At 41.1% G+C, this 133,982-nt stretch overlaps 7 protein-coding genes, 1 non-coding gene and 1 pseudogene across 12 annotated transcripts in view; 3 read left to right on the top strand and 6 right to left on the bottom strand.

Moving 5' to 3' along the window:
• The window catches only part of ARMCX1 (armadillo repeat containing X-linked 1), a 36,332-nt gene extending 27,280 nt beyond the window's left edge, over positions 1–9,052 (bottom strand). Inside the window, exons 1-2 of the mRNA XM_029240843.1 lie at positions 8,993–9,052; positions 8,626–8,716 (exon numbers count right to left, since the gene is read on the bottom strand). The gene's annotated coding sequence lies outside the window, so the exon portion shown is untranslated. The remainder of the gene's footprint in view (positions 1–8,625; positions 8,717–8,992) is intronic.
• On the bottom strand, positions 813–9,030 carry ARMCX4 (armadillo repeat containing X-linked 4). The gene is made up of 3 exons (XM_029240842.1): positions 8,993–9,030; positions 8,626–8,716; positions 813–8,277 (listed from the first exon to the last, which is right to left on the bottom strand). Exon 3 carries the CDS (start codon positions 8,130–8,132, stop codon positions 1,149–1,151), a length of 6,984 nt encoding a protein of 2,327 aa, XP_029096675.1. The 5' UTR covers positions 8,133–8,277; positions 8,626–8,716; positions 8,993–9,030; the 3' UTR covers positions 813–1,148.
• Positions 9,053–27,750: 18,698 nt separating the features above from the next.
• LOC114905849 lies at positions 27,751–36,197 on the bottom strand (annotated as a pseudogene).
• Positions 36,198–59,800: 23,603 nt separating this feature from the next.
• HNRNPH2 (heterogeneous nuclear ribonucleoprotein H2) lies at positions 59,801–65,627 on the bottom strand. 3 transcript variants are annotated; one of them, XM_029241418.1, is made up of 2 exons: positions 65,522–65,621; positions 59,801–62,092 (listed from the first exon to the last, which is right to left on the bottom strand). In XM_029241418.1, the coding sequence occupies exon 2, from the start codon at positions 62,037–62,039 to the stop codon at positions 60,690–60,692; it is 1,350 nt and encodes a 449-aa protein (XP_029097251.1). In that variant the 5' UTR covers positions 62,040–62,092; positions 65,522–65,621; the 3' UTR covers positions 59,801–60,689. The 3 variants fall into 3 exon arrangements, with proteins under 3 accessions (XP_029097251.1, XP_029097252.1, XP_029097254.1); XM_029241419.1 differs by having other exon boundaries at positions 59,838–62,092; positions 65,534–65,627; XM_029241421.1 differs by lacking the exon at positions 65,522–65,621 and adding an exon at positions 62,289–62,454 and having other exon boundaries at positions 59,838–62,109.
• Positions 65,628–65,906: 279 nt separating this feature from the next.
• Positions 65,907–74,345, top strand: GLA (galactosidase alpha). Its single transcript, XM_029241415.1, has 7 exons — positions 65,907–66,173; positions 68,921–69,095; positions 70,261–70,438; positions 71,009–71,100; positions 72,529–72,690; positions 73,153–73,350; positions 74,041–74,345. The coding sequence occupies exons 1-7, from the start codon at positions 65,965–65,967 to the stop codon at positions 74,305–74,307; spliced, it is 1,281 nt and encodes a 426-aa protein (XP_029097248.1). The 5' UTR covers positions 65,907–65,964; the 3' UTR covers positions 74,308–74,345.
• On the bottom strand, positions 67,861–67,933 carry TRNAE-UUC. The gene has a single exon. It is a non-coding gene; the product is annotated as a tRNA-Glu (tRNA).
• A 2,463-nt stretch (positions 74,346–76,808) lies between the features above and the next one.
• On the bottom strand, positions 76,809–79,518 carry RPL36A (ribosomal protein L36a). The gene is made up of 5 exons (XM_029241416.1): positions 79,408–79,518; positions 78,890–78,995; positions 78,620–78,687; positions 77,187–77,309; positions 76,809–76,878 (listed from the first exon to the last, which is right to left on the bottom strand). Exons 1-5 carry the CDS (start codon positions 79,516–79,518, stop codon positions 76,858–76,860), a joined length of 429 nt encoding a protein of 142 aa, XP_029097249.1. The 3' UTR covers positions 76,809–76,857.
• A 3,142-nt stretch (positions 79,519–82,660) lies between these two features.
• On the top strand, positions 82,661–111,098 carry BTK (Bruton tyrosine kinase). 3 transcript variants are annotated; one of them, XM_029240931.1, is made up of 19 exons: positions 82,661–82,824; positions 91,202–91,371; positions 91,919–92,017; positions 93,926–93,994; positions 95,481–95,562; positions 100,651–100,779; positions 101,094–101,161; positions 102,008–102,195; positions 102,614–102,676; positions 103,265–103,319; positions 103,610–103,689; positions 103,869–103,996; positions 104,815–104,889; positions 105,388–105,559; positions 106,063–106,279; positions 107,334–107,398; positions 108,009–108,127; positions 108,632–108,789; positions 110,588–111,098. In XM_029240931.1, the coding sequence occupies exons 2-19, from the start codon at positions 91,231–91,233 to the stop codon at positions 110,657–110,659; spliced, it is 1,980 nt and encodes a 659-aa protein (XP_029096764.1). In that variant the 5' UTR covers positions 82,661–82,824; positions 91,202–91,230; the 3' UTR covers positions 110,660–111,098. The 3 variants fall into 3 exon arrangements, with proteins under 3 accessions (XP_029096764.1, XP_029096762.1, XP_029096763.1); XM_029240929.1 differs by lacking the exon at positions 82,661–82,824 and adding an exon at positions 89,121–89,323; XM_029240930.1 differs by lacking the exons at positions 82,661–82,824; positions 104,815–104,889 and adding an exon at positions 89,121–89,323.
• A 662-nt stretch (positions 111,099–111,760) lies between these two features.
• On the top strand, positions 111,761–114,510 carry TIMM8A (translocase of inner mitochondrial membrane 8A). The gene is made up of 2 exons (XM_029240717.1): positions 111,761–112,005; positions 113,445–114,510. The coding sequence occupies exons 1-2, from the start codon at positions 111,874–111,876 to the stop codon at positions 113,604–113,606; spliced, it is 294 nt and encodes a 97-aa protein (XP_029096550.1). The 5' UTR covers positions 111,761–111,873; the 3' UTR covers positions 113,607–114,510.
• Positions 114,511–133,982: the final 19,472 nt, after the last annotated feature.

Genomic DNA, 133,982 nt, shown 5'->3' with positions numbered 1-133,982 from the left:
CAAAATAATCACTAACATATTCACTCCCATAGACACCAGAGTTGGACAAGAAAGAGGATGTTTTCCTATCAAATGCCCTCAGGACCCTACAATAAAATTGTCCCTCTCTGTATGTCCCCAGGATAGGTTCCAGCACTTCTTCATTCAAAGCAACTCTCACTTCCTTCCTCCCCTTGCCACTCCCATTGCCACCAGTGAAATTTCACGCCTTTAGCAACTATGCCTGAACTATGGTGGTAACTTCCTAAGTGGTGTTCCAATCTCCAGTGGCCAATCCTGTCCCCACCCCAACTCTGACCCATTCTGCACGCAAGTCAGTCACATAATGTTCCTTTCATCTTGTCACTCCTCTGGTCACAAAAGGCTTTCGTGTCTCCCAGAAGTGGGTAGAATATACAGACGCCTCAGTTTAGAAATCAGGGATCCTCCATGAATGGGACTCACCCAACTGCTGGACTGTATTTTCCATCACTCCCCTCCCCACACTTTGTACTCCAGGCAGGCCAGTCTCCTCTGTGGAGCAAAATTCCCACCTCCATGCCTTTCTTCCCGTCACTCCTCCCTCCTCCAATGCCCTTCTGCCCTGTTTTTATCCTGTCTTTCATGCCCAGCTTACTTAAGTGCCCCCTCCTCTGCAAAACTTTCCCTGAACACTGTTGCATGCAGAAGTTTCTTCTGCCTTTAAGCACTAATGGGAAACAGCTGGCTATGATCATAGGCTCTTGGGTTTTGTTAGTATCTTTTTGTTTCCATACATCTTGCCTTTCCAAATAGATCACAGATTCAAGGACAAAGACGTGTCTTTTTTTTCTGCTTAAAACACACAACTTTATTGATGACATAAAAATAAAGTCTCAAATGTATAAACATAAGTCCACACAAAGGACCAAAGATTACCTTACTTATGAAGAAGCAGCTCAGTTTCTGCTCATGAAGCATACCAAAAATATCTCAATCCAGACAAGGTAAAAATCAACACATGTATTTTCAGTACAAAATTGAATTCATTTGGTGTTCATAAAATGGTCCAGCTAACGACCATCATAAGCAACATCACTTTAGAAATTATAATGCAATTTACAATGTGCATTACTTCCAGGCTGCAAAACCCAAATATTACTCAAATTTGTTTGGAAAATTACAACTAATCAGAGTTTACTTAATAATAGCTCAACTCTTTCTTTCACCTCAGGGTCATTGTATTCTGCTGCTAAGACTCGAAGTTTCTTGGCACATGCTTTAGGTCGTTGGAATATGAAATAAAGGGAATTTTTACTGAACTTGTCCTGGGTAAATACTTTTGCTCTTCTTTTAAAATGGTAATTTATATTTTCAAATAGTGAAAGAGCATTAAGAATATTTTCCTTTGTCTCTTTCTTGCTAAAGATATTAATCAGTGATGCTGGTGCATTGGCAATGAGCAAGTCTTTTGTCATAGATGGATTTTTAGAGAAATTTAAAAGCATTCCCAAAATATGGTCTTTAGTTTCTCCACTTCCCACAGTTAACAAACGAAGAAATTCTGAAATGTAATTTGTAACCATATGCTGATATTCACTAATAATAGTCAGGTGCTTTATCAATCTCAATCCAGCCAGCTGCACATTTGAATTCAAGGGATAGGTGATGGTGTCTTCACATACTTGGTTTAAGTATGTTTTAACCTTCCTGTGATTTTCAGCAGCCACCGAGATGTTATTCAGTGCATTTAAAGCCTTCTGCCTAACACTGGGGTAGGGATTATTGAGCAAGCCTTCAATAATTGAGATTCTACCTGCATTACGAATGACTTCATGGGAGAATGGGTAATCACGGCTGTTATACAGAGCATTATTGGCTATTTCATGAATAGAAGGATCTTCAGTCATCTCAATCATGCAAATGAGTTTTTCAAGCTCTCGTGGATCCATATTAGTTTCATGTCTACAGCGGCAGGCCCAAGGCTGAGTTTTCTCCCCAGACCTGATCTGCTTTCTGAGCTCATCTTCAGGTGGGAAGCAGGATTCATTTTGATATGGAAATTTCATTTCTGTCCAGATCATGGCTCCCGCCCATGACCCCATTCCTGCCCCAGGGACCATAGATGGATATGTGACTCTTGACTCAGCTGACTTTTTGGCTTTAGTCTTAGGTGCAGATTTGTCCTCACTTCTGTTTTCATTACTATCCCAGAAACAAGACTTTACATCGACTCCACCAGCAGCTTCAAGCTTATCCTTGGTGCTGGCCTTACCTCCAGCCCTACGCTCAAAATTGACATCTTTCTCACGCTTAGATCTGAATGCATTACTGTTCTCACTCTCAGCCCAAAACAAGGACCTTAAACTTATCTCCTCAATATCAGGGCTGGACGCTCTACTTAGCTCATCCTCATCTACATCCCCAGCCAAAGTCCAGGACCCCATGCCAGCCTCTTCCCCAACCCCAAGCCTAGACCCTGTAGTGGCTGTATCTCCATCCCAGAGCCAAGACTCCTGCCTGACCTCAGCCCCAACCCCAGCCCCAGCCTCAGCCCCCACACAGGAATCCATACAGGCAGCCTCATCAGATCTGATCCAGGACCCAATACTGTTTTTGTTCTCAGCCCCAAATCTAGAACTAATGAAAGCCTCTTCCCTAACCACTGAGCTGGATTCAATACTGGCCTCATTTTTATCTCCAGGGCTAGACACAATACCAGCTTCTTCCCCTCTCCAGAACCAAGACCCTGTACTAGCCTCACTCCCAGCCCCAAACCAGGATCCTTCATTGGCCTCTGTCCCAGCACTCACCTGAGACCTTCTACTGGTCTGGTCTCCAGGCCTAGCCCAGGAACCTCCACTTTCCTGCTCTTCAGGCCCTAAGCTAGACCCTCTACTGGCCTCATTCCCAGGCTTAGACCCAGCCCAGGATTTTCCACAAGGCTGATCCCCAGTGCCAGCCCAGGAGCCTCCTCCACTGGCCTGATCCTCAAACCCAGGTTTGGAACAGCTACCAGCTTGATTCCCAGCCACAATCCAGGACCTTCCACTGGCCTGACTCCCAGTACCAACCCAGGACCCACCACTGGCCTGGTCTGCAAGCCCTGGACTAGACCCTCCAATGGCATGGTCCTGAGCACCAGACCAGAACGCTCCTCCACTGGCCTGATCCTCAAATCCAGGTTTGGAACAGCTACCAGCCTGATCCCCAGCCCCAGCCCAAGACCCTCCACTGACCTGACTCCCAGTATCAGCCCAGGACCCACCACTGGACTGGTTCATGGGCCCAAGCCCAGGCCCTCCAATGGCCTGGCCACTAGCCCCACCCCAGGAACCTCCTGTATTGGCCTGACTCCCACTGCAAGCATAGAACCATCCAGTGAACTGATCCTTGAGCACTGGCCTGGATCCTCCACTGGCCTGGTCCCCAATGCCAGCCCAGGAATCTCCAACGGACTGGTCCCTGGGCCCCAGTGTAGACCCTCCACTAGCCTGGCCTCCACTAGCCTGGCCCCCACTGTCAGCCCAAGACACTCTTCCAGATTTGGCCTGATCCTCATATCTAGGCTTTGTCTCACCACCAGCCTGATGCCCAGGTCCAACCCAGGACCCTTCATTGGCCTGGTCCACAGCCCCAACCAAGAAACCTCCACTGGCTTGGTCCCCAGAGTCAGCCCAAGACCCTCCACTGGACTGGTCCTCAGGCCCCAACCTAGTCCCTCCACCAGCCTGGCTACCAGCCCCAGCCAAAGACTCTTCTTCACTGACCTGATCCTTAAATCCAGGCTTGGACCCACCACCAGGCTGATCACGAGTCCCAGTCCAAGAGCCCCCACTGGCCTGATCCACGGCCCCCACCAAGAATCCTTCACTGGCCTGGTTCCCAGTGCCAGTCCAGGACCCAACACTGGACTGGTCTGCAAGCCCTGGCCTATACCCTCTATTGGGCTGTTCTCCAGCTGTAACCCAGGACCCACCACTGGACTCATCCACAAGCCCTAGCCCAGACCCTCCACTGGCTTGGTCTGCAGCGTCAGCCCAGGCCCTTCCACTGGACTGGTTTTCAGGCCCCAGCCCAGCTCCAGCCCAGGACACATTTTCATTGGTCTGATGCTCAAGTCTAGGCTTGGATCCACCACCAGACAAATCACTAGTCCCAACCCAGGATGCACCGCCAGACAGATCACTAGTCAGAATCCAGGACCCTCCAGTAGCCTGGTCCACAGCCACAGCCCAGTACCCAATGTTAACCACATTCCCAGCTGTAGCCTGAGCCCAGGACCCTCCATTAGCCTGAATCCCAGCCCCATCCTGGGACCTTCCACTGGCCTGTGCCTCAGCCCCAGCCCAGGATGCTCCATTGGCCTGATTCTCAACCACAGTCCAGGACACTCCAATGGTCTCTCCCCCAGTCCAGGATACCCCACTGGCCTGGCCCCCAGCCCAGGAACTCTCACTGGCCTGAGCTCCAGTCCAGGGCACCACAACAGCCTGGTTGCCAGTGCCAGCCCAAGAAGCCCCACTGGCCTGGTCCTCAGCCACAGTCCAGGACCCTCCAACAGCCTTGTTCCCAGCCTCTACCCAGTAACCCCCACTGGCCTGGCCTGCAGCCCAGGACTGTTCACTGGCATGACTCCCAGCCCAGAGCCCTCCACTGGTCTGGTCCCCAGCTCCAGCCCAGGATTGAATACCAACCTCATTCTCACCCCTAGCTGCACTCCAGGATTCAACATTGGCTTCATTCTCATCATCAGCCCAGGACATGCTATTCTCCCAGTATCCATCCCTAGCCTGAAACCTGAATTTGATCCACCGCTCAGAAGCAATCCAGTCCTCAACACCAATCCCATTCCAGTAGTAGTCATGGACCTTAGGCTGAGACTTTTTGCAGGCCTGAGTGCCTGCCCCACCCTCACTCTCAGAAGTGGGCGTGGCCTTAGCCTTCGGCTTTGGCTTTACAGAGGCATCTCCTGTGGCTTCTGCCTCAGACTTACGCATAGCCTTGTCCTTTGCCCCATACGAGGTCTTACTCTGGGAATGGGCTACAGACTGACGCTGGTCAGAGCCCATCGTACATGCTCCAGCCTCTACCTTAGACTCAGCAACATGATTGCCCCTAACCTTACTCCTGGCACCAAGCAAGGCCTCACCCTGGTAATTGGCCACAGCCTGGGGTGGGGCAGAGCCTGTTGTACCTGGTCCAGTCCCTGCTTTAGACACAGCATTGGGATTGCCCTTGACCTTACTCCTGGCACCAAGCAAGGCGTCACCCTGGGAACTGGCCACAGCCTGCGGCTGAGTAGAGCCTGTTGTATCTGTCTGAGGCTGGGCAGAGTCTGCTGTATCTGGCCCAGCCCCTGCCTTAGGCACAGCACTGGGATTGCCCCGGACCTTATTCTTAGTACCACACAAGGCCTCACCCAGGGAACTGGCTGCAGCCTGGGGCTGAGCAGAGCCCTTCGTATCTGTCTTAGACCCTACCTTAGACACAGCATTGGGATTGCCCCGGACCTTATTCTTAGTACCATATAAGGTCTCACCCTGGGAATTGGCTGCAGCCTGGGGCTGGGCAGAGCCCTTTGTATCTGGCCCAGACCCTACCTTAGACACAGCATTGGGATTGCCCCGGACCTTATTTCTGGCACCAGGTAAGGCTTCACCTTGGGAATTAGATTCAGCTTGGGGCTGAACAGAGCCCACTGTATCTGGCCCAGACCCTACCTTAGACACATCATTGGGATTACCCCTGACCTTATTCTTGGCACCAGGCAAGACCTCACCCTGAGAATTGGCCACTGATTGGGGCTGGACAGTGTTTGCTGTATCTGTTTGAGGCTGGGCAGAACACGTTGTATCTGGCCCAGCCCCTGCTTTAGACACAGCATTGGGATTGCCCCGGACCTTATTCTTAGTAGCAGACAAGGCTTCACCCCAGGAATTGGCCACAGCCTGGGGCTGAGCAGAGCCTGTTGTATCTGTTTGAGGCTGGGCAGAGCCCTTTGTATCTGGCCCAGCCCCCGCCTTAGACACAGCGTTGAGATTGCTCCTGACTTTAATCTTGACACCAGGCAAAGTCTCACCTTGGGAACTGGCCACAGCTTGGGGCTGGGCAGAGTTCTTTGTATCTGGTCCAGTCCCTGCTTTAGACACAGCATTAGGATTGCCCTGGATCTTATTCTTAGTACTACACAAGGCCTCGCCCTGAGAACTGGCCACAGCCTGGGGCTGAGCAGAGCTTGTTGTATCTGTTTCAGGCTGGGCAGAGCCCTTTGTATCTTGCCCAGTACCTGCCTTAGACACAGTATTGGGATTGCCCCGGACTTTATTCTTGACACCAGGCAAGGCTTCCCCTTGGGTATTGGCCATAGCCTGGGGCTGTGCAGAGCTCTTTGCATGTGGCCCAGCCCCTGACTTAGACACAGCATTGGGATTGTCCTGGACCTTCTTCTTGGCACCAGGCAAGGCCTCGCCCTGGGAACTGGCCATTTCCTGAGGCTGACCACAGGCCCTTAGTTCTGCCTTAGCCCCTGCCCCAGAAATGGTATCAGGATCGCCCCTGCCATCAGTCCTGGAATCAGGGAAAATTTCAGCTTGGGCCTTGACCCCAGCTTGAGGCTGTGCACAGGTTTTCATGTCTGCTCCGACCCCTGCCTTACACTTGCCTTTGGCTTTGCCCCTAGCTTTACCTCTGGTACTAGGTAGAGCCTCAGCCTGGCTCTTAGTGGAAGTCTGAGACTGTGCCTTTGTGTCCGTCCCAGCCTCTTCTTTAGACTTGGTGTTGGCATTGCCCTGAGCCTTAATCCTGTCATCAGGCAAGGCATCAGCCTGGACATTGGCCTTAGGCTGAGGCTGTGCATAGGACTCAGTGTCTGTCCCAACCCCCACCTTAGATACGGCATTGGAATTGCCTCTACCCTTACCCCTGGCATCAGACGTAGCCTCAGCCTGAGCACTGGCTACAGCTTGAGGCTGAGCGGCAGCCCTCGTGTCAGCTCCAGTCATTGCCTTAGATGTGACATTGTTATTTCCCCTATCATCAACCCTGGCACTAGACATTGTCTCAGCCTGTTTCTTGGTCACAGTCTGAGATTGCGTAGAAGCACTTGTACCTGCCCCAACCCCTGCCTCACACATGGCATTGGTATTAACCCCAGCATCAACCATTGCCCCAGGCACAGCTTCAGTCTTGGCTACAATCTGAGGCTGAGCAGAAGCCCTCATATCTGCCACAGACCCTGCCTGAGACACAGTTTTGCAGTTCCCCTTGGCCTCAACCCCAGTACCAAGCATGTCGTCAACCTGGATCTTGGCCACAGCCTGAGACAGTGCACAGGACTTCATGTCTGCTCCAGATTCTGCCTTGGACTTGGTGTTATGATTTCCCTTAGCATCAACTGAGGTACCAGACCTGGCCTCAGACTGAGTCTTGGCCACACTCACAGTCTCTTCCAGGGCTCTCAACTTGGTCTCAGCCACACTTCCAATCTTGTTTATGGTACCCATCTTGGCCACTTCCCTGATTACTGCCAAGGCCTCATTCTGTGTCACCATCACTCTGTTCATTTCTGTCTCTTTTTCAGCCAATATACGAGTTTCTGCTTTGGTCTGGGTCATTGCTTCTTTCTTGGTCTCTGCCCTAGCACCAAGTGCCCAAGCTTTAGCCTTGGTCTGGGTCACTGCCTCTTTCTTGACTAGTCTCCCAGACTCAGAGTCAGTTTGGGTCACTGCTTCTTTCATGGCCACTTCACTGGCTTTGGCCTCAGTCAGAATCACTGCCTCTGTTATGACCACTGTTCCAGCCACTGTCTTGGCCTCAGATTGGGTCTCTGTCTCTGCCTCAGCCCATGCCTTGGCTTGAGAGTTGGCTTTGATTCTGGCTGTAGCAGTGGTATTAGTCTCTACTTCAGCCCCAGCCCCACCTCCTGCTCCAGTTCCTGCTCCAGTCTTGGGCTTGGATCTAGTCTCAATCTCTGTCCCAACCATGGCTTCACACATCGCCAAGGTCTGGTTCTGTATCCCAACCACAGTCTCCATTTTGACTCTGGACCCATTTCTGGCAAGTCTCCTCACACTCTGGGCTCTTCCCTTGGTTAATCTGTAAATGCAGTAGCAAGCACCAGCCCAGATCATCAGTCCTGCGGTCACCCAGCCCACTTCCTGAACACGACCCATGTAATCACCCTTGCTGAAGACACGAACAAGGTACAGAGGGGCTCAATCAGGCTGCGAAAAGTGGGTAGTAGGTCTGCGCATAGGCCTGTGAGGGTGTTGGTCTTCAGCCACTCAAAGGCCACTACAGTTGCCACTGGAGGTGGACCTAGAAGTGGAGGAAGGAAATGCACTAAAATTTCTCTTCTAATTCTGTGCATCACACAGATAGATACAGAAGGACAGGAAAGTGTAAAAATGATGTGCTTGGTGGAAGAAAAGGATGATTAGCAAATGCTCTCTCCACCCCTTTTATTTTATCTCCTCTCCATCTTCCCCAGTGCCCAACAATTTCCCCCAAGGTACTTCTGTACACATTTCCTTATACCAAATGAACAGTGGAAAGGATGGTGGTAAGGCTGACTATGAATGGTAAAGACTGGGAAGCCCTCAGACTTCGATTTTTACTGGACCTACTCTGGTCACCACTCCCACAGGTCCCCACCCTCATACCAACCTGTAATGATCAAGGCAGTTCCCTCCTCTTTCCTTCTCTTGATTGGAGATATACCCTAAAGTAGATCTATAAACTCATGAGATCTGTGGACCTAGAGACAGACAGATAGACAGGCGGAAGTGAAGATTTTGCTCTTGTTGTGACAGATATATTATTAGCAAACTACCTCTCTATCCCCTTCAATTCGCCCCACTCCCTGTGCCAAAATAAAGGTGAAGGTGTGGGGTAAGTGAAGAGATAGTGGGAAAAGTGACTGGAAAAAGGAGAGACTGAGGATCCTCCAGACTGGACACTGGCCCTACTGGATGGGCACTGGTCTCCAGCAACCCACCTTTGATGTCTACCCAGCCAGTCCCCAGCCTCTTACCAGTCTATACTGATCAGGGATAATTTCCTTCTTGTTTCTTTGCTTCCAGTGATCTCAAACCTTTCAGACCTGTAGACCAACCTGTGGACAAGTAAACAAACAGATAGTAGAGACCAGATCCTTCACAGAACAAACAAGCACCTTGATCCCTGACTCCAGTCCCTGCCTTGTGAGAGCACATGTCCAGTTTGCTAATATGATCCATCCTTTCAAGTCTTCTCTCTGTCACACTCCGGCCCACCCTTACCCCAATATTTCTACTATTTCCTGCACTGAAATCAGTAGTGGGGGTAGCAACACTGTGGAAATCTGGCAGAGTGTAGGAGAGGCAGAAGAACCCTCCACTGAGAGGACCGTCTCAAGTCTCAGCCACCTCATATGCCCACCCTCTCTTGTTACCCCCAGGCACTGCCCATCTTCACACCAACCTCCATGGTCCCAGGCCAGTCTCCCAATTTCCCTTGCTTTCAGTGGTAAACAGCCCTACTATCGCCCTATGGGAAGACCTAGGAAAAAACAGAGAAAAAAGGGAAGGTGAAACTTGAGTGCTTGTGACATCCCAGCATCTGAAACATGGGTCCCAGTACCTGCCTTACTGGATTTAGAGATCTGTTCTCTGGCAAGCAAAACCTAGGGCTTCTCCAGCACTGAAATGGGCAGGGTGGAAAGGGGAGGCAGGAAAAAGGGGAGAGACAGAGGTGAATTATTCTAAAACCACCTGTAGGGTTCTAGGGCTTCTCCCAAAAGTCCATCTTTTCCTTCACCTGTGCGGACAGGTGGGAAAATCTGAAAAACTGGAAAACCAGGAGACACATAGAGGCCCCCATATCCCATATTCTAGAATCACAGCCTACTGCCATCTACTTCTCTTTAAACCCATCTCTAGGAATCTCCAGCATAAGAGACAAGGTGTGTGTGTGGTGGAGGGAGGCTTTTGCTTCTGCAAAATCACCATCCCTGCCCCACAAAGGCTATCTCCAAAAAAAAAAAAAAAAATAATTTTTTGGAAAAAAAATTTTATTTTTTGAGGCACAAATAAAAGCATCCCTAGAAAAGTTGCCGTCTTTATTGGTCTTCAACATACACTTTACGTTAAAAAGCCCAAGCTTGGTAAGTAAACGCAGTTTAGGGAAAGTCCACTATAGCCCCACCCTATATCCCAACCAAATAGAGGCGCCTAAGTTCCTGTCACAGAGAATATTCATAGAGCGCTTCAACTGTTCACAACGGGTGCCTGTGCCCACACTAACCTCCGCAGATCCTGTGCAGTTGTCTCCTTTCCTTCTTCCCTCGCCTTGCCGCGAACAGTGCCACCCCGAATTACTGTCTTCAGATAGGAGATAGTAAAGGCACTGAGCGCTGGGACCAGTACCCAGGACACAGATCCCAACGCTGGATTCAGGAACCCAGTTATCAAACGTCCCTCCCCACATTGCAAGACGCCACCCTCACCAACCCTGCCGTCCAGTCACTAAGGCCCACCATTTTCTCTGCAAACGCCACCGTGGCGTGTCCCTTCCACTGAAATGAGCAGGAAGCGGAGCAGGCGTGTGTGGTCTGTGATTAGATTCAGAGAGAATGGGGCATCTCAATCTCTGCATTTCCCTCTTGAGACACTCCCCCCACCATTCGCCCTGTCAAAGCTCACGGTTCCCCAGCACAGACGTAGGGAGGAGGAGGAGGGCTCGGGAGAATCTGAGCGAAGGCTCTGGGAACTTGAGCCTGCTTTGTCCGCCACCCCCCGACCAGCTCCGGGGATCCGCAGTCCGCTGCCGCCCTGGCTTTGGCGCACGGGGCCCTTACCTGCTCCGCTTCCCCCGGGCCCGATGCCAGCCCGCCGTTCGCAGGGCAGCGGGGAGCTGGTACCCAGACACGAGTGACGACTGCACCGAAAGCTGCGTCGCTCTGCAGCTCCCGGTCACGTGAGGGCCCCGCGTCACCGCCTAGCTCGCCCTCCGATCCCCCCCCCCGCAACCAGGGCCGGCGGGGAGTTCAACAGGACCCTCCCCTCCACCTCCGCGCGCAAGATCTCCCCCTCCACCCAGCTGTGCGCGAGGCCCGGTCACTCAGCTCCTTTCCCTCCAATCTGAGAGCCCACAAGTGGCATCACCTCCCTGCGGCTGGAGTTTGCCCTTCTCCTGTTACCAGGGAGGGTCTGCGTCCCCCATCCACCCTCAGGCCTTGGCTCAGGCCTTTTCGGCTGCTCCTTTGAGGACTCTCTCTTTCTCTCTTACGCTGTTAAGACTAGCGTCCCCATTGGATACGTTGCTGCACCAAAATGGGCTAGGGAAGAGGTGTCAGGAAGGGGAGCAGAGAGTGCAAGGAGAGGTTTAACTTTCTTTTTTATGTTCCTTTTTTTTCCCTTTTAACGTCACATTCATTGTTTTTGTAATGGGGAAATGGCGTCAAGCCATTTTCGTTTGACATTTACAAATTAGGTTGTAAAAATAACAAAAGACTCATCCATTTGTTGACGTTATTTTGTGCCACATTAAGAATGTTTTCGAATTGCTATAAATTATTTCACAGCTTTCAAAACAGACTGGTAATTATTAACATTTTAAATATAAAATTTTCCTGAACAAAACCAATAGGTTTTCAATGTGACCTATAAATTCATCTTTGGAAAGACCAATCTTGGCAATTTTACACAAGCGATTTACAACTTTTCGAAGTTCTGGTTGAATTTATTGATGATCTTGTGTCAGGTGTCTGAGAACTTCTTCATAGATGACTCCTGGGTGATGGAATGGAGGCCCCACTCCTGATGAACCCAGCGCCTGAAAACTAGTGACTTCCCAGATTAACCTGTTTTCCACTCAAGGAGTTTTATTGGGATTTTACATAAGCGTGTGATCAAATCAGTCTCATCACACCCAGGAAAGGACCAACTGTGCTATCCCACTAATGGAAATGAAGCTTAACAGGTGGATTTTCATTAGATCATGACACTGGTGAGATATCTCCACTATCTGCCATTCATGCACCGTATGTCCCCATAGCAGCTGGGACCTAACCCTAACCCTAGCAGCGGGGGGCATACAGTGTTCAGCATCTTTCAGTAGAGATAGGGGGTAAGGTCTGTGGCTGACTATGGATCTGTGGGCGATACTCCTGAAATCCATGTCATTTTTCTCTCACAAAAAGCAGTTTACAGGATCCCAAGCAGTCGCCAGGGGGAAGTCCCTGCCTTCTGTTACAGTTTCACTGCACCACCCATACAAGCCCCTCAGAATAATCCCAGAACTCAGGGACAAAGTATGCAGAACTTAGTCCCCAGACATCCAGCTGCCCCTGCTGGGGAGTCATACTCTAAATATAGACCCTTCAGGCAGCCTCTTTCTTCGGTTGAAATCTGACACCCCAGCAGGAAGCTCCCTGCCTGAGGGGCCCCTGTGTGGGGGAGGCCCTTCTAGGAGGTGAAACAGGAAGCCCAGAGTGCCTTAGACCCTTACTAATGGCTTTTCAGAACTCAATCGACTGTGACCAATTTATGTTCCCCATCAGAGGGAAACATTTAGAAATTGACTATGAAGACATTTAAAATTTTAGTAAACTTAAAAACACAAACTCATGAGGATAGGATGTCAAACAGCTTATTTGTAATAATCTAAAAACTCTTACAAATCATTAATAAAATGGTAAGCCAATAGAAAGCATGCCAAAGATGCAAATGGATTTGTTTGCAGAAAAGAAATACCAATGACGGATAAACATATGAAGAAAAGCTCAACTTCAAAGAAATGCAGATCGAAACAACTATGTGTTGCCATGTTTCATCTAGGAGTGCCAAAATTTAGAAATTTGATAATGTTATTGACTGGTTTATGGGGAAATGGGCACTCCCACGCTCTGTTGGAGGCAGATACTGTGATGCAACAGTTTTACAGAGAGCTATTTGGCAAAATCTATTATATGATAAATATAATATCCCACAAATTCTTTGAGCAATTCTATTCCTAGGAGTTTAGCCAGCCTGATACTTACACAGTTTCACAAAGATTCATATACTAGGATATCTATTGCAGTGCTTGCAAAGGTTAAAACAACCGAAGCAACATAAAAAGTCCATCAGTAGGGAAAACATTAAATACATTAGGTTAAATTTATGCAATACGGCTGATAAAAAGATTTAGATCTACGTATCCTGATGGAAAGATACTTAAGGTATTTTACTGTTTGCTTATTTTCTATTAAACTATTTGTTTATTTGTAATTGCACGCAAATTCTGCAAGAATACATTCTAGTATAAGATTCAAACCCAGAAAAAGCACTAGTACAGCTTTAACACCACTGTCCTCATCAAAGCACAGTTACCTCCCCTTTTTATAAATTTTCTGTGTTAAATGCTTTTCTATACATTACACATACATGTCTTATTAAAATATATAAATGGGTCTCTTCAATAAGTGGTGCTGGAGCTTGCCTGGTGGCACAGTGGTTAAGAATCCGCCTTTTAATGCAGGGGGCACGGGTTCGAGCCCTGGTCCGGGAAGATCCCACATGCTGCGGAGCAACTAAACCCGTGTGCCACAACTACTGAGCCTGCACTCTAGAGCCCTCAAGCCACAACTACTGAAGCCCGCGTGCCTAGAGCCCGTGCTCCTCAACAAGAGAAGCCACTGCAATGAGAAGCCCGCACACCACAACGAAGAGTAGCCCCTGCTCGCCACAATTAGAGAAAGCCCACGCACAGCAACACAGACCCAACACAGCCAAAGATAAATTAATTAATTAACTAACTAATTTTTTTTAAAAGTGGTGCTGGAAAAACTGGACAGCTACATGTAAAAGAATGAAATTAGAACATTCTCTAACACCATATACAAAAATAAACTCAAAATGGATTAAAGACCTAAATGTAAGACTGGATACTATAAAACTCCTAGAGGAAAACATAAGCAGAACACTCTTTGACGTAAATCACAGCAATATTTTTTTGGATCCGTCTCCTAAAGTAAGTCTTGATTTCCACTATTCATTCCCTCTAAAAGCAAATCATAATTTTTTACCACTGAATTTGAATTTCAGACAAAATGGATCATATAAGTTATCAAAATTGGCTCAAGAAGAAGTAGAAAACCTGAATAGACCAATAACCAATGAAGGTGATAGCCTGTTCCACATCGCCTCCTTCAGAGGGACCACTGCCTCTTTCCACGTTCCTAGCTAAAAGTAAAAGCTTTACTTTTTAAACTTTTCCACTAAAAATAAAAGCCAAAGTTGTAAGATTTCTAGCAGAAAACATAGAGGAACATATTCATTACCTTGGAGTAGGCAAAGATGTCTTGGACAGGATACAAGGAGCATTAATAATAAAAGAGAAAGGTAGACTTTATCAAAATATAAATTTTCTGTTCATCTGTACACATTATTAACAAAATGAATATGCAAGCCACAGACTTGGAAAAAATTATATATGCAGTTCATATATCTGACAAAGGACTTTTATCCAGCATATGTAAAGACATACAAATGAACAATCAAAAGGAGAACCCAATGTAAAATTGGGCACAAACTTAAATGGACACTTCACAAAAGAAGATACCCAATCCTCAACATCTTTAGTAATCAGGGAAATGCAAATTGAAACCACAATGAGATATCACCACACACCCACTAGAACGGCTAAAGCCAAAGACTAACACCAAATGTTGGTGAGAATGGAGAAGCCAGAACTCTAATATATTGCCATTAGGGGTGTAAAATGGTACAAGCACTTTGGAGAACTTTTCTGCAGTTTCTTACAAAGTTTAATGTTCACTTACCCTACAAACCAACAGTTTCACTTCTGAGTATTTAGTAAAGAAAAATGAAAACATATGTCCACGCAAAGACTTGCACATGAATGTTTATATTAGCTTAATTCATAATAGGCTAAAACAGAAAACGACAGGAGAAAGGATAAACAAATTGTTGTATGTATATACAATAGAATACCACTCGTAATAAAAAGTAATGAAATACCGATACATGCAACAAGATGGATAAATCTGAAAAGCAGTATGCTGAATGAAAGAAGCCAGACACAAAGGAGTACTGTAGCATTCCATTTATATGAAACAGAGAACAAACAAAACTAATTTGTGATGATAAAAATGAGAAAGTGGTTGTCTGGGAGATAGAGGGGAATTAACTGGAAAGAGGTACAAGGGCTCTTTCTGGCGTGATGGAAATATTCTGTATCTTGGTTTGTGTGGTAGTTACATGGTTATACACAATTGTTAAAACTCTAAAAACTGAACATTTAAGATACGTGTGATATATTGCATATAAATTATACCTCAGTACACACCAATTTCTTCCCCAGAGAGGGTTGCCTTATTAGTTTGGGTATAGCACAACAGACCTTTTTCTATGAATTAAGTACACATATGTGTACCTACAGAAATACTGTTGGGGGGCATCATATTGTACATATGTTTCACAACTTGATGGTTTTTGCTCATCAATGTATCTTGGAGCTCTTTACATGTCAGTAAATGTGGATCTTTTTAACTGTTGTATTGTATTCCATAGTGTGGCTATAGCATGGTTTATTTACCTATTCCTCTACTGATGGACATTTATGTTTCCTTTAATTTTGAATAATATTAAACAATACTACAAAACTTATCTTTGAAAATTTTGCCAATTGGAAAACTGAGAAGTGGTATAGCAGTGTTGTAGATTACATTTTGCTTTTAAGTAGTGAGGTTGTGCATTTGTTCACATGTGTGTTGGACATACATAGCTCTATGAATTGCCTGCTCACATCCTTTTTCTATTTTTCTGTTGTATTCTTTATCTTATTGTCTTTGCAGAAGAGCTGTATTTAGTGTGGATAGAACTTGTTTCTCTCTTTATTATGTTACAAATATTTTCTCCCACTTTGTAGCTTGTTTTGATATTGTTTATGTTGTATTTCCACGTACTGAAGTTTTTCAATTTTGATGTGATCAAGTGAATTGTTTTTTTCATTTATGGAATTTTTAACTTTAAAAATGAAAAATTACATAGTTATTGACTATATTCCCCACACTGTACATTTCATAACTGTGACTCATTTATTTTGCAACTGGAAGTTTTTACCTCTTAATCTCCCTGACCTACTTTCCTCCACCCACCCTCCTTTCTTCTGGCAACAACCTCTGTATCTATAACTTTGTTTCTGTTTTCTTATGTTTGTTCATTTGTTTAGTTTTTCAGATTCTACATGTAAATGAAATCATACAGTACTTGTTTTTCTCTGACTTATTTCACTTAGCATAATACCCTCTAGGTCCATCCATGTTGTCACAAATGGCAAGATTTCATTCCTTTTAATGACTGAGTAATATTCCATCATATATATATATATGTATGTATGTATGTATGCCACATCTTCTTTTTTCCATTCATCACTTAGGTTGCTTCCATATCTTGGCTACTATAACTAATGCTGCAATGAACATAGGGGTGCATATATCTTTTACTGTTTTTGTTTTCTTTGGATAAATACCCAGGAGTGGAATTGCTGGATCATATGATAGTTCTACTTTAAATTTTTTGAGGAACCTCCATAATATTTTCCATAGTGGCTGCACCAATTTACAATCCCACCAACAGTGCATGAGGGTTACCTTTCCTCCACATCCTCCTCAACACTTGTTATTTCCTGTCTTTTTGATAATAACCATCCTAATGAGTATAAGGTGATATCTCATTGTGGTTTTGATTGCATTTCCCTGATGATTAGTGATGGTGAGCACCATTTAATGTGCCCGTTGGTCATCTGTATGTCTTCTTTGGGAAAAAAATGCATATTCAGATCCTCTGCCCATTTTTTAATCGAGTTGTATGTTTGATGTTGAGTTGTAGGGGTTCTTTGTAAATTTTGGATATGAACACCTTGTCTACATACCATTTGCAAATATCTTCTCCCATTCAGTAGGTGGCCTTTTCGTATTGTTGATTGTTTCCCTTGCTCTGCGAAAGCTTTTTCATTTGATTTGGTCCCATTTGTTTATTTTTGCTTTTGTTTCCCTTGCCTGAGGAGACATATCCATAAAAATATTACTAATATGGATGTCAAAGAGCTTACTGCCTATGTTTTCTTCTAGAAGTTTTATGGTTTCAGATCTTATATTTAAGTCTTTTAATCCATTTTGAATTTATTTTTGTGTGTGGTGTGAGAGAGTCATTTATGGATTTTTTTCCTCCCCAGCTAAAGTTTATGAAAAATAGTATAATACTATTATAAGTTTAAAAAATCCATTTGGAACTTAATAATTGGCATGAGATAATTCTCTGATATTATTTTTTTCCAAATGGATATCCAACTTCCCAAAAGCATCTATTGAAGAATCTATCCTTCCTCCCACTGTTTTGAAGTAGAACTTTTACCATATATTTAATGCCCGTATGTACTTGGATCTATAAGAGGGTATATTGGTTAAAGGCAAGAATCTTATTGTACATACTATTCTGTACTATGTTTTTCCTCAAATTAATTTATAAATTTAGTACTATCCAGTCGAACCAGTTCTTTTTTAAAATAACACCTGAAGTAACAGTTTGAACTGAAACAGAATTTCTTAAATGTTCTAAAGCTGCTAGACTGAGCAAAACTAAGACTGAGCAAAACTAAGGCAGAGCATTCTTGGGAGAAATCAGTTGCACTAGAGGAAGGGAATTAAGCATTTGCCTACCTTTCCAGTAAGATCTATATTTCAAGTAACCAAATAGCCCTGTTAATGAAGGAAAACACTTTCTTTCAGATTAGAAGAACATTAACTAATAAGCATATAAGAATGATAGGATTCAAAAATCATCATTTTGTGATCCCCAATGAAATAATTGATTTAGGCAAGGATTATCAATACATGCCTAAATCATCAGATGCCAGTCATAAGGGGAAAAACATAACTTTAGAAAATAGGAATTATATCATCACCAGCTTAACCCAGTTTAATTTAATTGAGTTTTTTCCCCTAGCTGCTTGAGATAGATGTTTTGATGGTTTATTTCCAGGCTTTATTAATTTCACAGGTTTGTTTGCTCAGGTTTATCAAAGTAAAATTTACACACAGTAAAATTCAGTTATTTTAGATGTAAAGTTTTATGAGTTTTGACAAATGTATGCAGTCATGTAACTACCATCACAATCAAGATATAGAATATTTTCATCACCCTAAAAAGTTCCTTTGTGCCCTTTATAGCCAATCCTCTCTCCCCAACCTCAGCCTCTGGAAACCACTGATCTGATTTCTGTTCTTGCAATTTTGCTTTCTTCAGAAAGCCATATAAGTGAAATAAGCCTTTTGCGTCTGAGTTTCTAAGATAGTGCTTTTGAGCTTTATATATGTTGTTACTTGTATTAATAGTTGTCTTTTCTATGGCTTAGCATTGTACTGTATATATGTAGCACAATCTGTTTTCCATTCACCAGTTGATGAACATTTGAGTTGCTTCCAAGTTGAGCCCATTACCAATGAAGCTGCTATAAATGTTTTCATACAAATCTTTGTTTACTCCTCCCTAGGTATATACTTAGGAGTGGGATCATTGATTTTCTATTAAAAAACTGTTTTACCAAAGTGGCTGTGCTATTTTACATTCCCACCAGAATTATGTGACAGTTCCAGTTGCTCAAATCCTCACCTGTACTCGGTTTTGTCATTTTGTAACTGAACAAAATTTGGGTCCGCTCACCTGCATGCAGTAAAGTCAATCTACTCACTCCCAATTGTGGTGAAGGAAAATGCAGCGTTTATTGCAAGATGCCAAGCAAGGAATCCAGGTAGCTAATGCTCAAAAGACCCAAACTCCCCGATGTATTTCAGGGAAAGATTTTTAAAGACAGGGTGAGGAAGAGGGTTGCAGGATGCACAATCAGCTCGTGGACATTCTTCTTATTGGTTGGTGGTGAGGTAATCAGGAGTCAACATCATCAGCCTTCTGGTTCCCACCGATCTGGGGTCTACATGCTTGCAGGCAGCATGCAGTTTTCTCCCACCTGGTAGGGGTTTCAATATCTGCAAAACAGCTCAAAGGTTGTGGCTCAGAATATTATCTACATTCCTTGAGGAGGAACTAAAGGTCCTTGACTTTGTGTAATGGCTGAACTATTATTATTTTGTCTTGTTTGACTGTTTTCCTTTGTTTCTGAATTTTCTCACTTTTCTGATTACATTTATTCTTTGGAACTTGGGGAAGGCCTAGGAGACTAAAGTTTTTCTACAAACAAGATATGGAGGTGTGGGGCATGTCCTGGGGAGGCCCCATAGGGTCCTGCTCCATTACAGTTTTTTAAAGTCATTGTAATAGGTATGGCTATTCTAATTTTTTGCCCACAATTTTAAATTGGGTTGTTTTTTTCTTATTATTGACATGTAAGAGTTCTTTATATATTCTGGATACAAGCCAGAATTATATTAGCTATGTTGACTTGAAAATATTTTATCCCAGTCTATGATTTGGCTTTTCATTTTCTTAACGGCATCTTACAAACAGCAGTAGTTTTTAATTTTGATAAATCCAATTTATTTTTTCATTATGGTTTGTACTCTTTGTCCTAGAGAAAATTTTTACCTGACCCAAGATTACAAAGGTTTTCTATTACGTTTTCTTCTAGACATTTTATAGTTTTAGCCCTTACGTTTAGGTAGATGATACATTTTGAGTTAATTTTTGTGTAAAGTGTGAGGTTTATTTTTTTTCCATATGGGTTGCCAATTGTTTCAGCATCATTTGTTAAAAAGACTACTCTTTTTCCACTAAATTACCTTGGCACCTTTGCTAAAAATCAACTGACCACATGTGTGGGTCTGTTTCTGGACTCTTTATTCAGTTTTTTTGATCTATAAACCTATCCTTTCACCAAAACCACATTCTTTTGATGACTATACTTAAGTCTCAAAATCAGGTAGTGTGAGATCTCCAATTTTGTTCTTTTTCTAAGCTGTTTTGGCTATCTTAGGTCCTTTGTTTTTTCTGTATAAATTTTTAAATCAGCTTGTCAATTTCTAACCCAAGAAAAGGCCTCCTGAGATTTTGCACCCCACAAATTCTAATATGTCACAATTTCATTAATGCTCAGTTCAAAATACTTTCTAGTTTCCATTTTTATATCTTCTTTGACACACACGTAGGTTATTTAGAAATGTATTACTTAATTTCAAAACATGTAACAATTCCCAATTTATTTTTAATTAATTTCTAGCTTAATTTCACAATGGTCAGAGAACATACTTTGTGTTATTTCAATCTTTAGAGTTTGTCAGGCCTTTTTTTATGTCCTTCACATAGCCAGATTTTGTAGATGTTCCATCTGTACCTAGAAAGAAAGTGTATTCTGCTGTATTAGAGTATGGGGTTCTATATTTGTTGATTATGTTAAGATTATTAATTGTGCTATTCAAATATTTTGTATTCTTATTGATTTTTGTCTGATTTTATACTGAGAGAAGTCTGTTCAAAATCTCCCATGACATTTTTGCCATGGAACTATACAATAATGATAATGAACAAATTGAAACTGTATGCAACCACATGGATGAATCTCACAAATATAAAGTTGAGTGAAAGAAGGCAGACACAACATAGCATGGAGTGGATGATTCTATTTAGATAAAATTCAAAAACAGGCAAAACTACTCTATGTTTTTAGAAGTCTGAATAATGGTTATTCTTGGTAGGGAGAGAGGGTTTATTAACTAGAGGGGGATAACATTGGGGCTTCCAGGGTGCTGGTAATGTTCTCTTTCCTGATCTGGGTTCTGGCCACACAAATATCTTCATTTTGTGAAAATTTATCAAGGTGTACATTTATGGTTTGTGCACTTTTCTGTCTGTTACATCTCCTAAAGCTTACTTTAAAAAAAAATAGTCAACCTCACCAGTGATCAAATTCTGCAAATTCAAACAACAGTGAAATATTATGTTTTCTCACCAGAATTATAATTCTCTGTATTTGTATACAGGTAGACAAATGAATACTCCTTTGCATAATTGTCTGGAGTATAAACTAGTACAATTTTTTGAATGAATATGTGTATTAGAAAGTTTTTAAAATGTGTATACCTTTGAACCCAAGAATTTAATTTCTGGGAAAGCATCCCAAAGAAATGAGAAAAAAAATGCACAAACATGTATTCATAAAGATGCTCATTGCAGAGTTATTTATAATTCTATAATGCTAAACAACTTGAATATCCAGTAGGGGATAGGTTAAAGAAATCATGATACTTTCATATAATAGAGTACAGTGTAGTCTTTAAAAACTATAACAGAACTAAAATTTTTCAATGGAAATATATTTATGATATACATTATTATTATTATTTTTTTTTTTTGCGGTACGCGGGCCTCTCACTGTTGTGGCCTCTCCCGTTGCGGAGCACAGGCTCCGGACGCGCAGGCTCAGTGGCCATGGCTCACGGGCCCAGCCGCTCCGTGGCATGTGGGATCTTCCCGGACCGGGGCATGAACCCGTGTTCCCTGCACTGGCAGGCGGACTCTCAACCACTGCGCCACCAGGGAAGCCCGATATACATTATTTTTAAGTAAAAATAGGTAACAAGATATGTATATTATGGGTTTTTTATTCAAATACATATGTATATACACATATATACAAACATACAGGGAAAATTCTAGATGGATATATATACATATAAAATAAAATGTTAACAACGTGAAATGTCCCTTTTTGTCTTTACTGATACTCCTTGCTTTAAAATCTACTTTATCTGATGTTGCCATGGCTACATCAGATTTCTTTTGTTAATATTTGCATGGTATATCTTTTTCCATCCTTTTACTTTCAAACTTCTGTGGCTTCGTATTGAAGGTGAGTCTTTTCTAAGCAGCAAATAGTTATTTTTTTAATCCAGTCTGACAAGTTTTGTCTTTTGATTTGAATGTTTAGGCTGTTCACCTGTAAATTTGTGGTATATTTGGGCTTAAATCTACCATCTTACTATTTGATTTCTACCGTATTTGTTCTGCCTGTTCTATATTGTTCTTTCTCTTTTCTCTTGCCCTTTTTTGGATTGCTTAATATTTTTAAATTCTATTTTCCCTCTCTATTACCTTGTTAATTATACATTTTTTACTATTATTTCAGTGGTCACCCTAGAGATTACAAAATGTGTCCTAGACATTATTAAACTCTAATACAAATAATTTTACCACACTGTCTAACATAAAGTGCTCCTAAAATATTTGATCCCTTACCTGCATTCCCCACTTCCATCTGTGATTTCGAAGCCTGTGCTTTTCTGTCTATATATCACTGCGTTGGAAACCTAATGATGTCAGTCCTACACTTCAGCCCTTTAACACAAGGTAGGGGTTTTTATCTCCCTCTCCTCATCTCATCAAAAGAAGTTGAACTGGCACCCATATGCATGTGTCACTTCCAAGCAACTATAACATAGTCAATCTTGATCCCTGGAATTCCTCATCTAAAAGGGTAAATGTGGTAAAATTGGGAAGTTGTGCATGTCAAGTCAGGGTAAGAACCCAGACTGAATTCAGGAAACCTGGAAATGTTTTTACCCCATCTCGACCTATCTTCATTTATAGGTCACTTGATATTCTTGGCTCTACCACTAGATGTCAGCAAATCCTAGAAAGGGATGGGTTGTTCAGGGTGTAGGATTCAGGGTGTTTATTCCTATTCTCTTTCTGTTTTAATGTATTTTCCAAATGTTCTACAAAAGAAAAAAAGAGGTATCACTTAAATTCTAGGAAAAAATATTAATATTACCCATATCAAGCACTTACTAGCACCATATCCATTCCTCTTTGTTATAGAGCAAAATAATACAGTTCATTATCACTACCAAGCTATCAGTGGGTATCTTACTTCTGTAAATCAAGTATCTTTCCCAAAGACAAGGCTGGTTCTCACTCTCCCCAACACTCAGTTTCCACAACTTTAAAATGAGGATAACAATTCTCCCCCAAAGTGTTGATCAAAGTATGTAATGCCACCATGTAGGTGCGAGAGCCAAGGTCTGTGCAAATCGATCCCCACTCAGTTCAAGAGATACACAGCAAACACAGGAGTACTGTAGGGAGTAGCCCACAGTGCAGGTTGCCCAGAACACAGAGCACTTGGGAGACAAAACTGGAAACGTAGTCTGGATCCATGGGGTAGAGAATGCAAGCTGGGGAAAGGAGTTTGAAGTTCTCTTGGTAGGTAGTGGATTGCTTCTGAGAGTGTTTGTGTAATTATATCAGGGTCCACTTTAGGGAAACTACTATGGGCAGCTGTGTGTAAAGTGGCCTGGAGAGAGGCAGGTGGAAGGTTTGGGAAGCCATTACAGTGGTATGATACTTGGGGGCTTAAACCACCTGCTTTTTCCAGGGGGCCTTCTCTACAGTGTGGACAGGTCAGCAGACCTTGATGAGAACTGGGGGTGGGGGAAGGGGCGGGGCAAGAGAGAGGTTGATAGATCTATGAATAACGCATATATGAAACTAAATAGATATGCTTTTAGTCTTTTTATATAAAAAAAATCTTTCAAGCACATATACAATATGTACTGCTTAACAAGCAACTTTAAAAATAACATTTTGTTTACTCTAAAAAAATGACTTTTCATTAGAAAAGAGAAAAATATGAAGACAGATGCTGCCTAGGGATCAGAATCAGAGTTGCAATTCTGAAGGTCTCGGTACCAGAGGCTTTGCAAGTGGAGGAGAGAATGGAGAAGGGACTTGGCCTTGGCCTCACAGCCAGGTCTTTGCAGAATTTACCACCCGCTGGCAGCAATCTCTCTGAATATAAGACATTCAGCGGTCTCTAAGCCCTAAAACTAGACATCAACCTCCTGCCTGAGTTGAAGAGAAAGCTGCATGTGTGAAGACGTTTGAGACATAGAAACAGACACATACACAGATACACTGTCAAATCAGTTGCTTTAACCTACTCTTTTCTCAACAAACAAGTATATTGTGAACACATTTCCAAAACATAACATATGAGTACATAATTTTCATCAGTTGGGTCACATATTTTTGCTCTTTAGTAATTTTTATCTTAATAAATTGTCCTGAGTATAAATTTCAAACAAGGCAAATATGTATATGTGTAAATTGAAATTATCGTATAATCCCATCTGCCTGACCCTCAGTCCTTTTTTGTTAATATTTATTTATTTATTTGGCTGTGTCGGGTCTTAGTTGTGGTGGCATGTGGGATCTAGTTCCCTGACCAGAGATCAAACCCAGACCCCTGCATTGGGAGCGCGGATTTTTAGCCACTGGACCACCAGGGAAGTGCTGACCCTCAGTCCTTGACCCAAAGATATTCACTGAAAATAGACAGATGTCTATTCTTCAGGTGTGTTTCTCTGTATGTAATTTATTAATGTATAATTACATATAATCAGATATTTACATAAAATATACTAAAATGCACATATTCTTCAAAATTATAATCATGTTATACATATAATTCTGCAACTTGCTTATTTCACTAATATGACTTCTATTATTTGCTAATGTTTATTAGCCACAAATATTGGTCCTCTAGTGAATTTTCTGTTGACATCATTGACCTGTTGGTTAGTAAGTCTGCCTAACATAGCAGAAATATAAACCCCATGGAGTTTGCAAATATTTCCTCTCTGCTTTTCACATAATTTTTCTTTTTTCCTGCCATACAAAGTATTTTACATTTTTCAATATTATTGACTAAAATTATACAGTTATATATAAAATTGTTCAAAATAAAGTTTATTTTTAAAATAAATAGAAGTCACACCCGTTAGGATGGCTATTATATTTTTTAAAGCAGAAAATAACAAGTGTTGGTGAGAATGTGGAGATATTAGAATTTTGTTCATTGCTGGTGGGAGTGTAAAATGGTACAGCTGCTGTGACAAACAGTATGGAGGCTCCTCAAAAAATTAAAAATAGAATTACAATATGATCTAGCAATCCCACTTATAGGTATATACCCAAAAGTAGAGAAAGCAGGGATTCAAACAAATATTTGTGTACCAATATTCATAGCAGTATTATTCACACTGATAAGACTTTCTCCTTCACCAAATTTTAGTCGGGTTCCTCTGAACCTTTTTCTCAACTAGGTCTCAACCTTTGGACTCTTGTGTTCATCCTTGCATAGCCCAATTTTGACAAAAATCCTGCTAAGTCTACTTAGCAAGAATCCCCACTCCCAATATCTGATCACCATGGCCTGCCTTCAGCAAGAACCCTGGTCAGGTTGGTTTAACCAGAATTCCTCCCCTGCTCCAATTTTCCATCCACTGACTCCCCACTCTGCTCCTAGGCTATGAACCTGTATTTGTCCATGATGTACTCAGAACTGAGCTCAGTTATAATCTGAGGTTTCTTTACTCTTATTACAATAGTTCCTGTATAAAATCTGTTCTTAATACTTTAACTACTATACAGCTCTGGTTTTCTTTAATAGCAGAAGCCAAAAGATGGAAACAACCCAAATGTCCACCAATGGATGACTATCATACAGTGGAATATTATTCAGCCTTAAAAAGAAATGAAATTCTGATACATGCCAAATGAAAGAAGACACACACACACACACACACCCTAAATACTGTATGATTACACTTACATGAGGCACCTGGAGTAGTCAAATTCATAGAGACAGAAAGTAGAATAGTGGTTACCAGGGGCTAATGGAACAAGAAATTAATGTTTAATGAGCATGGAACAAGATGAAAAGAGTTCTGGAGGTGGACGGTGGTGATGGTTGTACAACAATTTGAATGCACTGTACCACTGAACTGTGCACTTTAAAAAGATTATAATGGTAAATATTATGTATATTTATAAATAAATAAATAATACAGTCCATTGTAATAGAAATTGAGCAATACCCTGGGGAGCATCCAGTGCCAGCCCCTAGAGAGATTAGAGCACTCAGAGCCCAGGCAGCTTCAAGACACAAAGGACAAAGCTTTAGAGTAATTCAAGGCTTCACTATTTCTCTCTCTTAACCCAGCCCACACTCAAGTACAAGGATTACGCATGCATGTGCATGAATACTAGGAAGCGTGGTTCATTGGAGCCATCTCTTTTTTTCACAATTTATATACATATTTTCCCTTTACTTCTTTTCATTCACTTGGATACTTAATCTATCCATATGTTCTAACTTAGTTATCTCAATTACAGACTTAAGGAATGGGACTCTATCAAGAGTCACTATCGGGCTTCCCTGGTGGTGCAGTGGTTGAGAGTCCGCCTGCCGATGCAGGGGACACGGGTTCATGCCCCGGTCCGGGAAGATCCCACATGCGGCAGAGCGGCTGGGCCCATGAGCCATGGCCACTGAGCCTGCGCGTCCGGAGCCTGTGCTCCGCAATGGGAGAGGCCACAACAGTGAGAGGCCCGCATACCGGAAAAAAAAAAAAAAAGAGTCACTGTCAAATCTCGCTTTATTTTGAAAATGGATGACCTAAGTAAGTGGTTCTTTCTCACGTTCATGGCCCTTTAATATGTCTTCTTCCTAGGTTCTGTGTGCTGGACTAGTGGATATATATTGCTTCACCTCTACAGACAACATAAGCTAGAGGGGAAGAGGGTGGGGGACTGGACGAAATAGGTGAAGGGGATTAAGAGGTACAAACTTGTAGCTATAAAATAAATAAGCCACCTGGATGTAATGTACACATAGGGAATATATTCAATAATATTGTTATAAGTTTGTATGGTGACTGATGGTAACTGGACTTATTATGGTGATCACTTCATAATGTATAAACTATTGAATCACTATGTTGTACACCTGAAACTAATATAACATTATATGTTAATTATAACTCAATTAAAAAAACACAGGTTTGCTTTTTGAAAAATAACTTAGACTGAAAGAAACAATCATATCAAGTCCATAGAAAGAGATGACACACAGAATCAAAATGATGATCTTTTTATAGCTGCTCTCATCTCAGGGCTCATTTTTAGATAGGTTCTTAACAATTTATATTTTTTATTAAGGTTCACAGTCTGCTAAATAAAAGCAGTAATAAGATATTTCATAAAGTATCATACAATTTAAATCTTATGAACTTAATTTCATAAAAAATTAGGTGCATATTCATACTGGCTACCCTAAAAATGCTGTTTCATCTATGGCCTAAAATAATGTGTAAGAGATTTAGTTCCACCACTAAAAACAATCCCATCACTACATTTTTTGCATGTTTTACAACAAAAAGTTTGTGCTCTTAATCAAAAAGATCCACAGACTAATTCAACATGTAAAAAATAATTTTACACAAACACCAAGAAAACCTTTCAAACTCACTTTTATTTTCCTTTTTATTCCTCACAGAACTTCTCCATACATCACATTTCTTGCAGCTATAAAGTCACTTGATGTTGGTCAGGTACCATTTTATGCCTAAACTTTGCTGGCATGAAAATATGACACTTAACCAGTGTTAAATCTATAAAATATTTATATAGGGCAGCACACTAAGGTTTATACACTTGGCAATTAAACCACATCAAAATGGGACAAGACCCCCACTCTACATGTTTCAAATCAAGTGTTCACAGTCCCTATCTGGTGACTGTCCACTGATTCAAAAGGCAGCAGAGGCAACAGGCAGTTACTTCAAAGGACATTGAACACTATGATCTAGAAGCACATTATGATGTTACCCCAGTGTCATGTACCACCCTACCTTTGTCCAGGGTGGTCTCATAATTCTAGAATGGTAGGTCCAGCTGATACAAAATAAAGACAGACAACATAGCATTTAGTCTGTGGAGATATCCTAACTCATTACTATGCACACACTGTGATTTTGAACACAACTCGTCCTAAAAACTTGTCAAGAACATCCTGGTGTTTTCGGTTGGGTAATCCATCTACCTTTCACTTGACTGTTACTTCTTTTACGGTACTGCAGGGTCAAAGGTGACCTAGATGTCAACTAATGGCAGTAGATACCTCACATGCAGTTTTTTCTCATAATATGGAAAATATTTTATTCCTATAATTCCATTGGGAGGATAAGTTGATAGAGTAGCTGTGCTTTCATCCTTCAAAATACATTCTATAGTTGGTTCTCCTTAAGGCTTTAATTCAATTACTCTGTTTTCACATGAATACAAGGCTTTCCTCTGGTATAACCAAACTCAGGATCATCCACACCACCACATGCTTGAAGTAAGACAGTAAAAAACTGACATGCAACATAAATTGGACTTCTCTGTTCAAAAGGCACTTCATCAGGACAGACTGTGAGATTCTTCTGTTCTTCTAAGTCATATGGCTTTAGGTCTTCAATGTACCCTTTATAGGAATCTGGATCAGACAGACTGAATGAATATTACAACGCAGTCACTGACTTTGGAAAAACCATAAGTCCTGGACTATCTGGTCACGATATTTTGGAACCTCATGGTTCAGATTCTGAAACATAGCCCACATTGTGAATGAGAAGAGTGCAGCCAGGAACCCATAAAAGCCTGGGTAAAAGGGCAAGATCAAACCTTTGTTTAAGGGTCTTTTCACTGTTCAAATACAAGTGCGTTTTCCTGTATGATGCGCTTGTGTGATTAACCCACTGTTGTACATTCAGTGTACAGTACACACTCAATACTCCCACTCTTTCCGACTGGTTGGGGTGGCAGCGTGAGTCACAAGACAGCTGCAGGGGTGGAAATTTCCTCTTCCTGGGAGTGGAGCAGGGTCTGGCTTCGCTGAACCGCTGGGCACCTCCGCCAGAGTCTCTCCGTACAAAGGCGCGCTGCGTACAAATAAGGCCCCGGGGGCGCTCGGGCCGCAGGCTCCGGGCTCCAGGAAGGGGTCCCCGGCTTCCCGGCGCCGCTCAGGAAGGGAGGCTCCGGCTCATTGGAGCCGTCTTAGAGGCTGCTTACCACAGCATCATTTGTCCATCTCTCTATACTGGTTGCTGAGAATGCTTTCATATATCATGAGAATTAGCCCTAATTTGCAAATATTTACTCTAACCATTTCAGACAAGCTTTGCTGGGATGTTATTGCTTTTGTTATTTGCCATAGGACGTTTTAAATTTTTCGGTAATAGGATCACTTACAAGTAATACAGCTCACTATAAAAAATGATCAAAAAGTAATATCCTGGCCACCATCGACTGCACAGGGAGATTAGAGCATTCAGATCTCTGGTAGTTTCAGGGACACAGTGAGAAAGCTTTATTGTAATTCCAGGTTTCACTACTGAGCAGGCATTTACAAGACAGTGTCCCTGATTTACTTCACCTCTCCTAACTTCCCATAGCCTGGTCTGAATTAGGGATTTAATAAGAAGTAACCTGAATAGCTCTTAAGATCAAGGGAGACTTTTGGGAGGCTGGTGCTTAATCCCTCAACCACAGGGCTCCCCAGGGCGGGAGACATGATGAAATCACAATGCCACATGAACAGTTCTGTGGACCAGTGACTGGTCCCCTCACACTTTAGGAGAGTGACATAGTGTCAGCCACTGTCTGAGTCAATGGCGCAAAGCATGGGCCTGGGCACACTGCACTCTGTATCCTCTTTGCTTTGACCCCAGGCCATGTACCTCCAACAGCCCTCTCAGCTCGCAGTGATTCTCTAGATCCTCGTAAAAAGTAAATGTCATTTTTGTTTGTTATTCACATCAGTAGTTCTCCAACTGTGGTCCCTGGACCAGCAGCATCAGCATCACCTGGGAACTTGCTGGAAGTGCATATTCTTGGGCCTCACCCAGATGGGGCCCAGTAATTAGTGTTTACACGTTATACAGATGACACAAGACAGTTTGAGAACCACTGCTCTAATCTAGAAATGACTGATAGAGTTTTATATGTTATCACCTCTCTGAGCCTCAGTCTTCTCAGTGGATGTGACAAAATCCCTCACTTTACCACAGTGGTGTGAGGAATAAATGGGAAATCCTTTGCAAATGGTACCTGTTGACTCTTCTGTGTTGTAAGATGAATTACCTCCTGGAGCTAGGAAAAGAATAGAAAATCCTTATACTATTTCCTTTTTTTAAAAAAAAAAGTGCTGTAACTGATCTAAAAAAAATAAAGTCTTTTAAAAATGTGCTTTCTTTTCCTCCTTACTTTATCTTCCAGGAGACTATAATACAAAATATAGTGAGAAAATCTATTTTTAAATGTCTGGCACACAATAAGACTTCAAAAAATATTAGTCCTGGCCTACTCTGATTTCCCTCTCACATAAAAGAGATGAGTTTGATGTAAACTACATAGAATACAGCTATCATAGACAGCATCTGGAAATGTAAACAATAAGTAAAATATACATATATTTGCTTAATGTATGAAGCTTTGGTGCCATGTCTTCATTGCATGAAGGAGGAGTCCTGAGGGAAGAAAATACTCCCACCGTGTCCTTTTTTTAAGATTTATTTATTTATTTATTTAATTTTTGGCTGCGTTGGGTCTCCATTGCTGTATGTGGGCTTTCTTTAGTAGCAGTAAGCAGGGGCTACTCTTCATTGCGGTGCATGGGCTTCTCATTGTGGTGGCTTCTCTTGTTGCGGGCTTCTGTAGTTGTGGCTCGTGGGCTCTAGAGCACAGGCTCAGTAGTTGTGGCACATGGGCTCAGTTGCTCCGTGGCATGTGGGATCTTCCTGGACCAGGGAATGAACCCATGTCCCCTGCATTGGCAGGTGGATTCTTAACCACTGCACCATCAGGGAAGTCCCATCCACCATTTCCTTTTATTCCAGGTGGTTACTTGACCCTATTAGTTTAGCTCAAGTTTGACATTGAAGAGGAATCATTTCTGCCTGATCAGTGTGGCTAGAGGTTTTGCCTGAGCCTCAGGCCTAATGCAAACATTACCAACTTGCCTAGAACACTGTCTGTTACATACCAGCCATTCAGTACATGGGAATGAACGAATGAATGATAGTGACTCCTGGGCTCAGTCTCCGGATGATCACCCATCTCCTCATGTAGAGGGCTGCAATCATGACCTCTGATAAATGGAAAGAAGCAGGTTTTGAGAACCTCTGTATATCAGGTTTTGTTCTAGGTGTTCGAGATACATTAGTGAACAAAACAAAGTGTTAACCCTCCATGTAGCTTACATTCTAAATTCTTAGAATATAGAGGAAGAATCAGACAATACACACTGTAATGTCAGGTGATGATAAGTGCTATGAATGTGCATGTGGATATGAGGCTTAGCAAATAGAATTATTATTCCTCCAGCAGCTTAGAGAAATGGCTGATGCCAATTCTCAGGCATTTAATGTACAAGATAAGTCTAGAATATCTTGTCATATCATTTAGCAAAGAAGCGGTCAAAGATTACTAGGGTAAAAAATAAAGGAATGCTGAGGTCATGTCAAAAGGACACAGGAGATAGCCTGAAGAGTCTTCCACTGGCCTAAGATAGAACTTGAGCATAAAAAAAGACTATACCAAAAAAAAAAGACTATAACAGATTGAAACACATTGAACATGTTTTTTAAACTGTCAAGGCAGTTCTCAGAAAAGGATATATAAATGACTCTTAAATATATGAAATAATATTCAACCTTACTCATAAGAGAAGTATAAATTAAAACTAAAATAAGATATAATTTCTCACTTATCAGATTGGCAAAAAGTCAAAGGTTTGACCGCATAGTCTTTGGTGAGGCTGTGAACAGACATTCTCATGCTTTGATGGTGGGAATGTAAAATAGTACCACCCCAATGGAGGGGAAGTTGTCGAATCTTGCAAAATTACATAAAGCTTTTTCCCTTTGACCCTGTAATCCCACTTCTAGGAATGTATCCCAAGGATACACTGGCAAAAATAACAGTAAAGCATATGCAGTAGATTATTCACTGCAGTTCTATATGTAATAGCAGAAGGTTAAAAAAAACAAATGTCCATCAATAAAGGACTCTTTGAATCAACTGCAATACATCCACATTAAGGAGTATTATGTAGCTGTAAAAAGAATGAGGAATATATACTCTATATACTACTTTGGAATGATCTCCTGGTATATTGTTAAGGTGAAAAAGACAAGGTGGAGAAAAGCACATATAGTATGCTACCATTTACCTAAAAAGGGAGAGAGAGGGATGAGTACACAGATGATAGTGATAGAGGATGATGAGAGAGAGAGAGAGAGAGAGAGAGAGATTCCTGATATTAAATCAAAATAATGGGCAGACATCTGATCCACTCCCATCTTGGGCCCCAGGAGTTCAGGCTATGGGATTGGCAGCAGCAAAGTAGCCCAGCTTTGTGAAGACTCCTAGGCACCCAGGCACGCATCTTCCTCACTGAAGCCACCACCAAGATTTCTAAGAAGAAGGTCAATTCAGCTAAAGAGGCAGTAAAGAAAGAGCCCAAGAGGAGATTCACAGGTTGTAGCCAAACCTGTTCCTTCCAAAGTTGAGACTAAGCCAAAAACAAAAGGCAACAAGAAAGAATAAACCTTCAGGAAAAATGTGCAAACAAGAGGGAAAGGAGGAGCAAAAGGGAAATCCACTGGGACTGGGGTGGCTAACCAAGACACTAAAGGCTGCAAAAAAGAAGAAACTAAAAAGGAGAGCGTGGCCTCTGATGCAGCAGGACGGAAAGAAGTCAAGTCTGACTGGCATACTTAAACCAAGTCTTACTGGTGGTCCCAGTGCCTCCCTTCTTCAACAATATGGAGGAATGTTTTTTATCAGCTATTTAGAAAACGCAAATTTTTTAGTAGTTCCAGAAACATATTTTTAAGAAGGAAGAAATTCCACCTCATTTAAAAAACATATTTAGATAAGTGTAAATGCTTTGTTTAGGAGATGAAATCATGTGCTGGCTGTTTATTTTTCTGTAAAGCCATAAATTAGTCAGATATTGAATGAAAGGAAGCTTTGACTGTCTTGTGTGTCAACTTAGCATTCCGTAGACTGGAGATGAGGGTAGTGTTTATATCCTGTTATACAAAGCATAACTAAATGGTAATTTAGAGCCACAATCATGCACTTAACATGTCATAAATATTTAAAATTATTTATTCATATGGTTTTATTAATTATCATATCAGAAAGCAAGAAAGCTATCAAAGATGATTGGGGTAGTGTCAAAAGCACTCAGGAACCAACTTGAGAAGGGCTACAATGCCAATTTGAATATCATTAAGAATAATAACTGCAATGAACTTATGAATTGAAACACATCAAAAATGTTAAAAACCCATGAGTAATAATGACTCTGAAAAATATATTCATTGGTCACCTTTGGAGGATGGTGCTAAGGGAATCCAAGCTGTCCCTCAGAGTGATGAAATAGCTTTCGAGAGGAATTTTTCCTTTATAGACATATTGCAACCAGTAAATGAAGGAAGAATTATAGAATTGGAATATCACCATCTTATAAACCCCTAATGAAATAATGAATCTAGGTAATGACTATCAATGACCGCTAATATCACAAAGAAGAGGTTCAGCCAGATATTCTGTACCTCTTGATGGAAATACACACAACATTTATGAAATATTACTGCCCCAAAAAATCAATCTTGAATCAGATCAAGGCTCTAGATCTACCAGTTTACAGGAAGTATAAGGAACAAAAGAATACGTTAACCAACACGTCAGAGATGTGATCAGCAAAATCCAAAATGTGAGAAACTTTACAGGATAAACAACCTGTTTTCTTCAACAAATAAATTGAAATAATAATTTAAAAATAAAAACAGAGACAGGGAACCAATGAATTGAGAGACTTAAGAGACATCCACAAAATACAATGTATGGACTTATTTGAATCCCGTTTCAAAGAAACTGTAAAAGGAAAATTAGGCATTCAGGAAAATTAGAACACTAAGTGGAAATATAATGTTAAGAAATATTGTTAATTGTTTTATGAATAATAGTGATTTCTTTAAAGTCCATCCTGTTTGGATGGATTAAATACAATTGACTATAAATTGATAATTATTGAAGTTAGTTGGTGAGAATATGTTAATCTATTACTATCTACTTAGGTAAATATGTTTAAAAAAAATCCATATTAAAAATATAAGAAGCATACATCTACAGCGTCCCTACTATAAATTCATGTCCCTACTAAGAGTTGAACTCAGCATGAACATAAATGCACCATTGGTCTAGTTTGGTAGAAGTGGTTCAGAAAAAGCAATAATGAGGTCAGAAAAAGAAGTATAATTAAATGAATTATGAAGGTCAAACACAGTAAGACAAAAAAACATAAGCTAAACCCTTCAGCCATCCATAGGCACTCAAGATATTAAGAAGATAAAAGTAATACTAGAGCTTTTCAGATACTCTTGGAATTATATTTGATTGGAGTCTTACCAGATGCATCTGGTAAGAGAATGATGATAGTGAGTTAGTTCTTCTAAAAAACCAAACTTTGATCATCTGCAGCCTCCTCTTCTGCCTTTCTTCTCTGTCCCAGTAAAAGCTGCCATTGCCTCATCCAACCAGTTGTTCAAGCCAAAAACCTAGGAATCATTGACACGTTCTTCTCCCTCATTCTCCACATCCAATTCTTTACCAAGAGCTGTTAATTTGCAAATACTTCTAAAATACTTCTACTTCTCTCCATCTCTACCCCTACCATCCTAGCAAATGTCACCATGATTCTCATCCAAACAACTGCAATAGCCTCTCAACTCTTTTAGTCATCCCTCCATTCTTGCCCCCTCCAATCAATTCTCAGAAGTGCAGCTAGAATGTTTTCAAAATGTAAATCCTGTCAGGCTCATTTCCCTGCCTAAATCCCTGCTATGTCTTCCCCTGGGTCTTGAGATAAATACCAGAATCCGAAACACAGTATATAAGGCCCTGTGTAATCTGGTCCCTGCTACCTCTCCAGCTTCCTCTTCCACCATTTTGCCTCCCACTCTCTGCAGTCCAGTCACACTGACCTTATGTTCTTCAACTGCATCACACTCCCTCGGTGTCAAGGTCTTCATGTATACGGTTACCTCTGCCTGGAACTCTTCCTCACACCCTATTTCTTGACCCCATTCTTCTGGATAACTCCTATTTATCTTTCAGATACCAACTTAATATCTGTTTCTAGAAGTCCTCTGACCCTAACTCCTCCACTCCCAGATAAGGTAAAGTGTTGACAGAGTACTTCTCCCATCATAGCCTTTATCACACCGTATTACAATTATTTGTTTAATATACTTCTCTTCCAGTACACTTTAAGCTCTATAAGAGAAATAATCAGGTATGACTTGTTCACTATTTTATTTCCAGCATTTAGATCATTGCATGGCACAGTTTACTCAAAAAATAGTTGTTAAATGAAAGACAAATAAGTCCCTTGTTGTTTTGAGGATTTCCCTGTTCTGAAGGTGACACAACTGTTTTGTTAATGTTTATTAATGAATACTGGTTTAAAAAACACCAGAAGAGTCTAAATGTTACAATATTTTCATGTCCTGATGTTCCGCCTATCCACAGACGGTGAGACATTCTATCAATAAGGCCTGTGCCTGAGTTTATACATTATGAGTGCCTGCTGTTTAAGGTCACTTCTCCACCTGTACTCTGCATCCATTCCTGTCCAGTGTCTTCAGATACTTTGCCTACATCCTTATCTCTCTTTATAGATCATTCTAATAGATCATAGTAGCATCTAAGCCTGCTCTAGCATCACTCATCTTTGAAAAGCCCTCACTTGATCCATATTCCTCTCCACCTACCACTCAATTTCTCAATGGCTCTTGAGAGTAAAATTTTTCTAAAGAAATATCTATTCTCATTGACTCCTCTTCTTAATCTCCCATTCACTCTTCAGTGTACTCTGAAATGGCTTCTCTATCTGAAATGGAATCTCTATCACACCACTGAAACTACTCTTGTCAAGGGCACTGAAGACCTCCATGTGCCAAATCCAGTGGACACATTTCTGTTGTCTTCTTGCTTGATGCCTTAACAGTTGAATTCCTTTTTTGAAACAGTTTCCTCTCTTGAATCCTGGGGTACCACTGTCTACTAATTTTCTTCTCACTCCACTAATCACTCCTTCTCAGTCCCCTTTGCTGGATTCTTCCTTATGCTGGGGTTCCTCAGGGATCTTTTCTTGACCCTTTTCTCATTTCCCACTCTATAACCTTTCCCTAAGAGGCATTCTCATGATAACAATTACAGCCTATGTACTGGTGACTCCCAAGACTATAACTCCAGACCAATCCTCTCTGCTGAGCTTCAGATTCATATACCTGACTGTCTGATGGACATCTCCACTTGATGTTCTTCAAGTACTTCAAATTCGAACATGTCTGATAGCAGAGTCATCATCTTCATTTTAAATGTGCTCCTCTTCCAATGTTACCTATCTCATGGGCACTACCATTCAATCACTTGCAGAAGCTAGAAAACCAGAGTAATTCTTTTTTTTTTTTTTTTTTGCGGCACGCGGGCCTCTCACTGTTATGGCCTCTCCCGTTGCGGAGCACAGGCTCCAGACACGCAGGTTCAGCGGCCATGGCTCACGGGCCCAGCCGCTCCGCGGCATGTGGGATCTTCCCGGACGGGGGCACGAACCCATGTCCCCTGCATCGGCAGGCGGACTCTCAACCACTGCGCCACCAGGGAAGCCCCAGAGTAATTCTTGATTTATTCTTCTCCTCTATCCCTAATCAGCCACGAAATTCTACTATTTCTACAGCATTAATATCTTTTGACTCTTTCCAAGTGTCTTTTCCCCATCCCCAGAACCAGAAGCCCTATGAATTAAAAATATTGTGGTACTCTCATTTCTGCTCTAATTCAATAGTACTAAACTCACATGTATGTTAAAATTAAAATAGCTTCTGACAAAGACTCCCTCCTTGACCAAACTTTAATTAGGCTTCGCTGAGCCCTCTTCTTGACTAAGACTCAACCTTGGCCTACCTTTAGCAAAGAATCCTGTTAAGACAGTTTGGCAAGAATATCCCCACGCTTGATGTCTCCTCTTAGTAATTTTCTATACACTGACCCCCTCACTCTTCTCATAGACTATAAATCCCCAGCTGTCATTGTGGTATTTGGAGTTGAGTTCAGTCTCTCTCCCTTGCTGCAATAGTCTCTCCCCTGTTGCAATAATCTTGAATGAAGTCTTCCTTACCATTTTAACAAGTGTTATAATAATTTTTCTTTGACATTTCTTTCAAATTTATTGATTATACACTTAATAATTTCATCAGAACTAATTTTTTCTTTTCCTTGGTTCCTCCACCCTTCTGGTGCCCTAAATATCAATATATGCTTAGTCTGCCTACTGGGAAATTTAACACTATTCCCTCCTACACTTTAATTCAGACTATCAACACTTATTGCCAAAGCAACATGTTTCCTATGACCATGCTGAGTTATTTGTATTGCTGTTTCTTCTAATTGGAATCCCTTTGTCTGTCCTCCACATTTGATGGACTAACTTTAGCTTTCCTTCAAATCTCTTCTTAGACATAATTCACTTTGGGAAGCCTTCTCTATCCCAATGGTGTGCTAGAATTAACTTATCCTGACTTTCAAGAGTCTATTATGCACAACTCTATGTTCAGTGACATCAATTTGGTAGCTTGAAACTGGTCATGATGGGAGCATTTCCACCATGAAAATCACCAAACACTAACAAATCAGGGCTTTTATTTTTTTCAGAGAACTGATCGTTAAACATTAACCAGCACACCACTGCCCTGCCTCCTCCCCACCCATCCAAAATTTGCGTTAGATGGCTCTGCTATGGGCTCTGATAATAACCCTAACACCCATCACTATGTACTGTAGGTTACTTGTCTGTGTCTCCCTCCATACTGAAATTTTCTTGAGAGTAGAGATACTATATCTCTAGAATCTTAGCCAGTATCTGGTTCACGTAAGTTACTAATTAGTGTTAGTAGTCTTTGACAGATTGTTTATCTGAATGAATGACTAGAATGCATGCTTGTTAAACACTTGCCAACCCTGGGAGAACCATTAGCAGAGATGATGGTTCCTGACTACCATCTTCAGTGATCACTTATTTGCCTGAAAAGCATGGAATCAGAGCAAGGGGACTGAGCTGGATACTTTCCATGGCCTGTGCCATCAAGCTGTGATTCGATGCAGATATTTCATCTACACCACAGGTATATGCTTGTCCTACAGAATGAACCATGCTAACCATGGTCCAGGGATCCCTCACTCTCTTCCCTGTCAAGCAGCAGAAAAGGCTGTAGTGTTTGCCTGTCTGATTCACCCTCTTCTTGGCTGCTATTGTTCATCAGCCAGCATTTACGGTTAACATCAAGGGACTACAATAGCATGCAGATCCAGTAATATCTGGCATAGCAGATTTCCAAATCCACTCATATAAGGAGATAGAAATGGTACCATAAGCAGAGTTCTGGTGTAGAGGAGAACCTCCCTAAAATAGCTACAGCCAGAAGCTTGAGAGTTGTAACTCAGCTAGACATCCTTGATCTGTGACTACAAATTCCTGGATAGCTAGAAGCACCCCTGGGGATTCCAAAAATAGTTATGGCAGAGTACTCCATAGTCCTGCTACTCAAAGTATGATCTGAGATCAAACAGCATCAGCACCACCTGAGAGATTGTTAGAAAAGCAGAATCTGGGACTTCCTTGGTGGCACAGTGGTTAAGAATCCGCCTGCCAATGCAGGGGACACAGGTTCGATTCCTGGTCCGGAAAGATATCACGTGCCGCTAAGCCCGTGTGCCACAACTACTGAAGCCCACGTGCCTAGAGCCTGTGCTCCACAGCAAGAGAAGCCACTGCAATGAGAAGCCCATGTACCGCAAGGAGGAGTAGGTCCCGCTCACCGCAACTAGAGAAAACCCGTGCGCAGCAACAGACCCAACACAGCCAATAAATTAAATAAATAAATAAATTTATAAAAGAAAGAAAAGTAGAATCTTAGGCTCCACTCTGGATCTATTGGATTAGAGTCTGCATTTTCAGCAGATTCCTCCAGGTGATCTGAATGCATATTTAAGTTTGAAAGGCACTGATCTATAGAACATCAAATTTTCTGTAACCAAGCAGTTAGAGCCTTGGAGTTTAGGGCGTTAATGCTAATGACACTTCATAATAATAAATACTATTTATGTACCATGAAGGTATTTACATTCATTGTCATTGAATGAAAAAATAACTCTACTACTTAGTCAATTAAAGTCAACATGACGCTGAAGCTTGAAAGCTCACCATCTGAAAAAGAAGCACCCTAATAAACACCACAGGCTTGGGAGTTAAACAAAGCCTGGATTTGAGTCCTGCTTATTTCATTCACTTGTAGAATGATCTTGAAAGAACTACTTAACTTTTCTAAATATCCATTTCTTCATCTGTAAAATGGAGATAGTAATAGTATTTTATTTTCAGAGTGGTGGTGAGAATTAAATACAAAAATATATATAAAATGTCTGGCATATGGTAGTTACTCATTAAATGTAAGTTCCCTCTCTCCCTGCAACCTCCTTTCTTAAATTTAGAATAAAACAAACAGCTCAATCATGCCATGGAGAGCCTTTGGAAATTTAACAGCCAAAAGGAAAATAAGTTCTATTTTGTACATGATGTGGTAAATTCAATACCATTTCTGTGTGGTGCAATGAATTGGTTTGATAGAACCTGGGTTGAAAGAAAGACCGTTACATTCTTTTCAAATCAATTCGTGGGATTTCCTTTCAGTTTTTGGATTTCCTAGGTTACTATCAGAGATGCATGTTGTATTCTTCCATGCTCTCTGGGAAGCATATTTTGGCCTGGTGTCTTTACCTATCAAAACAGAGACACAAGCCTAGACAGACAGGAGAGAGTAAATACTGAGGAGTACTGGATGGGCAGCCCAGGTCCCACACAGTCTTTCCCAATCCAGGGCCACCACCATTAAAGCTTCTTCTCTTTACATCTGTTTTGTCATCTGATTGTTCTCTGATATCCCTGTTCCCACCTCCCACCATGCTCTATGAATACCAGAAGCAAATTTTTCAGGGTTTTGTTGTTGCTTCTGCTGTAAGGAAACAACACGATGGTGACAGCAGCAGCTTCCCCTCCCCTTAAGTGTGGGTTGGACTCACTTCCAACTGAAAGAATATGACATAAGCGAGGGTGTGTCTAGGTCACAGGTCTCACAGCTTCCTGTTTGATCTCTCTAGGTTAATTCACTCTGGAGGAGGTCAGTAATTGTGTCATAAGGACTCTCAACCAACCCTACGAAGAGATCTACATGGTGAGAAACTGAGACATCTTGCAAGCCCCCTGAGCCCATCTTGGAAGTGGCTACTTCAACTCCAGTCAAACCTTCAAATGCCTGCAGTCCTGGCTGACATCTTTTTTTTTATAGGTATATTCTTTTTTTAATATAAATTTATTTATTTTTGGCTGCATTGGGTGTTCATTGCTGCGTGTGGGCTTTCTCTAGTTGCAGCGAGTGGGGGCTATTCTTCCTTGCGGTGCATGGGCTTCTCATTACGGTGGTTTCCCTTGTTGTGGAGCATGGGCTCTAGGTGCGCGGGCTTCAGCAGTTGTGGCACACGTGCTCAGTAGTTGTGGCGCGCAGGCTCTAGAGCGCAGGCTCAGTAGTTGTGGAATATGGGCTCAGTTGCTCCGTGGCATGTGGGATCTTCCCAGACCAGGGCTCAAACCCATGTCCCCTGCATTAGCAGGTGGATTCTTAACCACTGCACCACCAGGGAAGCACCCCCTGGCTGACATCTTGACTGCAACCTCATGAGAGACCTGGAGCCAACTTAGCCACTCCCAGATTCCTGACCCTCAGAAATACGTGAGATAATAAATGTTTGTTGTTTTAAGCTGCTGCATTTGGGGGTAAGTAGTTATGCAGCCATAGATAACTAATAAGAGATTTCAAATAATTTGCTCCCCTCAAAAGGCAGACTTATATATACTACTGGAAACAATGTATAAAGTTGCCATTCTCTGTCCCCTGGTTTTGTTTAACAATTCTCCCCATAAGAGACATCACATGTCTGCTCTTCTTCTTGTATTACTCAATCAGCTTTTGTGGAAGCCATAGTATTTGTTTAGTGGTAACACTGAATGAACAAGATGAGTACATCTGAAACTATAAGAGACCAACCAAGGGGGATTTAAAATCTGCTCAAAAAGAACCAAGAGATAAGAAATCAGGGTGGCTGGAGAAGTAAAAAGTGGTTTCAAAGAAGAGGTAAAACATTTTCAGTATATTCTGCAGAGAATAAAATTGTTTTTCTAACCAAAAAAAGTAAACTAACATCAACTGAGAAATACTGAATTGGGAACAAGTGGAAGAACCAACATTATATGTAGCAAATTTTCCTATCCAGCTCACATACACTTCTGTAAATTTGAAGATAATGCTGTAATAGTTTGGGAACTATTTGTCCTTGATCTAGTCAGCAGTGAGACCTTCTAGAACAGAAGGAAAGTGCATCATCACAGCCCATAAACAATAAAGCCAACTGTCAACTGGAAATAAACATATATTGAGCACCTACTGTGTGCCAGGCAAGGGGCTCTGCATGGGGAAAGGTGGCTTGCCTTAACCAGACTCCTCTCCCCAGGGTTGGCACCCCTCCTTTTCGCCCTGTTTGATACTCTTCCTCCACAAAATAGATAAGAGTAGGGGAAAGGAATCTAGACATAGAGCTAGAGGGGGAGGGGCAAATTCCTGTCACTGCCACTAATGAGACTTCATAATAAACATGTAACATGAGTATAAACTAACAATTATATTCATTTTGCCATTTAATCTAAAAACAACTGCATTTTCTCCACTCCTCTCTAATTTCCAGCAACCTGCTTTTTTACCAAAATAAGGCTGGTCCTCCCCCTTCCTTGAGACTTGGTTTATTCTTCTCTGAAATGAGAGTAACTATGCTCCCTCATGGGGTTGATCTGAGGATGCAATGACATCATGTGTGTGTGAGAGCCAAACCCTGTGAAAATTGAACTCTAGCATGTTAAAGGGGTGTGGAGAATGCAGGAGTCTCTTGAGGGAACAGACAATGGTGTAGTTTTCCAAGAGCACAGATGGCTTGGAAGAGAGGACTAGAAATGTAGTTTGGATCCATGGAGTGGGGAGCATTGAATGCCAGCTCAGGACTCTACAAATAATGTCAGAATCTCCAGCCTGGATAATGTGTTGGTTGGGGCAGGGGTGAGAATACTTTGGCATAAGAATAATAATATTATTTCAAGTGATAATGGCATACAAATGTTATCTTTTATCCCTTTCCACTTATTTCAAGATCTTATTTATTGTGGTTAATATGCAATATGTCTTATTTTCTAGAATTTTAACTCCTAAATTTCATCTCAAATGAAGCTGTATACATATATAACATTTGTATTTTACTCACAACTTTCTGACAACAATGTTATTCCAAGACCTTAGGAGATGGAGGGAAGTGACAGCCAGGGTAAGCAGTATGTCCTTCTATTGATAGGCAATGGGATGCCTCTGAGAGTGTCTGGGTAATGAGATCACAACCAGCTTCAGGAATCCTCTTGGGGTTAATGAGCTTCCCAGGATCCCACGGAACTGACACAACCTGTGCTCAGTAAATATGACTTTCTTTCCTTCTGAGACTCTATCCCCACTCGTTACCCTAACCCCCAAAGTGTTCACTCCTGACACAGGCCCCTATGGGGGTCATGATTTATTTGTGGAAAATAAATGGTTCCATTTTGGGGTTAACAGTCACACCTCACATGAGACTTAGCACATGATCAGTGCTCAATAGATATTTTTTGAATGAATGAACAATGGATGGATAGGTAAATGGAAATTTGGCCACACTGCTCTCCCGCTGCCTCTTACCTCCAGCCATACTGGCATTCTTTCAGTCCCTTTTACTCACCATGCTCTCTCTGAACACATAGCCTTAAGCCTTCTCCCCAACCCCCAGCTCCAACCTAATTAGTCTCTATTCTTCTGTTACCTCTCAGTTCAATAATCCGTTCTCAGAGCAACATTCCTGACCACCTTGACTAGTCAAATCTCCCTATTTTATAGGCCCTCATAGCATCATGGACCCCTTCTTCCTGGTACTTGTCCTCACTGGCAAGTGCACTCTTGTATAGATATCTGCATGCTATTTGGCTCCCCTACTAGATTATGAGCTCCATGAAGACAGAGACCTTGTAGATGATTTTTGCTCGCATCTGTTTCCTCAGCATCTAGCACAGTGCCTGGCAACAAGTAGGCCCTCAATATGTATTTCGTGAATGAATGAGTAGGCATTTTAGGTGGTCTTTAAAAAAATTGCCCTCCTGCCAGCAGGCCAGACTGATATATACTACTAGAAGCACTGTCTGAGAATGCCTTCTGTCAAAGAGAAACAGAGCCAGACACCAGACAAAAGCAGTAAAGACAGATTTTTTGCAATAGGGGAAAAGAGACTTCAGTACAGAACTGGGCTCAATTATGAATACAACAAGGACAAGTGGGGATTTATAGCCAAAGAACAGAGTGAGAGAGTCAGCAGATGGAAAAATTACTAAGAGGAGACATCAAGGGGAGGGAGATTCTTGCTAAATTGACAACAGAATTTTTGCTAGAGGCAGGCCAAGGTGATCAGATATCAAGGGTGGGGGATGACTTCACAGGAGCCTTGCTAAAACTGGGCTAGGCATGCCAAGGACACGATCACAGGACAGGGTCCCAGAACAAGGCCTTAATTGTAAAGGGGGCTTAGAAGAGCCTGCCTAAAGTTTGGTCAAGGAGAGAGTTTGTCAATTCCTCAGGCTGTTGTATTTTTATCATTATGACCTACCTTTCCTTTTAGTCTTCCCACAAAATATATCATATCTCCACTATTCTTTACTTATTACTCCATAGGCATTTAAAGTATTTCTTTGAGGTATAATTTATATTCATAAAGTTCACCCATTTTAAGTCTACAATTCAATGGCTTTTAGTAAATTTACAGAGTTGTACAAACCATCACCATAATCTAAGTTTAGGACATTTATCTCTAAAAGATCTTCCATGCCCATTTGCAGTCACTCCCCCATCCCCACCCCATAGGCACTTTTGAAGACCCTCATATTTGCTTAAGGATAAAAGATATATACACTACCAAACGTAAGGTAGATAGCTAGTGGGAAGCAGCCGCATAGCACAGGGAGATCAGCTCGGTGCTTTGTGACCGCCTGGAGGGGTGGGATAGGGAGGGTGGGAGGGAGGGAGATACAAGAGGGAAGAGATATGGGAACATATGTATATATATATAGCTGATTAACTTCGTTATGAAGCAGAAACTAACACACCATTGTAAAGCAATTATACTCCAATAAAGATGTAGAAAAAAAAAAGATACAGCCTAACCATCAAACAAAAATCAAAACTACCACATGTGAATAATTTGAGAACCACCAAGTAAGAACTGTACAGTCTGATTATTTGCTTAAAAAGATTTAGGAGAGGACAAATCAGTGTGAACTGAGGAATGAGAGAAAGTTTCAAGGAAGATGTAGAATATTTTAAGGCTTTGCTACAAGGAAAAAAATGCAAAAAAATAAAAGGATAATAATATGAGTTTATAAATACTCAAGCAGACAAAAGATCCAAGATGTTTTCAGAACTTTTAAAGTTCCAATATGGTGTTGTGACAGTTGGATAGTCAACAATGGGAGCTTCTATAACAGAAGAAAAAGGATTAATCACAAGCCATAAAAGTTGAATCAACACTCAACTGAAAATAAACATATATTGAGCACTCACCGTGTCCCAGGCAAGGGGCTCTGCATAGAGAAAAACCGATCACCACAGCTCACAAGAGGCCCCCTGCTCTCTGGGCTTCCCTGGGGTTGGGGAGCACTGTGCATGAGAAGCACGACTCCCTGGGGGGCCAGCCCAAGAAGACCCACAGTGGGGGTACCCAGGGAGGTTACAGGGCCATTCCTTCCCTGGCCTGTAGCCTGGTTTGGCCTTGGGCCTCCTACTCCTAGTGCCCAGCTGGACTGAAGGGAGCCAGAGGGTCTTGGGAGGGCAAGCGAGGTTCCCAGGTGACAAAATAAAAATTCACATTTTAAGTTAAGACAAGAAAAATTTACACATAAAACCTTTTCTCTGCCCTTTGGCCTCCTTCCTCCCCTCTAGTGTGTATCTGCTTTATGCATTAACCAGACCTCCCCAATGGCAGAAATATCTGCTCAATCATAAAGATCAATTTTTCTACTTCTGGCGCCAGCCATGTAGCTCCTTAGAAGGTAACATTCCTTTATCAATCCTGTAAGGGGTCACAATGATCCACCACTCACCTTGTATGTGTAGACATCTTTGCTGAACTTTATGTACAACATATATGCCAATATATCATTTCCCTTAAAGATAGTACAGAACAGACTGGTCATATGAGCTGGAGAGCTACTGGGCCACACCCAGTGGAAATTAACTTAAATACTTACTTATTACCTTATTAATGTTACTAGCTATATTACTTGTATTCTGCCTATTTTACAAGACTAATGTTTCTTGCGTTACCAAATGTATGACAAACTTAGAATAGATAGCTAGTGGGAAGCAGCCGCATAGCACAGGGAGATCAGCTCGGTGCTTTGTGACCACCTAGAGGTTTGGGAGGGAGACGCAAGAGGGAGGAGATATAGCTGATTCACTTTGTTATAAAGCAGAAACTAACACACCATTGTAAAGCAATTATACTCCAATAAAGATGTAAAAAAAATAATAATGATGACTAGGCTACTTGAAACAATTGACTAAATATAGTTCTGTAAGATCAATGATTGTAATGTGTAACTCTAGATATGTGAAGGAGCAACAAGAAGGAATCTTTTCCTGGACCATAGCTGTCTAGTAAGACAGGTGGTCCAGAGACTTTTGGCTACTGTTAACAGGGCCTAGTTCAATAGTAGCACCTTGAGTGGCCTATCAATGAAATCTTGCTGACCTAGGAATGAGCATTCCTAGCACCATTGGACAAAATGGTCATGAAATGCTTCCCAAACCTTGGTCAAAATTAAGACCAAAAGGGAGGGCATCATAAAATAAAGAATGTTGCCCACTATCCAGTTCTACAAGAATCAAGTTATTAAGCCACTGCAGTCGCTGACCTACAGTACACCCTGAAATGAATTCAGGACAAAGATCAGGATGAGGCACTTTGTGCCCCGGGAAAACTGGCAAAACTGGCCCTCAGATAGTTTGATACTTCCAGGAGAAAATTTTATGAACCCAGTTTCTTGCATCTTCCCATACTTAGAAAAGCACAAAAACCATTAACTAAGATATCTTTTCCTCTCAAATAGCAGTAACCTTCTACCAAGATGTGTGCTTGATTTCAAATACACTTTGTCAAATAAAAAATGTCAATGGCCATCTGGCTGTACAGGGATTGAGTCATTAGCCACTGCAGTCATTAGCCACACACCCTAAAAGGAGTTCAGGATAGAGATCAGGAATGAGGCACTCTGTGCTGTGGGAAAACTGGCAGAACAGGTCTTCACATAGCTAGATATTTTCAGGAGAAATTTTTTATGAACCTGGATTCTTTCATCTTCCCCTACTTAGAAAAGCATGATAACCATTAACTAAGATATCTGTTCCTCATGACTAGTAGCAACCTTCTACCGAGAGTGTGCTTGGCTGCACATAACCTCTTTGCCAAAATCACATATATGCTGACTTCCTCTCTTACCTCTTCAGAGCAGTTCCTCAGAGCTATCTGAAAGGCTGTCTTCCAGGCTATAGTTCTCAGTAAGTCCCCAAATAAAACTGAAACTCACAGTTTTCACATAGTGCGTTTTTAGTTCAGTTGACAGTTTTGGCAACCATGAAGAGACCCAGAGCAGACTTCTCTCCTTAGCTTGAACTCTACAAGGATCTGGAACCTTGATACCAGCAGGACCCCTTGTGCCCATCCACCTTTTCAGTGAGTTCAGACAAATTTGAGTAAGCCTCTCCTGGTTCTTGGATCTCCTGATTATTGGTTTATGATCCAAATTGAGTTTTATTTGGCAGTGTATAACAGGTACCTGGCCCCCCCAGTTGAAAGACACTGTGGGAGTCCTGTTGAAAGACACTGGGAAAAACGGTGTCCCCCAGTTAAAAGATACTGGGCGAGCCTGGTTGAAAGACGCTAGGATTTACTCAGTTGAAAGACACTGAGTTGTCTGGACTGGGTGATTATGTGGGAGGTTGGCCTAATGCCTTTCCTAAACAAGGTGTGTCAAAAAGCCAGCCTCCAACTAACGCCCCATCCAGGCTAATATACATACAAAACTTATATTTACAAGTACTTACTTAATTGGAAATTAATGGAAATCTCACCCTGAAAATGGCCGAAATGAGGCTCTTTTATTGCGTACGCAGTTAAGTTAGAGAAAGCTGACTTGGTAAAATATCTTTTCAGAATTTTGACCCTGAGGGAACAAGTCCTCCTAAAAGAACTTGCTTTTCTCTCCCTGTGCCTTGAGATATAAATGTTATAGCAGGGCTCTCAGGAACACTTACCTTATCAAGACCATCTCTAATTCCTGAGACTGAGAAAAAAAAGGAGAAAAACTCAAGCGAGTAAACTTAACTTACTATAACTGTTATTTATAAACTGGTGAGTTTTATATTGGAATACTCAATTCATGACTAAGTTTTAAAAATAAAACTGTAAGATCTCTGGATGTATGTATGTCTATGTGTGTATATTATAAATATGATATGTCTCTACCTGTGGATGATATTACCAAAGTTAATTTGTAAATGAGTTCTATTTAATTGACTTGAAAGAAATTAAGTACTTATATAAATTATCAGAAATATAAAAGAAATTAACCTAAATGAATTTAAGGTTCATGTGATCTGGAAAATATTCAGTATTAAATTAATATCTGATATTAAAATTAGTTTAAGCTTGTTGGTTTCATTAATATAGACATTTCTTTAGATTCATTGACATTAAATATAATACTTTTATTGTACCTAGGTTTACTGGAAGTCAAATAATATATCTGTTGCAAAATTTGTCAGCAAGAAGAATAACTTGGTATGATGAAAATTTTTATAAGTAAATTAAATGTAAATGAGATAAGAGCTTTTAGGTAAACTCTTTAGGAATAATTATGTTTTAGGAATATCTAGTTAAAAATAGTCTCTCCAGATTTTGGTAACTTGAAACTTGAGTTTTACTAAATTAAGTTAAATGATGGAAGTTTATTAACTGTAGAGGTCATTTCCAAATAAAATACAATATTGGAACATTAATTACTGAACATAGGCTTCCTTTTACAAAGAAAATAAAGATATTTAGGACTATTAATAAATATGTTTGGTGCCCCACTGAGACATTTTCTATAAGAAAACACATGTTTTTTAGAAATTATAAATAGTGTTTATAAGTTTGCCAATCTACAGGTTGCTAATGTAAAAGTTCATAATTGCTTACTTCTTAGTTTTCATATAAATTAAGGTTTTTAAGGGTTGAGAATTCTAATTAATATATGTAACTAAAACTACTAAAAATTAATAAGGAAAACATTTTCATATGCAAGAAAAACGAAAGGATAAGAAATAGAAATGCATTCTGTTAAGATAAAAGTTTTTGTCCTAAAGCTGGTTATTTCTAAATGGGAAAGAAAATAAGGGACAAATTAATATGGAAATAGAAAGTTGTAAGATGTTTGTAAAAAAGAGAAAAAAGAACCTTTAGAAAGGAAGTCTCTATGGTCAGGACTGACTAGGATTAGAATAAATTTAACTGAGTAACTGAATTTTAATATTAAAGGTAAGGTAGTGCAAAATCCAAATTTGGTTTTTCTCTCTGTTAAGAGAACAAAATTTTCTTGAAATATTGAGCTGCTTTTGATAACAGATTGTAAGTTACTTTACCTTTTAAATAATCTGTTGTACTTTCTGTATTTACCTTTGAAATCTTTTATTGTCACTCGGTTAGGTGAATAAGTATTATTTCACAGTGCCCGATGATCCTATTTGTCCAAATGTTTTAAAACCTTTTTGAGGGACTTCCTTGGTGTCACAGTGGTTAAGGATCCTCCTGTCAATGCAGGGGACATGGGTTCAAGCCCTGGTCCAGGAAGATCCCATGTGTCATAGAGCAAATAAGCCTGTGTGCCAAAACTACTGAGCCTGTGCTCTAGAGCCTGCGAGCCACAACTACTGAGCCCACGTGCCTAGAGCCCGTGCTCTGCAACAAGAGAAGCCACCGCAATGAGAAGCCCACACAGTGCAACGAAGAGTAGCCCCTGCTTGCCGAAACTAGAGAAAGCCCGCGTGCAGCAATGAAGACCCAACACAGCCAAAAATAAAATAAATAAATAAATAACTTTTTGATATTTTTGACAAACTTCCCAAAGATCATATTCTAATTGAAGTTCTTTTGACCTCTAGCCAGGTTTGGGATACTTCAGAGGTCCCCTGAGACATCTCAGAAAGAGATATTAAAATAATTAGGGGGCTTCCCTGGTGGCACAGTGGTTGGGAGTCCGCCTGCCGATGCGGGGGATGCGGGTTCGTGCCCCGGTCCGGGGGGATCCCGCATGCCGCGGGGCGGCTGGGCCCGTGAGCCATGGCCGCTGGGCCTGCGCATCCGGAGCCTGTGCTCCGCAGCGGGAGGGGCCGCAGCAGTGAGAGGCCTGCGTACAGCAAAAAAAAAAAAAAAAAAAAAAAGTAAAATAATTAGGCTTATTTGGTATGTTAAATTACATAAGAAGCATTGTCAAATGAGTGATAAGCCTCCTAAGTTATACCGTATGGGTAAATGTTATTGATATAGATATTCTAGAAATTATATGGAATTCCTAAAAATCTGGTTATGTCCTGGTAAAATATTATCATTCATAACTCTAGTTATTATCTTAAAATGTTGTATGTCACAGCAGTAACCAAGTTTCTTTGTCAATTGCATTGTAATCAGGTCTTTTTTTTTACTGAAGTATAGTTGTTTTACAATGTTGTGTTAGTTTCTGGTGTACAGCAAAGTGATTCAGTTATATATATTATTTATATAATATATATATATTCTTTTTCAGATTCTTTGCCATTATAGGTTATTACAAGGTATTGAATATATCAATAGCTCCCTGTGCTATACAGTAGGATCTTGTTGCTTACCTATTTCATATATAGTAGTGTGTATCTGTTAATCCCAAACTCCTAATTTATCCCTCCCCTCTCCTTTCCCCTTTGGTAGCCATAAGTTTGTTTTCTATGTCTGTGAGTCTGTTTCTGTTTTGTAAATGAGTTCATTTGTATCATTTTTTTAGACTCCACATATAAGTGATATCATATGATATTTGTCTTTCTCTGTCTTACTTCACTTAATATGATAATCTCTAGGTCCATCCATGTTGCTGCAAGTGGCATTATTTCATCCTTTTTTTGACTGAGTAGTATTCCACTGTGTATATATCCCACATCTTCTTTATCCATTCACTGTTGATGGACATTTATGTTACTTCCATGTCTTGGCTATTGTAAATAGTGCTGCTATGAACATTGGGGTGCATGTATCTTTTCGAATTAGAGTTTTTGTCATTTTTGGACAGGAGTGGGATTGCTGGATCATATGGTAACTCTATTTTTAGTTTTTTAAGGAACTGCCATACTGTTCTCCATAGTAGCTGTACCAATTTACATTCCCACTAACAGTGTAGGAGGGTTCCATTTTCTCCACACCTTCTCTAGCATTTATTTATTATTTGTAGATTTTTGATGATGGCTATTCTAACTGGTGTGAGGTGATACTTCATTGTAGTTGTGATTTGCATTTATCTAATAATTAGTGCTGTTGAGCATCTTTTCATGGGCTTGTTGGCCATCTGGATGTCTTCTTTGGAGAAATGTCTACTTAAGTCTTTTGCCCATTTTTTTGTTGGGTTGTCTGGTTTTTTGATATTGAGCTGTATGAACTGTTTGTATATTTTGGAAATTAATCCCTTGACAGTTGCATTTTTTGCAAATATTTTCTCCCAATCTGTAGGTTGCCTTTTCATTTTGTTTATGGTTTCCTTTGCTGTGCAAAATCTTATGTTTGATTAGGTCCCATTTGTTTATTTTTGCTTTTATTTCTTTTGCTTGGGGTACTAACCTCAGAAAACATTGCTACAATTTACGTCAGAGAATGTTTTGCCTATGTTCTCTTCTAGGAGTTTTATGGTGTCATGTCTTATACTTAAGTGTTTAAGCCATTTTGCGTTTATTTTTGTGTATGGAGTGAGGGAGTTTTCTAACTTCATTGATTTACATGCGGCTGCCCAGGTTTCCCAACACCACTTGCTGAAGAGACTGTCTTTTCTCCATTGCATATTCTTACCTCCTTTGTTGAAGGTAATCAGGTCTTTGTGCCTTTTGTCATTCATAGACGGTTACTGTTTTACTCTGATACCTTTGCAAAAATGCTTCATCTTCAAGCAGATTCATAGAAAGGACTTATTGACAAGTATATGTTTCTGACAAATTTCAGATCATACCACTGAATTGGATACGAAATTAAATAATTCTAATGGAAACCCTGATGGCTTCATAAAACTGTTAACAAGAGATTAAGAATTAGCTACATAAGACTGAGTGAACTGATGAATATGGTTATAACTTTATGGGGGTTTTTTGTCTGAAATATTACTGGGTTTTAATCTGTGTTTTCCAGATATGAGGAAACCTTTCTCCTTAAGCTAATTATGACTTACAGCAATTTGGTAAATTATACCTTTGCAAGCAGAACTGAAACATTTATCTTTTCTCTCTACCTGATCCCTCCAGAAACTGGAAATTCTTAGGTTCCCAACAGCCTTAACAGGTGAATAAGAAAGGCCACCTCCTGACAGGTGCAGAAATCTCAAGATATCTTGGGGACCTCAAGAAGACAGGAATTCATCCAAATCTATAGATACTGCAGGTAGAATCTGATGGCAAGCCCTTGCCATGACTTTCCTGGCCTTGAGAGGTCTTTTGAAACTTGAATCTGAGATTCCTTATGAAAAGTTCCAGCAAAGCCAATCTTTTTAAAAAGCCTGTATGATCAATTACACATATGTGAATAATCAGGCCAAGTTTATTGAAACCAGACTTATTTTGCAAACAAATTAGCCTTAATTTGGCTATATTTGGTAGAAATAAGGGTAATTTTAGAGAGAAAAAATTATGTTTCAATAATAAACCTTTGTGAACATTCTCTGACATAAATCATACCAATGGTTTCTTAGGTCAGTCTCCCAAGGCAATAGAAATAAAAATAAACAAATGGGACCTAATCAAACTTATAAGCTTTTGCACAGCAAAGGAAACCATTAAAAAAAAACAAATGAAAAGACAACCTACAGAATGGGAGAATATACTTGAAGATGATGTGACAGACAAGGTCTTAATCTCCAAAATACACAAACAACTCATACAATTCAACAACAAGAAAGCAAACAACCCAATTGAAAAATGGGCAGAAGACCTTAACAGACATTTCTCCAAAGAAGACATACAGATGGCCAGTAGGCACATGAAAAGATGCTCAACATCACTAATTAATTATTAGAGAAATGCAAATCAAAACTATAATGAGGTACCAGCTCACACTGGTCAGAATGGCCATCATTTAAAAGTCTATAAATAACAAATGCTGGAGAGGATGTGAAGAAAAGGGAATCCTCCTACACTGTTGGTGGGAATGTAAGTTGGTACAGCCACTATGGAAAACAGTATGGCAGTTCCTCAGAAAACTAAAACTAGAATTACCATATGATCCAGCAATCCCATTACTGGGAATATACCCAGACAAAACTATAACTCAAAAAGATACATGCACCCCTATGTTCATAGCAGCACTGTTCACAATAGCCAAAACATGGAAAAAACCTAAATGTCCATCTACAGATGAATGGATAAAGAAGATGTGGTACATATTTACAATGGAATACTACTCAGTCATAAAAAAGAATGAAATAATGCCATTTGCAGCAACATGGATGCAACTAGAGATTATCATACTAAATGAAGTAAGTCAGAAAGACAAATATCATATGATATCACTTATATGTGAAATCTAAAATATGGCACAAATGAACCTATCTACAAAACAGAAACAGACTCACAGACATAGAGAACAGACTTGTGGTTGCCAAGGCGGGGTGGGGAGGGAGAGAGGTAGACTGGTAGTCTGTGGTTGGTAGATGCAAACTATTACATTTAGAATGGATAAACAACCAGGTCCTAATGTACAGGGAACTATATTGAACATCCTGTGATAAACCATAATGGAAAAGAATATAAAAAAAGAATGTATATATTTGTATAACTGAGTCACTTTGCTGTACAGCAGAGATTGGTGCAACATTGTAAATCAACTATACTTCAATTTTGAAAATTTTTTTAAAAATTAAAAAAATATATATACTTTTGTGGATATTAAGTTCTAGCACTGAGGTTTGGTATTCACTGCCTAAGACTCACTTCCTAGATGGCTCCTTGTTGCAATGTTACACTATTATAAAGCTTAATTGAATTATTTTTTAACATCTTTATTGGAATATAATTGCTTTACAATGGTGTGCTAGTTTCTGCTTTCTAACAAAGTGAATCAGTTATACATAAACATATGTTCCCATATCTCTAACCTCTTGTGTCTCCCTCCCTTCCACCCTCCCTATCCCACCCCTCTAGGTGGTCACAAAGCACGGAGCTGATCTCCCTGTGCTATGCGGCTGCTTCCCACTAGCTATCTGTTTTACGTTTGGTAGTGTATATATGTCCATGCCACTCTCTCACTTTGTCCCAGCTTACCCTTCCCCTTCCCCGTATCCTCAAGTCCATTCTCTAGTAGGTCTGCATCTTAATTCCCGTCTTTCCCCTAGGTTCTTCTGACCATTTTTTTTTCTTTTTCTTTTTTTTAGATTCCATATATGTGTGTTAGCATATGGTATTTGTGTTTCTCTTTCTGACTTACTTCACTCTGTATGACAGTCTCTAGGTCCATCCACCTCACTACAAATTATTAAAAGGACATTCTAAGTTTGTTTCTGAAGCTTATCACAGTAATCTATCTTTGGATGAAGATCAGATGTCCCATGACGTGCAACTAGGAGATTATGCATACTGGAAAAGACATCATTTAAAGGGCTATCTCCAACCTAGATGGAAGAACACTTATCAGGTTCTCTTAACTAGCTCATACACAGAAAAACTGAAGTGAATTGACTCTTGGATTCATATTTCTCACTTAGAAAGTGCTCCTGCATCGGACTGCTCTATAGAGAGGACTGCTGACCTCAAAATCACCTTAAAACAATGCTCAAACTGAGGAGAAACTACACCCATACCAGGATGCGAAGAAGATGACATCAGAAGCAGAAAGCTATCCCAAGGTACTGGACCTGAGCCATATGATTATTTACAGTGCTTTCTTAATTTCTTGGATTTTTGCATAAATCAATGTTTTCCTATCATGGGCATAAATCCTATGCAGAGTTTAAAAATTAATCCAGTTTTTGGGTTTATGGTCAATTACTTACATCCAGTACTTCTGGGTTACCTTGGTGGATTTCTCCTCTCCAAGGATCTAATTGGATGGCCCTTAGGAAATTTATTCTAGAAGAAAGAAGTTATAGCTCTGTTTGGGCCACTATTGATATTACTAGCTGGGACCCCCTCACTTGGCCAATCAGTCATACTTGCTCTGACCATGACCATAAATATGGCTTTTCTTTTAAAGTTACTCAAGCTCAGTCAGAGCAATGAGCTACATTTCAGTCAAAGAATATAACCTTCCTCAGTTATGGGATGGATTAATATGACTAACATCAGGCTACAGTCATCTAAGTTTAAAGCCCCCTAATGTTGGGAACAATTGAATCATACTAAGGATAATCAGCCTAATAACAGTAGGTAATTGAGCTGGGTGCCTTATGAATAATGACAATATATCCTTACCTTAAAGACAGAGATTGGTATGGAACAGACCAGGCCAGATAACCTGGGGATATACTGGGCCACACCTAATGGAAGTTCTTAGCATAAGTATTTACTTATAACCCTATTAATGTTACTAGCTGGGAATTCCCTGGTGGTCCAGTGGTTAGGACTCCACGCTTTCACTGCCGAGGTTGCAGGTTCAATCCCTGGTCAGGGAACTAAAATTCCACAAGCTGCACGGCGTGGCCAAAAAAAAAAAAAAAAGTTACTAGCTATATTACTTGTATTCTGCCTATTTTACAAGATTATTGTTTTTGGCATTACCAAAGTATGACTGAGCCCTCGATAAAATGATGATGACTAGGCGACTTGAAACATCTGACCAAATATAGTTCTATAAAATCAATGATTATAATAGTGTAACTCTAGATATGCGAAGAAGCAACAAGAGGGAATCATTTCCTGGAACATAACAGACTAGTAATACAGGTGGTCCAGAGACTTTTGGCTACTGTTAAAAGGGTATAGTCTAGTAATAGCACATTGAATGGCCTATCAATGAAATCCTGGCCTGACCTGGGAATTAGCATTCCTAACACTGTGGGACAAAATGGTCATAAAACGCCTCCCAAACTTTGGTCACATTTATGACAAAAAGGGGGCACTGCCAACTGAAGAAGGTCACTCACCATCCACTTCTACAAGGATTGAGTCATTAGCCACTGAAGTCACCGACCTTTAACACACTCTAAAAGGGGGTCAGGGTAGAGATCAGGAATGAAGAACACTGTGCTCTGGGAAAACTAGCAGAACAGAGCTTCATATAGTTAGGTATTTTCAGGAGAAATGTTTTATGAACCTGAATTCTTTCATCTTGCCCTACTTAGAAAAGCACTGTAACCATTAACCAAGATATCCATTCCTTGGGACTAGCTGCAACCTTCTACCAAGATGTGTGCTTGGTTGCAGGTAGCCCCTCTGCCAAAATCGTACGTGCTGACCTCTCCCCTTACCTCTTGGGAGCAGTTCTTCAGAGCTCTCTGAGAAGCTGTTTCCAGAGCTATAGTCCTCAGTTAGTCCCCAAATAAACCTGAAACTCACAGCTCTCACTTTTCGTTTCTCTAAAATCTCCCCCTTCACCTCTTTGGAACAGTGCTCAAAACTCTGAGAGACGGGTCGCCCAGGTTATAAACCTCAGGTTGGCTTGAATAAAAATTTCCATTTCTGGACTTCCCTGGTGGCGCAGTGGTTGAGAGTCCGCCTGCCGATGCGGGGGACACGGGTTCGTGCCCCGGTCTGGGAAGATCCCACATGCAGCGGAGCGGCTGGGCCCCGTGAGCCATGGCCGCTGAGCCTGCGCGTCCAGAGCCTGTGCTCCGCAAGGGGAGAGGCCACAACAGTGAGAGGCCCGCGTACCGCAAAAAAAAAAAAAAAAAAAAAAAAAAGTCCATTTCTTTCTTAAATTGACTATTGATTAATTTTTTTCACCTACAGGGGCCAGACTTAGCACGCCCTGGGTGTTTACCAGAGTAGGTGTCTCCCCTCTCCGGGCTGGGCAGGGACTCCGGAAACCCCTTCCTCCCGGAAGCCACGGGCATCAGTCACCACGCTAACCACGCCCCCTCAGCCGCGGCCTGTCCCAGGGTGGCCATTACCAGGCTCCCTCCCCATCCTGCTTGGGAAAGGAAATACACGGGGGACGGAGAGTGGGAGGGTCGAGGGTCTCTGCAAAGCGGGAGGGGAGAGGGAATAATGAATTCTTATCAAATTCTTTCTCCGTCCTCCTGAGGCGCCCCTACCTGACCCTCTCCCCGACACTCGCGGGCTAGCAGTGGGGAAAGGGAACTTCGGTCTGGGGAGCGATAGAAGAGCTCGACCCAGCGCTGGTCAGCGCCACCCTCCTCCCTCATGTATCAGGGCACGGGTACCCTTCCACCATCCCCTGAGGATCTGAGACATTTCCTTCTCTTTCCCTAGCCAGACGTCATTTCCTCCACTCTCCAGCATTCTGCTTCTTTCCCAAAGGCAGGGTTGATTCCTACCCTCCCTGAGACGAGTTTCCTCATCTCTGAAGTAATGACATGAGTGCATGAGAAACGAGTCCTGTGTGAAGAAGGGAGGGAGGCAGAGAGGGAGGGAGAAAAAGGACTCTTGGAAAAAGTCCTTCCACAGACAGACTCCAGGCACAGCCTAACCCCCTCACCTCCCAAATGGGGTCTTGCACCACGCTAAACTGGTGACCCCATAGACGTGCGTGTTTTGTATTCACAAGACTGAATTTTGGTCAGTGTGGGAGCAGGTTGTGAAATGGCCCTTGTGACAGTCCCAGCCTGTATCAGGCACAGCAAGTGGAATTTCATTCCATCAGCAGCTGTTTTGCAACAGTGCTCAAGGCCCAGCTTGGAGAAATCTTCATTTTTGCTGACAGATTAGGCATTTTCACTGAAGGAAAAGGACCTTGATTTGTAAATGAACTTGCAGTGCATTTTCATATCAATTCGAGGGGTGGGGGGTACGGGCTGTCAAGGTACAAAAGATGTGCCGTGTTTACAGATAGGATTGTCTCTGGCTTACTGACCTCCTTTATGGTTGGATGAATAAATGTAAAAATAAATGAATGGGTGAATAAGGAAATCCATACATAAACCAGTGGTTCTGAGCATCAGAATGACGCGTAGGGCTTGTTAAAACACAGATTTTGGGACCAACCCCCAGAGTTTCTGATTCAGTCAGTCTGGGATGGGGCCAGAGAACTTGCATTTCTAACAAGTTCCCAGGTCTGCAGATTGCTGGTCCAGGAGCGGTTCCCACTGGCATAAGCTATCAGTGGAGACTCCCTTAGGCCATGATTGTTGTCACTGCAAACTTTCGGCCTGATTCTGCCAAGTAGCCCAAGGGGGCAGTCTAAAATGAATCCTGACTTGGTTGCAGGGTATGGGTGGGTTGCCCACTTTACCTCCCAGCAAACTCTCCCGGGTAGTGTTAGTGTTAGATTTAAGAGAGTTAGAGGTGTTTTTGTGTGTGTGTGTGTGTACACGAGCATCTGTGCTGCTGTCCCCACAGGTACTGCTATCCTTTTTCACACCTCTAGTGCTAACCGCTGGCCTTCTCCAGGGTCCCTCTCTTTTAACTGCTTCCCTGAGCCACTCTGAGTTTTCTTCTCCAGCACAGAGGAAGCAAACACCATAGATGGCCAGGCTCAGCCAATCCTTTCCCGGGGTTTGGTGACATCTAGTGGCTAACTGGAGAATCTTTGCTTACACTAAGAGAATGTTCTGGAAAATTAACTGAGCAGCCTGGAAAGCAAAAACACCTACTTGTGAACCCTCTGCAAAAGCCCTCCTGAAGGCCTTAGGAGGGCAAGGTAAATGACTGGCTCAGTATGACATGAGTTGAAATGGATGTCTTGCTCTCTTGGCAGCTGTGACAGAAATTAGAAGTCATCAAAGAATCTCAAATCACCACCCACTGTATCCTCAGCATGAATGGTTTTCAATAAAAAGTGTCCTTGAATAAAATGGAGTCAGGTACTACCAATTTGGTATTTGCTTCCCTTCTCAGAGCGTTTCTCTGGGCCTCAAGCTCTGAACAGACCAAGGATTTCCAGGCTAGTCACGAGATCTACAGAAAGATCTATTGAAGTTCAGGTGCATCTGGTACTGACCTGAGGGCGTCCAGATCTGAAGGTCATTGAGAGTTGTTAATGGCCACTATGATATGGGCGGAAGTGTAAGATGATCCCAGATGTCATGTTTTCAAAGTTCTCATGGGAGGTGCAAGGTATTATAAATAGTCAAATGCAATTTATACTTTCATAGAAAGCTTAAACTACTTGTTACAGGAAAGTAAGGGGCAATCGGGGATCATGAAGGAAGTGGCTTCTTAGAGTTGCCATTTCAGGGTTTATAGGCCTGTAGCCATTAGAGAACTATGATGGATCACAAAACATGGTCTTGAGACCTGCAGGATCAGCAGATTCTCAAGCACCACCCCCGAACTACTGAATTTCAGAAACTCTAGGAGTGGGCCCCAGTAACCAATGTTTTAACAAGCCCCATAGATGATTCCAGTGCACACTAGTCTGAAAACCATTGGTTTAAAACAAGCTTTAGGGCTTCCCTGGTGGCACAGTGGTTGAGAGTCTGCCTGCCGATGTAGGGGACACGGGTTCGTGCCCTGGTCCGGGAAGATCCCACATGCCGCGGAGCGGCTGGGCCCGTGAGCCATGGCCGCTGAGCCTGCGCGTCCGGAGCCCGTGCTCCACAACGGGAGAGGCCACAGCAGTGAGAGGCCCACGTACCACAAAAAAAAACAAAAAAAACAAAACAAGCTTTAAATGCCCCCTGAAAAACCTTGAATAGTGTTTAGAGACTATTAATGAATTCATGGAGGAAACTGAATTATTTCTATGGTAACATAGGCCTACTTCTTCTTTTAAACACATAAAGGTGTCTTAGATCTTCTAATTTATGGTTAAAGGAAAGGAAGAGGATTATTTATTTGCCTTTACTTCTTTGGATTTTGGAGCGTGCTGTCTTGATAAAGTACAGTGTCTCCAGAGTAGCTCAATAGTCCTGTGGATGTGGTGAGGATAAACGTAGAAAAAAAACAGAAAAATGCTCCATCTTAATATTAATCTAAGGAACACAAATTAAAATAATAACGGGACACCACTTTTCAACTAACAAACTGGCCAAGATCAAGCAGAATAATGTGTTTCATTGAGCAGGCTATGGGGGAAATTTTTTTTGAAAAATACACTCCTAGTGGAAACACAAAGTACCATAATCTTTCTGGCAATACAAATCAGAAGCCTTAAAAAGGTGTGGACCTTTGACTAAGCAATTCCACTTCTAGGAATATATCTTAGAAATAATTAATGATATGTGCAATAATGTATTATAAAGATGCTAAGGTATATTTATAATAATTAAAAACAATTTAAATTTCATCAGCACAGGACTGTATAAAAGAAATGGCTCATATGATAGAACATAATAAAAATCAAGCTATACAAGATTTTTCCAGTTTTCAAAAGGAAGATTTATTTAACAAGTTTCACTTAGTACAATACATCTAATGGAAATCACAATACAAGGAAAGATTTAAACCAAAGCCTCAGAATTTCATACAAACGACATGACCAAACTCCTAAGTATTGGTATTACATCTCAAAATTGTCCCAGAGCGTTTTTTTTTTAAAAAAAAGTAAAAGTGTACACTCACGTGCCTTATAGGATATTAAACCGAAAAGCTAGAATTAACAAACATGCCAAATGTTTTCACTTTAAATCGTAGACACAGCTCCTATATTTGAGTTTTACAGAAAAGCATGTTTCTCAACATGCATCCAAAGTTTTCAATGTATTGTGGTATAAGAGCAACATTTAACATAAGTGAAATTGCTTTAACCTAAATACGCTTACTGCTTAGGTACACTCCTACAACATAACTAACTTGAGGAAAGCTGAAAGTTGTTTTAACAGTTATGGTCAATACTGAACTTTGTTATTACATCCTAGGTGAATGTTTCAGTGTTCAAAATTACTGAGCTTGAAGTTTTAAAACAATCTTGACTTCCACTTTACAGTAAGCATGAATCACAAGCCTGTAATGCGAAACCGTTAAACTTAATTTTTGTTTGTTTTCTTAAAAAAAAAGGAGAAAGCAAAAGGAAGAAAGAAAGGAAGAAAGGAAGGAAGGAAGGAAGGAAGAAAGAAAGAAAGAAAAGAAAGAAAGAGGGAGGGAGAGAGGAAAAAGAAAAGGAAGCTAGCTGACCAAGAGTGATCAGAATCAACGATATTTCCCATCTACCAATCATACTGGATATGCCTGACATCATTCCTATTCTAGTCAACTCCCATAAATGCACGGCTGTTATTTGTTGCTGTTGTTTAGTACTCCTTCTCTAAGCGAGGTTTGATTGATAGTCACTGGAGTTTTCCTGCAGAACTTGGTCATATCCACTCATACTGCTCTGACCACCATAACCACCTCCGTAACCACCACTCAGCTGCTGGCTAGCAGGACCTCCGTAACTAGACTGGTTGGATATGCCCATCCCTCCCATCATTTGGCTACCATAAGCACCACCGCTTGCCCCTGCTGTAGAATTCAAAAAGAGCTCTACGTAGCTGTGATCATAAGCACCCCCACTTGTGCCTGCGGTAGAATTCAAGAAGAGCTCCACGTATCTGTGTTGCATGTTAGCTTTGTCTTTTGCCATAGCTGCCACAGCATCTTCATGAGTAGCAAATTCAACATCTGCCTCACCAGTAACTCTGCCATCGGGTCCAATTTCAATGTGTACTCTCATGGGGTTAAGAGGTGAGAAAAAATTGTAAATATCATTCTCAGTGGCTCTGTAAGGTAATCCCCTCATGTGTACACAGTGCCCTGTGGTGCTCTGAAAACTGGACCCACCATCTCCATATCTATGATCAGACATTCCTGAAAAACAGTAATTGAGGTCTCTTCCAAATCTATCAGACCCAAAGCCATACCCATCATTATAGCCACCATAGTCATCATAGCCTCCATACCCTCCACCATAGGCACCCCGCCTCATCCTTTCAAACCCAGCCCCTCTGCCAATGCTATTATACCCCCTGCCAGCCCCTGGCCTATCATAGGGACCCGGCCGCTGCATAGCCATGAGCTTTCGAGGGGGATCGTAGTGGGTTCGCACTTCAGCTCGGCTACTCTTGAAGATTTCAATGTACCTGTGCCCTATTCTTTCCTTGTGTTTCTTTAAGGCCTTTTCAGCTATCTCCTGTGAAGCAAATTGCACAAAGGCCTCCCCTGTGCTCCGCCCCTGAAAGTCCACCGGCAGTGTCATCCCATTTGGCACAATTTCCAACCCAGAAAAGAACTGAACAATCTCTTCCTTGCTACAGCCAAATGGGAGTCCTCTAAGCCGGACGAAGCCATCATTGGCAGTATCAGGACTATTTGGACCTGTATGCTTCAACACCCAATCCATTTCAACACTGTTGGACTTGAACACTTCAACGTATCTGTGTCCCATGGTTTCTCTGTCCTTCTTCAGAGCCAGTTTCACTTCATCTTCGGACTCAAGTTCGACAAACGCTTCACCACTTGGTCTGCCTTCTCTGGTGTAGATGAAACGAATACCTGATGTGCCATTTTGGATTTTGCAATCGGAGAAGAAGCGCATCACTTCATCAGCTGAGCAGGACCAGGGCAGGCCCCTGACCTTCACCACGAACCCCTCCCTGCCTTCTGTGCTCAGCATCATGGTGACTGTTGGGCTCTTGCTGGCAGGCTCGGTTCAGTGTAATTTCGGTGTAGCTGAAAAAAAATTAAGACTAATTGTCATGGAAAAATGTTCACAATACAGTAAGAGAAAAAACCAAACTATTAATAGAAAACTCAATTACGCTGATAGCTTTTTTGTAAGGCATTTGTATAAACAAAAAGACTTCACCAAATTTCTAAGTCATTCATTCAACAACTATTTATTTGATACTTATTATGTGCTGGATACCATTAATGGTGGCTATTTCTGGACGGTGAGATTATGGGAGCTTTCTGTTTCAGAGAATGTTTTCTTTGGCCATTTCTGTATGTTCTAAGTTTTCCACATTGATCATATATAAACACATAGTCAGAAAAGATATACAAAAGATGAAAAGATATACAAAGTGAATGGCAACAAAATCAGTGGAAGACGTCAAGAAAGATAGTTATATCTGATTACATAAAAATGAAAAACTTCGTTACATCAAAAGTAAGATTAAACATAAAAAACAATACACTTCAGAAGATACCTACAACAAATACTATCCTCATTATATAAAAAAACTCATACAAATTAATAAAATCACGGAAATATTAAGGCCAAAGAGGTAAGTGGAAAAAAGACATTATAGAGCATTCACACCTTCATTTTACATTTTTCAGTTGCCAGGTCCAGTACTCGGCTCTGGCATACAAGGCTCAATAAGCCCAGAAAGGGCTTATGGTCCTACAGAGGCACTGTACATCTTTACTAAAGACAAAAAGGGCAAATAAACATTATCCCTGCTATGACATAATTCTGTGCAGGGTGAAAGGGTGTTATAAAGCAGGGACTGGTTGGTCAATTCTATCAGTACAGAATGGTTAAATGAAAGGACTACCCGGCTCAGGGATCTACAAATTCTTAAAATTATGATGGAGCATAAAATAGAAGGAGGCAAGGCAAGAGATAAGGCTGGCTAGGTAGAGATCGATCCAGGAGTTCTTTTGAGACAGACAAAGGCTAAGGACATTTTAAGGGTTTTAAACAGGGGACTGAGGGGAGAAAAGTGAGGAGAGGGAAGTGAAGGGAGGAAAAAGAAGGAAAGTGAGGGGAGGAGAGTGAAGTAATCAGAACCTTTCAGAAAGATCACCATGGCAACAGTGTGGCAGTCACAGAGGGGATTGGGGTGACACTAGCAAGAGCAGTTAGAACTCTGTCTCTTAGAGATATGTTAAGGGATTCACCTAAGGCAACAGCAGTTTAAAAAAAGGGGGGAGGAAAGATATGATCTACACATTCAAAGCAGTGGACTCTGTGGGACTTGGTAACAGATAAAATATATCAGCAATACAGATGTGAAGATACAGGAGAAGAGTCTGGGAAATGTTCAAACCTCATCAGTCATCAGAAATACAAGTTAAAACCAGAATTAACTGCCATTTTTCACCCATCAACATAGTGAAGTTAAGCAGGGAGGATAAGTCAATACTGATATTCAGGGTTCACAAACTAATATACTCCCAGAGGAGTGAAAGTTCATATAGTATCTCTGGAAAGCAATTTGGAAATATGTATCACGCCTTTTGATACAGTAAACCCACTTCCGGTTATGTGCCCTAAGGAGAGGATCTGAAATTCAGACAAAGATTTACGGAGCTATATATTCTTTGAAAGGTATTTTACTAACAAAGATAAAATATTACACACTTTAAAAATTATAAAACTAATAACATGAGAAATTACTTATGCTATAATCTTAAGTGACCCAAGATCATAACTGTTTTATAATCTCAACTATGAAAAAGATATATGTTCACATATCCTTCGATCATGCTAGAATTCCTTCCATGAACCTGGTCAACAGAAATACTCACAAATGTTCACTGCCACACTGTTAGTAATGGCAGAAAATTAGAAACCTAATTATCCATCAATAGGGGGATGGCTGAGTGAATTATATTTTATCCTTAAAACAGAATGCTGTGCAGCTGTTTAAAAAAAAATCTGCCCTGACCTAGGAAGATTTCCAAAATATATTAAATGAAAGAACATGTAGAGTATGATCCTGCTTATTTTAAAATATAAGCAGGCACATATATATGTATGCAAATTCACAGAAGTTCTGGAAGCATTTGTTTTCTGAGAAAATGAACACTGGCGGGTAGGAAGAGTGTAGTGGAATTTCACTGTTTATCCTATATACTTCTAAATAGTTTTAATTTTTAAAAGTCACTGTAATTGGAATTAAGAAGACAATGTTACAAAAGTACATGCATGGGGAATATGTCACATGTTAATAGTGGCTACTCTAGGTGGTAGGTTTATAGCTTTCTCAACTTTCTTTTTCAATTTTTTGTGCATTCTTAATTTTCTATAGAGAGTAATCACTTTTATTTCAGCAAAAAAATAACAGAAAACAAATTTAAATGTTTACTTTTCTGGGATTTAGTATAGCAAATTTGATAAAATTTTCTAATTTTGTATGTGCATGGCTTATCTGACATGGTCTGGGAACACTGGGCCTCTTGGAAAGAAAGTACAAAGTGTACTAACTGCCCTAAAACTACACTGAGGATTCAAGTCAACATTCACTAATTGCCTATTATGTACCTAGAACACTGCACGTGCAGTGATAACAGTCTTCCTATAGACCATTTTTAGGTCTGAGTGACAGATTAACGCCCTGGTTTTTGCTTGCCTTATCTCTTGGACGACCCATCCCATTTAATGTCCCTGCAGCCCTCTAGGCCTTAACATCCCCACTGTGGTGGCAGGGAGGTTCTGCTTCATCACTGTGTCTCCTGGGAAGGCCACGAGGACTCTGTTGCCTGAAGTAGGAACCAGGATTCCATTTGTGAGTTAAGAATTTGTGCATTTATGTGTGTGTTATATACAGATGTTTTACAGACCAAAATGCTGAGTAGTTATCTCCGAGTGATGAATTACGTGTATTTTTTAAAATTTATAGCATACTATTATTTTTCCAAAGTCCAAAATTGAACACGTAGATTGTTATAAGCCGAAAAATAAACGTTATTTAAATATTTAATTCAGTAAAAAAAATTCATTGGGCGCCTCGGTCAGGCACGCAGCATTTGCCTAGATGTGCCTCCCCCTACAGACAGACAGACAGACAATCAGGCACTGGAGACTGGGTGCCTGAATGGACGGACCAGCATTCAGGCCACTGGACTCAAGATCTGTTTTTCCTAATCCAGGGACGTGGTTTTCAAATGCTTTCCAGCTTACGGTTTCTCTTAAGGGTCCTTTGAGACCCGCCCAGACAGATAGATATACAAAAAACACAGACACAGTCACGAGCGTCCACCATTTCCCCACCAGGCGCAGCAAAGGCGGCTTCCCGGCACTGAGATGGGGGGAGGGGGGTGCGGGGGAGGGGAAAGCAGGGAACGAAAAAGGCGGAGGCGGCCCGCGGACCCCGCTTTGGTCTGCATCATCACCACCCCCGGGTCCCCGTTTCCCACCCACACACCAACCTCTAACGATACCGGATAATTTTCCTCTTTCTTCCCTCAAACGGCTTATAGCGAGACGGTAGACGACGACCAGAACTACTTCTGCTCACGTAAGCGTTTGGTCACGTGAGGATCTACGTCATGTGAGATCTGGGTCACGTGAGCACCGCTCGGCCCTAACTCGGGATTATTAAAGTGCCGCACTTCCTTCTGGTACGAAAATAGGGCGGGTCGATATCCAGAAAGAGAGAGAGTGGTTGGTGGCGTCGCGTCTTCTATGACTGGTCATTGGTCCGCCTCTGGGGATAACCGTCCCAGTTGCCGGAGAAACAATCGGGTCAGGGCTTAATAACTCACCGGTGATTGGTGATGAGAACGAAAGCGGGTTCCCCGGGCCGCCTCTGCCTTTTTAGCTCTTAAGGTTAAATTTAAAAGCCCAGGTGACTCGTGGAAATCTGTGCTGCATGATGACAGCGACGGTGAAGCTGGTGAGCAGAGTCCGGCGGCTGGGCTGCGTGCTGGCCTTTTGCTTCCTGGCCCTGTTTCTCTGGGGGCTCCCTGGGGCCCGGGCCCTCGACAACGGCTTGGCGATGACCCCTACCATGGGCTGGCTGCATTGGGAGCGCTTCATGTGCAACGTGAACTGCCAAGAAGAGCCGGATTCCTGTGTCAGGTATCAGCGATATTGGGTACCCGCTTCCCTTCGCCTTTCCGTGTATTTGTCTGGCTGTGTTTGGAGGGTCTCAGCGAAAAAATTTGAGCCCGAGGGAGAGCTCCCCTGTTGCTGCTGCTTTTTTATCCCCAGCAGACTGCCCTGGATGGGGACTAGTCCTAAATTCTCTCCATGTGACCCCTCTTGGCGTGGGAGTCCGGCCAGCGGCCTCTGCTTCTCCACCTCTCTCTGCTTGATCATCCAACTAAGGACTTCCTCCATTTACCATCCAGTTCCGTTCAGACGCTTATTGAGAGCTGCTGCTCTGTCTCTGCCGGGTACTAGCAGTGAGGACAGCTGTGGTGAGTAGGAGAGACAGAGGACTAAGACGAGTGCCGTTTCTTCTCCTTTTGGGGTCACGGGTTCCTTGGCTGTAACTGGAGGGAATTTAGAGTGACCACGGAGTCTCTGAGATCTCCCCACCCCGTAGCCCTTGGGTATGGCATGTGCTTGGAAGGTTGAAGTGGAGGATCTTTATCTGTGGAAGGTTGATAAGACAGGTATTGATCCTTTCTGACCCACACATCCCTCGTCTGTAAATTGGGAAAACAACTCATCTCAGGGAACGACTCTGAGGTTAGGTAAAATAGTTCTTATCTCACACAGGTTGGCTTTCAATTAGATAACCCATTTAAAGGACAAAGTACAATGCAGTACCAAACTCCTCAATTAGGCATATAGAAGAAATGTTCTTAACCTGGAATCCATGGGAAAATTAATGCAAATCTGCAAATATGAGTATGTATGTTTTTCTGAAGAGAGGATCTTGAGCTTTGTTCACATTCTCAAAGGGATCCGTGACCTAGAAACAGTTAAGAATCACTGATAGATATTGTTTAAAACATAATAAAGACACCCTTGTTGCAAAGGCCCCTCTGTAAGCAGCGGTCATGGTAACATCCCAGTGGCCATAAGTTATTCCTATGAATGTCTTTACAGATGAAGTCAGGATGTTGGTCAAACATGACAGAATTAATTGGCTTGCTAAGTTTCAGACTAAATCCATCCATCGTGACCCTGGGGTAAATTATGGCCATCACATATTTCTTTTTTGGTCTCTTCCTTTTTTCCTAAGTGGTGGTTGTCTTATTTTTGTATCTGATTGTATAATTAATGCATGATCATGGCAAAAATTGCAGATGGTAAAGAAGAGTATAATAAAAATAAAGATTCCCCTCATTCCACCACCCAGAAATAATCATGGTTAAAATGTTAATATATGACCTTTCAATTTTTTTCTATGTAAATAAAAACAGATTTCTTTTAAAGTGATTTTCAATAAAAATGAGATCACGTTTATGTTGTGAGCAGTTAACCACAAGACTGAAGTCTACCTGCCTGGGTTCAAATTCTAGCTTATTATTACTTAGCCAGGTGATCTTGGGCAAACTAAGTACCCTTTCTAAATTAAAGAGTGAGTGCCTGGCACAGAATAAGAGCTTTAAAAGTTAAATTGACTCTTTGCATGGTTTCTTTTCTGCAATTTGTTAGTTCCCTATTTTCCATCTGGTATGTTTGGGGTTCTTTTTGTTTGTTTACGTTTTGGTTTTTCTTTGTTTTTGGTTTATCATATGTTGTAAATACAGTGGTTCTTATTTTATTTATTTATTTATTTTTAAGCCACGCTGCACGGCTTGTGGGATCTTAGTTCCCTGACCAGGAATTGAACCTGGGCCCTCAGCAGTGAAAGCGCGGAGTCCTAACCACTGGACCACCAGGGAATTCCCAATACAGTGGTTCTTGCTGTATTTTGGTTTTGATATTTATGTATCAAAGATCAGGTTTTTCCTTTATTATTTCTGGCTCCGGCATCATGCAGAGAAGGTTCTTTCCTACCTGAAGATAACATAGTCATGTATATTTTGTACTAGTATTTTTATGTGTTTTTAAAGTATTTAAATCTTTAATCCATCTGGACTTTATTCTCCTGTAAGCAGTACTACATTTAATATATACTAAATTTCATGGTATCAAATGGCTGGAAGGATCTCTTTCTGAACTTTCTCTTTGATTCCATTGATCTGTGTATTCTAATGCTAATGGTTCTACACTAGCTTCATTTACATTTTGTAGACTGTTCACTTGTTTAATCTTTGAGGTGAACTTTTTGAGTCATGTTGCGAAGTTCCTTAAAAAGTCCTTTGGGGATTTGTCCAGGGTTTTATTAAATGTCTAGAAGTGTATAGGGAGAATTACCTTTTTTTTAGTATTGAGTTTTCCTATTCAAGAGCAAAGGAATGTCTCTCCATTTATTCAAATAATTTGGGAACATCATAGTTTTATTCAGATGAGCCCTGCACATAATTTTAAAATTACCTCTAGGTATTTTAGGTTTTATCTGTTGCTTTTTTGATTTCTCTTGTGAATGGTGTCTTTTTCTCCGAATAGGTCATTGCTGATATCTAAAGAAGCTGTTGATTATGTTAACTTTGTAGTTTTACTTTAGTAAACTGTCTTCTTAATCCTAATAGCCTTTTCAATTTCATGTATTTCTCATTCCTCTTTTAATTGTTTGGCGTTCTTAGGGTAGAGGGGAGAGGAGTGAGAAGAAAAAGGGCCTAGTCCAATTTACCTTCCATTGGTTGTGATTACTACCAAATTATTACTGGGTTGAAAAATAAATTGCAAAACCCCAAGATGCTTAACAAATAGGAGTACCCAAGCATTTGTTTAATGAATTGTAATGATTCTTGGAATTTCTCTTTCAGTGAGAAGCTCTTTCTGCAGATAGCTGAGATCATGGCCTCAGATGGCTGGAAGGATGTAGGCTATGAGTACCTCTGCATTGATGACTGTTGGATGGCTCCCGAAAGAGATTCAGAAGGCAGACTTCAGGCAGACCCTAAACGCTTTCCTGGTGGGATCCGCCGCCTCGCTAATTATGTGAGTTTATAAATAATTCTTTTTCATTCAGGAGACTATAAGCACTTCTGTACCTAAGCTTGCTCAGAAACACTTAGAAAGTAAAATAGCTGCTGTTATCCAAACAATGAATTCTAAGGCTAATCAGGTGGAATTTTCATCCCATCAGCAGATCTATGTTTTGCAATAGTTCTTGAGGCCCATCTTGAATGAGTTCTCCTTTTGTGGAAACAGGTGAATTCTCTAGGAGGAAAAAGGAAGTTGGTTCTTGACATGTGTGCATGTATTTCCATATAAGCTTTGAGCAGCTATCACAGTTGTACTATAAACTAGAGTTTTAGAAGATAGAAGGGATATATTCTGGAGATTGTTAAAGAGTAATAGAGCTGGACACTAGTTAAAGGCAGTGAAGAGTGATACTGAGTACAATTCAGTACTACTGCAATGGGGGGAAGAGCCAAGCTCAGTCCCAAATACACCAAAGAGGAGTGGGGTTTTATAGCCAACGAGCAGATTGTGGGGGTCAGTGGATGGAAAATTACTAAGATGAGACATCAGGAGGAGGGGAATTCTTGCTAAAGGCAGGCTGAGGACTTGGACATCAAGGGTGGGGCATAAGGAATTTGATCAGATATCAAAAGGTGGGGAGATGACTTCACAGGATTCTTGCTAAAACTGGACGCGGAAGACCAAGGTAGAGGCCTACGTGAGAAGAGGTTTCAGAGGGGCCTGAGGTTTGGTTAAGGAGAGTCTTTGTCCAGATAAATCTATCATTGACCTGAAAAGGTAACTTTTAAGATCCCATCAGAGCCCGCACACCGCAACAAAGAGTAGCCCCTGCTCGCCACAACTAGAGAAAGCCCACGCACAGCAACAAAGACCCAACACAGCCAAAAATAAATAAATTTATAAAAAAAAAAGATCCCATCAGAGGAAGATTAGAGCAACTGAAAACTTTCCCTTCAGTTCTATGCTATAGTTACACGTATAGTTTGAACTCAGCAGAATTGGAGACTTTGCTCTTTATCTTCCAACAAACTCATCTGGATAATTTTGGGGGTTTTGGGTTGGGGGCAAAGCCCCCCAGTACCTGGTGAAGTGTACTGGTCTCTGCCTCCAGCCTGGAGTGGTTCTCTCTACTTCATGATTGCCCTTCTACTGAGGTGACTCTTTTCTCTCATTTCAGGTCCATAGCAAAGGACTGAAGCTAGGGATTTATGCAGATGTTGGAAATAAAACCTGTGCAGGCTTCCCTGGGAGTTTTGGATACTATGACATTGATGCCAAGACCTTTGCTGACTGGGGAGTAGATCTGCTAAAATTTGACGGTTGTTACTGTGACAGTATAAAACATTTGGCAGATGGTATGTTTCATTCAAAAGATTTAGCCATGAGCAAAGGGCAGAACTTTGAGGCCAAGGTAGCTGAGCATCCAAAGTACTAATCCTCACGTTGGAAATACCCAGTCACAATACTGGAAATAATTATTCTCAGTGTGCCAGAGCTCCTGCCTCTTCTCTTCTTGCAGTTTGTCCATGCATTTGTTCATTCACGCATGTAAAATCCACGTGTGCCTAACCACAGCTAATACCGTGCACTTTTAATTCAAGAGGGCTCTGAGTTAATTACAAATAGTAATTGTAACTCTCCATCCATCACTTGGAAAAGCATCCAGAATGTCAAACAGTCACAGAGAGAGGAGCATATTCATTCCTGCCTCTCCTCAATATATGCACCATCCCACACTGTCTCCTTGGAACAATCCCAGCAGCCTGTGCAGTACTACGCACAGTGTAAGCACAGAGCAGTCACCTGTCTCTGCTGCTGGTTTAAAATATAAACATGGCCCTTCCAGGCAGCCTCTTTTAAAAATATACAGCCCCAGCTGGAAATTCCCTTCTTTCCCTTATTTTACACATTGTTTTCTCATACAGGTTATAAGCACATGTCCTTGGCCCTGAACAGGACTGGCAGAAGCATTGTGTACTCCTGTGAGTGGCCCCTTTATATGTGGCCCATTTTTAAGGTGAGCTAGTGAGCACAGAATCCAATAGAGCCTTGCTGATAGATTTTCAGAACTCAAGAACAAAGGAGACGAAGGTCCCTGTCAAAGCCCAACCTTACGTAACACTCTCATCCTACCATCTCTCCCAGGATCCACCCACTTCTCACCATCCCCACTGCTATAATTGGAGACTAAGCTACCATCAGTTGGGAAGCCAGTCATCTTTGATTCTTCCTTTTGTCTCACGGTTCCCAACCTATCCACCAGCAATCCTCTTAGTACTATCTACAAACTATATCCTGAATCAGCCCACTTCATTATCATGTTAACCTATTCAGTTTCCTTCTAAGGGCTTAGCACTATATGGAATTATTTGTTGATTTGCCTATTGTCTGTCTCCTCCATTAGAATGTAAGCTCCAGGAGGGCAGGGACCTTGTCTGACTTTATCACTGTATCCCTACCATATGGTAAGTGTTGAATAATTATTTATGGAATGAACCCCTGTTGTCTCCTTCTAATCTCTGCAAAATTCTCTCACCTCTTTCTCAACATCTTAAACCTCAGATATCCCACCTGCCTATCTACAAACTTTTATTCATTCCTTCAACAAATTATATGCCTAGGATTCAAGTTGCCTTATCATATGCTTGCTAAGTCCTGTGTAATTTGCAGGTTTTACTTATTAAAATCATTTTAGTTATTTTTTTATTGAAGTATAGTTGATTTACAATATTAGGAGATCATTGTATTTATTTCTGATTATAAAAGGAATACATGTTCATTTTGGAAAAGTTTGAAAATACAGTGAAGTGTGTGACAAAAATTAAAATCTTCCATAATCCCAGTACAGTAGTCCCCCCATCCATGGTTTTGCTTTCTGCAGTTTCAGTTACCCACAGTCAGCTGCAATCTGAAAATATTAAATGGAAAATTCCACAAATAAACAATTCATAAGTTTTAAATTGCACACCATTCTGAGTAGCATGATAAAATCTCGCACCATCCCACTCCATCCCGCCTGGGACATGAATCATCCTTTTGTCCAGCGTATGCATGCTGTGTACGCTACCCACCGGTTAATACCTGTATAGGAAAAACCGTAGTATATATACAGTTTGGTACTATCCGCGGTTTCAGGCAACCACTGGGAGTCTTGGAATGTGTCTCCTGCAGATAAGGGGGGACTACTGTACCTAGTTACCGCTTGGTAAATTTCCAGCAAGAACAGTGTTAAAGCCATTTTAAGTAAGATTTTAAGTTATATAGCCTACTTCTGAAGCAAACTTCTTACAACGAAATTCCATTATAATAAGGATTTAGCCCTCCTCATGGAGACCTTTAATCTGTAAACTAAAAAGGCTACGAGAGCCTTTTTTAAACATGATTGTTTTCATATCACAAGAATATTAGTAGAAAGTAAACAGAGGAGTTATCTCTGTTTTCACAGCCCAATTACACAGAAATCCGAGAGTACTGCAATCACTGGAGAAATTTTGCTGATGTTTATGATTCTTGGCAAAGTATAAGGAGTATCTTGGACTGGACAACTTCTAACCAGGAGAGGATTGTTCCTGTCGCAGGACCAGGAGGTTGGAATGATCCAGATATGGTAAGAAACTGAGCCCTCCTGTTCAAGCCCCTGCAGTGGACCTGTTTCCTACTTGACACTCAAGATAAATCAGAAGGGAGAAGTTCCTGGGAGCAGGCTTTATGTGAGAGTACTCAGAGCAGGGTGCCCTGGAAGGTGACTTGTCTGTATGTCTAGGCAACTTTAAGAATGTTTTGTCTTATCTCACTTGAAGTCTTTTTTTAAAAATCTATTTATTATTTATTTGGTTGAGCCAGGTCTTAGTTGCAGCAGGTGTGCTCCTTAGTTGCGGCTTGCAGGCTCCTTAGTTGTGGCAGGCTGGCTCCTTAGTTGTGGCATGCAAACTCTTAGTTGTGGCATGCATATGGGATCTAGTTCCCTGAGCAGGGATCGAACCCAGGCCTCCGGCGTTGGGAGTGTGGAGTCTTAACCACTGTGCCACCAGGGAAGTCCCTCACTTGAGTTCTTCATTCTTTGTCCCAGTTGGTGATTGGCAACTTTGGCCTCAGCCGGGATCAGCAAATAACTCAGATGGCCCTCTGGGCTATCATGGCAGCTCCATTACTCATGTCCAATGACCTCCGACACATCTGCCTTGAAGCCAAAGCCCTTCTTCAGGATAAGGATGTAATTGCCATCAACCAGGACCCCTTGGGCAAGCAGGGGTACCGGCTTAGAAAGGTACAGTAAATAATGTTCTATGGGACAAACTAGGAATTGGCCAGGAACATCTTCTCCTGCCTTTTAGTTTACAATTCATCCAAATGTTTATTTGGGGTGTGTATTTTTTTTTATAAATTTAATTAATTATTTTTGGCTGCTTTGGTTCTTTGTTGCTGTGCGTGGCTTTCTCTGTTTGCGGGGAGCGGGGGTTACTCTTCGGTGCAGTGTGTGGGCTTCTCGTTTTAGTGGCTTCTCTTGTGGAACACGAGCTCTAGGCACGCGGGCTCAGTAGTTGTGGCTCACGGGCTCTAGAGCTCAGGCTCAGTAGTTGTGGCGCATGGGCTTAGTTGCTCCATGGCATGTGGGATCTTCCCGGGCCAGGGCTCGAACCCGTGTCCCCTGCATTGGCAGGCGGATTCTTAACCACTGTGCTACCAGGGAAGCCTGGGGTGTGTATTTTAAGATGGTTTAATATCCAAGTACCAAGTTTGTCTTGCACCTAAATCTGTTACATTGGAGGATCTGCACTGATCTTTTGAGAATGTATTTTTTAATCTTGATATCATAATCAGTAATGAGGCTCCCTTGTGCTAATTTTTCCTAGAAGTGCTCAATAGCTCTGATTATAAGACTTAATGCCACAACTAACAAGGCAGCTTATTGCTAGTTACCAAGCTATCACACCTATTTTCTTGACTTACTTTTCAGGAGGACAACTTTGAGGTGTGGGAACGCCCTCTCTCTAACTTAGCCTGGGCTGTGGCTATGGTAAACCTGCAGGAGATTGGTGGACCTCGTTCTTACACCATCTCTGTTACTTCCCTGGGTCAAGGACTGGCCTGTAATCCTGACTGTCTGATCACGCAGCTCCTCCCTGTGAAGAGGAAGCTTGGGTTTTATGAATGGACTTCAAGTTTAAAAACTCAAGTAAATCCCACAGGTACTGTTTTGCTTAGGCTAGAAAGAGCAAGCTAGACTGCATTAAAATGCTTCCTTTAAAATGTATTATCTTGTTGCCAAAGTGACTACTCCACTTTTGTCCACCTTCAGCTGTCCTTATTTCTTTGAGTAAAAGTTTCTACACTTGAGCTTTTTTTTTTTTGTTGTTGTTGCTGTACGTGAGCCTCTCACTGCTGTGACTTCTCCTGTTGCCGAGCACAGGCTCCGGACGCGCAGGCTCAGCAGCCATGACTCACGGGCCCAGCCGCTCCGCAGCATGTGGGATCTTCCCGGGCCGGGGCGAACCCGTGTCCCCTGCATCGGCAGGCGGACTCTCAACCACTGCGCCACCAGGGAAGCCCCCTACACTTGAGCTTTGTGATGATTACCACTTCTAAAGCTATCTGGAGAACATTTTTGGGGAAAAGCCTTTGAACCTAACGTAAACTGCTGAGAAAATAATAGCTTAATAATATAATAAGTAAAATAATAATTTACAGACATACCTCATGTCATTGCACTTCACAAATACTGTGGGGTTTTTTTGGTTTGGGTTTTTTTTTTTTACAAATTGAAGGTTTGTGGCAACCCTGCGTGTATCACAAGTCTATTTGGCCCCATTTTTCCAACAGCATTTGTTCATTTTGTCTGTGTCACATTTTGGTAATTCCTGCAATATTTCAAACTTTTTCATTATTATCATATTTATCATGGTGATTGCAATGTTACTACTGCAAAAAGAAATTCTCTGAAGGCTTAGATGATGGCTAGCAATAAAGTATTTTTAAATTAAGGTGTATACATTGTTTTTTTTAGACATAATGCTATTGCAAACTTTAATAGATTACAGTATAGTTTGAACGTAAGTTTTATATGCACTGGAAAACCAAAAATTTGGTGACTACCTTTATTGGAACCAAACCCGCAATATCTGTTGCCTGTATTGGAACTATGTGCCAGGCACTATTCTAGACGCATATGGTGTAGTGACTCATTTTTATCCTCCCAACAACCCTGATGTAGGTACTTATTCACTGTAAATTACAGCCAGGATTTAAACCCAGGCTTTTAACCCTTACACTGCCACCTACTGAGGTATTAATAATTGGATGGCACTAATTATCTTGGCCTAAAGAGAAGATATAAACTACTTCCTCAGTTGAAGGGCAAAAGAATACCCCAACAGGAATAACCTTCATAAATGGACAATTTAGAGGCAACCCAACAGACGACATTACTTAATTTTTATGGAAGAATCTTGCCAAGAAACATACCACCTAGGTTTCCAAATCCAAGTTGTTTGCAGTCTAGATCCAACAAATGCAATTGGCTTACTTTCACCAACAATAGTTGATACATTATGACCTAAAATACTGAACCTCTGGCCAGAAGACCCCTTCCACTTTAAGATGAATTGCCTTATCTCTTGAGGTTCCGTGATGAAGCAATGAACTTCAAAGTGGCATATGGAGGAATGAGTTACTGAGGCAATTTCCAGATACTCTAATTCCTTGCTTTTCCTCCAGTTGGTTTACCTGAGGACCAACCTGCAGTCAGTGCTTCAGGCCTGCTCCTTCCCCACCTCCCCCTGTACTATCACCCTTCTCCCACATAAGCAAAAAAGGGTGTATTCATCTCACCCATCCAGAATGCAGGACAGTACAAAAGCTAACAGGGCACAAAAGGCCCACTCAAAATACAAAGTGCATGTTGTTGTAACAATCCCTTTGCCTGTCAGGTGATTACCAATTATTTTCAATAAAATTGGAGGGCTAAGCATTGTCAGTTAATAAAAATTGGAATAGAATTGGTAAATCCAGACAATTCAACCACAGAAACTTGGAAGAAAACTGCTCTCATTGAGATGTGCTTCCAGTCACCAAAATGTGTAGCTTATTTGCTTCACATCCAGAGTTTTGCAGCACAAGAATGAAGCATACAATAGCATACAAAGAGGATTCCAACTATTAAGGCATTTTACAAAATGGACAGTTATCCCCCATAGGTTCCATTGGGGAGTTTCACTGGAAATTCTATCCTTTGCAATTATTTCAACATGATGAAAATAATTTATATCTACTTTAGAATGTGAGGAAGTATATAAAAATGCTTAGGGGGCATGAAAATAAGTCTAATGACATATGTAATATAGTATGCTGTGCCTAGAGAACCGGGTTGAAATTCCTCATACATTGACTTAAGTAGTAAACATTATTTGAGACAAATTTCACTCCTGGTGAACCTCATATTCACTATGGATGTAATTGTTACTGATCTCATTTTATTTGCCCTGAATTCAGGTCTCTACTTATGTCCCATGATAACCAATAACAGCCTTTGCTTTTTAACAAAAGGAATCCCATGAAGTCCCAAGTGATTAAAGTGCAAATTAGACCATTATAGCATCTGATGTGAGTTCAACCAGTCAGATTCAACCCCTAATACGTATCCAGAACCATCAAGCATAAATTTCCCAAGGAGAATTTTATTGATGGCACTAATTTCCCTTCCAAAAAAATAAACAATTGAAACTAAACGAAGTAAACAATCTCAAATGTTTATTGCCTTTAAAACAAAATATGAAGCTCAGAACTGGATCACTTGGCCCTGTAATAGAACAGGAAGAAAAATGGTGAGTTTTTGTATTTTGCAAAGAACCTTTACTCCATCAAGAACAGCGTCTATTCCTAAAGGGATCACCATCCTTTATTAAGGCCAGTCTTCTCATTCTCCCCTTCCTACTCATGTCAAAACCAACACCAAAATACTTTGAGCTATGGATCTAAGTTTAGTTATTTTCAGAGGATTGCCCCTGATCTTGATGCCACAAAAATGAGTAGGCAGAAATGTTCACCTCTCTCAACATAATAAAGCCATAGAGAAAATATTGCACCTTCCACCCCATAATTATCTACCTTTCTCTTCTTATCTCCTCCCAGCTCAAAATGCTTGCATCTCTTAATAGCCAGCATTCTCTTAGATCTGCAGTTCGGCTCAACACATTCAAGCCTCAGCACAATCTTCTTTGTAGTTTTAGCCTGGAAAATAAAATTAAGTCAAAGCCTTCATAAATCACTACGGAAAATCTTTCTTCAAACATATGACTGTTGGGTCAAGTACTACTTAAGGCAAAGCTCTGCAAAGTTTAAGAGTTGTGACAATCTGTTTTCAGCTATAGGGAGAAAACAGAAATGTGAAAATCAGTGTATTTAAGAGAAAATGGTGGCAGATTATCTAATTGAAATCAAGTTCTCCATTCATATCAAACATCCTAGAGGGCTTCTTATCAAATAGGCATTCATCACACCACCCTGGCCTTTCAGCTCTACGTAGTTAAGTATTCCACACACCCAAAAATGGGTCAACTGAGTCCATCCAACTATGAAATAAACACAACTTTCACAACCCATTTAAATAAGAGTTAATAAGTACTACTTAATATCTATTCTCCAGAGACTACCCACAACTACATCTAGGTTTTATGTGCATTCAACTGTATTATTTAACTGCCCACAAATACTCAACTTCTAAAGCCTGCTCCTGTAGTTAGAATTCTATTCTTAAAAGTTCTCAAAAGAGCAGAAACCTAAGTACAATGTCCCTATCTCCTAAACAAGTTACCCAAATGTGAAAAGGCATATCACCACCTAGAGATCAAACCATTTATTGCACCTAAATGAACACTAAAATCACTCCTGAATACTTTCTGGAACCAGGCTGAATGAGGACCTAAGTGCCAAAAGAAATGCTATGTTCGTGGGAAGGCTATGCTCCAAGCACTGTATACTTTAGGGGGTAGACAAATCACCTGAGGTAGAACAGAAACTCAAAAATTCAGCCTGAGACCAACAGGGAATTCAGGAAGCCAGTGGAAGACCTAAATAGCTATTTTAAAGAGCTTTAAGACTCCATGAGTTAGGTAGCAGACTGACTGTAGACTTCTGAACTGAGAAGCAAAATAAGAGAACAATTCTTACTGCAAGCATGAGCTAAGGATTCGTTAGGACATGGCAACGGATAAGGAAGAGGGTGAAGAAAAGGATTTACGGGTGTCCTCAAACTTCAGTCCTGAGGAAGGCAGGGCACATTCCTTGATTTTTGCCTCTTCAAAAAGAGGACAAAAAAATACAAAACAATGAGGCAGTGCAGTATTGTAGACTGGAGTGAGACCTGGATTGCACTTCCAGCTCCACTGCCTACTAGATGTATGTCTCTGCAGGTAACTGAGATAACTTCACTAAAACTATGAAAACACATACCTATATTGTAGAGATGTGTGGGCTAAAAACAAATGGGAAGTCTCTGCCACAGTAAGTGGGAAGCATATCACACAGTGACCACTACAAACCTTTTTCCGGAAAATCGGCTTAGTCTGCCCACCATAGCCACTCTGCTTCCTGTCATAACGCCGCTTTCCTGGGAGAATGAAAGTTATTTGTCAGGGTTTATCAAACGTAACAAATCACAACCGACAAGTGGAAAAGTCTTCTCAGCGGTTTTATCTTGGGCTTTCCAGCAGAAATATCAATGCCCAAGTGGGGAAGGGAGGGAGAACTGGGCTCGTGTATTATATAACACAAATGCCGCATTAAAACCAAATCACGTATGCCCATCTTACCCTGGGCATACAGAGAATCCTTGCCCTTCTTGTACTGTGTCACTTTGTGGGGTTGGTGCTTGCCACACTTCTTACAGAAAGTCCGGCGGGTTTTAGGAACGTTCACCTAGTAAATAAACCGTTCAGAACGCGCAGTGTTATCAGACCAGCCGCACAAAACGCCCGACCCGACACAGCTAAAGCTAAGGCATCCCACGAGGACTAAACTCTCAAACTCGCTAACACACAACGCTGACTGGAAGGTGGTCCGGCCCCATGTGCTTCAAATACAAACTAAAACGAGCCCAAACTAAAACGAGAACATATTCACTCTACCGCTGGCTAAGTCTACCTCTTTGACCCCATCACTTCAGTTCCTGGCCCCGAAGCCCAGTCCCTTTGGGCTCGATCGCGGCAACACTGAGTTTCTTTGGTACAACGAGTCCACGTAGGAGCCTGGACGCATCCCGGGAAGAAACCATCAACCGGGAAGTAAAGATTAAACTGGATGTTGCCTGGCCGCCACCCCAAGAACCTACCATGTTTGCGAGAGCGCTATCGGCACGGAAAGAGAGAGGCCTGGCCGGAAACGGAAGTATATAGGAGGTTTCTGGTCGCGCTTCCTCATGGGAGTCGGTGGGAACGACCATAGAGTTTAAGGCTCTGTGCGCCGCGCCCTCTGGCGGCTGAGAGGACTCGATTCAGGATCGCGGGCGCAGGTAAGGAAGGGCTCCGGCTGAGGCTGATCCACTCTCTTCAACTTCCACCCGCCTCCCTCCAGCTTTGCAACTTTTCCTCACTTCATCACTTTTGGTGGATACTGCTGCGTAGCACCGTTAAGTGAAGGAAGCAGTGCTCTTCCCAGACCATCTGGCCTCCGTGTGCCTCCCGAGGGAAGCCAGGACTAGGGTCGGTCAAGTGGAGGAGCCCTCCACCTCCATATCCCATTCCCGTTCCACTTCAAGGACACTGGGAACAACATCTTTCACAGTGAACTGCTGGTTCACTGAAGGCTTGGAGGGAGCCAGTGCTCTAGTTTATCTATCACATGGCTAGTTGTTGCATTCCACTGATGTTTATTGAATGCCTATTCTGTGTTGGCCACTGTTCTAGGGGAGGGACACAGTAATCAAATAATCAGTGTCATAAATGTATAATTACAGACTAAATACTTTGTGAGAAAGGAACAATGCTCAGCATTAAACAGCCTCCTTTTGTTGAGGGAGCAAGTTGGCTGACCTAGGTTCTGAAAAGTGAGGATGAAATTGTTCAGCTCCAACAATAGCAATAACCAGGCCAAAAGATAGGAAGTATCCAGCATTTCTTCACTTGCCTGCATACCTGGCAGAAGGCATGTGCTAGGTTTCAAGAGAGTCCAGCAGAGAAAGACTGCAGGGTACTGAGCATTTTAAATGAATTGTCCCATAAAATTCTCACAGTAATTCTAAGAGGTAGGTGATACTATTATTCCCATTTTACAGATGAGGAAATTGAGGCCATAGGGTGTTAAACAATTTGCCCAATGCTGCTAGTATTTAGTGGAGTCAGGATACAAACACGGGTGATCTGACTCCAGAGCTTGGGTTCCTTTACCATTATATGATATGATTGTGTGGCCTGGTAATTATAATAGCTAACAATTACTGAACAGTTATTATATGCTAGGTATTTTCCTAACTACCTTACATACTACCTCCTTTAATCCTAACAACCCAAGTGGTATGTACATTTATTAGTGTTTAACGGGCGAGAAAACTGAGGCACGAGAGGCCTTAAATTCACTTACCCAAAGTCACACCAGTGGTTATTTTGTGGAGCTGGAATTTGATCCCAGGTAGTTTAACACCACAGCCTTGCACTTAACCACAAATCACACAAGGGAAGCAGGAGCATCTGCAGGGTTGAGGATGATAAGGAGTCAGAATTGGGCAAGGACTCAGGAGGAGGTGTCAGTGGATTAGGGCTAAGGAACCATGACAGCTTGGGGTCTCCTGCTTGCATAACCCTCCAGAAACACCCATAGGTTCAGAACTGACTCTCTGATCAGCTCTATTTTGTTGGACGGTCTCTGGGAATGAGATCATTACCACTGCCTGCTACATTTCCTAAAAGTTTCTTTGCCAAACAGCCAGGCTGTAGGCTCAGACCATTTCCTTCTTCTCTCCAGGCTGTTACACCGTCTTACTGGGCTTTGAGGAGTTTCTAGAGGTTTTTGATGTTAGTACCATGGAAATATGAAGACAGTGAACATGGCCCCTCTTAGTCTAATCAACCTTAGTTCTTTCTATCACACCTTTATGTGGCATGGCTTTGGTTTAGATTCCTTCACCAATCCTGGTCTCTGGTTTGGACATGCTCCTGCTTATTGATTTCCCCTAAGATGAGGAACTCAGAATTGAACACAGGACTCTACATGTGGCCTGGCCTCGCAGAGTAAGTGGTTGTTCACTTTCCTATGTCTAGATATTGGCACTATTTGGGTGCAGTCCTTCCATCACCTGGACAAGTCTGTGAGGAGAGTGCACATGGGCAGAGGGTGAAGACTCGCCTAGTTTTACTTTCCCCTCTCCCTTGTCCTGCTCTCCCTTGTCTAGATCCCCCATCAACGCCGAGTCTCCACCCCCAGAAGGACCTTGAGAAGGAACAGGGCATGTGACAACAAGTAGCATCTGACTGATGAAAAGGGGAGGGAAGGCAAATGTCTGTGACCAACTCTCAGGCAGGCCACTGGAGCAGCTATTCAGAGGTGACTAGTGAAAGGATATAAATTGTCAATAAAATAGAGAGACCATACAACACTTGCTGCCCCTTTATCTTGTGTGGACGTGAGGATTAACTAGTCTACTATCCTACAAAATACTTTAAAAAATATATCCTGTTCCCTTAAAAATTCTGACGGACTTCTTCTAGTGGGATTTATGATCTGTTCCTACATACAGCGCCTGGGGCAAGTAAATATGGCAGTGGCTGACGTGTCAAGGTGGGCAAGCAGATCAGTCACCAGGGGCTCTGTGGCCATCCTGGTCTACAGCCAGTACTGTCTGCATTTCCTAGGAGAGTCCTCTGGGAGAAGATCGCTGCTAGAACATAGGCTAGGAGGTGGCTGATGAAACATTCAGGTTTCAAGTAACACACCTAGTCTAGTTTATTATTTTACAAGATTAAAGAGAAAGTTGTAAATTAAGAGTGAATCCTTGAGGCCGAATCTAAAATGGAGAAAATCAACATCCACAGAAAACGGGAAGGACACAAGTCAGTATGTGGGCTTACATTCGGACATTTTTATCTGTAGAAAAAATGCTTTCTTAGAAAATGACTCAGCAGGGGGAAGTCTTGTCTCTACCTCTGTCAGGATCTGTACTTTGGAGTCCCTTCGTGAACACTCTCCATCCTTCACTAGCAAGTTCAACCGTGTGGCCTTGAGTCTCTGCCTTAGAGGATATGAGAAGCTAAAGACGCCCTTCCTCGCCAGTCCCTTTGTTTTGTCTCCACATGTCTGCATTTCTCCTCTTTTCTGTAAGTCTCCACTGTCCTTTAGGGATGCCAGCCTTTTACCTCGGGGAGGTCGGCCTGAGGACGTGTCTGCTCAACCCAGCCCAGTCTAGAGTCTCAGTGGCCCCAGTAATGTTGAGGAGGGTTCTTTCAGAGCAGACTCAAGAAGTCCCAAGCAAATGAAGGGCGGGGACAGCTGGGGCGGGGAGTGGAATAGGGACAGCAGCAGGGAACCAGATACCATGCTGCTGAGAAGAAGAAAAAAAAGACATTGGTTTAAGTCAGGAAACAAAAAAAGGGAACTGAGTGGCTGTGAAAGGGTGGGGTTTGCTCAGACTGTCCTTCCTCTCTGGACTGTAAGAATATGTCTCCAGGGCCAGTGTCTTCTGAGATCGAGTCCCACCTTCAAAGTCCTGGCATCTCAATGCATCCGGGAAGCTACCTGCATTAAAGTCAGGACTGAGGTGGGTCTGGGGCATGGCAAGGGCTGGGCAGCAGCAGCAAGTACCTTTCGTGGGACCTTGGGACCCTTGAAGGCCAGATAGAAAGCGTGGCTGGTGCCATGTAGTCTGCTGGAGGAGGAGGCTGGCAGAGGGTGGGAGTGTCATCAGCACAAGGCCCTGACAGTCTCTTCAGATGATCAGAAGGGGCTGGAAGGGTCCTTTCTGAGGAGGTTGTGGGGGGAACAAGAAGAGAAAAAAGCGCTATGAGGTGACCATCTGAACAGGTAGCAGATGTTGGAAAGAGGCACCTCTGCACAATTTGGCAGAAAAGTAAGATTTATTGCCGGTGGCAAAATAAGCCAGGATAAAAATAAGCCCTTTGGTCAAATATTGCCGGAAGACCCAAAATGGATATGTGTGTCAATGAGACCCTTAGAAGAAGGAATTTTTAAGAGGCAGATTGTCTGAGAAAATGGTCAAAGCTCACGTGCCACAATAGGCTTTTGAGCTCTGTAAGCTAAGGAAAGGTGAAACCAGGGTGTAAAGCCTCAGGCTGCATCGAGCCAACATTGCTGGGATCAGAGCTGGCTTGTTGGAAGGACTGTGTACGCCAACCTCGTGGTAACAGTGGGTAAGAGGCTGGGCCAGAGAAAAGCAGCCTCGGCCTCAGCCCAGACAGTGTGGCCAACCCCTGAGGTCGCGGGGAAGCTTTTTCCTATTACCATTGCCTGCCATGTGCACGGCTCTCTTTTCTCTAGGCTTCATCATTTTCTTCTCTCCTTTGCTCTCCTCTCCTCCTCTCCATCCTCCTCCTTCCTCTACCTGTATCCCCTCTTCTTTATCCCCTCCTTTATTTTGTTCATTACCATCCCTGAAACAGAGTCAGTGCTTAATAAATAATTGTGGAATTGCATTGAATTATTCTTGCCCCTTTCTTCCCCTCCTGTTTTCCCTTTTCCCTTTCCCCCTACTTGCCTAGTGCCTTCCTCATAGTATTGTTGTGAGCAGTAAGTGTGTTAATCTATGTAAAGTAGTTAAAATAGGGCCCAGCAATAGTCAGTGCTCCTATCTCACTGTTTGCTATTATTATTATTCTGCCTGAGACCTGCCAAGGTCCCCAGAGGACCTGCCTAGAATAAATAGTGTGGCATTTAAAATAAAAGGGATTGCTGGGCCTGACCAAGACATCCTTGGGTGAGCTGCTGGACCTCCAAATGGAATCCTTGTCCAGTTTCCTGGCCACTCAGCTCTCCAAGCTCAAAGTCTCTATTTCATGCTGTTTGTTTCCAGAGGCAGGGCAGCAGCAAAGCCCAGAGGCAGAGGTCTATACAGCTCAGGGGTTATCTTCTGTGCTGTTAGTTGTGTGCTGGTTCTGCTCCTTCCCTCATTTTGCATGCCAAGCCCCTGACCAAGGGTGCTACAGCCGCTTGGAGCCTCAGATATTTGATAAAACAATGTCACCTACCAAATAAGCCACAAAATGCAAATACCCTAAACAATCTAATGCATTCTACTGAAACAGGATCCCTTAGTGTTAGCCCCGTCTGGTCTATTCTGACCCCTTTTATATTCAGAATATTTAAACTAGCTGCTTGCATTAAAGTCCAAATTCCTGTGGCTTATGGCTAGTGATGTATTTGTTTAGAATCTTTTGTAAACGCCTCATGTTGAGAACTAGTGCAACTTTCCATCCACTTCTAGGGTCTTGGTGCAATGTAAAATTATCATCAGTATGATTTACTATTTCCATTCGAGCAAATTTCCTATAGAGAGTTTCCTTTCAGTGGACTAGACCCATACCAGGAAGTGACTTAGGTATAAGGGGAAGATATGGCTTTTGAAAACCAGTTTGGGTGTTCTTCAAAGGGTCACCAGATGCCTGCTGCTTTTTGCCCGTGGATGCCATGCCGATATCCGATTTCTAGCTCCTGCGAATAAGGGAGAGCTAGAATTTTCAGTGAGGCAGTGCTCAGTAAGAAGCTAGAGACAGACCTTGACCTAATTCACTCCAAAGCTGCTGGGTTATGCAAATGAAGTCATCAGGGGAGGGGGATAGAGAACTCCTCTGAGGACCCTGAAACAAATGGGCCACGTGTCACTTTCAGTTTCTCTGGAGGTTCCTGTGCACTGACTGAGGGTGTTGGGAGAGCATTCGAAACACAAAAGCCTTGATCCCAGGCTTTCCACCTCCCTCTGGGAGAGCCATCGCCACATGCCTTAGGGTTAGCATCAGTTAGCTGAACTTCAAGGAGAAACTCTACTCACTGCCTTGACTCCCAGAAATGAAAATGAACTATAGTCTATTAACTCATCCTTACATATCTGTCTGTAATAGAAACAGTAAAAAAAAAAAACTGATTAGAATTGGAGCAGAAAAGAGACAAAAGTGTGGGAAAAGCAGGCTCTCCAAAACTGCTATTTGGAGTGGAAATTGGTTACAGTGTTTCTGGAAACTATTTTGTCAATATATTTCAAAATTCAAAATGTACAAACTTTTTGACTTGGTAAATGATGCTTATATAGAGATCCTAATATCATGGGAAAATAATCAGGAGTAACATTAAACAGGAACTTTAGATATTTTGAGGACAATATGTGTTGGATGGATGGATGGATGGATAGATGGATACTTAGACAGATAATGTTAAGAAAAATAAGCAAACTACAAATAGTACGTGCAATATGATCTCAAATATAGTCAGAAAAATGCAGAGAAAATGAATGGAAGGAAATATGCCTAATATTAATGTCTCTGGATAATGAGCTTATAATTGATGTTTTCTTTTTAATATCCCTGTACTTAAAACATTTTCTATAATGAACATGTGTTATTGTGATATTGACGGAAAAAAATAAAAAGTTTAAACCAGGGAAAACAAAAACTAAATTGAAAAAGAAGGCCAAAGGGTCACACAAGTCCAGAGTGAGAGACAGACAACCCAGCAGTCACCCTCAGAGCAGAGGAACAATGCTGAAAGTATTACCACCAACCTGATGCTCAGTGTAAACTTGCAGATTCGCTATCTGGCACTCCTTTCATCATTACTTGGCCAGAATCTATTGTCTCTAGTGCAGGGCAGAAGAGATGACAGACCCAGAAGTTTCCAAAACCACAGAAGAAAATTGTAAAATGTTAACAACATGAAATGCTGAAGAAGACCAGAGCACCAAGACCTCTTAGAAATGATTACAGTAGATGAGAATTTCCCTGGTTAGCCAGCAGCCAGAAAACTGATTTTGCTGGAAGTCTTCACCACAAATTTGGGCACCTGTAGCACTGACCCTGAAACTTATCATGAACTAATTAGCTTTCATTAGGGCCTGAACAGAGCTTCTTGGGAACTTAACAAGAGTAATTATGGCTCTTTGTTGCTATGGGTACGATATTTTAATGACGACGTCTCTTCTGGTTCCAAGACTGGGGAATTCTCAATCAAAATCTCAATCAAAACCTGAGAGATGCTTCTTGGGCTTGAGAAGAGATTTTTAGTAGGCCTATCAGTTATACTCTACTCTAATGAGAGGCCATTGATAAGTCTACCAGATTTCATAGTAAAGCCTCAGGAAGATGGGACTAAAAAAGGAACAAGGGGTTACACGAAGTGTATAGTCCAACACATAAGCCGGACCTGGGTTTGCCACGTTGTCTAACTGAGAATTGATTCTGAGAGTGGAAAACTATGACCACATGTACAAGATTGTTCATGGTAGCATTATTTATAATTGAAAACAAACAACCTAAATATCCATCAGTAGGAGAATGGATAAATAAATTGTGATGCATTCATCATATAGAATACTGATACATATCAAAATGAATTAAAATGTGTGAACTAGAGCTGCCAAGATAAATAAATCATAAGAAATGAGAAAAGTTGAGAAAAAAAGTAAGATGCTGAAGAGTATGTAACACATATTAAAATGTGAAACATGTAAACCAATACTAAATGTCTTTTTTGGATACTTACATATGTAGTAATTATATAAAAACATGCCTAGGAATGATAAATGCCAAATTCCAGATATTGGTAACCTCTGTGGAGGGAGGGAACTAAGATTGTGGAAGAGTACACAAGGGTGTTTTGACTGTATGGTTAGTATTTCATTTCTAACAAAACACCAGAAACAAAATGGCACAATGTTAGGATTCTATACAGCTAAGTGGTGAGCACATGAGTGTAATGTTATTCTCTTTACTTTCTGCCTATTTGCAATATTTCACAATATAAAAGACAGTACATTCAAGGAAACTTTTATATTCACAGTAAGCAATAACAACCCTAGAATAAAGAGTTGGTGTTCCACCTAAACACTTTGCCTTCATCCCATTAACAATGAAAAATCCTGAAGGAAAAAGCAGCTGGCAACTCTAGAAGTCGACCAGTTAAACAAGATCTCCTTATAGAGGATTTAAAGGAAAATGTAAGAAAACCTTGGCAGAACTGAGAAGAATCCTCATGTGGGAAAAAGTACTGTTGTCAGTTAAGAGAGACATATCATCCTTTCTAGCCAGAGGAATATTGCAGAGGAAAGTGCCCCTGGATCCTGAATTCTCTCTTACTTATCCCCTGTACTTAACCACCATTTCCTCCTTTGCCAAATGTTCTTAGAAGATGGAGAGGGGTCTGTCCCCAATGCTCTTTGCTGATAGCCATGGGGAATAACAGGGTACTGAGGTGGATGGCATCACACTTCGTTGAAGGCAAAAAAAAAAAAAAAAACCCTCTGGGAGGCAATGAGGTACAACAGAAACAACAAGGGTGTGGGGTCACAAATGGATAAGGTTGGGCCAGTCACATAGCCTCCATGAGTCTCATTTTCCTCATCTGTTTGCCATGAGGAATAAATGAAAGAATGTGTGTAAAATGTCTGATGGATGGACTGCACTGGGAGAAGCATGAGTTCCCTTCCATTCCCCTGGGGAGAAAAGGGAATGGCTAGAATCTTGCTGGACTATTATGTAATGCTTTAAAGGAGAAATAAACACAAAACACAGCTTATTGGATATTTTGGCTTAATAGTTATTTGAACCATGACTATTTCTAACTAGCTTCTCCTGGACCCTTCCCAGTCATAGACAGACTGTGTCATTTTCTGATTTTTCTCTGGTGTTGTCCCTAATAGTGTTTTGTTTTGTTTTATTGATAATAGCCAATTTTTAAAAAATAAATTTATTTATTTATGGCTGCGTTGGGTCTTTGTTGCTGCACGCGGGCTTTCTTTAGTTGCGGCGAGTGGGGGCTACTCTTTGTTGTGGTGCGTGGGCTTCTCATTGTGGTGGCTTCCCTTGTGGTGGAGCACGGGCTCTAGGCGCACGGGCTTCAGTAGTTGTGGCACACGGGCTCAGCAGTTGTGACTCGCAGGCTCTGTAGTTGTGGCGCACGGGCTTAGTTGCTCCACGGCATGTGAGATCTTCCCGGACCAGGGCTCGAACCTGTGTCCCCTGCATTGGCAGGCAGATTCTTAACCACTGCACCACCAGGGAAGTCCCCCTAATAGTGTTTTATCTTAGCATGAGCAAAGATAGGAGCCAAAGGTGGTTTAGTTTACCGATTCTGCAAGTGCTATTTACATTAACTCCTTGGCATAGTGCAGTTTGTAAAGTGGCTGAACTCTTACTACTAAGCATTCTTTTTTGGAATTCTACTGCTCCACAAAGAGCTGCGAGGCTGCAAAAGGTGGCCGTGTGAAAATCTTTGCATTTGTAGTTTAATAAAGAGAACATTATAACACTGGAACTTTATACTTTAAATGAAGAGCTCTGTGTGTGTCTCTCTAGTCTTTCTTCTCCCCCTCTTTCTTTCTCTATGTGAAGTGTGTGTGTGTGTGTGTGTGTGTGTGTAATATTCATGTCACTTCCGTTTCCACCCCCAACCCCACCACTTGAGTGAGGTGCAGGGTCAGCCCTCACTGTGCATCTTTTGTGGTCAAATTGACTCTGTGGGCTGCTGAAATTGTTAGAAAAAAATTAGGACCTTTCACAATAAGTACCCAAAGAAGCTGCAACTATCCTCTAAAGCAGAGTGTCCATTACACACCAACCTTCAGGAAGACATAAAAGCAGATGCCTCTCCTTTCACATTAGTGGTGGATGGACTAATGGTGACTAAGGAAGAACTACCACATTTTCAGGCTGTGTGTGCCTGGAGTGGATCACAAGGAATGGGGGAAAGCAATCAAAGAGGGAGCAACCAGGCCATGGAAATCCCAGCAGTCCTCCAGCTCAATGATCTAGAAGTAGGGGCCATTTTACCCCATGCTCAGAGGGGCAATGGCTAGTGAGAGGCTTATTTACTTCCTCATACTTAGACCAGCACTAAACCCTACCCCAACACAGACACTTAAAAGAGAGGAAGGCTTCCTCCTGTACAAACTGGATTTGTTCTAAAAAAGAAAAAGAACAGAGGCAGCTTCCAGAAGGACCTGTCCTATAGGAAATAAGAGCAGACGCCAAGACTGAAGCAGATGCTGGATCTGAACAGGGGAGTGTATCCACCAAGAGCTTGCAACAAAACTAAAGGTAAAACGATGGGTGTGCTTTACTCAGCTAAAAGAGGAACAACTGGACGTGGTTTGTTTGGATGCTTCTGATCCAATTTACTGGTCATGCTACTGAATTTCTTTAGGGTATTATTTTGTCTTCTCTAAGTTGAGTCTTTGGTTGTGAATAGGTACTTAATTGGAATTCACCATGGGAACAAATGTGATATTAGTACAGGGATCTCGATGAGTTGGCAGTTCCTGAGAATAGACTATTATTACTTGGTTACCACTACTTCTGAGTAAATGAAAAACCTTAATGTTAGAAGAAATCTTTTGGGGGTTTGAGCTGAATCTGAATGCTAGATAAAACTCTAGTTGGTTGCAAACTCTTATCAGTTTGTCACTCCTGTGAGAGATGATTTAAACTGGGGAGTCAGGGAAGAGAGCAGCTGTGTGGAGGGTGTAGGGAAAAGTTTGCTCCTTTGCCCAATTTTCTCAAAAGATCATTTATAAAAAATTGAACAAGTCTACCACCAGAAAACGGTGGCATCCACATGATGAATAAATAACAAAGTGATCATTCTGAACATCCCTGGTGTTCCTGTAATCTATTTTTGTCTCCTCAGTACAATAATAGAACATTTTACACCACAGGAAAGAGCAAAATAATGGTGTGGATAGCCTCAGGCTTTGATAAGAAACCATTCCCTTGCTTTCCTGGTGTGAGAAGTAACCTATGCTTGACAAGTACAAAAAACTACTTACTTTATTCTGCTTCCATGGTGCCACCAAAACCATAAGGAGCTTAGTTTAAAAAAAAAAAACCTACACCCTTCAGGAAAAAACTTACCTCCAACAAAACTTGAGGGAGAAGGGGCTGGTGATTTGGTGATTTTTTTCAGTATTTTTTTTAGTGCTCTATTTCTGTGGCAGTATTTATATTTTCACTTTATCTTTCTAACGAAGGTTTGGGTTGGTAATAAAAGATAGTGCATTTAAGTGAATAACTGTGTGTTTTGTGTGAATAAAAAAACCAACGGTGACTTTTTGTAACTTTCTTTGCCTTTCTGTATTTCAGTTACCTAAACTGAATCTTTCTGAAGTACTGTAAGTTTGGAGAGGCTAAACAAGTTACTTTTCATAAATGATCAGAGAGAGCATCTATAAGATTAAGACAGTTGCATCACTTTTGCATGATGCTGTCTGAAAGAACTAATCTAAGCAAAAAGGAAGGGAAAATCAAAAACAAAACAAACCAATTACCTCTCAAAAATTGTTTTTCAATTTTAGAACAAAGCTTCTATCCTTTGTAGCTCAGCCAGAGGGTGATGGGCAAAATTAGTTGGGTGGCAGTTAGTATATGTCCATAACTGCAGGTGCAGCCTCTGTATCCTTATTAGACCCCTTGGTTACAGACCCCAGTGGGACAATGTATGAAAAATTACACTCACTGTCTAGGAAACTGGGAACTGAAAGTCCAATATCTGCCTCAGTGGAGTTCTGGCACCTGCATTATCCCTTCTGGGGATATAAGGGTCAACAGCTGCACAGAGACTTTTACTGTTCACAGATTCTGCACATATCATAAAAGGGTGGTTAGTGTAGAGCTGCCTCTAGACATTACCAAGCACATGGGTACATATCACTTGATATCCAGAGCATTCCATTGCCTTATACAAGAACCCAGTTTATGTGAACTCATGATGTAGAATCAATCACCCCACTTCGATGTGCATCCATTATACCTGAAAACTGGCAGAAATGGGTGCTATGGAAGGAGGACGTCAAAGTAAGAAGGTTCTTTGTTAGCTCTGAACATTTCTGTTCCATTTGAAACTAGGTGGCTAGGCTGAGGGGGAACCAGGAGGGATGAGGTTCAATGTGCTGGGTCCTCAAGAACTTTCATTATCAACAGCACCCAGTGAGCTCCAGAAAGAAGAAGCTATGGCTGCAGTGATATTGGAGAGCATCTTTCTGAAGCGATCCCAGCAGAAAAAGAAAACATCACCTTTAAACTTCAAGAAGCGCCTCTTTCTCTTGACCGTGCAAAAACTTTCCTACTATGAGTATGACTTTGAACGTGGGGTGAGTTTCTGTGCTGTGAAACCTGAGTTTTAAGGACTTGGCCTTAGATCTGCCTTGGGGGGAGGTAGATCCTTTTTGGTTTGAAGGGGTAGGTGGAAGGGACCCAAGTACACTTCAAACTCAGCAAAATGTTTCCTAGCCCAGAACTAGCTACAGACATACTGGAGCAAAAATTCAAAGGTGCTAAGAAGCTATGGGGAAAATCTCACCATGGATTCTTGCAGTTGGTGAGCACTCATTAAATGATTGTTGAGAATGAAATCCAAGACTTGGAAATTGCTTCCTTATTTTTTATGTTAAAGGCACACAAAGTCATCCACTCTTCTATAGTGTTTGCCCTCCATCTGGTAGTCAAAAAAGGTTAGGTTAATAGATCTGGAAGTTGTTTGGGTTTTGTTTGTTTGTTCGTTTTTTCAAAATGACAGGTCCTGATATAGAGTGTGGGTGTCACCTCTCTGTGTTGAATGATGAGATAGCGAAATCTAATCATCTGGTTGCTTAATCGCTCTTAATCTTTCTCCATTTTCTTCCTCATTCTCTTTCTCAGAGAAGAGGCAGTAAGAAGGGTTCAATAGATGTTGAGAAGATCACCTGTGTTGAAACAGTGGTTCCTGAGAAAAATCCTCCCCCCGAAAGACAGATTCCGGTGAGCAGAGGCCATTGTTAGAACTGGGCATGGGGGGCGGGGGCAGGAGGGTTGCAGTTAAGAAACTTGGAACACTTCAATTCTCTGTAAATAAACCTGTGATGCTGTGCAGTGTGGGACACATAAAGCTCCCATATATGTTCTTCACTCTGCCACATATTGGTTATGCTGAGTCTCAGCGTCTTTTCCCCAGATGCAGAACAACTCACTTAATCTGGAAAACTTGTAACGCCAATCTTAAGATGATATCACATCAAGTTTTCAAACTGATCAGAGATGATTCGTTTTACTCCCTCAGTCACCAGGATCAGATTTACAAGCTTGAGTTAGTCTGAAAGCCAGAACTCTAGGGCTCTTGAGTCATGAGATTCTTTAGTAGCTCACTGTTTCTTCTCTCATTTCCCAGAGCCTCTCGAGGACATAACGTCTACTGATTTCCTAGTTGATTTTTTTAAATATCATTTTTTTCCTGATGTCAAGAGTAATGCGTATTTATTATAGAAACTTTGAAAAATACAAAAAAAGCACAAAAAAGAAGATAAAATCATGCATAATCTCATTATTCAGCTAAAACAACTATTAACATGTTCGTGTATGGACTTAACAGATGTTTTTCTCCATTAACAACACATACACTCACACGAATATATATGTTATATATTTAAAACATAGAATCATATTATACTACACATCTTACTTTGCAACCTACATTTTCAATTTAACAATATAAACTTTTCCCCATAACAATAGATACCCTTTGATAAAATGATTTTAATGACTGTATAGTATACCCTATCATGGATACATTGTAATTTGTTTAACCAATCTCCTATTACTAGACATTTGTTTCCAATTTATTTGATATCATAAATCATGTTGAAAGGAACATTCTTGCATACATCTTTATGTACTTTTTTTATTCTTTTCTTTATAATAACTTCCTAGGAGTAATATTTTGTTCTTTTCTTTATGAAATCTGTATGCTTTGATTATTTTTATAGTTTTATTCTATTTAATTTTGTAGAAGTAGAACTTGAATATCATATACACCTACAAGCTCTGTATGACAGTATCTATTCCTCTACATTCCTTCCAACGCCAGATATTTTAAATATTTGTTAATTTGAAAGCCAAGAAAAATGATACTTCATTGCTGACTTATTTTGCAATTTTTTTGTTACTCATAAGGTTGGACAATTATATGGCTACAGCTCATTTATATTTTTCCATTTGTGAATTCCTGTTAATTTTTTGGCCGGTTTTTCTATTGAAATGTTTACCTTACTCCTAGTACTTTTTAAGAGATCTAGATATGTTAACTTTAACTATAATATATGTTGAAAATATTTTTCCAGTTTCTCATTTATCTTTGAATTTTGTTTATACTTGTCTTTTTTAACCATAGTGGGTTTTAAAGTCTATGTCATCAAATTAGCTCATCTTTCTCTTAATGGTTCTAACTTTTAGCATTATATTAGAAAGGCCTTGCCTCTCACAAAATTATGTAAATAGTTATGTTCTTTTCTGTTAGTCATAGTTTCATTTTTTTATATAAAGCTCTTGAATCCATCCAGAATTTACGTTGGTGTATGGTGTGAAATAGCTACCTTAACTACTCGCCCCCCACCTCTGACAATATTAGTGGTTAAATGTTTGTCCCAGCATCATTTATTGATTAACCTCCCTTTTCTCAATAGTTTGAGATACCTGAGATTTTTTTTTGAATGAGTATGTGCTGGATCCTATGGATATGTTTCCCTACTGGGATATAGGAAGCAATCACTAAGGATTAGCATTGTCCATGCAGGAGAGCCTTCTGGAACCACTGCAAAAGACTCCCAGTACCTAGGGAAATCCAGAAAAGAGCAATGCATCAACCAATAACTATGATTTCTTCTGTCACTGCAGAGAAGGGGAGAAGAGTGCAGTGAAATGGAGCAGATTTCAATTATTGAAAGGTTCCCTTACCCCTTCCAGGTAAGGTATTTTCTCTCACTAGCTCACAAAGGGACCTGTAATATAATCGTTAGGGATGGCATGGGCTGTGAGTGTTTGCTTTTCTGTTTTTCCAATCAAACATAGTTTCTTTTAGTCTCTACACCTCAAAGAGAATCCATAATGGCACTAATCCTATTATGGTGTGTCTTGTCTATGGCAATGGCATTGAGAAAGATGCTCTGTTTGTTAAGTGAGCATTTCACTTCCTTCTGGTTCTGCCTATCTGTCTAATGGTGGTCAGTCATGTGGGTTGAAAAGACAGAAGAGGGGAGGGAAGGAGTAGTATTAGGAAGTTCGGTGTAGGGAAGGCTTATTAGACTTACATATAAACTTAAATTCTATTCTAGTCTGGAATAACTGAAGAGTCACATAGACATCTGTTTGGTAGATGCAATGTAAGCCATAAAAGAGAGCAAGAGCTTCAGATTCAATCTCTGATTTGGTTTGCTTATGTCCTGAGAACTCTGAGGCCACATGTCATGAATATAGCAGCCTCTGCAACAGTGAAAGCCAGAAAAGGAAGTGGAAAGTCTCAGGGGAGGGGGCTTTCTGTCATGGATTTATGAGCACAGCAAGACTAACAAGCAAAAAGAAAAATGTGAAAGGATCTTGTTCATGTCCCTGACTGTAACAAAGTTTACAAAACCTGTGAAGGAGGGGTGTTTTAGACACAGTTTTTACTACCACTGTCTTTCAATAAGTTGATGTTTGACTGGGCTAGTGGATACTGGTAAATAGCAGATAATTCAAAATTAATTTACATTTGACTTTAGAATCCATTGTGATGTCTCTCAAGTCTGTAAGGGTTGGAACCACATCTTATATGTTTTGTACATCTCAATAACACTTAGCACAATGCCTTGTACATGTGTGGTGTTCAAAAAATACTGACTGATTTGATGACAATGCTTAATATATATTTCACTCTTTTGAAGTAGGTATGTAGTTCCAAACTTGGTTTATTTGGGCTAATATTGGCAAGGGGAGGCCACTAGGCAGTGGAGGGAAAATCATCCAAGAGTTAAAAATTTGCTCCATATTGACGAAGTGTATAATCCACATGTACTAATCAAGATTTGTTACATAAATCATTACTTCAATTATCTTCTATACAAACTCAAGGTTTAATAAGATCATAAAATATCCTTCATTGGATAAACAAAAATCTTGACTCCACCAAGGGCTGAAGATTATGAACTAAGTTTACACACAAATTGAAATACAAGTCAAGAGGACACAGGAGTATTCACAAAGCAAAGAGTTTCTAAGTCCTACATCACTGGATATGAATTGTTCAGGAATTCTTCAGATGGTTCACATAACCCCAGCTCCACTGCTCACTGAAGACCCTGCCTTTTTTTTGTTTTCCAGTATCATTATACAAAGTTGTAGCTTAAGATTCGTTCCTTCAAGGTCTTTTTATTTTCTGACTCCTAACTGCTGAAGTCTGTGTCCATTACCCCAGGTTGTATATGATGAAGGGCCTCTCTATGTCTTCTCCCCAACTGAAGAACTGAGGAAGCGTTGGATTCACCAGCTCAAAAATGGTGAGAATTATTTGGAAAATAAACTAGTTTCCAAAGAAAGAAGGAAAGGAAGGAAGGAGGAAGGAAAGAGAAAAGTTGGGAGAGAGGGAGAAAAAGAGAAAGGAGAGAGAAAGAAAAGAGAAAGAAAGAAAGAGAAAGAAAAAGGAAAGAAAGGAAAGAAAGAAGGAAAGAAAAAGGGAACAGGGAGGGAAGGAGAGAAGAAGAAAGGGAGAGAGGAAAAAAGAACGGATGGAAGAAGGGAGGTGAAAGAAAGAAGAAAGAGAGGAAGAAAGGAAGGAGGGAGAGAGAGAAGGGAGGAGAGAGAGAGAATGGGGGGAGAAATATTGCATTTTCTTCAATATTAATGATACAATTGAGTTCAATATTCCATCATATGAATAAAAGATCACATGCTAGACTAAGAGTTTCAACTCAGTTCTACCACTGTCTCTCTAATGCAATTTTGTAATTGTAGGCCCTTCCATTTCCCTATTTATAAAAGAGGTCCCATTCTTTACACCAATTACAAGGGGGGTATGGTGTGGCATTCAATGGTTATTTCAATATTTTGAATCCTAGGTATGAAATATGTAGTTCCAAAAAAATTAAATACATGATTATGAGAGTGCTTGGGGTCAGAGTAAAGAACCTGGTTCCAAGTCCTCTTCTACCACTAATAAGCTGGGTGACCTCTGGCAAGTAGGCCAACAAGCTTCTTTGAGGCTCAGGTTTTTCTTCTGAAAGAGGAATAATAATGGTGCCTACAGTACCTACCTCCAGGGTTGTCCTAAGGATCAAATGAGGTAAGGTATGTGAAAGCACATGGAGAACTGTAAAGCACTGTACAAGAAAGCACTGTACATCTTTTCATTGTGGATATTTTCCAAGGAACTATTTCATGGTCCTTGCTTTGTGAGGACCTCAACGTGAATATAGTTCAGTATTTCACACAGACCATACAGTGTGCTCAGATAAACTTGACTGTAAATGCTTACAGCACAGGATGCATGCACACATATTTGTGTGTATATATAGCCACATGTCAAGTGACTGAGAGATTAACTGGTTGAGTTGACATCAGGAAAGGCTGCCTAGAGAAACAGGAAGGATGGCAGACTGATAATGGCATGGTTGGGTTATTGCGTGACAGCCCTTTGTCTTAATAAACATTTAGACTCTGATATGCAGTGGCTGACTACACCAGCTTTGTTCACTCCCTTGAATGTAAGTCTGGCTAACGTAAAAATCATCAAATCTTTCAAGCTGAAAGAGGAGAGGAGAAAGAAAGAGAAGTGTCATTTACTTAGTTCTTTCTATGTGCCAGACACCAAGCTAGACACCTTGTATTTATTATCTCATTTAATTCTTACAGCAACCTTGGGCTAAAAACAGCAACTAACACTTAATGAGCACTAACTCTGTACCAGGCTCTGTGCCAAGTGCTTCAAAGGGACTAGCACATTTAATCCTCACAATAAGCTTATTAAGTATGTATTATTCCCCTATTTACAGATGAGGGAACTGAAGCTCAAAGAGGTTTAGTAAGTTGCTCAAGGGCACATAGCTAGTGAATGGTGGAGCCTGGGTTCTTACTACACCCCTAGGTCTGTTTGACCCCAAAGCCTAAACTCATTGCATATTTTTGTGCTGCTTGGTTCTCAAGCCCAGAAACTGCACCTGTAGTTGGCTGCAAGATATTTTAGAGTAAGGCCACGTGAAGATTACAAATAGGTGATGTCTTGCACCACACAGTTCAGTTCTTGACATGTTTTGAAGTAAGAGGTCAGCTTTAGCCCTGGGAGTACAAAATGAGCAAACACTTCAGTAATGCTTATTATGATCCAAGATCTTCTCTAAATTCTTTACATATATTAACGCATTTCTTCTTCATATCAACCATATGAGGAAGTTATTTTCACCATCCCCATTTTAGAGGTGAGAAAACAGAGGTATAGAGAGGTTAAATAACTGGCCCAAAGGCACTCATTTAGTAAGTGGCAGGGCCAGGCTTTGAACTCAGGCTCTAGAGTCTGTGCTCTAAATCAAGATGCTACCTCCAAGGCTGAGAAATATACACAGAGCTCTAGAGGGCATATATATTTGTACTTCTTTGGTTCTCTCCACTGTGCCTCATAAATTGCCCTGCACACAGAAAGGGACCAACAAATAGGTGTGTTAATTGATTTTTCTGCAAGAGTAAACAACTACCACCAACTTGGGATCCACATTGATGGACAGTTAGGATTTAGTTTGGAAATAGCGGAAGGTGGGACATACTAGCTGAGGGAGAAACCAGTTGTAGGTTAGCCCAACAAATATTTATTGAGTGCCCACTCTAGTGATAAGTTATCCCACTCTGAGGTAAAATGCACCAATTGGAAATCACTAACATGGAAAGGGGACCTCATGGTATACTGGCTACCTCTGTAGTGGTATTGGCTGTGAAGAGGCATGAGGGAGCCTTCTGAGGTGCTGGATCTGAGTGGTGGTTAAATGGTTGTATACAAATGTGGTTAGCTGGATATCTTAGATTGTACATTTTATTATATGTAAGTTATACTTCAATTTAAAAAGTAGGGCCTCAGGTACCTCATATTCAGCTGCCATCTTTTTTCAGTGGTACTTTCCATGCAAAGTTTATATTCCTGAGGACTTAGCCCTGGGCTCTCTCCTTCCACTTCCTTGAACATGGCAGTGGGCACTTTAATGTTACAGCAGCACAGATATTTGTCTACATTCACACTAGACTCTTCATTTGGTCAAGCTCAATAGAGCTTATCCTAACTGCAGCTTCAAAAATAAGCAAATGACCTGACCTCACCCAAATGAATGAAAGAGTGGCATTGGTGAAACTCCAATGACATATGTGAAGAGTAATCATTCATTCATTCCCCAAACAGAATTTTAGCCATTATCCTGAATAAAATGAATATGAGAGATCAACCCATCAAGTACTTGGAATGTGCATCAACCATTAGTGCTTCCCAGATAGGGCTGGCCCCATGCATTGGTGAAGTAAGCAGTTTTCTCCTAGTCCTCCCACTAGGACGCTGTCATAGTCAGCTTGGGCTACCATAACAAAACATCATAGACCAGGTGACTTAAACAACAAACATTTATTTCTCACAGTTCTGGAAGCTGGGGAGTCCAAGATCAAGGTGTTGGCCAATTTAGTTCCTGGTGAGAACACTCTACCTGGCTTGCAGACCGGTCACTTTCTCACTGTGTTCTCACATGGCAGAGAGAAAGAATTTCTCTCCAGTCTCTTCTTCTAAGGGCACTAATCCCATCATGAGGGCTCCACTCTCATGACCTAATTACCTCCCTAAGGCCCCACTTCCTAATATCATCGCACTGTGGGGGCTTCATTATATGAATTTTGGGGGACACAAACATTCAGTTTGTAACAGACACTCTGATTTTGCAATTCTCTCCTAAGTAGCTGGAAATACCAGCGCTGTGTTAACCAACAAAAGAAGGGGTGCCGTTTTCGAGGGACCTCTTAATTATTTGGGAATGTAGGGTGGGTTCATAATGAGTGTGCTGGAGGTAGGGGGGCAGGAAGCCCTATAGCCTCTCATTAGCATAGCTTAATTTATCAGAGCAGCTAGTTGTTGATTAAGAATTTTTTAAATGTCTACTGGTGCCTAAGCCTGCACCCAAGAATCTTCAAATCCCTGGGTGATGGTAGTGGCATGGGGGGGAAGGGCAGAGGGTGGGAGCAATGAGTTCTGGCTGGGAGGAGTACCTGGAACATTGTTCAGAATTGCCAGTGCCTGGTAATAATAAAAGTCAGACAGACTTTTGCTTGGTTTTTATTATTTTAAAGTTCTCTACAGACGACGTAGCCACCTATAGCCTGCACCCCATCTGAACAGCTCCCACCGCCCTGCATTTGGTACAATGGTGAAGGGGTATGCTGAAAAAGTGAGGGGTGAGGGTGGGCAGGATAGACTGGTTAGAAGCCTTCAAATCCATGTTTAGAAAAGCATCAAGATAGCACTTTAAAAAAAGATGGCACTTTTTGTTCATTTGCCTATAAAATGCATCTGGCCACCAGTAGCTTCTAGGCCTCCCCCAAGGTCTTAAGTGAGTGGAGTGTGACTAGCAAGCTCTTAAGGACTTAAGTTGGTCTCTACAGAGGAAGGTTTTATTGTGTTTTTGTTTTTATCTTTAAAAAAAAGTTATGCAGAGCTTCTTTTTAGCATCAAATGGTGAAATGTGTATGTCCTCAAATATGCATATTCTTAGACCAGCCTAGGTCTTTGCCCCAGTGCTAGCTATTGTCAGTTATTTCATTTGTCTTTGCTTTTCTGTTAACTGGCAACATGATCCCAGGATGACTTGTCTAATTGACTTCCGGTTAAGATTCTTGCAATGCCACAGTATTAAAAACTGTAAAACTAATTCCTCTTATCTGCAAATCTCTCATCCTGAGAGATCTTTTGGGCCTCACAACCCTGTGAGGGAAATGGAACTGCTGTGTTTGTCTCCCACAATGAGCTCAACCTACCTCAGTGGCCCTAGGAAGACTGAACTGTTTATTCTAGAGGCAGAATCACCTTCATTTGATCCTGAGCTCTGCTCTGTTAACTGTTCTATGAACACAGAAAGCATGAGGCAGAAGTTCTCACAAAGACAAATATCTCTAAAAGACCACTCCAGGAGCTGGGACATTGGTATACTGAGAGCCGGAGTGAAAGTCTGGCTTGTCACGTTGTTTCCCTTATCTGGAAAAGACCACCATAGTCAACACCTGCCTTACAGGAAGATTGTAATGGCTACTGGAAAAATATAGATAACATATTTTTGTTCTGGGGCTCTGGAGAATCAGATATTCTTATCACTTTGGTCACCAGTTGGGAGATAGTCATCATAACAGACCACTGAAGAGAACTGCACAGGAACTCTCTGGGGCCAAGCATGTGAGCCAACTGGTCCTGTGTCTGCTTCCCTTCAGGGTGGCTGAGGAAGGGGCAGTTGTTTGAAGCTCACTACTAAACCCAAGGAGGAAAACATGCCTATTGTGGCTTCTCCTACATGTCAGATGTGACCTCTTTCTCTTTCTCTCTCTCTCTCTCTCTCTCTCTCTCTTCTCTCCTGTTACAGTAATCCGGTACAACAGTGATCTGGTACAGAAATACCACCCTTGCTTCTGGATCGATGGGCAGTATCTCTGCTGCTCTCAGACAGCCAAAAATGCTATGGGCTGCCAAATTTTGGAGAACAGGAATGGAAGTAAGAGATCTGATCAATATAATTTCTCCCTCCTTTGACTATCCATCACTTTCTCAGGGCTCTATCAAACCCAGGTTTGTACATTTTGGCCAGTGCACAAAGGAGGGTGGGAGAGGAGATTAGTGGGGGCCAAAATTCAGCTGGTGCTCTGCTCTTCCAGCTGGGCGACCTAGCATTGGGCTGTATCATTCCGGACTTTTCCTAACTTACGTAATGTCAATGAGTACAAGAGTAAATTTCCTGACCAAACCTGTCCTTGGGCCCTTTCTGAAGATGCACTCTGTATCCATCGTCACTGGTTTCTCACTTTGCAGGCTTAAAACCTGGGAGTTCGCACAGAAAGACAAAAAAGCCTCTTCCTCCCACGCCTGAGGAGGACCAGGTATACAGGGAAATTGGGTGCTGCTACTGTTTAAATTGAAACTTACAATCACACCCTGAAAACAGACCAAAGTCTTAGAATTCTCCCTGGGATTTGGCAGTGTAAATTGGTATTCTTGCTGAGACAGGGGCTGTGTGCTTCTATTTAGGACTTCCTCTTCAGTGGAGAGATAGAGGGCTAGTAGGAAGCTCTTGGCAACCATTTAATCAAATCACCTGTTTAAAACAAAACAAAGCCTGATTTTTTTAAATGAAAAATATTTTCAAACATAAAGCTGAAAATTTTTAACAGTGAATATCCATATACCCAACATCTTGATTTTATCACTATTATATTACTTTAAAACTTGATTTTGGGGGTTATTTTTTGAGGTCTAGAAAGCCCTTTCTCATATATTGTAAGTAAGCAAGGCAGGAATTATTATACTCATTTTACAAACTAAGAAAAGAAGATTCAGAGCCACTTAGTAGGTCCATGTACTAGTTTAGTGCCAAGAAGCTGTCCCGATTATGGCTGTACATGGTTTTTGTCCAGAAAGTTTAAAAATACTGATGCCTGGGTCCAGCCCTCAGAGGTTTTGACATAATTGGTCTTTGAAACTGCTTAGGTGTCAGGATTGTTAACCGCCTGCTAGATGGTTCTGATGTACATTCCAGGCTGAGAGCCCCTGCATGGGTGCTTAAAACTGGTTGTTGAATGAATGCTGAATAAACCTTTTATTTTGCCTGATTTGGGTTAGAACAGTGTCTCCAGTAAGCCAGAGAGTTGGGGAAGAACAGGAGAGTGCTTCATATCTAGCCAACATCTAGCCAACCCCACCCCTACTTTTTCCTCTTAACAACACAGATCTTAAAAAAGCCACTGCCCCCTGAGCCAACAGCAGCACCTGTCTCCACAAGTGAGCTGAAAAAAGTTGTAGCCCTTTATGACTACATGCCAATGAATGCAAATGATCTACAGCTGCGGAAGGGTGACGAGTATTTTATCCTGGAGGAGAGCAACTTACCCTGGTGGCGAGCCCAGGATAAAAATGGGTGAGTCCACGCCTGCCCTTCCTGAGCCTTGTGCCCACCTACTCTATACACACGCAAAATCCTGCGGCATAATTCCCCTACTCAGTATCCTGATCAGAAATTGTTCTTCCCACACCAAAAGGAATATGCTCTCCCTCCAAGTACTTCTCAGAGGGCAGCTCTACACGTGGCTACCTCTCTGAGCCTGTAGAGTCTGGCCCACATGTTGTCGAGCACATGAAATCAATGCCGCATGTGCAGAAGCTACACACTTCACTGGCCTAGCCATGCATTGGCAACATGATTCTCTTTGAGGGAGGGGCATTTTATATACCTCCATTCAAGATTGGTTCTGAGCCCAAGGATACAGGGCATCCAAATCTGTCTCTCACCCAGGATGGGAAGTGCTGGATGATCTATCACGTTGTCTCCTCTACAGGCAGGAAGGCTACATCCCTAGTAACTATGTAACCGAGGCAGAGGACTCCATAGAAATGTATGAGTGAGTATGCTTATGTTCCTAGCGCACAATCTTCCCAGAGGAACTAAATATAGTATAAACTTTTTTTATACTTTCAACAAAATTTTGATTTCAAGATACCTATTAAAATCAGTGTCAACTGGGTCAAATGATGCCACTCAAGTTAGTGCCTGTCTTACCCTCATCCCAAACGCCCTGTTGATGAAAGCTGGAGAGGTCACCACACCCCCTCCTCCCCCCAAATCCAGAAGAACCACACTAAGACAACCTGATAGGAAACATTTGAAAGGTGAAAATGGCAAACTTCTGTGGATGTGCTTTCTCCCTAATCATGGAAGTGGGTTGCCCTTGAAGGCCCTGTCCCTGATCCCTTCCCTGCAACCTTCTGCCACCTGCCTTTGCCCTCTACTCTCCATTTCCATGATTCTTCAGTGCCAAGCACATTTTGGGAAAGGGATGTAGTATGCTATGCACATGATAAGACACTCAGTAAATAGAGGTTGAGTGAATTGACTGACTCACTGGCATGGATGAGCCACAGATAGCACTCTAATCTCTGAGCCACTTACACCATGGCCTAGGAGCCACACAAGGACTCTCTCTTTACAGGTGGTATTCCAAACACATGACTCGGAGTCAAGCTGAGCAACTGCTAAAGCAAGAGGTAAGTATGTGACCACAAGCAAATAGCATTCTCCTTGCACAGCAAACAAGGATCCTGAATTGCGGGCTTGCTGCTGTCCGCCATCTCCAGGCAAAGCAGTGTCAACGCTGTCATTTTATGGGGTCCCAATTATACTTTTCGCTGTCAAAAGCAATGAGGCTGCAGCTCAAACATGGAACTTGGCAGTGAAATCAAGGCTTCTATAATATTTTCTCTCGGGTTTGGGCAGGTGGGATGCAGGTGTGAGCACCACTTCCTCATGACGGTCAGCTTCTTTTTCATCGTTTCAGGGGAAAGAAGGAGGCTTCATTGTTAGAGACTCCAGCAAAGCTGGAAAATATACGGTGTCTGTGTTTGCCAAATCTACAGGGTAAGTGTTACTGTTTCAAGGCCCTGGGGACAAAGGACAGGGGTGCCCAACCAACAGTTCCTTAATGAAGTGCTCCTCTCACATCCTCTGTCACTTAAACTCAAAACTCATCTCACTTCACTTCTTGGGCCCTTTGGACCCTTGTTCCCAAGTTGCTGACTCAGCATCCACTTCTTCAGGGAACCTCAAGGGGTGATACGCCATTATGTTGTGTGTTCCACACCTCAGAGCCAGTATTACCTGGCTGAGAAGCACCTTTTCAGCACCATCCCTGAGCTCATTAACTACCATCAGCATAACTCTGCGGGTAAGTACCAGTGGAACCAGAGAAGAAGGGTGTGACAAGTACCAGGAGAAGCAATTTAGGACAAGGTGGTTAGGGGAAGAATAAGCCTCACAGGGTAATGGGAATTAGCTGTGAAAATAAACCCCTGTGATGCTGGGTCGAGGTCAAGTGAAGAGGTGGTCAAAGGCAGACCTTATGCCCAGTAGGGACTGACTCCTTATTTGGTGATTGATGCTCAGTGCTAAGGAAAGACATAAAGGAGACTGGTAATTAATCAATCAGCAATATTCATTGTGTTCCTGGTGTGTTCTCAGCAATTTTCTTGTTACTAGAGAACACATGAAAACTATTAGTTGAAGTCCTTGCCCTCAAAGGACATACAGGCTCAAAAACATCAGAAGAGAGTTTCTAAGCAGTGTAGACATTCTAAAAACTGGGAGATTGGTGAGAGCACGAATACATGGGAAAAACTTCATCAAGAAGGCTTGCTGCTGTCCACCATGTCCAGGCAAGGCAGTATCAAGGCTGTCATTTTATGTGGTCCCAATTACACTTTTCAGTATCAAAAGCAGAAGTAGGATGTGAGTTAAGGCTAGGCTGGGAGGTGGGGATATATTTAGCTGGGTTGTATATTTCAGTTAGCATTCTCTCTTTCTTGTCCCTGAAAAACATCTGTAAGAGGAGAAACTTCCAGAAAAATTCGGGTTGATGGAGATCTTCTGGGACTCAAAATGTACTAGAAAGATGAACACTGGAAGCGTGAGGCTTTAAGTGAGGGTGTGTGAGGCATCTCACCCCCTGCTCCGCACCAGCAGCATGACTCTCTTTGTATGTTTCAGGACTCATATCTAGGCTCAAATATCCAGTGTCTCAACAAAACAAGAATGCGCCTTCCACTGCAGGCCTGGGCTATGGTAACTGATTATTTCTCTAGGGTAGGGTGGACCGGCCAGTTGGAAGGACTACGTCTGGCAGACGCAACCAGACCTTGCCTCTCAATCATCCTTGCAGCACACTGTTCTATCCCAGCTGCTGCGAGGAAGGTTAAGATGGAGCCAGACCAAAGTTATCTAATGATTTTCCTCCCTCTGGTGGCTCCTACTGGGACTGCAAAAACATAGATTCATAAAGGGATTTATTTTTTAATTGTGGGAAAAAAAATCATAAAGGGATTTTAAGAGGATGTCTAGTTTATCTTCTTGCTTTATGCCTGACTTGTACCTAAATTCCCAGACTCCTCCAATCAGTAATCCCCTGTCCCTGAGATTTACCTGAGCAAAGATGGATTAGTACCCCTGAGAATTTCCCTTTTACTGCTTGTCTGTTTCTACCCCCAGTAGGGATTCTTATCTATTGTAGAAATTATACATACATGACTCCCAAATAATCACATCAAGGCTTTGTTGTTATAGGATCATGGGAAATTGATCCAAAGGACCTGACCTTCTTGAAGGAGCTGGGGACTGGACAATTTGGAGTAGTGAAGTATGGGAAATGGAGGGGCCAGTATGACGTGGCCGTCAAGATGATCAAAGAAGGCTCCATGTCTGAGGATGAGTTCATTGAAGAAGCCAAAGTCATGATGTGAGTTACAGTCCAAACTCAACTCTCCATCCAGTCTAGGAATTACCAGGATGGTTCCCACTGGGTTTTAAGGTGATTTATAGTAAGAGAGATTTGGGACCATGGCCTGAGGTCAAACTTTGATTGGTGGGAGTAACTGCTAAGGTAGCCATTTCTCTTAGATATTGGTGGAGAGTAGTATTGATCATAGGCATGTACCATCTCAGTAGAATTTGGGGGTAAATGTAGAAAATGAGACTTTCAAAAGGAAGACATTCTGATGTAGCCTTAGTGTTCATTCAGCCCTGGGCTTGTTTCCTGTTCTATTGATGGACTCCAAATCCTGGCTCACCCTCATATATTAGGCACTTCTGGAGTTTAGGGTAGGAAGGAGGAGCATCGACTTGTTATTTTGGTCCCTCATCTGACACTCTACTCCCAGGCCAACTCCTTTCCTCCTCAGCTCCTTTCTGAATAGTATTCAGAGCCAGAAAGGGAGGACTGGTTCATTGCCTTTCCTGTAGGAATCTGTCCCATGAGAAACTGGTGCAGTTGTACGGCGTCTGCACTAAACAGCGCCCCATCTTCATCATCACTGAGTACATGGCCAATGGCTGCCTCCTGAACTACCTGAGGGAGATGCGCCACCGCTTCCAGACTCAGCAGCTGCTGGAGATGTGCAAGGATGTCTGTGAAGCCATGGAATACCTGGAGTCAAAGCAGTTCCTCCACCGAGACCTGGTAGGACCTCAGAAGGATTGGCCTGGGTCCAAGGGCTGAGGGGGTGGAAGTAGCAAAGGAAGACCTATCACACATGGCTGAGGAGGGTGGCTGGAGCCATCATTTCAGTTTTATCTAGAAAACACTATAAGTTTGGTGAGCCTCTTCCCCAGTGGTCAGCCAGTCAAAGATCTCTGGCCTCAACACCACAGGTTCTGCCATGGTGGGAGCTAGAGCACTCACTCCCAGCCCCCTACCATAACAAGGAAATGGTGGGGTCCTTCAGGGGCAGAAGGGCAGCCCTGCTTCCTGATGGGACTCCTCTTAGCACAGAAGCATCATTTTGGTTATATCAGAGTCACAAACTGGGGGTCTGTTGGTACATTTGGGTTTTTTTTAATGTTATATATTAGTTAGCAAACACTTAAAAACATTTCACATTAAATAACTGAATTTCCAGCTTCTCTTGAAAATCTAGACCGTCTTGTAACACCAGGCCCACATTCTCATAGGCCATGCTAACAGTTGGCTGGAGCTGACACCTATGAAAATGCGGGCCTGGTGTTACAATATGGTCTAACTGATTACAGGAAAGTGGCTGGCCTCCTTTAGACCAGATACTTTCCTGACACCTCCACCCACCCACTTCACTCTGTCACTTCACCTGCCTGGCCTCTGGAGGCATCCGAGTTTGGGCCCCTGTTTATTTCAGCCAGGTCAAGGCTCAAATCGCCTTAGTCCCACTGGTAGAAAAGCAGGAAACAAAACACACTTGCCTTCTGTCCTCCCTTAACTCTCAGCATTTCAATGCAGGAAGGGTTGTCGTGGAATTGCCAATGTGAGTGAAATCATTCTGCAAGTCCTCAGTGCTTTACTTATGACTACGGGGGTTGCTCTATATGTGGTGGAAGTGCATCAAAATTTCTCAGTGGCATCAACTGACTCCTGTTAGGTGGGAAGGTGTCTCTATGTGAAGATGAGGCTTCCCTGGCTTCACTCCCCTGGTGGGCAGAAGTTTTGTGCCTTTAACCTGTGTGCCAGGGACAGAGTCTCACTGTTATGTGTTGCACTGCAGGCGGCCCGAAACTGTTTGGTAAATGATCAAGGAGTTGTTAAAGTATCTGACTTCGGCCTGTCCAGGTGAGTGTGCCTTTTCCATTTTTCCCTCTAAAAGTAAAAATGGCACGGTACAAACATGAGGTGACACTGTAATTTTTAATCCTCTCCCTTTTCCCCCTAATTCTAGTCTTTTCCACCATCTTTCTATACCTTTTCTTTCTCTGAATGGTTTAAGTCACTTTCCACCTCTTGTTTTATTGTTATATCCCTCTCTTCTCCTTTCTCCTTTGCTCTTTTTTTAAAAGCTAATTTCTCCAATACTTTATGTTGATCTGTTAATCCTGTTGACTTTACTCCATGTCTCATTCTTTCCTAATCAGTCTAATTCCCACTGACAACTGCAGAATAGAAGGAAGGGAAGGATGAGAAAAGAGAAAGGAAAGAAGGCTAGAGAAGAGGAAGGGAGTACCTATTAGATCTTATTTCACTTCATCCTTGCTGTAACCATATTGTCAACCAGGAAAGCTAAATCAGATATGAAAACAGGAATCTGTTAGAAATAACATTTGTAAAAGACACTGGTTGGCCTGTAGGCGTATATTTGTGCAACTCTTGTGGCTGTGCCAAGAAAATTTAAGCAAATATCAAGCTCTCCAAATTCTAACAGTAACAAGTCCTGAATCCTTTGCAGGTATGTTCTGGATGATGAATACACAAGCTCAGTAGGCTCCAAATTTCCAGTCCGGTGGTCCCCACCAGAAGTTCTTATGTATAGCAAGTTCAGCAGCAAATCTGACATTTGGGCTTTTGGTGAGTGGATAAGATCACATGGATTATACAGCTCAAAGGAAAAGGAACGCAGTGGAGGAAATTCACACTCTGTAACCTGCACAGAGAGACTGTTATTTGTTCTTGCTTTCATTCATCTAATTCTTAGGGAGTCAGGCACCACAGAGGTTTCTGGGGATTAAAAACAGTAAACTAGACATGATCCCTGCCTTCTTAGAACTTAGAATATATTGAGGGAAACAATTCATTCAGTATGCCACAGCTTCTGAATACCGATTATGTACCAGGGACTCTGCCAGACCCTATAACTATAAAGACAAATAAGATGCTGTCTCTCTCCTAAAGGACTAATAGTCAAGGGCAACCCTGATAACCCTCCAGTGTACTCAGTACTATAGCAGAAGTTTGAACAAAATGAAAAAAAGCACAGAGGGGGGAACCAGATGAATGTAATGTTTGAGGTTGATTTAGGAAGACTAGGATCCCTACTACCCAGAAACAACACATTTTATTTTCATTTTCTAGGGGTGCTGATGTGGGAAATTTACTCTCTGGGGAAGATGCCATATGAAAGATTTACTAACAGTGAAACAGCTGAACACATTGCCCAAGGCCTACGTCTCTACCGGCCTCATCTTGCTTCCGAGAGGGTATATACCATAATGTACAGCTGCTGGCATGAGGTAAGTGTTTTATTGGGACCTCAAATTATTTCCTTGAACCTACTTTCCCATTTAGCTGGCCAAGCACCCCAGCCCCACTCTCCTGGGCCACATAGCAGCTGGGCACAGACAGACAGCTGTGCACATTCTTGGATCCTGGCCTACATCCCAATCATTTCACAGCCAGAAGTTTTTCCAGGCCCATTCCAATTCTCACTAGAGTATCATTAGCAGACCCCAATACCAACTTGGCTTTAGGGAGAGGGGTGTTGTGGGGCCATGTCACCTAGCATAAGCAGGCAGCCAAAGGCACTCAGACAAGTGTATGGACATTAAAAAAGAAAAGTCATTAAAATCTGTGTTCATTCCTTTGGGAGTCATTGGCCCTTTCTTCTACTTTACTAACTGCACACCTTTTCTGGCTGTGGTCCTAAATGAGATTTTTTTTTAAAACCCTAAGGCCTGAAAGGAAACTAAAATGGGTAGTGCTCATGTTTTTTTTTTTTAAATACAGTGCATTATGGGATATGTGGGTAGATGTGGTATTTTGAAAATAAACAGCCTGTCCCACTATTAAAATGCTTTGCTGCTCTCACCTTGGGTTCTTCCAGGGGTGCCTTCTCCACTTTCAGTAGATCCTTGGCAACCTTAATTTGGCAACCTAAATGTCTAGTAGGAAATAAGTGCTCAGCTCTTAGTTCTGCCCCACTAGAAACAGGGAAAGACAGACAGTGTCCAACAAGCATATATGTGAACCTGGAGCCATCTCTGTGGGGTGAAAAGTGGGCATTTGGATCAGAACATGGCTCCTTTCCCTTAACAAATCACTGAGGTCACAAAGAAAGTTTGGAGAAAGGGAAAACCCCTAGGAGCCATTTCCCTTCTCTCTCCCATGCCAAGCAGGATTAAGGGTGATTGACTATGCTCCCTCCCAACTAGGACATCCTCACTCTGCTAGTTAAGTATTTCAGACAGGCACTTTCTCCACAGCCTGTTTAAAGCAGGTAGTCATGAAACTGGATTCACATCAGAATCCCTGGGAAACTCTTAAAACTGCAGATGACTGGGCCTTATTTCCAGAGATTCTGATTAGGTATGTCTAGAGTGGGACTTGGGTATGTCTTTTTAAACTTCCCAGGAAATTCTGATACTCAGCTAGGTTTGAGAATTCAAAGGAACAAGAAATTGATGACTTTTTGGTTCTGATGGATTGAGACCTTTCTTGCATGAATATGCCCTGAGTCACTAAATACCTCAGGGGCTTATGGACCAATGGCTATCACAGAGGGCCTTAGTCTGGAGGCCAGATGGTGGTAGTAAGAGGTCCCAGGTGCTTAGGATCCCTACCCAGTGATGCAGCCCATGGTCTTGAAATGTTAATTCCTTTGTTAACTTTGGCTACAGGATGGTAGAAACAAGTGTTTGAAACCAAACTAAAAATTATCACAGCTTATAGGATTTCAGCTCTGTCAACCACTTAAACTTCTTTGGTTGCCACTTGAGGTTCCAAAATAAGAATGCATTGGTGCACAATTATGTAATGAATTTTGCCCTTAGTTTTAATCAGTGTTTGTCAGTGGAATTTTCACATTGTCCTCACCACATTAACCACCCGAGTTACTAAAGATTTAAAGTGCACAAGGACTTTATGGAGCACTTCTATTTCTCCCCCCACCCCTTTTTTTCTTTTGGTAATCCACAGGGTATGCTACTGGGCATATAGCATAAACTTCATAAACATTTGCTGTTTACTCACTGTGCTTCCCTTGAATTTTGGACTCTAGTCCACTATAACACTCTATTTTTTCTTTGGTTTTAGAAAGCAGATGAACGTCCCACCTTCAAAATTCTTCTGAGCAACATTCTAGATGTCATGGATGAAGAATCCTGAGCTCACCAATAAGCTTCTGGGTTCTACTCCTCTACTCCACAAGCCCCAATTTCACTTTCTTTGAGGAAATTCCAGGCTTACAGGCCCTGGAGCCTTTGTGCTCTTGCTGAATACACAAAGGCCCCTCTCCACATCTAGGAATGCCTTTCTATCTCTTCCCTTGGATAGTACCTTCTGAGCAAAGGCCAAGGAATTATTGTGCCTGGTATTTTCCCCCAGAGAGGAAATTTCCCAAGAGTATTAAAACAGACTGAATTTGGGATGGAAACATTTTTGGGGAGGGAGGGAATGTAAATAGCCTCACAATGGGTCCAACTGCTCTTTGGGTAGGCAATAGAGCTTGCGGGGAGGGAGGCAGAATTTGGCAGGAATAAAATGGTGTCATAAAAATGGGATGGGAGGGTGTTTTGATAAAATAAAATTACTGTAAAGCATGGAAGTTTCTTGCTATTTCGATTAATCATGCAGCCTCTCTGAAGCGCCCTATAAAACTGCTGTGTGGCACTCGTCTGTCATAGTCCTACTGGGAGAACTCCACAGGATTCTCCGCATTTAACCCCTCTGGCTCTTGGAAAATTCTGCTTCTGAATCAGAGACAGTGATCACGAACCAAAGCACACTGCCTGACACTCAGTAGGCATTAGATACTATTGGAATGAATCTGACAGTTGGAAACAAATTCTGCAAGATCCTCTTTTCCCTACCTCAGGCGGGATAAACTCCATTAAAGAACTAGAGCCAGGGGCCCAGGACAGCTAAGTGACGGGCCCAGCAGTCCGGGCCGAGCACTAGCTTGGCAGTGGGGAAAGCGCGGGTCAATTTGGAAGCCGGCAGGGGCGGGGCTGTTGGGCCGGCCAGGAACGGGCCACATGGTCTGAAGTAACTTCCTTTTTTTACCTTCTTTCTTTCTTGTCTTTTTGAAATAAGGTCTCGACAGCGCCACGGCGCTGGGCGACGAGTCCTGTGACCTCAGGGGTCAGGTGTGGCGCCGCCGCGGGGTCGCGCGCGGGAAGGCGCGAGGCGCGCGGCGCGCGGGCGGCTGGGAGGAGCGCCCAGAGCGGGGGGCGGGCCCGCGCGTAGGGCCGCGCGCCGGCGCAGTGCGCTCCCCGCGCAGTCCCGGAGGCAGTGGATTGTGGTTCCGGTTCCGCCGCGGAGACACGTGAAGGTCGGTGAGTTGGAGCGGAGTTTGTCTCGGCACGCGTGGCCGCGCTGGGATGGAGTCCTCCTCGTCTTCCTCCGCAGCGGGTTTGGGCTCGGTCGACCCGCAGCTGCAGCATTTCATCGAGGTAGAGACTCAGAAGCAGCGCTTCCAGCAGCTGGTGCACCAGATGACGGAACTTTGTTGGGTGAGGAGCCTGGGGCTGGGACCTGGCCACTGTACCTACTTTCCTGCCCTTGCCTCGCGCAACTCGCCACGACGCCTGGGATTCGGGGAAGGGAGAGGACCCAGCAGCACCCCTTGGTTTCCTTAGGTTCCTCAGGTCGAGCCGGAAGGGAAAAAGAGTGACTCCGCTTCTCAGAGGGCTGTCACGCCGGACCTCGGCTTTGTTAGTGCAGAGGATTGGAGATCATAGAAGACTTATGCCGTTGTCCCAACCAGTACTTTAGGCACCTAAGGTTGAAGCTGCCAGTGCTGGTCACCAAGACTGATGAGAGTCCCAAGTACTGGGATTTCATTTTTGGCACCCTGAGTCCCAGAGAATCAGTGAATCTCCTGTCCCTGCACTCTTCAGAGTTTGCCTTGATTACTCAGTTGCTCTAAGCGTCCCTCCTGAGAAGTGAGTGGCTCTAGCCCACTAACTATAAAAGTGGGGTAATCTCTATCAACATACACACTTTTTTGCCTTCTTGTTGGATTGTTGTGTAATACCAAGCCGTTTCAGGTCTGAAGGTTGAGGAATTGAGTATGCCCAGTGAGGGGACTTTGGCAAAAGGGTAGAAGGCATTTATTTGCAGCTTGGGATCAAAATGTTCTCTGGCAGCCAAAGACAGCATAACTGCCCTGCCTTGACATACAAAATTCACAGAATTCAGAGGCCAAGGATAATTTTCCTTGGAAGTGGAGAGTCTGAGGCTTGTGTACACAACAGAGAATAATGAACGAAATTCATTTGAACCATAAACTTACGGTATTGCTGGACTCTGACCCTTAAAAAATGCTTAATCAACTCCTGTCTGCCTTGAACCAGAGTGCTTTGATTCTTTTAAAAAATCTGATTCATTACATTTGGACCAGCAGGTGGTGTGGTTAAGGACTCCTTTAAGAATCTGAAAGTTGTGGGCCCTTTAGGAAAATTCATACAATTTTCCATTCATCTTGAGAAAGGATTCAAGAGCCTCTGGCTTACGTAGGCGTTAAAGAATCTCCAGTCATAGATATTCTTTTTTCCTTTGGTAGGTTTTAGTGTGTCTTAAAGGCATTTAATGCAAGCAGCATTGTAGAGTTCTAACCAAATTCAGCGAAGGGTTAACTTCCCTTGTATTTTGCTGCCTATCTTGCTTTGTAACATCTCAGCTCCACCATTTTCTGGCCCCATGACTTAGGACAAAGTATCTCTGTGCCACAACTTCCGTAAAATGAAGATTAATAATAGTATCTATTCCATAGGGTTGTTGTGAGAATTTAAGCCTGTAGAAAATTGCCATAAAGTAAGCTGCCAAATGCGAACTATTATTAACATATCAGATACTGTTTTTAGGTGAAGTTTTTCCTCTAAGCAACAAGAAGCTCCCGTTCCTTTTTTTGCCAAGTTCCCTTTGTGATTCTGTATCTTGTCCTGAGCAGGAAAAGTGCATGGACAAGCCTGGGCCAAAGTTGGACAGTCGGGCTGAGGCCTGTTTTGTGAACTGCGTTGAGCGCTTCATTGATACAAGCCAATTCATCTTGAATCGACTGGAACAGACCCAGAAATCCAAGCCAGTCTTCTCAGAAAGCCTTTCTGACTGACCTGAGTATTACCTCTTTGGAAAAGGAAGGTAGTTCAAGAAATGAAGAGCAGTTGATGGGATGGTTGAAGAAAAGGCTGTGGGGGGATCGGCTCCCACCTTTGTCACTCTTGGGACATCCTGTCATCTGAAAATGAACAAAGACCAATTTTTGTGTGTGGGGGTGGTTTGAGGGTCAAATGTGTTTGGGGTTGTGTTTTTTAATGCTAATCTTGGGAAAACAATTGACAGATGAATGGAAAACTCTACTAGATGTATATTACTGTATGTGGGACGATGCTTTCCTCATAGTCCCATTAACTGCTTCCTATAATTTTAATAGTGGAACTGCTCTATAATTTGATAGTGGGACCACATAGGTAATAATCTGTTATTTGTGTGGATTCCTTTCAGATTTCTGGAGAGATCGATATACATCTTTGTGTCTCTCAGAAAGGGCAGCAGTGGGGGAAAGAGTAATTTGGTACTTTACTGTAGGCCTCCTTATCTAATGTTTGATTATCAGTGCTGGAAAAAAAATGTATGGATTATTCATACAGTACATTTCACCTTTCTAGGTTATCTCCCTCCCTTATACTGTGATTCACTTAAATATCTATATGTAAAGTACAGTCTTGAGCTAGTACAGGTAGCCTGAGAGTCTAGAGGCCTTTAGTTAAAGGAATCTAGCCAGCGAACATAATTCTCATACTAAACTGCCACAGGGAACAAGTTAACTTACCCTGTATGTCAGGGTCCAAAAAAATTTAAAGATGTGCCTAAATGAAAAAATAAGTTATAAAGATTTAGGCCAGTCAAAAACTAACAGCAGTTTCAGGTAGAGGTGCATGCCTAATGTATATCAGCATAGTTTCCATTTACTGCGTTCTTTTAATCACTGAAATAAAAGCTTCTACAAGATTCAAGTCTGATTGAGAAGGCTTTCTATTCTGGTTATCACCTACACCCAGGAGAGATTTGGTGTGGGCTGGTTCCAAGGCTGAAATGTAGTCAGCCTGGGTACCTGTTCTGTGAAAATTATGGCACAGTATTCCAGGGACTGCTGACCTTTTTGTTAGAAAAGAGAACCTAGAGATGAGATGGAGAGGGAAGGAATTCAGTGCTGATGGTTAGTTCCCTGAGTGTAGTAGAAGAGATTATAGTGACTGGATTCCCTTCCTCTTACTTCAGATCCTAGTGGACTGGAGTATAGACCTAAAGTGGAACTACTTGTTGGGAGCCTCTAGTGCAAACCCATGAAAGTTGAGAAATACACATTTCTAGAAGCCTCAAGTCCCTGTTTAACTTCCCACCATATAGGCACTACAAGGAAATTTTTAAAACTCCTGATGAAAACACAACTCACCAAACATTTAAATACCTACTCTGCCGGACACTGTTTTTGGTGCCAGGGTTTCAGCAGTGCACAGAAACAGTCCCTGCCTGTGTGGAGCTTCTGTTTTAGTACGGGGAGACAGGCAACAAACACATCCATATGTCAGTATAATGAGTGCCGAGGAGAAGAAGCAGAGTAAGGGTGTCAGGGAATGTTTGTGGGGCATTGTTATTTTAGCTAAAGATGATTGGAGAAGGTCTCTTTGGGGAGGTGGCATTTCAGCAGAGACCTGAAAGAACTAAGTGACCAAGCCATGTAGGTATCTGAAAGAAGAACGTTTCAGGTAGGGGTGACACCAAGTCCAAAGGCCCTAAGGTGGAACTGCATGCTGTGACACCAGTGTAGAAGAAAAGTCGAAGGTCAGTATGGCTGGAGTAAAATGAGTAGGAGAATAGTAAGAAATATGGTCAGAGACAGATGGGGGGATGGCGGGTGGGGATGTGCTGATCATGTAGGGCGTTATAGGCCATTGTGAGGACTTGGCTTTTACCAAGCAAGATGGGGAGCCATTTGAGGGTTCTTAGCAGACAGTGATGTGATATGACGTGATATAACTTAAGTTTTAGCAGAGCCTGGCTGCTGTTTGGATAAAATGTACATGGTAAAGAAGTAGTAGTAGAAGCAGCAGGGTAGTAGGAATAATGGCATTCGAAGTGCAGGAGAAATCAGGCTTTTAGGATGAGCATCTGGTGTATACCTTGTGTCTATATGCCCATGTTGATTCCCCCCCCCATAAAATTTAAGAGTTCATGTAACACCTCAAGTCATAAAGGAAGGATCCTTTAGTCTTTTCCATATTCTTACTTCTTCCTTTTTATTATATATTACTTATTATATTTTTTACTGTATCATTATTTCTTATTCTTCATTACCTGTTAAAGTATTCTCATTACCTTTAGACACAAACTGATATGTCTGTTTTACAAAGTATTATTGCTTGCTTAGCTAACGTACGTAATAAGAAAGAGGATCTGTCAGATTCATGTAATACGCTTGAGCACCAAGTATATCTTCGACACTACTAGACACAGGACAAGGGGAATGAAAAGGTAGACCATTTGCCTGCATCCTCTTGGAGGTTACGTACCAGAGCAACAATTTGAGCTCATTTGTTTTGTCAGCCTAAGAAATTTATTTTCAGAACCTTGATAGAAAGGGTACTGTCAGCCCTAATGACATTCAAAGTCCTCATTTCAAATATTCAGGGTAGAAAATTCAAGACTCAATATAAAACAAAAGGATTGGATTAGCAGACTCTTCCTGAAATGAAAAGAAGCCTAAGATATAAAATATAAATACAAAGCTGCTCTGGTGGTGGAGGTGTCTGGAGGCCTGCTTGCTATTGTCTCCTGCCCATCCCTATGCACCACCTCCCCTGGTTCCTAAGGCACTGTCTCAGGACCTCTAGGGTTTATGCAAGCATACTGTGAAAACTGGAACCAGACTATCCCTAAGGCCCCCGCCCATGAATGAACATTAGGGGTAACGCATACAAGGAAATCAAGAACTTGATATTTATTTATGCTAACAAATCTCCAAGAGGAGTGTGAATTAAAAAACATAAGTCAATAAACCCCATGTAAAATAGCCTTTACATGGAAAACAATTGATGGTGCTTTTTAAACCAATTTTTCCTTGTATCAGTACCTTAGTACAAAATTTTGGCCTAGGGAGATTTTAGCTCAGAGTCCTCATGCTCCCTCTCAGCCTCATTTTTTTGTTTTTGGCATCTTCTGGACCCAAAAGAGGTTGATAGAGAAAAGTCTGGTAACCTTCATTTTCATTCCATGGAGGAATAAGGGCACTGTTTACATTTATTGATCTTAAGTTAAATGACAGTAGGCATGGACCAAAAGGGATATCTCAAAAGCTATAGAGGAAAAATGGCCAAGAGCTATGGAAAGGAAACCACAGGAGGTACCACTAAAATTGTTGAGGGCCATATGCTGCCATTTCTTGAAAAGAATGGCAGAGCAGGTCATGACAGCAGTAGGGAAAAGGAAATACTACATGGGAATGACTGCATAAATACTGAAAATATCCAAGGCCCTGTTCAGATAGTTTATCTGAATGCTTACACAAATCACAAGGCAAATCAAGAGTATCCAGCCCAGGGCTGGTTTTGTGTTTGGCTTCCCTAAAACAGCTGCTCAAGGCAGTGTCCAAACTTGATACCTGACACAGAACGTGAGCCAACAGAAGAGCAGATGAGAATATACAACCGAGGTTACTCTGGTCATCCCAAGGTCCCACTATGAAGACAAGTAAGTGGAACTGATCACAATACACAGGGCAAAAAAGATGAATCCTGCAATAAAAGAATTGAATTACTATTTTTAACGCTTATATAAGAAATGCTAAAGCTATTTGACAATTAAATCATTACATTCTTAACACCTTAACAAGTGAGCAGCATTTGAGCAATTAGCTGTTTAATCTGTGAATTAAAAGTTGTGTATCTAAAGCTATGTCTTGGAAAAATCCCTCAAAAAGGCAAAGCCTATACAATATAATTGTGCTACACAGAAATACATAGAAGGGATAATTAGGATATGGCAAACCAGGATTCAGAGGTACTGACCAGGAATTCCAGATGAGCAAATGGGCCAACAGAATTTTGAGATGTATCTGCAATATAATAATAATAGCTATGCTTTATTGAGGGTATGCATACTGCTTGCCACACAATGTACTAAGTATTTTACATTGGATCATCTTTTTAAAAATTAACAATTCTGTGTGAGAGGAGCTATTATATTCATTTTACAGATGGAGAAGCTGAAGCTCGGAGAAATTATTCAAGGTTACACAGCTAATAAGTTATAGGAATAGGATTTGAGCCCAGGCAGTTTGACTCCAGAGCTCATGGGCTGAAATACTATACTAAACTGCCTCCTAAAGTGTTTAAAGATAGGAAGTAATGTTTCTCTAGAAGGTGGGGCCAGAATGATGGGAACATTTCATTCTAGAGATGCCATCGTAGAGTGGAAAGAGCCGGAGTTTTAGAGTTAGGCAGAACTGGGTTCAAATCTTGACTCGGCCAGTACCTGCGTGACATTAGGGAAGTCACTTAACCTCTGATCCTCAGTTTCTTTACAAAAAACTTAGATGGTAATGCCTACCTCACAGGGTTGAAAAATGAGAGTGCATGTAAAGTGCTTGGTACACTGTAGGTACTTTAATGTAGCTATCATTTATTATTATTATTCAGAACTGAGCATCTTTGATCATCCTGGCAGAGTTGTTGTCTGGGAGAACAAGGAAAAGAAGTCACTTCATGAAGCTAACTAGTTGATAAAGTGGCAGAGCTAAAGGAGCATGTAATGTTAAGAAGTTTGAGTTTTATATTGCAATCAATGGATAGCTGTTGGAGAATTTTTAAGTGGAATAATATAATATTTGTACTTGTTTCATGACAAAAGTACTACCTGCATGTTTTAAAACTTTCAAACAATATAGAATTGCTTACGATAAATGAAAGTCCTCCCCTTACCCTCATATATGCATTTAGAAAGATCATTTTCACAGCTATATGGTAGTTGGATTAAGACTAGGAGAATAGTAAGGGTATTTCGTTAGTTCAGGCAAGAGACTGTGGAGGATTGAATTCAGATAGTGGAAGTGGGGATGGACAGGAGGGGACATGTTAGGAATATGAGGGAGCTGTGAGAGAAATCTGGAGTAAAATGGAGAGGGAGTAAGACATTATAGGGAAAGAGGTAGGGGATAGAATAATGTGCCAGTGAGACCATGCCTTGGGACTCAAAGGGCAGCAAAAGTGACTGGGAAGAGAGGGAGATAACACAACTGATAACGTTGAACAGGCTTCAGAGAGGAAGTTACACAAATGGCCATCCCCATGGGTAACCCCTGGAATTTATTGCTGCCCTCCAATTTGAGGAACATAAGCATATCACCAAAGTCAAAAGATTACTCACAATGTTCTATAAACTTTTCATGGGAAAAGTTAGAAACAAGCCAAGAGGAAAAAAGATAAAATATTATTTGAGTTTTAACACTGTATTCTGATGAGGTAAGGGGGAATGAGTAGAAAGACAAAAAGGAAAAGTGGGGAGGCAGGGAGTCAGCAGTACAGTTATCCCTACAGGGGGATTGGTTCCAGGACACCCCCGCCCCACCCCTGCAGATACCAAAATATGCAGGTGCTTGAGTCCCTTATATAAATGTAGTATTTGCATATAACTTACATCCTGCTGTATGTATATTTTAAATCACCTCTAGATTACATATAATGCCCAATACAATATAATGTAAGTGCCATGTAAATAGTTGCCAGAGTTCAGGAAATTAAAAGTTTTGCTCTTTGGAACTTTCTGGATTTTCTTCCAAATATTTTCAATATGCGGTTGGTTAAATCCACAGATGTGGAACCTGTGGATACAGAGGGCCTACCGTATTTGTTAAATTGTCCTTCAGACCTATAGTTATTTCCTTAAAGCTTAAACCATTTGCTACATAACATGACTGACGTGTGTATTAAACCAGTATTGTTCAAATTAAAAATCTCAGGTGGTCATGATATTGCTAGATGTACCTTGTCACTACCAAGGAAACATCAACACGGCTTAGTTGCAACAGCTATCCATCGTTATGTGGCAGCATACACCACCAGGTTGAAAGAGCTGATCCCCATTTCTCAAGCATTTTCTTTTTTTTCTTTCCCTTAGGCAGGTCCCAGGGATGCTTTATTTTCTTCTTTTCTTGAAGCTGCCAACACTTTAAGGTTCTTCCCATCAGATTAACTATAATTCCTAATCACTCCATTCTCCACAGGACAAACACATAGGCTCTTAGCATAGTAAGAGTTTTGCTTTGAATCACCATGGGAGAATAGACATGGGACAACATGCAGAATAAATACAGGGAAGTTACAAAGGTTACAGAATTTTACAAATTTCTAACAATCAACTCTGATTCATATTCCCTTCCTTACTGATACAGTGATTACCAAGATCTCCTTCGGTCTTTATTCTTTAGTGGGCTTTCAGCTTCCCCACTTCACACAAAACTCAGAAGCGAAAAAAGAAAGGGTTATTAATTTTGTCTACATAAAAAATTATGAACAGCAAAAACTTCCATAAGCAAAGTTAAAAGAAAAAGAAATGGGGAACAAATATTTGAAACTTTTCTACAAAGGACCTAATTTACTTCTTATATAAAGGGCTCCTACAAGTCAATAATAAAAGAACAGTCACTCGATAGATGGGCAAAGGATATAAGGAGACAGCACAAAGAAATAGAAATGCAAATGGCTCTTGAACATGTGAAAAGATGTTTATATTTAAGAGAAATTTTTAAAACCTGCACTGAGATATCATCTTTGTGGGTGCAAGGAAGCAGGTACTCTTTACTGGTCAGAATGTAAATTGGTACCACCTCCATGGACAGCAGTTTAGCAATATCTACCAAATTGATAGATGTATAAACCTATTCCAGAAATCTGACTTCTAGAAACTCATCCTGCAGATATACTCACATGTACAAAATGAGGAACCTCTTTATATACTGATATGGAATGAGCTCCAACACATATTAAATTAAAACAGCAGTATTTAAGACACAATATGCTACCATTTGTGCAAAAGGGGGGGATTAAAATACATGTACACATTTGCTTGAATAAGCATAAATTATCTCTTGAAGGATATTGTTAACATTGATTGCTTGCAGGGAGAGGAACTGGGTGGTTAGAGAGTAGGAGTGAGAGGGAGACTTTTTACTATATATCTTTTCTCTATGCCTTTTGAATTTTGAATCATGTGACTATATTACTTATTCAAAAATTAATATTATTTTTTGGAAGAAAAATCAAACTCTCATTTTTATATATTCTTGTACCCACTAGTTTGTAGATCCTCTTGGATTTTTCTAGTAGAAAATAAAAAAAACATATCATCTATAACAACATTGCTTTTGTTTCTTTCTAAGCCTTACACTTTTTGGTTTGTTTTGCTTTATTCACGGGCTTCCAGTACAATAGTGAGTAGAAGCAGTGCTGGTCAGCATCCTTGTCATCTTCCTGACTCTTCTATTCGCTCTTCTAAAAAATTAATATTATGTTAAAAATAAAATTTCTCCCCACTTCAGAACTCTGAGCTCTGTACTAAGAAGCGGAGAGGTGATGGAAACCACTTCCAGGAATAAAAATCCTATATCTCAGCTACAGTAATTTCAGATGCCCACTAGTTGCAAATAGATTATTTATATATCTAAGGACCTCAAGTAGGGATGGGATAAGTGGGGGGTAGTGAGTAAGGCATTCACCTTGTGTGCAAAATTTAAGGGGATGCCAAAAAACTCAGTGATCAAGATAAATACTTTAATGCAATATTTTTAAAATCAAAATTAGTGCAAAAATTCATGATGAACAAAACGTCAAAATTTTAAATAAAGACAATGCCATACTGAGCCATACTGGAGTGTGAGGAAAAAGGAAAAATGTGGGCCCCATATATGTGTTTTTGTGTATTCTTGAATGGTTAATTTTTTCCCGAACATTAAAGCAGTTGAAAAAATGTTGGAAAAATTGAAAAGTAGATACATTACAACTCACAGCATTAAGTTTAAATATTTTATCAACACTAAAAGCAGAATTAAATTTTACTTTCCTGCCTTTAATGGAAGCAAATTCATCAATAATATTTTCATTAAAACCAATAATAGTCTCATTAAATATTTTCTTAGGCCTAATAAGAATATATAGAATTTGGGGGAAGTGCTAGTAATCTAGTGGGATTTATATGCAATGTAGGGGCTTCCCTGGTGCAGTGGTTGGGAATCCGCCTGCCAGTGCAGGGGACACAGGTTCGAGCCCTGGTCGGGGAAGATCCCACATGCCGCGGAGCAACTGGGCCCGTGCACCACGACTGCTGAGCCTGCGCTCTGGAGCCCGCGAGCCACAACTGCTGAGCCCATGTGCCACAGCTACTGAAGCCCGTGTGCCTAGAGCCCATGCTCTGCAATAAGAGAAGCCACCGCAATGAGAAGCCCGCGCACAGCAACGAAGAGTAGCCCCCGCTTGCCGCAACTAGAGGAAACCCGCGCACAGCACCGAAGACCCAACGCAGCCAAAATTTTTTAAAAAATAAATTAAATAAATTTATAAAAATAAATAAATAAATAATACAAGGTGGATATTGGAGAATCTCTGGAAATAAGGATCACAAGGTAGACATGTACTATTTAGTTACGCCATGTTAAGGAGTTTAGATTTTATTTTGAAGGTGATGGTGAACCTCTAAAGTATTTCAAGCACATGTTTAGGAAGATTACAATCACACCAGTGCCAAGGACTGAAAAAGGACAAGACTGGAAGTAGGTACCTGATAGATTTTTAAGTCAGAAATGTAATTCCAAGGTAGATAGGGTAAGTTTTTTGTTTTTTTTTTTGCGGTACGCGGGCCTTTCACTGTTGTGGCCTCTCCCGTTGCGGAGCACAGGCTCCGGACGCGCAGGCTCAGCGGCCATGGCCCACGGGCCCAGCCGCTCCGCGGCATGTGGGGTCTTCCCGGACCGGGGCACGAACCCGTGTCCCCTGCATCGGCAGGCGGACTCTCAACCACTGCGCCACCAGGGAGGCCCGATAGGGTAAGTTTTGATGAATAAATAAGAGGAGCAAGGGACTTCCCTGGTGGTCCAGTGGTTAAGACTCCACGCAGCGGGCGGGGGTTTGATTCCTGGTCGGGGAACTAAGATCCCACATGCCGCACGGTGTGGCCAAAAAAAAAAAGAGCAGCAAAAGGGAAAAAATGAGGATGACCCACCATTCAAGGTTCGCCCATTTACCACCTGTTGTGTATCCGTATTACACATTTGTTCTTGAAATGTGTGAAAGGAAATATATTACTCTCTCCTTTCTAAGAAGCCTGCCAAGCACCTTTTATTTTTGTAGCTGAACTCACCAAAAAAGTTGAGGATCATTAATCTGGTCAATTTTCTCATATTACAAATGACCCATCCATAATATATATATATGACATATGTGAAATGTATCCTTCTCACCCTCACTATAGTCCTTTTCAACAAAGTTCTTTTCAAGAAACTGGCACAAAATCTGGTATTCTACCAAATATGCCAAGATTAGGATAAAAGAAAAAAGGCAGCAGACCTCAGATAACTGGTAGGTTGACAGTTTTGTTTTCTTTTTTAGGCAAGCAGAAACATTTAAAGATGATGAAATAGGGCAGAAAAATCCATTTACATTCTTCCATGAAAGAAAGGAGGATGACCTTTTAAATAAGAATTTTTAAAATTGAAGTATAGTTGATTTACAATATTATACTAATTTCAGGTGTACAGCACAGTGATTCAGTATTTTTACAGATTATACTCCATTAAAAGTTAGTACAAGATAAAGGCTGTAATTCCCTGTGTGGTACAATATATCCTTGTTACTTATCTATTTTATGCATAGTAGTTTGTATCTAACATCTAAGACAATGCTGCCTGCCATCCTAGGATTACTTACCTTTAAAAATAATCTTTGATATCCATTTTCAGTAATACGGTGGCCAAAATAACCTGAAAGTCCAACCACATTACAAAACACTTGGAAATACAGAATAAAATATAACATCCTTTTAAATGTATAGCTGAGTTTACAGGTAAGTAAAGGAAATCACTAGGGGTCGAAACACAAAGTGGAAAACCGAACACAAGAACATTTAGTGAATGTTGAAGTTTTAGCCGCTCTGATGGTGTGGTGCAAGTGGCTTGGTTATCTCACAAAGTAGGGTGCTTAGATTCTGATGCCCACGTAGAGGCAGGAGACAGAGCCTTGGGCCTAAGTAAGGCAGAGAATTGGAGCTGGGACACCTGTAGAAAGTTGGAACTTTCAAAGGACTACATCTTCAGTAAGGGTGAACTAGACAAAAAAATCCATTCACTAGTATCAAGAAACAACCTGGGATCTGGGAAGGTGGAAAAAAGGTCTTCCCACGAGGATTTGTATCCTCAAGCCTTCTTTCACATGGGTTTGAGATTCAAAATGTATACTTCTTGCAAAGTCCAAGAATCCTCCAGATCTAAAAATTAGCACAAAGTGGGTCCTAGCTGTTGATATCCCTCAAACTACTTGGCAGAAGCAACATAAAACAGCTCTAAGGGGACAAATCCTCCACAAGATCCCCACAGGTAAAGCTACACTGAACATGACTTACAATAAAAAATTATAAAACACATGAAGAAACACCCCACCATAAGCCAATGTCTCAAGATACAACAGCAGGATTAGACCCCAAATCTTCAGATAATAGAATCATCTAATGCACACTGTAAAATAACTATGCTTAAGATTAAAGACATAAGTGAAACATGAGAAAAAAAGAAGACACTATTTGTTTTAAAGAGACCAAGTAGTTTTGAAAGAAAATTCTAGAAATTAAAAAACACAGTTTTAATGTTAAAAACTCAATGGATAGATTAAACCATAGATTGGGCACAGCTAAAAAGTGGTAAACTGGAACACATATACAAAATATAACACAGGGAGATAGATAAAGAATTTAAAATATGAAAGAGAGGTAAAGAGACATAGAGGACAAATGGAAAAAAAGTAATATTCAAAGAACTAATGGCTGAGAATGTTCCAGAACTGAAGAATTAAAGATGTGAATTCTCAGATTCAGGAAGTATGAGTCCTGAGCAGGAAAAATACAAACTAAATTCACATTTAGACCATTTTGGTGTATCTTCAGAACATCAAAACAAATGATCATAATGATAATACTTAACATTTCCTGTGTGCCAGGATTGTTCTCAACACTTTACTCAAAAGACAATCATTTTAATATATTGGTATATTTTTCTTCCAGTCTTTTATCCATGCATGTTTATGTACATGTACAAAAATTTTGAAGACAAATAAGAATAATACTACACATATAATTTTGTATTCTATTTTTTTACTCAACTTCTTTCCATAAGCATTTTCCTATGTCATTAAGCAGCAGCAGCAGCAACAAAGGCACAAATAACAGCTAACATTTTAGTGTCGTGGTTATGAACATGGGTTTTGAAGTCAAACTTTCTGTGTTTGAATCCCAGCTCACCACTTACTAGCTGTGTGACCTTGGGTAAGTGACTCATCCTCTCTCTGGTCCCATTTTCTCATCTGTAAGAACCTACATCCTAGAGTTATTGTGAGTTACTATTAACTAAGCTATCTGCCAGGCACTGTGCTAGATGCATGAATAATCTCATTTAATCCTCACAAAATCCCTGTGGGTTAAAACTGTTATTGCCCCTATTTTACAGATGAGAAAAGTGGGGCTTAGAAAGACTAAGTGATTTGCCCAAAATCACATAGCCAGTGATGGTGCTTCAACTTGAATTCAGATGTCTCCAAAACCTATACTCTTGATTGTCATGCTACACTCTTTCTTCTTCAATATGTTTGAATGGCTTCATGGTATGTAGAGATCATAAAGCTCATCACAATATTCCCCAAATGTTGCACATTTAGATATTTTCCGCTCATTTCCTTTTACAAATAACCCAGTGAAGAACATCTTTGTCCATAAAATATTGTGTGAACTTCAGATAAACCCCTTAGGGTAGTTATTCTGAAGTGGACTTAGACTAAGTATGAACATTTTAAGGCTCTTAACATAAGCTGGCAAACTGCTTTCCAGAACTTTGGTAGTTTATGAGAATAAGGTTAAATATGTTTTCATATATTGACCACCTATTTATATGCTTTGACCATGTTTCTTCAAAGACGTTCATTTTTCTAACTTGTTTGTATGCTAAATAGTTATATATTATGTTATGGTATATACATTATATGTTATATGTATATATTTACATGTTATATATAATATATATTAAGTTATATGTTTTATAGTTATATAGTATGGATATTAGCCAGTTTTATCATATAAATTTTTAATAAACTTTTTATTGTAGAATAGCTTTAGACTTTCAGAAAAGTTGTGAAGACAGTACAGAGTTTTCATATACTCCACACCCAGTTTCCTCTATTGTTACACCTTACATTAGTATGGTACAGTTGTCACAACTAATGAACCAATACATTATTAACTAAAGTTCATACTTTATTCAGGTTTCCTTATTTTTTTTTAACCTAATGTCCTTTATCATCCAGGATACCACAGTACATTTAGTCATCATGTCTTCTTAGGCTCCTTTTGCTGTGGCTTTTTTTGCCTGTTAAACTTCTTTTTGCAAATCTTTTACTTCCAATTTATAATTTGCCTTTCTCATGTATGTGGTTTTTTTCTGATGCATATAAAAAGTAAATTGTATATTCAAATATATCAGTATTTTCTTCTGTGATATCTTCTCCTGTATTTATACTTAGGAAGTTCTTCCCTATATCAGATTGAGGAAAATGTTTACCTATATAATTTCTTATTGTTTCATACTTTCACTTTTATATTTATATCTAACTCACTAGTCCACATGGAATTTATTTTGGTATATGGTATGAAGGAGGCAGTCTAATTTACTTTTTCCCGAATAGTTACCATTTCTCTGAGCACCATCTCTTATAAATTCTTTCCTTTTCCCACTGATTTGTGATTCTCTATTACCTATTAAGGTTTGTTTCTGGGCTGTCTATTCTTTTCCAGTTAGGATGACCAATCATCCCAGTTTGCTCAGGACCGTCTCAGTTTTAGCACCAAAAGTCCCATGTCCTGGGTAGCCCCTCTGTCCTGGGCAAACCCCCCATTGGATAAAGTGGTTGGTCAACGTATCCACTGTCTTTTCTTGTGCCATTGCTATGCTGTCTTATTTACTGTTGCTTTATAATACATCTTCATATCTAATAGAGCAAGTACCCCTCACTGTTCTCTCCAAAAATTGATTGTTTCTCCTTCTAGATGAAATTCAGAGTATTTTACCAAATTCCAAAATAAAAATTCTAGTGGGGTTGCATTACAGTTACAAATAATTTGAGGACAGACATTTTTGCAATATTGAGTCTTCTCATGCAATATGGAATGCCTCTTTCAAGTCTTCTTGCATGTTTCTTGTCAAAGAGTCAAAGTTGTTTTCATATAGGCCCTTACATACATTTCATTCCTAGGCAATCTAAAATTTTATACTGCTATATTAAATGGGATCTTTTTTCCTCCATTATATTTTCTAAATAATTTAAAAGATATTTTTATGTATATCCACACAATTTTACCTAAATGCATAAATGTGAATTATACACATGCTTTATTTATTAATCACAGCCTTTTTTTTCTTTTGTTTTTTGCTTGGCTACCCCAACTCTTCTCCACTTCTACCCCTGCCACACATGTTAATAACCTAATATGTACCTTTCCGCTTTCCCCATACTTAGAGAAATCTATACAGATAGATATAGATAGATGATAGATGATAGATAGATAGATAGATAGATAGGTAGATAGATGACAGACGATAGATAGGTAAATATGTTTTATGGTCATTGATTTTTTGTGTACTTTTATTTATTTTTAACATCTTGATTGGAGTATAATTGCTTTACAATGTTGTGTTAGTTTCTGCTGTATAACAAAGTGAATCAGCTATATGTATACGTATATCCCCATATCCCCTTCCTCTTGAGCCTCTCTCCCACCCTCCCTATCCTACCCTTCTAGGTGGTCACAAGGCATCGAGCTGATCTCCCTGTGCTATGCAGCAGTCACTGATTTTTTAAAATGGAGTCATATTATATACATCAGTAGATATTTCCAGATTGTTTACCATGACTATAATACTAAATATTTCTACCATCAATGTGTAAGAACACCTGTATGGGAAAAAGCACTCTTTCTCCTGTGTTTCTCCTTTACTCTCACACTACTACCACACAATATCTCTGACACCAGATGTGTGGTTTTTCCACACATCAAGCAATTCTCTGACACCAGATGGGTGTCCTACAATTCAATTCAGTCCTAACGCTATCTACTTAGCGTCAGATCTCACAAATTAAGGGTTCAGTCCCACAAGACTCCCCCTACTTCAGACACAAGTTGAAAGTCCCAGCTTGTCACCTGTACTTCTCACTGACCAGCTAAAAATAGGGGTTCTGATGACCTCTCCTTGGGTTTAATATCGATAACTTGTATGTTTACCAGTTTATGATAAAGGATATAATAAAGGATATGAATGTACAGCCAGATGAAGAGATACATAGGGCGAGGTCCAGAAGGGCGCTGAGCCCAGGGGCTTCTGTCCTCATGGATTTGGGATGCGGCACCCTCCCAAACTTCTAATCATGGTTTGGTCTTTCTGGCGATGAGTTCCCATCCTGAAGTTATTCAGGAGCCCACTAAGAGTTGCCTCATTAGAACAAAAGACATTCCTATTGCCCAGGAAATTACAGGGGATTTAGGAGCTCTGTGTCAGGAACCAGGGGCAAAGACCAAATATTAGAACAAAAGATGCTACTGGTGCTCTTATCACTTAGGAAATTTACAAGGGTTTCAGGAGCTCTGTGCCAGGAACTGGGGACAGAGACCAATATATATTTTTTTCTATTATTTCACAATATTCTTTTTCCCCCATATCCACCAGCAATAAATTTTTGCCACTCCTAAACCACCCAAATGTCCATCATAGGAGATTTGCTGGGCAAAATATGGCACACTGGAACAATGGAATACCATGCAGCTGTTAAAAGAAATTAGAAAGTTTCTATATACTGCTATGGAGTGATCTCCATTAAGTGAAAAAGCAAGGCGCACAACAGTATTATGAAAGAAAGTGGGAAAATAAGAACATATACATGCTTGTTTATGTTTTCAAAAATAAACAATGGAAGTATAAACTAAGAGCTAATAAAGATTGTTACCTCTAAGAAGAAGAAGGAACAGTCTATTGGGGGTCAGGAATGAAAGATAGACTTCTCTGAATGTGTCACTAGTTTTGACTTTGGAATCATGTAAATGTTTTTCACAATTATAACAAAAATTAAACAAAAAACTCCCTAACATTTGAAAACAAAATAAATACAACAAATTACATATATATCAGTTGTTGGCAGAGCAACACAGAAATATTCCACGTTTCTTTAAGGCACAGTAATTTGACTCAACTGGTGGGATAGACCCCAAAGAGAAAAAAAATCACAAAGAAATCAAATTACTTTCAATAACCGTATTTGTTAGCAATAGTACTGGAATTGTTATTTTAAAACTATAAGATATGTATTGTAGAATAGAGTAAATAAATAATTATGTTAATGTCATTAGCAACTGAGATTTCAGCATGAGAAAAGGGACACAAATATAAAATCAAAGTAGTTGAGAACAAATTCTATAATTTCAATTTTGAGCTGAAAATATCAGAATGAACTGATTTATTTTTCTCTTTCTAAAAATATACTTTTAATGTTTTTATAGTTGAATACATCTATCTCTTCTTTTATATAACTTCCAGATATATAGCCTTTATTAGAAAGATTTCTTCTGCCCCTGCACTGTACTCACAGTCTACCAGACTTTCCATGTTTACCATTTTACTTTTATATTAAGTATTAAACTATCTGGAATTTATTTTTCCAAAATGTATAAGAATACATTTTTATTTTCTTCCAAATGGATAGCCAATTGTGCCAGTATCAATTATCAAATAATCTATACTCTTCCCACTGAACTGAACTATTGTCTTGGTCATACATTAACTTTTCACATATCCTGGTGTCTCATTTTGGATTTACTTTTCTGTTACACTGATCTTTTTGTCTAATCTTATATTAATATTATGTTGATTTGATCACAATGGCTTAATAGCATTTCCTAATACCTAGCAAGACAAATCCTCCTTCAGTGTTCTTATTTTTCAGACTTTTCTTGACTACTCATTTTATCCAATTCTCCCTAAAAAATCTTGTTGGGATTCTATTTGGAATTGCATTACATTTATATATTAATTCTGGGATAACTGACATTTTTCCATTAGGTCTCCCCATTCAAGAACACTGCATGTGCCTTTTCATTAGCTCACGAGATTGTCTTATATTTATAAAATATTTATAATGAAATTTTATAGGTTTCTTCATATAGGTCCTGTGACTTTCTGGCTAAATATATTCCAAAGTATTTTATAGGTTCTTGAAAAAGTTTTTTTCCAGCTTTATTGAGGTATATATACTTGACAAATAAAAATTGTATATATTTAAGGTGTACAATGTGATGTTTTGATATACCTATATATTGTTAAATTATTACCACAATTAAACTAATTAACATATCCCTCACTTCACATAGTTATTATTTTTGTGTGTGTGTGAGAACACTTAAGATTAACTACATTTAAGTTTTTATTTAATCTTAATTAACTTAAATGTAAATAGCTACATGTGACTAGTAGCTACCATATCAAACAGCACAGGTCTATATTATCTAAAATAATGTTAAATAATAACAATAGTAGGTATGTCTTTATAGTCCCTGCTTTTAATCAAAATGGTTTTAACTTTTGCTACTTAGGATACTCTTTGTCTTGGTTTTTGGTAAACAGGCTGTTATATTTAGGGCTTTTTTCTATTCTTATTTTACTTAGAGTTTTTATTAGGAATTCCTGCTGAATTTTATCAAATTACTTTTACTATTTATTTATGTGATCATACGGCTTTTTCCTTTAACTTAGTGGTATAATGGATTATGATGATAGATTTTCTTATGTCGAACCACTCTCATTCCTGGAATAACCCATATTTAGTCATAGTCTAATTTGTTATTAAATGATTTTAAAATAAAAATTTAATGTGATTTTAACTAGAAATTATGTTATTTCTTTTTTAAATTTTTATTTTATATTGGAGTATAGTTGATTAACAACGTTGTGTTAGTTTCAGGTGTACAGAAAAGTGATTCAGTTATACATGTACATATATCCATTCTTTTTCAGATTGTTTTCCCATTTAGGTTATTACAGAATATTGAGCAGAGTTCCCTGTGCTCTACAGTAGCTCTACTTTCTTCAAGAGTACCTAGATCTTTCTGTTTCTCCGCCGTGACAAGGTAGAACTATGCTCCCCCTGTTGGGCATAGATCACCATTTCTGTAGGGCTCAGATCACCTAGGATGCAGCCCATCTTCACATGCATATTCAATTACTTATTCAAAAGATAAGAAGATAGAATTGGACTAGGGGAAAACAAATAAAAGGTAAATAAACCTAAAATTCCTTCTCTAGACTTAGACTAGGCAGTTCTTGGAAAAATGGTAAAAATGACCAAGTTGATTACTATTCCTTTTACCACATTGATTTTTTTCTAGTGTATCAATAGGAATAAAAACTGGCTGATTAATTTAAATCTAGTGGGCAGTTCCCAGGAACAAAGTAAAGAGGCAGCAAGGGGCATGTAAGACAGATAAACTAAAGAAAATGATTGCAGAAGTAACAATTTAAGCAAAGTTACAGTTGGTGTGCTTTATATACAGGCAAATATTCACTGAAATATATAGTATCTTCTAAATACTCTAAAAATTAAAACTTCTACCAAATAAAGAGACAAGTGAAATAAAAGACCATCTTTGGCAGAAGTAAAATACTATCAGAACTAATTTGGGAGTATAACAATTAAAAATGAGAAAGATAGAGTAAGAATTATGATGATACTAATGGACATCCCAGATAAAGCACCTTCATTCTGCCTACCTAATACCTTCAATGCACCCAAGGGTTGCTAGGGCAAAGACACAGGCTACAGAATTGGCAGCTTCTCTGACTCCCACTTCAAAGGAGACACAAAGTTCATGGTTACATGAGGGAACATGAGTATGTATAAACCAAACTTGGCATATCTGTACTATTTTTTACATATACTACACTTCTTAAAGTTAAGTCCAGCCCACGTAAAGAATCAAAAGCTCTTATACATCCACTGTGCTGTATAAACTCTGAACTTCTACCAAATTCCAGTTCAGCACTATCTTTTCTCATGACTAAATAAATCCCACAGCAGCTATAAAACAAGACAGTTCTTACTGATGCCCTAGTAATTTTTATCATTATTCCAGTGAGCCAAGGTTGATAGCTTTTTGTTTTTTGTTGCGATACGCGGGCCTCTCACTGTTGTGGCCTCTCCCGTTGCGGAGCACAGGCTCCGGACGCACAGGCTCAGCGGCCATGGCTCACGGGCCCAGCCGCTCCGCGGCATGTGGGATCCTCCCGGACCGGGGCACGAATCCGTGTCCCCTGCATCGGCAGGCGGACTCTCAACAACTGCGCCACCAGGGAAGCCCCTGATAGTTTTTTTTTTTAAGTTGATAGTTTCTAATACATTATGACCCACTAAAGTATCAGTAAATGTGCACAAATGACTGGTAAATAAGGAGTAAATGCATCATGTTTCCAGAGAAATGAGCAGCAGATAAGCATTTGATTTATATTTTACTGTGATTAAGAAAACTGTGCTTCTGCCAGAACAGAAGACCGAAAAGGCAGGATTTTATTGAAAAGCTCACAGACAGCCTCAATTTCTGGAATCTGACATCAACTTTATCCTCATCTCCTTACGTTATTTGTTCCCAGGATGCCTCCATCATTTGGATAATTTTCCTAGCGAAGTTGCTTCATCCCCAACATAGAGCCCATCTGCAAAGACTGGGACAGATCTCTCTTTGACTTCCTCCCTCCCTTCCTTAAAAGAAGTTGCTTCCTTATAGTGCAGGCCTTGAGAAGTGAGACTCAACTGTAACTCTAGGCCAAGGCAACAGGAGCTGAAGTTAAATTTGCCTTTGCTTAGCCACACAGAAATGGATGTGAATGTAGGGCAGAGACAGAAATATACTCTTGAGATAATTTTTTATTATATAAAAGTAAGTAAATATGTATCTATGCTTATGTAACTGTGTATGTGAGTGTGCATGTAATTATGGGCGGAAATGAGGTTTTACTGAAAATATCTGGGAAAAAGAGAAACCCTGAATGCTTGTTGGCTTATTCTAAACCTGGCTGTGATCCATGAAGAAAACACTGTCAAAATCAACTTTATAAGAACTCTGGAAACAAATCAAAAGTTTATAGCAACTATACTTGTTGAGTGACATCACCAAAAATGGCAGAGTAGGGAACTCCAGGGTTCCATCTCCATGAAAACAACTAATAAGTGGTCAAAAACTGTCAATTTTTTCAGAATTCTGGAATCTAATTAAAAAAATACAAGCAGTGGAAAGTTTAATGAGGAAAAAATTGGCTACACTGCAGTAAAAGAGTGCTGTGCTGTTTTTAATCACCTACCTACCAACTCCTCACTCCCCAGGTCAGTGGCAGCCATGAAGATGACATCCTGCACTCTTGGCACAGGTTGATATTGCCAGAGTGAGCAATACAGACCTTGTTCCCAAGGATTGTGATTGTTTCTTTCAAACTGACTAGTGGCTCCCTCAAGGACTGGTATAAGGGCCTGCCTTTATTTCACCTGAATTAGAGCAATCTCAGGGCTTCCTCAGTGGCTTTTGCCAAAAGCATTTAAAAGCAAAAGTATTGTCTGGAGCAGCCTGGGGGAAGGGATAACAGTAGAGACAAGAAATAGACAGCCTGAAAAGCCCTGGAAAAAGGGAGTTGGGAAAGGAAGCCTTCCAACAGCTCTCATGTATACCAGGGAATTGAGAAAGCTACATGCATGCCAAGAGCTAGATACATGTTCAGAAAAGGCCTGAGAAGATTTAAGCTTTCACCTCTGCCTGATCTTCAGGATTTGTCCAAGCAGGAACTGAAGGTTAAGGCAGAGTTGTAAAGGAACTGGCTAAGCATTTACAGAGTCCCCCAAGGCAGAGGCAATCTACAAACATTGGGAGAGTACTTTTCTCTTTCTCTTTTTTCCTTTCTGTATTTCTTTTCTTGGCTCTAAGCATTTAAGAAAATTCCATCAAAATACTAGTTGACCACTAATCTAATGGAATACAAACCTAACTGGCCACATTACACAATACAGTAGCCTCCCCTTATCTATGAGGGATACGTTCCAAGACCTCCAGTGGATACCTGAAACTGAAGATAGTACCAAATTCTATATATATGAATACT

The sequence above is a fragment of the Monodon monoceros genome, unplaced genomic scaffold, assembly GCF_005190385.1.
Source record: "Monodon monoceros isolate NGI ecotype Baffin Bay Population unplaced genomic scaffold, NGI_Narwhal_1 Super_Scaffold_22, whole genome shotgun sequence".
Classification (NCBI taxonomy): Eukaryota; Metazoa; Chordata; class Mammalia; order Artiodactyla; family Monodontidae; genus Monodon; species Monodon monoceros.
This window is presented reverse-complemented; position numbering and strand designations above follow the sequence as displayed.

Coding starts and splice junctions, on each gene's coding strand:
- ARMCX4 (XM_029240842.1), bottom strand. CDS start 8,132: ATGGGTCGTGTTCAGGAAGTGGGCTGGGTGACCGCAGGACTGATGATC.
- HNRNPH2 (XM_029241419.1), bottom strand. CDS start 62,039: ATGATGCTGAGCACAGAAGGCAGGGAGGGGTTCGTGGTGAAGGTCAGG.
- GLA (XM_029241415.1), top strand. CDS start 65,965: ATGATGACAGCGACGGTGAAGCTGGTGAGCAGAGTCCGGCGGCTGGGC. Junction 66,174..68,920: donor GAGCCGGATTCCTGTGTCAG/GTATCAGCGATA, acceptor TTTCTCTTTCAG/TGAGAAGCTCTTTCTGCAGA. Junction 69,096..70,260: donor TCCGCCGCCTCGCTAATTAT/GTGAGTTTATAA, acceptor CTCTCATTTCAG/GTCCATAGCAAAGGACTGAA.
- RPL36A (XM_029241416.1), bottom strand. CDS start 79,518: ATGGTCGTTCCCACCGACTCCCATGAGGAAGCGCGACCAGAAACCTCC. Junction 78,996..79,407: donor ATAGCGCTCTCGCAAACATG/GTAGGTTCTTGG, acceptor TTTATTTACTAG/GTGAACGTTCCTAAAACCCG. Junction 78,688..78,889: donor GGATTCTCTGTATGCCCAGG/GTAAGATGGGCA, acceptor TCATTCTCCCAG/GAAAGCGGCGTTATGACAGG.
- BTK (XM_029240929.1), top strand. CDS start 89,269: ATGCTGGATCTGAACAGGGGAGTGTATCCACCAAGAGCTTGCAACAAA. Junction 102,677..103,264: donor GACTCCATAGAAATGTATGA/GTGAGTATGCTT, acceptor CTCTCTTTACAG/GTGGTATTCCAAACACATGA. Junction 107,399..108,008: donor TCTGACTTCGGCCTGTCCAG/GTGAGTGTGCCT, acceptor AATCCTTTGCAG/GTATGTTCTGGATGATGAAT.
- TIMM8A (XM_029240717.1), top strand. CDS start 111,874: ATGGAGTCCTCCTCGTCTTCCTCCGCAGCGGGTTTGGGCTCGGTCGAC. Junction 112,006..113,444: donor AGATGACGGAACTTTGTTGG/GTGAGGAGCCTG, acceptor TGTCCTGAGCAG/GAAAAGTGCATGGACAAGCC.